The 136,564-nt window shown below is 36.3% G+C and overlaps 4 protein-coding genes and 4 long non-coding RNA genes across 16 annotated transcripts; 5 read left to right on the top strand and 3 right to left on the bottom strand.

Annotated features, from left to right (window-relative positions):
* Positions 1 to 10,695: 10,695 nt before the first annotated feature.
* On the bottom strand, positions 10,696 to 25,763 carry LOC127835887 (uncharacterized). Its single transcript, XM_052362656.1, has 5 exons — positions 24,340 to 25,763; positions 21,018 to 21,126; positions 16,475 to 16,558; positions 14,114 to 14,210; positions 10,696 to 11,787 (listed from the first exon to the last, which is right to left on the bottom strand). Exon 1 carries the CDS (start codon positions 25,761 to 25,763, stop codon positions 24,369 to 24,371), a length of 1,395 nt encoding a protein of 464 aa, XP_052218616.1. The 3' UTR covers positions 10,696 to 11,787; positions 14,114 to 14,210; positions 16,475 to 16,558; positions 21,018 to 21,126; positions 24,340 to 24,368.
* An 18,116-nt stretch (positions 25,764 to 43,879) lies between these two features.
* On the bottom strand, positions 43,880 to 54,060 carry LOC127873142 (uncharacterized). 3 transcript variants are annotated; one of them, XM_052416790.1, is made up of 3 exons: positions 53,928 to 54,060; positions 53,008 to 53,216; positions 43,880 to 48,299 (listed from the first exon to the last, which is right to left on the bottom strand). In XM_052416790.1, exons 2-3 carry the CDS (start codon positions 53,191 to 53,193, stop codon positions 45,252 to 45,254), a joined length of 3,234 nt encoding a protein of 1,077 aa, XP_052272750.1. In that variant the 5' UTR covers positions 53,194 to 53,216; positions 53,928 to 54,060; the 3' UTR covers positions 43,880 to 45,251. The 3 variants fall into 3 exon arrangements, with proteins under 3 accessions (XP_052272750.1, XP_052272759.1, XP_052272769.1); XM_052416799.1 differs by having other exon boundaries at positions 53,818 to 53,967; XM_052416809.1 differs by having other exon boundaries at positions 53,831 to 53,961.
* Positions 54,061 to 64,508: 10,448 nt separating this feature from the next.
* LOC127873372 (uncharacterized) lies at positions 64,509 to 67,634 on the top strand. The gene is made up of 2 exons (XR_008046119.1): positions 64,509 to 64,713; positions 65,977 to 67,634. It is a non-coding gene; the product is annotated as an uncharacterized LOC127873372 (long non-coding RNA).
* Positions 67,635 to 70,032: 2,398 nt separating this feature from the next.
* LOC127873232 (uncharacterized) lies at positions 70,033 to 82,987 on the top strand. 4 transcript variants are annotated; one of them, XR_008046071.1, is made up of 2 exons: positions 70,033 to 70,144; positions 73,343 to 74,998. XR_008046071.1 is itself a non-coding variant. In XM_052417005.1 (2 exons), exons 1-2 carry the CDS (start codon positions 72,262 to 72,264, stop codon positions 81,495 to 81,497), a joined length of 900 nt encoding a protein of 299 aa, XP_052272965.1. In that variant the 5' UTR covers positions 72,159 to 72,261; the 3' UTR covers positions 81,498 to 82,987. The 4 variants fall into 4 exon arrangements, 2 of the variants coding, with proteins under 2 accessions (XP_052272965.1, XP_052272956.1); XM_052417005.1 differs by lacking the exons at positions 70,033 to 70,144; positions 73,343 to 74,998 and adding exons at positions 72,159 to 72,309; positions 80,646 to 82,987; XR_008046069.1 differs by lacking the exon at positions 70,033 to 70,144 and adding an exon at positions 72,167 to 72,309.
* Positions 82,988 to 93,996: 11,009 nt separating this feature from the next.
* Positions 93,997 to 100,326, top strand: LOC127873396 (uncharacterized). The gene is made up of 2 exons (XR_008046131.1): positions 93,997 to 94,135; positions 97,759 to 100,326. It is a non-coding gene; the product is annotated as an uncharacterized LOC127873396 (long non-coding RNA).
* LOC127873419 (uncharacterized) lies at positions 94,284 to 95,590 on the bottom strand. Of its 3 annotated transcripts, none has more exons than XR_008046142.1 (4): positions 95,510 to 95,590; positions 94,880 to 95,246; positions 94,693 to 94,762; positions 94,284 to 94,408 (listed from the first exon to the last, which is right to left on the bottom strand). It is a non-coding gene; the product is annotated as an uncharacterized LOC127873419 (long non-coding RNA). The 3 variants fall into 3 exon arrangements; XR_008046141.1 differs by having other exon boundaries at positions 95,439 to 95,511; XR_008046140.1 differs by lacking the exon at positions 95,510 to 95,590 and having other exon boundaries at positions 94,880 to 95,363.
* A 5,731-nt stretch (positions 100,327 to 106,057) lies between the features above and the next one.
* Positions 106,058 to 110,460, top strand: LOC127873301 (uncharacterized). Of its 2 annotated transcripts, none has more exons than XM_052417105.1 (2): positions 106,058 to 106,427; positions 110,242 to 110,460. In XM_052417105.1, exons 1-2 carry the CDS (start codon positions 106,170 to 106,172, stop codon positions 110,443 to 110,445), a joined length of 462 nt encoding a protein of 153 aa, XP_052273065.1. In that variant the 5' UTR covers positions 106,058 to 106,169; the 3' UTR covers positions 110,446 to 110,460. The 2 variants fall into 2 exon arrangements, with proteins under 2 accessions (XP_052273065.1, XP_052273075.1); XM_052417115.1 differs by having other exon boundaries at positions 106,058 to 106,562; positions 110,377 to 110,460.
* Positions 110,461 to 116,707: 6,247 nt separating this feature from the next.
* On the top strand, positions 116,708 to 124,399 carry LOC127873404 (uncharacterized). Its single transcript, XR_008046135.1, has 2 exons — positions 116,708 to 116,866; positions 120,689 to 124,399. It is a non-coding gene; the product is annotated as an uncharacterized LOC127873404 (long non-coding RNA).
* The last annotated feature ends 12,165 nt before the right edge of the window (positions 124,400 to 136,564 follow it).

Below are 136,564 nucleotides of genomic sequence, written 5' to 3'. Positions count from 1 at the left end.
TAATCAGACTCACGATGGACACCATGTTTGTAGCTAGAGTGGGTAACTAATCAGACTGACGATGGACACCATGTTTGTAGTTAGAGTGGGTAACTAATCAGACTCACGATGGACACCATGTTTGTAGCTAGAGCAGGTAACTGATCAGACTCACGATGGACACCATGTTTGTAGCTAGAACGGGTAACTGATCAGACTCACGATGGACACCATGTTTGTAGTTAGAGCGGGTAACTAATCAGACCCACGATGGACACCATATTTGTAGCTAGAGTGGGTAACTAATCAGACTCACGATGGACACCATGTTTGTAGCTAGAGCGGGAAACTGATCAGACTCACGATGGACACCATGTTTGTAGTTAGAGTGGGTAACTGATCAAACTCACGATGGGCACCATGTTTTTAGCTAGAGCGGGTAACTGATCAGAATCACGATAGCCACCATGTTTGTAGTTAGAGTGGGTAACTGATCAGACTCACGATGGACACCATGTTTGTAGTTAGAGCGGATACCTGATCAGGCCCACGATGACATCGTGTTTGTAGCTAGAGCGGGTAACTAATCAGACTCACGATGGACACCATGTTTGTAATTAGAACGGGTAACTGATCAGACCCACGATGGACACCATATTTGTAGCTAGAGCGGCTAACTTATCAGACTCACGATGAACACCATGTTTGTAGTTAGAGCGGGTAACTGATCAGACTCACGATGGACACCATGTTTGTAGCTAGAGCGGGTAACTGATCAGACTCACGATGGACACCATGTTTGTAGTTAGAGCGGGTAACTAATCAGACCCACGATGGACACCATGTTTGCAGCTAGAGCGGGTAACTAATCAGACTCACGATGGACACCATGTTTGTAGTTAGAGCGGGTAACTGATCAGACTCACGATGGACACCATGTTTGTAGCTAGAGCGGGTAACTAATCAGACCCACGATGGACACCATGTTTTTAGCTAGAGCGGGTAACTGATCAGACTCACGATAGCCACCATGTTTGTAGCTAGAGTGGGTAACTGACCAGACCCACGATGACATCGTGTTTGTAGTTAGAGTGGGTAACTGATCAGACTCACGATGGACACCATGTTTGTAGCTAGAGCGGGTAACTGATCAGACTCACGATGGACACCATGTTTGTAGTTTGAGTGGGTAAATGATCAGACTCACGATGGACACCATGTTTGTAGCTAGAGCGGGTAACTGATCAGACCCACGATGACATCGTGTTTGTAGTTAGAGTGGGTAACTGATCAGACTCACGATGGACACCATGTTTGTAGTTAGAGCGGATAACTGATCAGGCCCACGATGACATCGTGTTTGTAGCTAGAGCGGGTAACTGATCAGACCCACGATGACATCGTGTTTGTAGTTAGAGTGGGTAACTGATCAGACTCACGATGGACACCATGTTTGTAGTTAGAGTGGGTAACTGATCAGACTCACGATGGACACCATGTTTGTAGTTAGAGTGGGTAACTAATCAGACTCACGATGGACACCATGTTTGTAGTAAGAGCGGGTAACTAATCAGACTCACGATGGACACCATGTTTGTAGCTAGAGCGGGTAACTAATCAGACTCACGATGGACACCATGTTTGTAGCTAGAGCGGGTAACTAATCAGACTCACGATGGACACCATGTTTGTAGCTAGAGTGGGTAACTAATCAGACTGACGATGGACACCATGTTTGTAGTTAGAGTGGGTAACTAATCAGACTCACGATGGACACCATGTTTGTAGCTAGAGCAGGTAACTGATCAGACTCACGATGGACACCATGTTTGTAGCTAGAACGGGTAACTGATCAGACTCACGATGGACACCATGTTTGTAGTTAGAGCGGGTAACTAATCAGACCCACGATGGACACCATATTTGTAGCTAGAGTGGGTAACTAATCAGACTCACGATGGACACCATGTTTGTAGCTAGAGCGGGTAACTGATCAGACTCACGATGGACACCATGTTTGTAGTTAGAGTGGGTAACTGATCAGACTCACGATGGGCACCATGTTTTTAGCTAGAGCGGGTAACTGATCAGAATCACGATAGCCACCATGTTTGTAGTTAGAGTGGGTAACTGATCAGACTCACGATGGACACCATGTTTGTAGCTAGAGCGGATACCTGATCAGGCCCACGATGACATCGTGTTTGTAGCTAGAGCGGGTAACTAATCAGACTCACGATGGACACCATGTTTGTAATTAGAACGGGTAACTGATCAGACCCACGATGGACACCATATTTGTAGCTAGAGCGGCTAACTTATCAGACTCACGATGAACACCATGTTTGTAGTTAGAGCGGGTAACTGATCAGACTCACGATGGACACCATGTTTGTAGCTAGAGCGGGTAACTGATCAGACTCACGATGGACACCATGTTTGTAGTTAGAGCGGGTAACTAATCAGACCCACGATGGACACCATGTTTGCAGCTAGAGCGGGTAACTAATCAGACTCACGATGGACACCATGTTTGTAGTTAGAGTGGGTAACTGATCAGACTCACGATGGACACCATGTTTGTAGCTAGAGCGGGTAACTGATCAGACTCACGATGGACACCATGTTTGTAGTTAGAGCGGGTAACTAATCAGACCCACGATGGACACCATGTGTGTAGCTAGAGCGGGTAACTGATCAGACTCACGATGGACACCATGTGTGTAGCTAGAGCGGGTAACTGATCAGACTCACGATGGACACCATGTTTGTAGCTAGGGCGGGTAACTGATCAGACCCACGATGACATCGTGTTTGAAGTTAGAGTGGGTAACTGATCAGACTCACGATGGACACCATGTTTGTAGTTAGAGTGGGTAACTGATCAGACTCACGATGGACACCATTTTTGTAGTTAGAGTGGGTAACTGATCAGACTCACGATGGACACCATGTTTGTAGTTAGAGTGGGCAACTGATCAGACTCACGATGGACACCATGTTTGTAGTTAGAGCGGGTAACTGATATGACCCACGATGGACACCATGTTTTTAGCTAGAGCGGATAACTGATCAGACTCACGATGGACACCATGTTTGTAGTAAGAGCGGGTAACTGATCAGACTCACGATAGCCACCATGTTTGTAGCTAGAGCGGGTAACTGATCAGACTCACGATGGACACCATGTTTGTAGCTAGAGCGGGTAACTGATCAGACCCACGATGACATCGTGTTTGTAGTTAGAGTGGGTAAATGATCAGACTCACGGTGGACACCATGTTTGTAGCTAGAGCGGGTAACTAATCAGACTCACGATGGACACCATGTTTGTAGTTAGAGTGGGTAACTAATCAGACTGACGATGGACACCATGTTTGTAGCTAGAGCGGGTAACTAATCAGACTCACGATGGACACCATGTTTGTAGTTAGAGCGGGTAACTAATCAGACTCACGATGGACACCATGTTTGTAGTAAGAGCGGGTAACTAATCAGACTCACGATGGACACCATGTTTGTAGTTAGAGTGGGCAACTGATCAGACTCACGATGGACACCATGTTTGTAGTTAGAGCGGGTAACTAATCAGACTCACGATGGACACCATGTTTGTAGTTAGAGCGGGTAACTAATCAGACTCACGATGGACACCATGTTTGTAGCTAGAGCGGGTAACTGATCAGACTCACGATGGACACCATGTTTGTAGTTAGAGCGGGTAACTGATCAGACTCACGATGGACACCATGTTTGTAGTTAGAGCGGATAACTGATCAGACTCACGATGGACACCATGTTTGTAGTTAGAGTGGGTAACTGATCAGACTCACGATGGACACCATGTTTGTAGCTAGAGCGGGCAACTAATCAGACCCACGATGGACACCATGTTTGTAGTTAGAGTGGGTAACTGATCAGACCCACGATGACATCGTGTTTGTAGTTAGAGTGGGTAACTAATCAGACTCACGATGGGCACCATGTTTGTAGCTAGAGCGGGCAACTGATCAGACCCACGATGGACACCATGTTTGTAGCTAGAGCGGGTAACTGATCAGACTCACGATGGACACCATATTTGTAGTTAGAGTGGGTAACTGATCAGACCCGCGATGGACACCATGTTTGTAGTTAGAGAGGGTAACTGATCAGACCCACGACATCGTGTTTGTAGTTAGAGTGGGTAACTAATCAGACTCACGATGAACACCATGTTTGTAGCTAGAGCGGATAACTGATCAGACCCACGATGGACACCATGTTTGTAGCTAGAGCGGGTAACTGATCAGACTCACGATGGACACCATATTTGTAGTTAGAGTGGGTAACTGATCAGACCCACGATGGACACCATGTTTGTAGTTAGAGCGGGTAACTAATCAGACTCACGATGGACACCATGTTTGTAGTTAGAGAGGGTAACTGATCAGACCCACGAAATCGTGTTTGTAGTTAGAGTGGGTAACTAATCAGACTCACGATGAACACCATGTTTGTAGCTAGAGCGGATAACTGATCAGACCCACGATGGACACCATGTTTGTAGTTAGAGTGGGTAACTAATCAGACTTACGATGGACACCATGTTTGTAGTTAGAGCGGATAACTGATCAGACCCACGATGGACACCATGTTTGTAGCTAGAGCGGATAACTGATCAGACCCACGATGGACACCATGTTTGTAGCTAGAGCGGGTAACTAATCAGACCCACGATGGACACCATGTTTGTAATTAGAGTGGGTAACTGATCAGACTCACGATGGACACCATGTTTGTAGCTAGAGCGGTTAACTGATCAGACCCACGATGGACACCATATTTGTAGCTAGAGCGGCTAACTAATCAGACTCACGATGAACACCATGTTTGTAGCTAGAACGGGTAACTGATCAGACCCACGATGGACACCATATTTGTAGTTAGAGTGGGTAACTAATCAGGCTCACGATGAACACCATGTTTGTAGCTAGAGCGGGTAACTGATCAGACACACGGTGGACACCATGTTTGTAGTAAGAACGGGTAACTAATCAGACCCACGATGGACACCATGTTTGTAGTTAGAGTGGGTAACTGATCAGACTCACGATGGACACCATGTTTGTAGCTAGAGCGGGTAACTGATCAGACTCACGATGGACACCATGTTTGTAGCTAGAACGGGTAACTGATCAGACTCACGATGGACACCATGTTTGTAGTAAGAGCGGGTAACTAATCAGACTCACGATGGACACCATGTTTGTAGCTAGAGCGGGTAACTAATCAGACTCACGATGGACACCATGTTTGTAGTTAGAGCGGGTAACTAATCAGACTCACGATGGACATCATGTTTGTAGTTAGAGCGGGTAACTAATCAGACTCACGATAGACACCATGTTTGTAGTTAGAGCGGGTAACTAATCAGACTCACGATGGACACCATGTTTGTAGCTAGAACGGGTAACTGATCAGACTCACGATGGACACCATGTTTGTAGTTAGAGCGGGTAACTAATCAGACTCACGATGGACACCATGTTTGTAGTTAGAGTGGGTAACTTATCAGACTCACGATGGACACCATGTTTGTAGTTAGAGCGGGTAACTGATCAGACTCACGATGGACACCATGTTTGTAGCTAGAGCGGGTAACTAATCAGACTCACGATGGACACCATGTTTGTAGTTAGAGCGGGTAACTAATCAGACTCACGATGGACACCATGTTTGTAGCTAGAACGGGTAACTGATCAGACTCACGATGGACACCATGTTTGTTGTTAGAGTGGGTAACTGATCAGACTCACGATGGACACCATGTTTGTAGCTAGAGCAGGTAACTGATCAGACTCACGATGGACACCATGTTTGTAGCTAGAGCGGGTAACTGATCAGACTCACGATGGACACCATGTTTGTAGTAAGAGCGGGTAACTAATCAGACTCACGATGGAAACCATGTTTGTAGCTAGAGCGGGTAACTGATCAGACTCACGATGGACACCATGTTTGTAGTTAGAGTGGGTAACTAATCAGACTCACGATGGACACCATGTTTGTAGCTAGAGCGGGTAACTGATCAGACTCACGATGGACACCATGTTTGTAGCTAGAGCGGGTAACTAATCAGACTCACGATGGACACCATGTTTGTAGTAAGAGCGGGTAACTAATCAGACTCACGATGGACACCATGTTTGTAGCTAGAGCGGGTAACTGATCAGACTCACGATGGACACCATGTTTGTAGTTAGAGTGGGTAACTAATCAGACTCACGATGGACACCATGTTTGTAGCTAGAGCGGGTAACTAATCAGACTCACGATGGACACCATGTTTGTAGTTAGAGCGGGTAACTAATCAGACTCACGATGGACATCATGTTTGTAGTTAGAGCGGGTAACTAATCAGACTCACGATAGACACCATGTTTGTAGTTAGAGCGGGTAACTAATCAGACTCACGATGGACACCATGTTTGTAGCTAGAACGGGTAACTGATCAGACTCACGATGGACACCATGTTTGTAGTTAGAGCGGGTAACTAATCAGACTCACGATGGACACCATGTTTGTAGTTAGAGTGGGTAACTTATCAGACTCACGATGGACACCATGTTTGTAGTTAGAGCGGGTAACTGATCAGACTCACGATGGACACCATGTTTGTAGCTAGAGCGGGTAACTAATCAGACTCACGATGGACACCATGTTTGTAGTTAGAGCGGGTAACTAATCAGACTCACGATGGACACCATGTTTGTAGCTAGAACGGGTAACTGATCAGACTCACGATGGACACCATGTTTGTTGTTAGAGTGGGTAACTGATCAGACTCACGATGGACACCATGTTTGTAGCTAGAGCAGGTAACTGATCAGACTCACGATGGACACCATGTTTGTAGCTAGAGCGGGTAACTGATCAGACTCACGATGGACACCATGTTTGTAGTAAGAGCGGGTAACTAATCAGACTCACGATGGAAACCATGTTTGTAGCTAGAGCGGGTAACTGATCAGACTCACGATGGACACCATGTTTGTAGTTAGAGTGGGTAACTAATCAGACTCACGATGGACACCATGTTTGTAGCTAGAGCGGGTAACTGATCAGACTCACGATGGACACCATGTTTGTAGCTAGAGCGGGTAACTAATCAGACTCACGATGGACACCATGTTTGTAGCTAGAGCGGGTAACTGATCAGACTCACGATGGACACCATGTTTGTAGCTAGAGCGGGTAACTAATCAGACTCACGATGGACACCATGTTTTTAACTAGAGCGGGTAACTGATCAGACTCACGATGGACACCATGTTTGTAGTTAGAGTGGGTAACTGATCAGACTCACGATGGACACCATGTTTGTAGTTAGAGCGGGTAACTGATCAGACTCACGATGGACACCATTTTTGTAGTTAGAGCGGATAACTGATCAGACTCACGATGGACACCATGTTTGTAACTAGAGCGGGTAACTGATCAGACTCACGATGGACACCATGTTTGTAGTTAGAGTGGGTAACTGATCAGACTCACGATGGACACCATTTTTGTAGCTAGAGCGGGCAACTAATCAGACTCACGATGGACACCATGTTTGTAGCTAGAGCGGGTAACTGATAAGACCCACGATGACATCGTGTTTGTAGCTACAGCGCGCGTAACTGATCAGACCAAGGGCTTCGAATTGCGAGGCATTCAGCAAGATGTAGCCCAGCCAGAGTGCTTGAGGCGTAAAACCATGGTACTTTAGTCGCCGAGCCATGGTCACGTCAGGAGCACACTCATGGTCAAATGAAGCGTTCAACCATGGTCACTTGATGCGTACAACTATGGTCACTTGAAGCGTCCGACTATGGTCACTTTATGCGCACAACCATGGTTACTTGAGGCATCCAACCATGGTCACTTGATGCGCCCAACCATGGTAACTTAAGGCATCTTACCATGGTCCCTTGATGCGTCCAATCATGGTCACTTGAGGCGTTCAATCATGGTCACTTGAGGCGTCCAATCATGGTCACTTGATGCGTCCAATCATGGTCACTTGAGGCGTCCAATCATGGTCACTAGAGGTGTTAAACCATGGTAACTTGAGGCGTCCAACCATGGTCACTTGATGCGCCCAACCATGGTTACTTGAGGCATCCAACCATGGTCACTAGAGGTGTTCAACCATGGTCACTTGATGCGTCCATTCATGGTCACTAGAGGTGTTCAACCATGGTCACTTGATGCGTCCAATCATGGTCACTAGAGGTGTTCAACCATGGTCACTTGATTCGTCCAATCATGGTCACTAGAGGTGTTCAACCATGGTCACTGGATGCGTCCAATCATGGTCACTAGAGGTGTTCAACCATGGTCACTTGAGGCGTTCAACAATGGTAACTAGAGGGGTCCAATCATGGTCACTTGATGCGTCCATCAAAAGTCACTTGTGGCGCCCCCCCCCCCCCCTCAAGGTCACTCCAGGCGTCTAACCAAAATCACTTGAGGCGTCTAGCCATGGTCACTTGGTCAAATCAAAGTTACTTGATGCGTCCAACCGTGGTTACTTTGTGCGTCCAATCATGGTTTCTTGATGCGTCCAACCATGGTGTATTGAGGCGTCCAACCATGGTTACTTGAGGCGTCCAACCATGGTTACTTGAGGCTTTCAACCAGGGTCACTTGATGCGTCCAACAGAGTCACTAAAGGCGTCTAACCATGGTCACTTCAGTCAACTGATAAAAATTTCTCACTTTTTCAACTTGTTAGCTGCATAAATATGTGAGCCGGTTGCTTTCGGTTTGTCCACAATTTTCCCCGACAAACTAAATCTCTAGGTTCACATTATTTACCAACGATTTTTTGTTGTTTTTTTTTCGAAAAAAAAGAATGAAACATTGTGTATAAGTTTCAATACCGTTTATCTAACAGACAGTATCCAGAATGATTAGTTGGAGGCGTTGAATTCATTTCAAAAGCTGAAACGTGATCTTGACAAGTGCGAGTTTTAATTGCTATGTGTAGAATGACCAAAATCCCCGTTCTAGAACATTATGACATTTCAAAACATGACCTAACTTATTTGTGGAAGCTTTTTCAATAATTAAAATCGATTAGTGTCATGTTAGTGATTTCAAATATGAGGTGTATCACGTTTATATGTAAATTTCGGGGATTTCGGTACAGTCGAGTCGCCAATAGAGGAAAATATCCAATAATGGAACAAAATAATTGCTCATGATTAATATTATTCTTAACGCTTTTTTATTAAAAAAACTGATTCAATCATTGTGTCAACTTGTAATCTAAGATAACAAAAATACATTTTTTTTCAACAGTTCTCTGCATACCTAAACGCTTAAAGCACATATTCAATCAATTGGTAGTAAACCATGATTTGCATATAACACATTAACAATCTAGATGACAATGCGATTATTATACATCTACGTTCACTAGAATATTGCCTTTAATAAGTATAATCTTTATAGATTCAATAAACTTAATGTTTTGTCATCAATGTGTGTATATTTAAAGACATCATTTTCAAATTAGATGAATGGTCAGTCTTCAATATCGGACGCAATAATGTGCACATTTCCAGCTTTTGTCTCGAAGCATGTGTTGCGTTTAATTTTGCTGTTCCTCCTGTATCCATAGCAGACAGTTGAAGTTGAACAGTTGAAAATGAAAATGATTCTTTTTAAACTCGCAGGAAGTCAAATGCTTTTGCCCAGAACCAGTCCATCTTGATTCGCTCATTCGTATGATGTTGACGTTGCACTTCTTCATCTCTTCGGCCACCTGCGCTGTCCTCCCGGTCCCGTACATGGTTCGGATACTCCAACTGGATGTCCATCTTCTCCCAGGGCTGCTGTAATACTGTTTTGCGTTTCTGTAGCTAGCGTGGTTTTCACAGCGTATGGTAGAAAGCCATACCCCAAACACTTCCAATTCTAGTCGCTCTCTGAGCCACACTTGACGTGGTTTTGCAAGTGTTATAACAGAGTGCAGGATACGTGACTTTATGGGGTTCAAAAATGGATGTTAATGGATGTTAACTCGCCGGTAGCTGGTGTTAAAAAAAATTAAAACATTTTTCTACGATTTTCAAGTAGTGCATAACAGACAGTTTTTTATGCAGCCTATGCAATGTGAAATTTCTTAATTAAGTTCTTACCGGTGTGTTTTCGTTTTGTCCAGTCCGTTTGTAAACCCCTGTGGAACCAATTGATCCTGCACCATGATAATTGAACGACAAACAAATCATACGAAAATCTTATAATAGACGCCACTTTAAGATATTTTTCGAGATATGTTCCAGAACAAACTTTCTCTCAATAAAAATATGGATGTTTTTAGTTTTGGAATAAAACCCAGATACAATTTTTTTATCAAAGCTAACAAAAGACAATACCTTTAACAATATTGAAGCAAGCGTTATGGTTCTTATACGTTGCACGTTCTTTTAAATCTTTTAAATGAACGCAACCTAATCAAACTAAAAACGAGCGAAGTTTTAAAGTTGACACCTCGTTATCGAGGTATGCATAGGATGTAAAAACGCGGAAAGCATGACTGACACTCTGACAATAAAAATTACGCCTTCTTCCAATGAACCCCTACCTTTCAACTTTTTTAACACATAGCATAATCAACCACTATAAACAACGATAAATGTTTTTATGCATCTTATTTATTAAGAAAACAAAACACAAATACATTATTAAATACACATCAATAGCGTGAAAACAGCAGTACTAATCTTCGTGTTATTATACTATGTAGAGATTTTTATTTTCTAAATGTAACGGTCGATCAATATCACACAATTTGTGAAATTATTGACACTCGTATTCAATGCAAATATAGATACGTAGACACATTTTTGAAATTATGGTTAACCATATTTTGTACAATACTTATAGAAACCCCATATATACACACGTCTTTGATCAACAAAACAAACTGCATTCATTTTCAATCAAATACGAAATGGCAAAACATTAGAAACGCGTCGTGCAATTAATTTGGATATATACTCGGATACATGCCAATGTTGAATCTTGATAAAATCCATTAGGAACTTAAATTGTTTATTTATCTATGTTTTTCCTCTTGATTGTGTTAATATAAAAGTTAATGAGGAGATTTTAATCGAATGCAGTAAAAATATCGCACATTTAAAAGTGTTAGTGAATATAATCTACTTTAGCAAGGTCCGAAAACTCAAAATATTATATAAACAAGGTTCAGCGTCGGCACAACAAAAATAGAGTTTTTTTACAAGACTTATGATATATAATAACGTTATAAAATCCTTAATACAAACATGCATGCACATAACCGAATATCTTGCAATAGCAATGATACCATCTAACAAGAACCGGAAGTAAAGCAGACACATTCTATTATTAAATTATTTAAAAAAGATGAAAAAAAAATAGGCTGCACAGTGAAATAATAATAGAGGTACATTTTTTAATATAAATTAGTAATGAAGAAACGATGTGGTTTTTCTGTTATTTGTCACAGACGCGGTTGTAACACGGGAACGAAAAAAACACGTTTTGCGAGTAAACAATGAATCAATCATTAAGACATTGTAGGAAATGGTATTCATCAAAAACAGTTTTCTTTCCAAATATATAACCAATCTTTTAAAATAATCTTGCTTAATGCTGCAGCGGAAATGACATCATGGTGATCACACGATGCCCCTGATGACGCAATATCTGTGACGGGCATTCATGAATACCAACTTCCGTGCCATTCGTGAAGGTCCACCATCCTCCATTCCGGTTCATATATGACCCTGAATAGGAAAACATATTCAACAAAAACACATATTTATTATATCCAGTATGTGTTCAAAGAATAAATAATTGTTACTAGATTAAAATGTTAAATTGAGCTTGCTCATGGGCCTGTAGTTTGTCTCTCAAAAAGGTCCATATTACAGAAGCAGAAAAACTACTAGTTCATTAAGTAGTTTTGTCAGTTACACACACATCAAATACATTTGTGTTTAGCGATTTGTGTACTTTGTTTGTTTTAAAGTTTGTTTTTACAAGTTATTTTTCATCCCAAAAGGGTACGATTTATGCAAACAAAATGGTGGTTGCGAAATACACAGCTGAAAATCAGATTCTGTGTTACATTTTGTTTTAATTTGCCTGATTGTGCCTTAGAATTAACTTTAAATGGATGATATTATATATTTGTCATGGATTATACATAAAAATGTAAAAATATACACGAGAACATATACACTATGCAGTGTACACCTAATAGTAAGAATGGTAAAAAGTACGTCTAAAGTTGCCCCCCCCCCCCTGTTTTACTTGATATATACATGTATATGTACAGTAGAGAGTAAACAGATTTATTAATTTGAATGAACGACATTCAAGGTTGCCACTATCGGGCCAAACCTGGGAGGTTTATGATTCTAGCAAACGGTCAGTCCACCTAGTTGTTGTAATGTTCACGCATGAGAGACCAAACTCGCATATATTGTCAGAGCGTATAAAATAATAGATGCTTCATCCATAAAATACGACAAATTGGAATGATGTACAGCATTTCACCAGCTGCCACATATTTCGCATCAACTATGTAGCATGTACGATACATTCTTACTGCATTCCACGTTGACATTGTATGGTATCGTACAACACTTGCCACTGCAAGCAGTATGATAGTAAACGATTTAAAAACAAGTTCATTATACGGCACTTATACATACATTTAAAATGAAAATATATTGTTTCTTGTGATACAGGTTATGGAAAGTGCACTTTTAAATAGACTTCCCCAAGAGAAAACCACAGGTGGTTTTCTGAAAAAAATAATATTTCACTATCAAATATATATATTTGATAGTGAAATTTTTTTTTTCAGAAAAGTTAATTTTTCGTTATAATATGATTATTTATCATTTAAAATGATGTTTTCACTAATTAATATCATAGCCACACGCTAACCACCTGTGGAGAAAACCATACAAAATAACTCGTTTTAATTGTAAAATATAGTCGATTTGAGGTATTCAATTATAGTTAATATAATACATAGTAAGATTTAAAACAGAAGATTTACACCAACACCAACATTTCATAAAACAAGACACCAGAAACAACATGCACAAAACTCATTCTACTACATGTATGGCGCATGTAATGGAACGAAATACAATGTGCGCACATGCAACATTTATTAATGATTTTAATCCATCGGATATGCTTTTACATTATGTAAAGATGTTTTAAGACATTAGAAATACACCACGGATCAATTTTTAACAAGCAGCTTAACATTGACCGCAATACCCGGAAGATTAAGACGTAATTGTTCCGATGGTAAAGACGCAAACAACTAAGTCTGACAGTTACATGAGGCGACAATACATATGTTTAAAAATTTTATGTTTATCGTAGACGGTAAAATCTTGTGTCAGTCTAACCAGTACAAGCCACCACAAATAGTATACTGTAAAATCATTTATATTCGATGGCATTAATGTTTTCGTAAACACGTTAATTCGTGTATATCTTATTTTTAAAGAAAATGCGGAATTTACGTTTGTCATTTTTGGACTTGTTGGTGTTTAACTCGTGGATCAGTCACCCTACACAACCAAAGATATTTGATGTCAAACAAATAATAATAATTTTACAGTTTTTAATTTTCTGACACAAGAAATGCACCCATTAAGAACTCGCTAGCAAGACTGCTTATGGCGCTCGCATAAATGTAGCAACATAAAAACAAACAGTAGCAAATTGGTTTCTATTAACATTCCGTGACTTTTTCGCAACTGTCGATGGAAACAGGTCAACTACCACTTATTGCAACGTACGCAAAGCCGCGAGAAGGTACGCAAAGCCGCGAGAAGCAAAGAAAGGCTTGATATCGCAAATGACTTCTGAAGCAATAAGCACCTGTCGCGAATGCAGATACCGTGAAACAAACGCATAGTCTGTTAGTTTGTTTGCAAAAATAATTGTGTTCAGCAGAGCGAAAAAATGTAAGATGTCAAAACACACGCTGGCTGCTTTAGCGCGGAAGCAAGCGTTTTCTAGTTTACACATATTGTTACGACATGTTCTTCTCCGTATTATTCTACGTACGAGACGCACGTTTTTTAATTAAAATGGCGCAACGGTACGTTGGAGAGACCGACTAGAGCCGGGGTTGTACGCGTCCATAAACGTGACCTCCGGGTCATACACCGTGCTGAAACAGAGGTCCAGACAACTGCAATGTACGCTGGGTAAAACATCGCATTTAATGTGCATGGTTGTCATATATAATGCAGTAAAATAAATATGTACAGTGCTTACAGACAAAAACGGGCTGCGTTTAGTTTATTCTTAAAGTGAGACAAAATGTTTTACTTTTACAAGCGGTACTTAAAAAGGAACTCATGGTCCAAAGACTGCTTAAGTGACGCTGCTATATGTACCGCGTCATGCAAAATGGGTGTTATGCCACATGCGGCAAGAGTGGCAAGAGAAGCTGCAGCCCAGCATGCGCATACGTGCAGTCGGTCGGAAGCTACCATGTTTGCTTATGATATCACGAAACCTTAAGTGACTTTATAGAGGAAAACGAATCTCTCGAATAGACTGCGTCGTTGTGCAAGCTGGACTTGAGCTTTGCTGGCCTTGTATTGCATAAAACCCATTTTCGCAGGGCGCGTATCATATGTCGTCAACTGATGTCACTAAACGGACTGTTAAATTCAATCTCAAAATGATGGTTTAAGAATATTAACTTTATATTGGTTTTATGTTTCTGAAATAATTCGACAATGTACAAAGATATAAAACAGGTTCAATAGTTAATAAGTTAGCTTAGCGTTGTACGTTATGACAGGTAAGAAACGTACGCATGCAAATACATGGTTAACATGGTAACATTATATTATGGAAATTATATTCAAATCAATGTGAGTATCACTTGTTCTATGCTGGCGGTGAGGATATAGATTTGTACTTTTATTAAAACACACAGAGAGTGTTATAATCTTAACACGACACACATTTGATGAAAACATTGCCATACCTTACCCGTTTGTATTTGTGTATAATGGGGTCGCAGTTAAAGTGCATCACTTTTTAGGTAAATTGAGTCTTTGTTGTATATATATTTGAATTGTGCGTATATTTAGTTTACCTATAATGTCACTAAGTGGAGAAAAATAACTGAGAGCAGATCGAGTCGTATTTTAAATTGTACGTGCTAAAGTAGTGCTAAAGTAAAACATATGTCCGCCAGCACGTATACGTGTAAATACGTTATTTATTACTTGTTAAATAAACACATACAAGTATACACCATGTGCGGCTTAAATTAAAGGTATTAAAGGTCTTTCAAACTATTGTGCAAATTAGTATCGAGTATTTAGAATAAAATGTCCATACGCATGGAATAAGATATCGATAGAGTATAAGGCTCAAAGTAGGAAATATATGAGTCGTGTTCTGAGAAAACTGGGCATAATGCATGTGCGTTAAGTGTCGTCCCAAATTACTGTGACTGCACAGGCTAATCAGGGACGACACTTTCCGCTTTTTGACATTTTTCGTTCAAATGAAGTCTTTTCTTAGCAAAAATCCAATTTAGGCGTAAAGTGTCGTCCCTGATTAGCCTGTGCGGACAGGCTTATCTGGGACGACACTTAACGCACATGCATTATGTCCAGTTTTCTCAGAACGCGACTCATATGTTCATGATATCTTAGTAAGAGTAGACTGGTGTAGACATAGTTATCACTTGTTATGCAATTTAACATAATTTAAACATGCATGCGTTTGTTATATTAAATAATAAACGTATATCGTATTCTATTCAAATTGTTTTTTTTTATTCAGAACGGAGAAGGAATTCACATACTTTCTGCCAAATGCAGAATAAAGACAAAGCATGAACTCATTGATGTTCTTTTGCTGTGAGATAGCCCAGTGTATCATCACAGGAAAGGGAGACAACTGTTATTGAGCGTTTTTTAAGGTTTATGCATCGAGCCGTAATAAACATCAGTATCAAAGTACCTTGCTCTGGTAAAACAAAGCTTAATGCATGTGCATACAGTGTCGTCCCAGATAAGCCTGTGTAGTCCACACAGGCTAATCAAGGACGAGACTTCCAGTTGTTCTTGTATTTTTCGTTTAAACGAAGTCTCTTCTTAGCACAAAAGTGTCGTCCCTGATAAGCCTATGCGGACGTCACAGGCTAATATGTTACGACACTTAACGCATATTAAACCCGGGTTTTCCAGATTAAAAACACAATCACAATATGTTCCGAGGATGGACGTTGTTATGCAATTTTGATTGTGGATTAAAAAGTTAACACTAGTTAGTGTAATCTATTTTAAAGAAAACATTAAACGTATACTAGTTTTGCACAAGCGTATTTTCTTATTATTTAATCAAGAACGCAGAAGTAAAAGAAGGACACGAACTATTTGCATGTATATATAGAATGCTACGTACGTGTAGACGTAGTCGACCGTCTGGCCCCACCACGTGTTGGTATAAATAGGCTCACGCTTGTACCGAGCGTTGAACGTCACTTGTCTGAAATAGAAACATATCTTAAATGAAAATTAATGTAAAAGTGAAGCCAAAGTTGTCTTGCAATCTTCTTGCAACAATGAGGACAATACAAGCATATGAAATACAAGTGGGAATAGCAATGAAAGGAGAAAGGTTGGACATTGTGCTAGAATATCCAGAAACATACAGCATCTGTTGCATTAGGTTATGAATACCGATATGCACTGACACAAACATACGAACAAAGCTGTCAGAGAAAAAACCCAACATAATGGCGTTTTGAAATGTATTTTCCTACAGATACGCTGAAACACATTAAATTCTGACATGCCTCAATTATTTTTTGACAAACATGTACATTAGTAAATCTCTTCTATGCTTGCACAATTTTTACTCTTACAACAATAAGGTTTGTTCACAAATCAGTAAAAAAAGCATTAATAATATTGCCACATTGACAAAATATAAAATATACATTAAAATAAAACAAGCGAAATAACACTTATGGCATTAACTATCAATAACGAAACTCAATCCAAAAGAGATAACCTAATAAATTGTTAATAACGTTTGTCGTGGGTTATTTGTAACATACAGTAGTTTTGCCTCTTAAGAAACCTAGTTTGAAGGCATTATTTATTGTTATTTTGATATGACAATAATGTTCAATGTAATCTTCTTGTTCGATCCTGCAAGTTACTACATTCCATTATTCAAAACACGCACGAGAACAAGTCCCTTAAAAATAGACTAAGATTAGAATACATTAAGCGTTATAATTATCCCGGTACGTTACATCGTCAGAGCCCCGAAAACTTTCTTTTAGTTTATACCAGCAACCTTTCTTCATAGCAATACTATATTAAGCGTTATAAAATTACTGACCTATCTATGATAATTATTTAATTATATATAAGAACCCGTGAATTTTATTCAGACATTTCCGCATTTTCCGATTGATACACTTGACTCTCTATATAGATTTGTTTCTGTGAGTGTTTTCCCTGCGCTCACAAAGAATGTATTGGTTGGATATCGTACATTCACGAGAGGCCTCCATGAAACTGTTAGTTGCCTATCGTACATTCACCAGAGCCCTCCAGAAATGTATTGGTTGCTTATCGTACATTTACGCGAGGACTCCAGAAATGTGCTGGTTGCATATCGTACATTCACGAGAAACATCCGGGAATGGTATGGTTGTCTTTCGCACATTCACCGGAGATATCCAGGAATGTATTGATTGCATATCGTACATTCACCAGAGATATCCAGGAATGTGTTGGTTGCCTATCATTAATTCACCAAAGATCTCCAGGAATGAGTGGGTTGCTTATCGTACATTCACCAGAGATCTCCAAAAATGTGTTGGTTGTCTATCGTACATTCACCAGAGATCTCAAGGAATGTGTTAGTTGTCTATCCTACATTCACCGGAGATCTCCAGGAATGTGTTAGTTGTCTATCGTACATTCACCAGAGGCCTCCAGGAATGTATTGGTTGCCTATCGTACATTCACCAGAGGCCTCCATGAATGTATTGGTTGCTCATCGTGAATTTACGAGAGGCCTCCAGATATGTGCAGGTTGCCAATCGTACATTCACGAGAAGCATCCGGGAATGTGTTGGTTGTATATCGTACATTCACCAGAGATCTCCAGGAATGTGTTGGTTTTGTATCGTACATTCACCAGAGATCTCCAGGAATATGTTGGTTCTCTATCATAAATTCACCAAAGATCTCCAGGAATGTGTTTGTTGCTTATCGTTCAATCTCCATGAATGTGTTTTGTGCCTATCGTACATTAACTAGAGGCTCCTGGAATGAGTTGTTTGAAATCGTACATTTACCAGAAGCCTGCATACATGTGTTGGTTGGCTATCTTACATTCTTCAGAGGCGCAAACCATCGCTGTGCATCATTATTTTTATTACGGTTTCCTGCACATTCAATATTTTTTATGATATTCCTACGTTATGCAAGTAAATTTGAAATGGACGAATTTTATTATGACTACTGGTAAATACCCTTCAAAATGAATGACGTTTCGAGCCATCGTGTCGACAAATGAACGTTGTTATGTCGTTTCGTGGATAATAAATTATAAATTCTCACGAAAATACGTAAATACATTTAAATGACATCTAAAGAGGTATTGTTTAAACATTACAATAACGTTATTTTCGTTTAGAAACTATTGCGAATGTTATGTCCATATTCAGGAAACGGAGGAAATTAAAAATGCGCTCCGAAAGAAATTTGATAGCATATTATTTATCATATTATTCAGTATTGTTTGCTATTTATAATATAATTTAAATAAGCATTGTTTTACGATAACAAAAGGTGCACGCGAGTACATGCATTAACCCATTTATGCCTAGTGGACTATCCCATCCTTCTTAATTGGATAAATTTATGTCCAAAATTAGGGATGTCGAGTATATTTATTTCTATATTTAGAATATTTCTTACATAAATTCTTTTAAGCAAACAGCGCAGACCCAGATGAGACTGGGTCATCTGGGTCTACGCTGTTTGTCAAGGCCTTTTTACTAGACGCTAAGCATAAATGGGTTAAAAATAATCCAACGCAAGCAACGTGGTGTTGGCCATCGTCCTAAAAGTAAGCGAGTTCATTCAAAAAGGTTGTATGACACATCAATTAATGTCTGTATTAACCCTCTTACCCATCTATTAATCAAACAAACAGAGCGTTAAGTATGCATAAGTTTGATATTGTGGCGCCCTTTCTGTCAAGTTCTCCGTCATTAATTTAATTAACGAGTAGCGGGTGTTTTAGACATGTAGGTATGACTACGAAAAGTGATTGTTGCCTCACATGACACTTCTCATCTTTCTGATAAAACTTGTATGTCACGATGACGCAATAATGCTATTCAATATGTTATGTGTTCGTGGTTATAATAAGGCTGTGCACATATACGCCATGTTTTGTTGAGTTATCTTTGTCTATGAGTTGTATATGTTGTTGAAATACCGTATGATTTCATCGTATAGATTGAGGAAATGTTACATTGAATGAGTTCAGCACTCTGAAAGGGACCTTTTCACAGATTTTCGCAGATATTAAAGTTTGTCATTAAATATTTTATATTGATATATGTAAACATTGGATCTTAAAAAGCTCCAGTAATAAACAATAATAAAGAAAGAAAAAGAACACTCAACGTACTGGGCTCGAACCCCTGACACCTAGAGAAAAAGTCTAATCCTTTGACCTCTCCACCATCCATGTTCATGCAACGAGTGCTGTATTTTATACTCTCTATAGCCAATCTAGGTAATCATTATCATTGAATCATTCTGAATGAACCCTATTTATTTTTGCCGTCGCGTGACAAATACATGAAGCTGTAATTAATGTCCGGTCGCTGAAACAGATCGAGTTTTTCAATCATAACTATCAATGAACATGTAGCAATGCGCGCATGGGGTGTACATAGCAACGGTCTAACATTTAAATTATTGCATAATATTTTTTTATAAAAATGCGAAACTGTACTTACAGATTTGAAAAGCATTCTTAACTTTAGATCGTTATAATCACGAATTTGGTATGACTGATTAGCAGTGTCAAACGTTCGGGATATTCTAACGTCATATTTCTGTAAGCATAGCAGTAATAAAGGTAAAATATATTTGTTAGAAATGCTTGTAACTAGTCGAAACACATATCAATACATCGAAATAAATATAACTTTTGGTTCGTACTTAAATCATGAACAGGATAAAGGCATACTCAAAATGGTTGACTTATAATAACAAGGAAGCAGAAATACACTTGTAGTTTAAAAGGAATTTTAATCTATATGCGTGCAGTATCGTCCCAGATTAGCCTGTGCAGTCATCACAGGCATATCAGGGACGACACTTTCCGCCTTACCTGGATTTTTACTAAGAAAGGACTTAAACAGAAAATATCATAAAAGCGGAAAGTGTCGTCCCTGATTAGCCTGTGCATATTGCACAGCTTATGTGGGACGACACTTCACGCACATTCATTAAACCCCTTTTTCACAGAGCACGGTCAATTTACAAAAACATACGAAATAAAAGTTTTGAGCCTATACTTTCAACATACGCAGTAAAAATGGTTATTTTGTGTCTGTTCCTTTCATTGCAAGAAAACATAGTGTAAATACTGACTTGATGATATGTGAAACAGAAGTCATAACTTACAACTTTACTGTCACAACTGAAATGATGATAAATGGGAGCCTATACTTAGATCATGCAAAATAACATATTGTATATTGATAATTGTAAGAAAAAACGTACTTAATGCGTAGCCAGATATGAAATAATCATAACTGAGAATCAATACTTATATAATAACATAAATATAGATATACTACTTAGTGGTAGTCAATACTTACGTCATGAATCATGCAAGTCCGAATCGATAGTATGAAATAAACATAGTTATAATAGTGGAAGACTATACATGTACTTACATCATGCACAGCCTCGGCTTGGTCTCAAGATACACGGTGAAATCCTGCCAGCGCGCACGAGAGCTCGGGCACACATGGTTGTCGTTCAGGTAAGTGATGTTGATCCCCACTGAAGCGTCGGTGGAAATTATAAGTGAACACACCCAGATAAAAACAAGCATGTAGTACGCGCAAATACCACACTTTTCCATTGTAGATGCGTTTCCACTTCTAACGTTTGGACTAAGCTGTGTGTTAATGGATGACCTTGAATAATTCCTGTTCTCTTTTTCGGGGCACTGAATTCCAACGGAAGATATTAAAAACAGCTATGCACGTTGGCGCTTCAATTTAAACTTATTTTTCAACAAAATGAAATTCCTTTTGTTTTAGATATTGGACGAATTGTCCAAAACGGGGAAAAACTGAGCTACGCAGTATATCAAAAGTACTCACAAAACGTAAAAGGCACAACCTTTAAACGTTAAATGAGTCCAGTCGAAAATGGCTGCAGTAACTATCACCGCACTCGCAACGGAGACACGATGCTGGCGTCATTTAACGTACGGGGGTAAACGTTAAATTATGCGGCACGCTTGTCCATGTACTGTGTTTTACAAACTTTAATTGTTGCTGCACGAAAATGAGCTGTCAACGTTTCATATTTTGACGGCGAAGTTACGTTAATTTAGAGAAGCATGTTGCTGACAAATATGAGCTGGCGACATCCAACCTTTTGAATAAGAGTATGCTCGCAATGTTTCAGAGTAGCAAAAACAATATACAACTATGCATTATCAAATATTATTCTGTTAATTATTCAGCGATAGCGGGTATGTAACTATATACCTCATAGTCGTAGTGTTTTGAGAAATATTATTATTATTATTATTATTATTATTATGGTGATGAAGTCAGTGAACATTTATTATTGTTTCTGATCGCAACGTTCGTGAAATTAACGTTTATATTTTTTTCTCTGTCACATTGAACTCCTGTTAACCGATGTATGCCTAGCGTCTAGAAAAAAGGCATTGGCAAACAGCGTAGACCCAGATGAGACGCCACATGATGCGGCGTCTCATCAGGGTCTGCGCTGTTTGCTTAAAGGAATTTCTGTAAGAAATATTCTAATTATAGAAATAAAAATACTAGACATCCCTAATTTTGAGTCCACTAGGCTTAAATGGGTCAAAGACACATTTGACATGAGTTATGTTTAATGTCGAATACATGTATATATATAACACACACGTGTTACATACTCAAACCAGGACATTAACGGGTTAACAAAACTACAATTCTTTAAGAATGCTAAAATATCCATTCAGAAGTCATTCAGACGAAGGGGAATAAGGCCGTTAATAATGCAGCTGGGTGTATGAACTCTGCTCTACATCAAGCTATCCATGAAAGTCTGATATTGTTGCATGCAATACTGTTCAGTTGAATGGACCCTTTCGCCTGATGGAGTCTACATTTTTATTATTCAGTTAACACAATAATCTTGACATTCATTACCTTCCTGTCTCATGTGTCTGTATGTCGGAACAGAATGTTGCGCAATGACTAGTGTATATGACAATCAGACAAGCGGTTCAGGTACGTCTAATCATTAAATGGTAAGTGTCCGCAAACTTGTATGATTAATCAACTACATTACAGCGTGAACTAGAGAAAATAATGCGGCATCTAATATGTGTTATGAAATATGAATCAGTCCATCATGACGAGACAAAGGATTCAGGGACTTACGACTGTATAAAGAACTGCGTCTACTTTGTCAAAGGTCCACTGCATGGGCCTGCGATTATTACAACTATAAAATAGTATAACAAATATTCTATACCATTCATTTATCTCACAAAGTCGAAAATGGTCCCTGTAAGCCTTATTATGTATTAAATGTGCCCTATATAGAGCATGCTGTGCATCAAGTAATCAAACAATCGTTTCAAGCAAAAGAAAAAGAACATATCATGGTACATGTACTTAAAATAAATAACCGTTAGCTTTTTTTGAGATTGGTGTCCTCCTGCAAACAATGCTGCTGATTATATTCAGCTTTTAGTGACAATTAAAAGATACTCCGCTGTAGAGCTTTTTTATGTCAAATTGGCCTCGCTCTGGGAAAACGGGGCCTAATGCATATGCGTGAAGTACCGTCCCAGATAAGTTTGAGCAGTCCGCACAGGCTAAGTAGGGACCACACTTCCTACCATAACTGGAATTTCTGTAAGAAGAGACTTCCTTTAAAGATGTGCTGTCAATGCGGACTGTGAAGTCTAATCATAAACAACACTTAACGAACATGCATTGAGCCCTGTTTTCATAGAGCGCGGCTCAAAAGCTATGTGGACTCACATCACCTTGGTCACTTGAGATGCAGTTAACAGTTCGACTGTGCTTTATGGCGGAACGGTACAAGCTTGCCAAACTTTGATTGTCGCGGACACATCAGCAGCAGAAAAAAAGTTAATCAAATGGTGGGAAATACCACCGTTTTATTGCAGCGATTAATATATGAGTCGTGGTCCTAAGTAATACGGCGTGGTAAAATATAATATAATATGTCAATGAAATATCTACTGCTGTTACGGACAGCGTGGCGACCGATGCATTAACGCGAGTATTTGGTAAACCATGTATCCCTTTTAATGCTCCACTTCTATGACTTGCGGTCTACCGACAAACTGCACAACTGACCCTCCATTTTCGATTTTGACTTCGCGATAATCATGCATAACGCTTATAACTATTATCACATGCTTGTATTATCATTTCCTCACAAGCTGTAATTAATATCTTTAAAACAATTTAATTTTCTTACATTTTAACAGAATTAATACTCAGCATGAGAACATTAGAAAAATCACATTTGTTGTACTGACAGTCGTCCCCCGTGTCAATTTCAAACTCCTTTTATTAACCGATAGAACATTTGTAGCTGATATATACTCAAAAATACGCATTCGCACTCAAACAATACGCTTGGACAATTCGCATTTAAGCATCGCTCTGTGAAAACGGGGCTTAATGGATGTGGTAAAGTGTCGTCCCAGAATAGTCCTGTTTCGTACGCTACCGGTAATCAAGATGGACACTAACCGCATAGATTGGATATCCGTTTAAAAAGACTTTAGTTGAACGCAAATACCCATTAAAGCAAACTGCACAGGCTAATCTATAGCGACAATTAATTACGCACATACATTAAGCACCGTATTTGCCGAGCGAGGCTCATGTAACTAGATTCAATGGTGGAATATGAAGTTCACTCGATGAATGGAGAGATGAAGAAAGAGTCGAATGTGGTACAAAAACGAAACAATCGTGCACTTACTACCGCCTTGTGAGTAGAATGCCACATCATCAGGATTTTCCGTCGGCGCCGGTGTTGTTGTTGTCGTGGTTGTCGTCGTCGTAGGTGTAGTGGTCGTCGTCGTAGTTGCAGTAGTGGTCGTCGTCGGTTTTGTGTGTTGTCGTCTTGGGAGTGGGCAGATGGACAGAGAAGTTCGCCGGCAGATCTGCGAGGTTGAAGGCGAATGCGGTCTTGGGTTTCTCCAGTGCCTCCAATCCCGCTAACGTCTTCGCTCTAGGGAAGTACCTAGGGTCTTCCATGATCGAGCTCACAACGTCGTCGGAACTGTATGAGTTTTGATGATGCGACTCATGAAGGTTATTCTGATCAGAGTCATTCGGTTTTGCTAATGGCATTGGTTCGCTGTGATTAGGAGTTGAGCTTCTATGCGTTGAGCTGCTATGCATTGAGCTTGTGTGCGTTGGGCTGTTATGCGTTGAGCTGCTATGCGTTGACTGGGGGTTGGGAAACTTGGTGCTTGAAGTGGGTTCTGGATAACGAATTTTAATGGACAAACCCGACGTAGAAATAGGCTCGCCGTGACCTTGACCTACAGAGGCCACCGGGGAGACTCTGACAGGCTCCGCGTTAGAGACTGAAGTGGACTGTGGCTGCGCGGCGGAAGTCATGGTGTGTTGCGAGGCGGAGGTTATAGTGGGCGCCAGTCGCGTTGGTCTAGCATGATCTGTCATTTGAGTTGACCCGTCTATGCCAAAGTCGACAATGGACCCATTGGGCAGCACCCGCAAACGTCGCGTTGTTGAGCTCCGACCCGCGGTGACCTGAGACGTCGGTACGACGTTCGCAGTGGATGTCTGTCGCGTTGGCGATGCGGCGTGTTGGTTATGATCCATGGCGTATATAGCAACCACGCCATCCATGCCAGCGACGTCAGCATTAGGAGATATAGTAGGAAGAATTCCTAGCATCCCAGCTTCTTCGAGGACGCCGAAATTAGTGGGATTGACTTCAGCAGGATTGTTCAGAGAATTATCTGCTTGTTGGGATTTCAGATTTGATATCGCATCAAACTTGTTATCTTTTTGTTTGTCGACGCTTCTCGTATTATCCGAGACTACACCGAGATTTCTCGAGCCAGTGTGAAGTGATGATCCTAAATTCCACGTTTTCACGCCGCTGTAGCGATTTGGAAGCTTGTCATTAATGTTAGGATTGGCATTGGTATTTGGGTTCACACGTGCATGGTGGTGCATCTCGACGGTGGGTTTCACGGGCTCCGGAACAGGGAAGTGATCGAAGTGTCTCGGCTCATTGGCGGTTTTGCGTATCAGTGCTTCCTGGACAGCGCGCAGAGAATCGAAAATACTCTGGCGCGTGTATGGGCGAGCCGTAGTGGGCGGACTAATTGTGGTCCATATATTACGCCACGACTGCGCATGCGCCATATTCAAACACACTGCTGAAATAAAAAAAAACAACGTCTATAAAAGCTGTGAAAATTTAAACAACACTGATAATTTTCCATCGGCGACCAATACAATTTAAAATTCGTTTACGACTTAATTAGTAACATAAAACGTCAAAATGTAGTGTTTGCACAATATTGGCATCACTTCTTGGCAGCAAGTGTTCAAATGGTGCGTGCGATTGACGAATGTCGTATCTTCATTCACACAGATTAGCGAGACGTCTCGCGTGTCTACGGAATAACGTTAGTGCCATAGTGGTTACACATTACAATCCAGAGGTCGAGATTGCGAGAACGCGAGAGTACGATGGCGAGAATGCGGCAATACGATGACGACAGTGCGACAATACGTTGGCGAGAATGCGATGGCGAGAATGCGAGAACGCGAGAGTACGATGACGACAATGCAACAGTGCGACAATACGATGGCGACAGTGCGAAAGTACGATGGCGACACTGCGATAGTCATATCGTACGGTTGCCATCGTATCATCGCATTCTCGCCATTGCGTTCTCGCATTCTCGCCATTGTATTGTCGCAATGTCGTCTTCGTATTGTCGCATTCTCGTCATCGTACTCTCGCGATCTCGCATTCTCGCCATCGCGTTCTCGCATTCTAGCCATCGTATTCTAGCCATCGTATTGTCACACTGTCGTCATCGTATTGTCACATTCTCGTCATCACACTCTCGCGTTCTCACATTCTCGCATTGTCGCCATCGTACTATCGCACTGTCGCCATCGTATTGTCGCAATGTCGTCATCGCACTGTCGTATTGTCGTCGTCGTACTATCGCGTTCTCGCATTCTTTCCATCGTATTGTCGTACTGTCGTCATCGTATTGTCGCATTCTCGTCATCGTACTCTCGCATTTTCGCAATCTGGATTTTAATGTGTAACCACGATAGCCCTAACGGTATTCCGTACGTGTCAGGTTGATGTTCGTGTGTCTTATTGTGGGTCACATTGATGTCTAGTGTAACGTCGACTGTCGTGTGTCGACCTCATTAGGCGACGGGCGACATTGAACAGAACAGAACATGTGTTTTAGTATGACTTGCTTAATGTACATCGTCAGTATTAAAAAACAAACAAAGCATGCTTAAGAAGATTCATATCACGGTAATCATATCATTGCAGTACCTGCGGTATACAGTTCAGTATATACGGCCTACATGTACCTGGTCTTTATTATAAAACATATTACATTTTATTATGATATACATAAACATTGTGCTTATTCAAAATGTTTAAGTATGTGTCTTTGTTTTACGAGGATGAACTTACATTTAACAATGAGTTTCTTTTTAACGCATGTTAAATAAAAAGAAAATTTTAATTAATTTGGTTTTGTTATCAATGCCCAACATTTCCAAAAATTGAAACATCGACGGGCGTTGGTAATAATACTTTGGTGAATATTTTTGCGTATCTCCTCTAAAAATGTACATATAAGCATGAAATGATATTCATCTTCAATATCATGTGAATTACAAAATAAACAATAATGCTGATCCCTACCAATTCTATTTCTACCATATCTACCAGCATCTAAGGGGAATAACCGATAGTCTTAGTCTACAGAAGAACTCTTTGGTTGCTTTGAAGTAAATCAAGGTATGGTTCGTAGTGAAAAATGTTTTTGAAAAGTAAATAATGAGCAAGACGATGGTTTGTCTGCATGCTCTGGTACCATTCCTGAATAAAATTGTCGATGTTAGTTGTTTTAAAAAATGATATAATATCGACAATGTCAGCATCTTAAAAAATATATGAGAAACCATAATTGGTTAGCAATAACTTTACATTATATATCCAATGTTAAAGCCATTGTTAAACCTTCTTTGGCCTGCTCATAAACCTTTTTAATACCAATATTATCTAAAGGTATACTTTTACTCCAGTATTTAATAATTTTCATATACCTTGTAATGAACAGAGGGCATCGACCTACCTCCCAACATATGCCCGCATTATATGTATTAGTTTTAAGTTTTAAAATATGTTATCAAAATTTCAGGTGCATTCTCTCTAGTTATTTTGATTGTGTGAACCCCATATCTCTGCTGAATAGATAAGTATAGAACCAACAAATGAATCAAATAGTTGACACAATATCCTCGTTGATCTTGCCAGATATCACATGCGAGATCCATAGTAAATATACAAGCAATGTACACTAGTTTAACTAAAGAGAATGTATAAGCATTAACACAGCTATTAAAAAGGACAAGACGCGTACGCTATTTAAGAAAAACGCATGCTTAAGGACTAGAAATAGGTTTAAATGTTTCTCATAATGTCTGTCATAGCCCTAACGTTTTCAGAAGAATTCACATGCAGAGTTAGTCTCTGTTTATGAAGTGTGTATTTTTCCCCACCAATCACAGGAGGGAATCCCGTATTTTTTTTTGTATATATGCTATAGTAGAATATATTATATTCTATTATAGCATATATACAAAAAATATACGGGATTCCCTCCTGTGCCACCAATTGGTAACAAGGGAACTAATTCACGCATTGTGAGTTTAAATAACCGTATAATTGCCTCCCCTGGAAAAAACTACCACCAAACGAGGATATAATTTTTGTTTTCCTTGCCTTTGTCGCCGATTTGCACGCCGACCATTTTAACTTTTTTGAATGACATTTTTTATGTATTTTGGCTTATAAAAAGACAGAGCGCGAAGAAAATAGGGACACAAAAACTATAACCTGATTCAAGTGATGTTGCATGTAAATAAATATATACAAAAACGCTTCCTCGAACAGTTAAGAAGGATTTGAACTTTAATAAACGTTAAGCCGCTTGAGAAACAGTTGACCACAAAACAGTTAACTTATTAAATAAGGTCTGAAACAATCATCATCATCAACACCACCATCATCATCATCATCAACATCGTCATCATCATCATCATCATCGTCATCGTCGTCGTCGTCATAGTCGTCATCGTCATCATCATCATCATCATCTCGTCGTCGTCGTCATATTCGTCATCGTCATCATCATATCATCATCATCATCATCATCATCATCATCATCATCATCATCATCATCATCATCATCATCATCATCATCATCATCATCATCATCATAATTTCATAATAACTGTGGATGGATCCTGACCGCGCAATGCTTGTAATTCGGACTCGGTGTATGTACTAACATGTTCGATAAGCTTATGGCGCGTTGTCCTTTTACCGAGAGACAAAAGCAACACAAAACTATAAAGAAATATCACACGTTTCCTACAAAATACTTAAAGAAACGACAGCTTTGGGACTGCATAAATGAATGGTCCATGCATAACTTAACGTTACTAAGATAGCAAAAGCCTTACAGCTACTATATGCAAAGGTGATGGCTATACCGACAGATTAAACAATAACTCTGAAGTGTAGACACGCCTTGTGACAAATTAAACAACATATCTTTGTCAACTGTCATGCTTACTACCTGAAAACCACTTACTTTTAAATTTATTTGCCAGTGCAACACCCTTGTTTTTTTCCTCTAGTTAAAGTTCATAAAGGTCTTGAATGAGTTCACATCTAATACCATACTCCACTTAATTTTGCTAGCAAAACGTTAAACTATACCATTTGTTAGCTGAATGTACATCGTAACGGACATTTTTTTTTAAATAAATTGTGTCGCGTTCTGAGAAAACTGTGCATAATGCATGTGCGTAAAATGTCGTACTGCACAGGCTAATCTGGGACGACACTTTCCGCTTTTATTAATTGAAGTCTCTTCTTAGCAAAAATCGAATTTAGACGGACAGTGTCGTCCCTGATTTGCCTGTGCGGACTGCACAGGTTAATCTGAGACGACACTTTACGCACATGCATTATTCCCAGTTTTTTTCAGAACACGACTAAATTTAATTGTTGGCAGATTTGAGATTTTTATGATAAACATCGCTATACTATTTATTAATGTTGAGACACTTTTTGTTTTAAAATAAGGTTTTTGAGAGATTGTCCAATTCCATATAACTGAGCATATAAATTTAAATTAGTTCCTTAACAAATTAAGGACATTTACATTACTTTTTTTAGATATGTTTCACAATTTATTTAAAACTGTATGTGGCGATAGATATTTTTGAATGTTGACACTGAAAGTTAAAGAGTCTGAATAAACGTTACTGCATTTTTCATAAGGGAGTAACTCCGCGTTTAGTATGGCAACACTAAATGCAACGAATAACGTATATGAAAAAAATAAATTCATACAAAATCGATAACTTTATTCAACACGTTATTGTTGTATACGCTGTAAATTAGTACAATTCGCACATAATCATTATTTATTCTGCACATTAAGTATGCCACAAAAATAAATTTCATATAAATAAATAAATAATTGTTGTGCTATGTCATCAACATTTTATCAACGTTTGTGGTGGCACCAAAAAATTAATTGAATTTAAATCACATCTTTTAATACCACAACATATAAACCAATTAATCACCAATAAAGGTATGCCAAAGACCTAGAATAATAATATTCTAGGTCTTTGGGTATGCGTATGTTTTTATTTCTCTTTTGTTAATAATAATAATTTTGATATTTTGTTTAAGTTATAAAATTATCAAACACCGTATTTGTTTATTTGTTTAATATAGTATAATAAGCAGGTGAGTTATTTTGCCTTCAGAAACTTTTTTATATTTGATACAAAATTTACACTTTTTAAAGACCATTTTGGAAACATTTAAACTCTTATTTGTTCTATTTATCTTACACATAATGTAATTTATACTTTCAGTAAATGAGATAAAGCTTTTGAAACTAGCACTATGTTTACAGGACTGAAGAGTAAAACAAGCACACATCTACATCATATTATCAAACTTAAACATACTTTGTGATCTCATGAAATATTGTGTAAGATTGCAGATACACTTTTCTAGATCTCGACTGAAATAACAAAATGCAGTTTTATGACAGTATGCAGGAATGAATTGTCTCGTGCAGTTTTGTTTACCTAATTATGTTCATCTATATTACTCAATATATTGTTATTTTAAGTTAGTAAGTTTAAACTTATTAATTTAAGATCGATTACATCGAAAGCCTTAGGCTTATTTCAATGCTCTCGATATCACATGCGTGTAGGGTCAGTACTGGGTTTCTTTCGGGGAGGAAGGAAAGCTCCCACACTTGGGAACGAGCCCGAATATGTTATTTGTGCTTATAGAATGTATAATTACCCATAAAAACGAAGAGAATACTGTATCGATTTGGTCCAGAGGCACCAAACGCTGTCGCGTGTAGAGAAACAATAAAACAAAAAACACCAAATCTTTGTTATTGGTTCACTCTAATTTTTATTTTATTTTTAATTTCGGTCATGTTGTGTCCTTTTGAAGCGATTTCTGCATAGTAAGGCATCTGCAACTGTAGGTAATCGACCTCTTAAAGTTGCATCATTTTGCAAAACGTGTGAAATCAATTGTTATACATGTATAATGAGTGTTTGCGTTTGAATTTAACTACTTTTAGTAAAGTATTATTACTTGCGCTCGATTGGTCCGTGTCGGCTCAGATACTAGATGCAAGTAAACCGAGTACGCTAAAGTATATCACAAAGTACACGGGGCACGGAAAACATACACAAAGTAACTCTTAGCGCCTTTGAACGTGCACTCTTGCATGAAAAGGGCGCTATATAAATCCGGTATAATAATAATAACTCGGAGTACTGAAGGATGCCTTAAAGCGTATTTCATGTAGACGAGGTAATTATTAATATACCTTTATTCTATTTATGGTTAAAGTACGGACTCGAAGTTAAATATATTTCGATGGTTATTGATATATGCATGGCTTCATAAGTACACGTATTTCGACTAAATGGACTCTTACGTGGGTTTATCCTTACTTCCACTACGCGAAAAGACGTTCCCGGTAGTGACCATTTGAATGTTCCGAAAGTTTGACAATGCTTGTCACTTAAAGGGGCCTTTTCACGTTTTGGTAAATTGTCAAAATTAAAAAAAAATGTTTCAGAATCGCAAATTTTCGTTGTAGTTATGATAATTGTGAGGTCTCTGTAATACTGAACATTTACCATCCTCTAAAATATCCATTATATGCATCTTTTGACGATTTAAAATCCTGAAAAGTATAAAGCGTTGCTACGCGAACGATTAAATAGTTCGGAGAGTTCTGTTGGTGTCGTTATACTTTGTGATACTACGTAGATTGCTTATACATGTATAAAGTATAAAATTCATCACTCATTGTATCAGCACGGATGGTCAAGTACTCTCAGCGATATACTGTTACTCCATGGATCAGTGGTTCGAGCCCAGTTGAGGGCTACTTTTTTCTTCCTTTCATTTTATTCTAGTTTTTTTTATACTGAAGTTTATTAGATCCAATGTTTACATTTATCGATATAAAGCATTTAATGACAACCTATAATATATGCAAAAATCTGTGAAACGGACCGTTTAGGCAGAGATATCGATTGCAACAAACTTATATAAAGCGGGCTATTGAAATATTTGATTTAGTACAGTAAAAAAAATTAGGCTTTGACCATAATTGAACTATTAGCCAGTTTACATTTACACCACATGTTGGTGGTCATATAACTCGACAGAGATGCGCAGGTCGACAGTAATTGTCAAGATTGAAAAGCTAAATATGTTTCAGCGACTGGACATTAATGTAAAACAGTATGTGTCTGTCACGCGACGGAGACAACAACTAGGATTCATTTAACATGATTCATTGATAATGATCATCTAGGTCTTACGTTGCGGAGTTTGTACAACTTTGAGCAGTACGAGAGCCCCAATAATTCAATGTTTTATTTCCATAATGCCGTAGATGAAAGTCTGTTATTCAACAACAACTCCTACTCACGAAGCGTTTTCTAAATTTTCCACAAAGACAACAAGTACTGGTTATAGGCCTTGGAAACGGACTGGAGAGCATTTCTATAAGCCTGAGGCTTTCAATGAAATCGAGCTAAAATAAATAGGTTTAAATTAAAAACATGTTGAACTCATACCCTCACCTGAGCCCTAGGTTGAAGTTATGGAGGAAAGAAGAAAGCCCACAGGCCAGTGGCTTGACAGCACACTGGCCAACATAGCACAACAAAGAATAAATGCTTATCAACAGCAAAGAAAACATCGACCCGCACACATAAGAGCAATGACATAACAACTTTTTTGAGATAGAAAATGATCATAAAAGTGAAATGGTCTTCAGAACCTTAAAGCAGTTGCAAAACAAAACGTCCGACTTAGAACTGGAAGTTAACAAAATCCAAAATAGAGAAATAAATGGGTTATTTTATGTATTTGTTACAAGTCTCCAATATACGCTTCTGCAAAATTTAAAACAATGAAAACTTTTACCATTTTGATCCTCACAGCAGAAACGACTTCGGAATGTAGAAAGCAAATAGAGAGGCACATAACACGAGTAATTATGTAACTTTGTATGGTCACAAGACACGATCATGGTTCTATATGTAAAAATTAAAATATTCAGTTTGAAGGTTAGGTGTCAATGATATACGTGGGCTAAATCATTCTTGTAAAGTTCCAGTAAATCATAAAGCGATTGTTCAGGATTTGATTTTGTCAGCTGGGTCGAATTGGTTCAAGAGCATTTATGTGTCAAGGAGCTTAGTGAAAATCTGAGCAAACAGAAACATTAAAAAATCACATAATGATTAACCTTGATGATTTTGAAATACTCATCATATACATGTCACATTGATTTTGAAATGTTAAATAAGCTTGAGAGTAATAGTACTATGGAACATGAACCCTACACGGCGACTGAAACAAATGGGGGTTGTGGAATCTGACATGTCGGTAGAAACCTGTGGATGTGACCAAGACATAGAGGCAGACATTATGGACAGGAAAGTGACATAGGGACAGGCCCTATGGGACAGGAAAGTAAAATTGGGGCGGACACGTTCGGAAAGGAACTGGAAACAGTGCTAGACACAATCAAATAGAAATCCGAGCCCCAAAGGAACCGACACTTGGAGCGTGAACTAGACGCAGGGAGAGACACAGTGAGATTGAACGGAACAAGGGGTTATATAATTTGGAACAAGGAACTGATACAGTGACATACACTGTGGGATGGGAAGTGGACACATGGCAGACTTTAAGATCGGGAACATGACACAGGGACATTCACCATGGGGCGGGAACAGGGCATAGGGGGAGACATTATTGGACAGGTACAGGACATGGAGACAGACACACTGGGCCAGGAACCGAACACTGTGACGAACAATATGAAACAGGAACATGACATGACACGTAAACCATGACGCAGACTGTAACCGGCCACTGGATCAGTCAATATGAGTCAGGAACAGAACACAGAACCAGATAATATGGAACTGGAACCAGAAACGAGAACAGACAAAATCGCAAGAAAACTGAATAAAAGACAGACAGGGACCTGGCATAAACGGCTAAGAAGGTGAAGCAGATGCATCCTCGCAGTTGGTGGCATCTGATATGAATGGGGAGAAGATAAAGGGAAACTAAAAAAACGTACAAGAAATTGAAGAAACCGGGAAATAAGTGTAGCCAAGAGCAGTAGAACTGAAGGAAAATATTTTGTAACACTGTCAGGAATCATTTAACAAGCAAACGCTAGCGTATATGTTTTTGCTGTAAAAGAAAATGTCATTCAAACAAAAAAACTCGAAAGACAGAGCTGTTATTTCGCGATACATGTATTTTGAAAGGACATTTATGCAGCGAAAGAAAGCAAATTTTGTGACAACTTACGTTTCAAAAGCGAAAGGCAAACAAGCCAAGTCGACTGTCACAAACGAAGCACAGCGTTTTTAAGTAATGAATACTCAATGTGAAGTTTCCAAAACATTATTTCTCCCTTGATACTCTTGCAGTGTCTGAGGCAAAAATTCAAACAACTTATAATAGTTTCGTAGCTACTGACATAACAAGGAGGGATATATGAGGCGGACACTCCATGAGACCAGGTGCTATTACCAGGTTATTGATGTTAGACATAAAATGTCACAAGGGTATACGAGTAAAATAAGCAAACGATGCGTGTCCTATAGAACACATTTAAGTAAGATTGATTTTTTTCCTATATGTGATGCAATTGACGTCATTGTATTTTGACACATAATTACATTTTGCTGTTTTATCATTTGACATCAATTAATGTAATTATTATTGAAATTATACCAATTATTATGAATTTGTTTGCATCTTATTTTGGGAAAATAGTGCACAAGTCTTTATAGATGAAATAAAATAATGAAGTTAGATTCCTGATTTTTGTGACCGCATGTTTTCATTTGACATGATTCATGTGTTTAAAACTAATCATTGCTTTATAGCGGCACTAAACTAATAATATCTTCAAATTGTAAGCTTAGTATTGCTGACCTTTTAATATGATAGCAAACGCTTAGTTTAACTTACAATTAATAGATACAACGAGGGAAGAAGTAAACCTGAACAAAAATCTCGATTTTCATTAATATACAGAGTTTGCATTTTCCTTGCTTGTTATAGTGTCTTGATGACTCAAAACGTACATTATATAAATGCTCACAACATTTATTTTGCAGCCCATGTTGATGTTATAACATCAGGCAAAACAAGCGCTTTTTAAATAAACTGAATGATGTTTTTTTGGGCCAATAAACATATGACCATGTTCATAGCACAGGCCTGTCTTTGTGCCAACGAAGAAAATTCCGGGTCAAAATTAACATATGTGCATCAAGCGACAAATGCATTCATGCTTCAGTCTTCATAACATTTTGTTGTTGCTAACATCAGACATTTAGGATGACATCCAAATGCGTTTCTATTGATATTATATTGCATTGCCTAGTCATACACTTTAAATGCGTCGTACTATAAATAATATGCATGCAAAAACCGTGCGATTCTTAAAAAGATTTATATTTATGTTTGCCCTTGATGAAAAAATGTGACACCGTGAATTATCAGTTACTTTAAATCAGACACAGGCTGCATGTTTTACAAAATACATACTATTATAAAATAGTTGTTGCATTGTGTGTGAAATCTGCTGATTGAAGAAACTTGATTGATCCAATAATCAAATATAAGAAGCGGTATTTGTATCTGCAGCACATGAATATCCGTAATAGAAACTATAATATGTAATAACATGTTGGGCAAGTTCCAAAAAACTCCTCACTGTGTCTGCATTTTTTTTATTTGACATTGTTCACATCATGCAGCATTTGCTTGTACCAGTAGTATTCCAGCATTACTTTACCAACTGATGACATTCAACATATAACTTTGGAACCACACATAGAAAACACAGAAAACCACCCACTTCTACATTTTTCTAACATCGATTAGACCCAACGTCACTATCCATAGCATCGCCCATTTATAACAACCAATAACCAATTGCAACTTCCGGAAACAATCACTTCTTTTGAAGACCGCATTATTTTATTCACTTCCTTTTAAACATATTTATAATTTCTTTTTATTAAGGTCTATGATATTCTTTTTAAACGACATATTTCATTGTATTGTTCTTATCTCATTGTTGCATTCTGTAAATACCATATGGCAGAACGTTACATATCTATCTTGAATTATGATCGATTCAATGTTTACTTAGTTCGTGATGGATCGGTCCGTTACGAGTTCTCCTTGTGCTTATAAATCATAACAAACTAATATAAATACATGCACGCTTGTTATTCCACGGAGGGCTTGGGGCAAAAAATATATCTGGTGTCACAGTTATTAATGACACAAAACATGAAAACTCTTAGTATGGTCGAAAATACTTGATTGTGACTTAGTTCTATAGTTGTGTTTCCGAATACAAAGTAGAGAACGATTAAGCTGCCTCCATTTAACATAAAATTCCAAAACTTCACTTAATTCGTTTCGAGACATATATCGTTAAAATATGTCGACATGTTCTTGTCGCGGAATGTGACGAGAGGTCGGGATACTCGAACAAAGAAAAAAAGATAGAATTAATTAAAAGATTAATTGGCTATGACAAAAAAAGACAACAGAAGCGATTATTAATGACTTCGGGCATGTGCGAAAAAATGAAGGGAACAGATGTATAAGATGCTTAACGAAAATAGAGGATTTATAGCATATAATTTAGACTTTATTATCATTTATCTTTTATGGTGAGTAAAAATGCCATTTATTTAATAAAATACGCTATTACTTGGTACAATAAGAAATCATTGGTAACAAGTTTTATTTACAAATTCGATTGTATGTAGGTTACATTAAAAATAGATGTTTAAATATACTTTATTTAAATATGTCACACAATTTTTGCGGTTTTATGAATTGTATAGCAAAGCATGGTATTTAGGCAGTTGCGAGGCGTGTGGCATGTTTTATGGAGACAAAGTACAAAATGACATAGCAAAGTATAGTATTATAATTACAATTACATAAAAAGCTGGCTATATTGCTGCATATGGAATTACTTAATATGGTATTGTGAGAGGTATAACATAGTTAGACAGGGTCACGGAGCATACTGTTTGCTCTCCAATTAACCTCGATAAAAAGATGTGCGTCAATATTTACCGTAAATTGCGGTATGAGCAACAAGAACGTATGTGATCAGTGCATTCATTTGCTTAAGAAACATAAAATATAAAAAAGCAACATTTGACGCTATGGCAACAAAACTATGCCTTCAGCAATATCATTTATGTCAATTTTTCCCTATCAGACAAAACTTCAATCATCATTAAAGGTCGTCATAATACTGGTCAACATAGAAGTCACAGTCAATATAATCCACTGATGTATGGTGGCATTAATGGCCGTATACTCGCCATAATCAACAGCTTACTGCAGCAAAAATCAAATCTAATTTATTTTTATGTAATAAATGTCGAGGTTACAATGACCGAGAAACCATGAATGCCAATGAGGCATTGGACATAGATTAAACACAACTTTACGCATTGCTTCAGATGAATATGTAAGTTTTACGCCTGTATAGTTTCTGGGATCCGGAAGTGAACACTTGCAATTGGTTTAACTGATTACGTCTCCACATTTTATTTGCACGCCGTCGGACACATATTAAACACCTGTTTCGAGTTGCTTAAAAGGGACCATTTAACATATTTTGACATGTATTGGAGTTTGTCACTTAATGCTTTAAATTGATAAACGAAAAAATCTGAGCTAAATTGCTCGGATAAAAAGACATGAACTAAATTAAAGAAAGAACAAAAAAAAAATCCTCAACTAGGCTCGAACAACTGACCATTTGAGAAAAAGAATAGCACATAAACCACTCAGCCATCCGTGTTCGCATTGGGAGCGATGTATTTTCTACTTTATATAAGCAATTTCGTTATATCACAAAATATAACGATAAAACAGAACTCTCCAAATTATTCAATAGTTTCGCTTTATAATTTTTAGGTTTTTAAATTGTCAAAAGATGCATATCATGGAAATTTTCGAGCATATTAAATGTTCAGTATTACTGTTACTCGCAAATATCATTACATCGACGAACATTTGCAAATTTGAAACATTGTTTTTCAATTTTGTCAATTGACCAAAAAACGTGAAAAAAGTCCCTTTATCATAATACGTAAGTATTAATTAATCCGGCGGATTGTCGAATTTTGAATTTCTTGAACTGCATGCGTACGATTTACGCCACGGATTGCATGGGATTCTAAATCGGACAAAGATGTAACCACGAATCGAGATGCATGTACTGAAAAGGTTTTTGCAGATTGACTTATTTGCAGATTATTACACGTCTCATTTCACATCGTAAGCAATATTTGAAATTCGATACAGTTATATCAGAAGCATGCATCTTCGCAAACACATCCAAGGTAAGGAATGGTATTGTTCTGCTGTAGCCTTAACGTGCTACAAGATCACTTTATTTGTAAGACAAGCAATTGATAATACATAGCGCCGATGATATAAATGCTGGCATTTAAAAAAGTATATCAAAGGCTAAATATATAGGGGATTGTGTTCGTCTCTTTATTGCGTTCCATGTCAGTAAAATATAATGAATGTATCGTAACGAATTATATGTATACATTGTTTACAATACGTGTTTCATATTTATATATGACAATATATTTTTGCATGTTAAATGTTTTCAGAATGCATCGTTTATTTTTTCTCAATTCAAGCACAAAGATTCTTCAAAACCCCATTCTTTAGCAAATATTCCAATGTGAATGTATATCTAAATGTACTTATACAAACCTATGAACATGGACATCAATAACCAGTCATATTTGATCAATAGGTCGATATTTTCTGTCAAGTGAATGCAATTCCGAGTAATAAATTGGCTAATTTTACACTATTGTTATTAGGGCTGTCACGATTCACCGGTATACCGGTATATCGCGGTGCATGTCGTGAAAAAAATCGCACCGCGGTACGGCGTTGCCGCACCGGTTTTTTTTAATATTATTATATTAGCACAGATATAAATACATTACATAATTATTTTGATATAGATATCGTTTTGAAAACTGTAGAAGCGATTCAAAAGGGCTAAATAAATAATCCGTTAATATCCAGGTCAAGCAAGCGCTTCCACTGGTAGATGTTTAACTTTCACGTTTAAAATACGGCGATGTATGGGTCCGTACCTTTTTTGGAATTTGGGACAGATTTCCTTTGCAAATAAATTCATAATTATCCAAAAGATGTTTACTCTATTTTTTATTTTCTTTCTTTAGTATATCGATCGTTCAAAGCATGCCACTTCCGAATCATGTTATCTTAAGATTATGAATAAGTCGAGGAAGAGTCAGAACGCTGCGGATTTTCAATACTGGGCCTGCTGACTCCGCATTTTAAACATGCCCTTGAAGCGTTCGATTTACACAGATTGTAGTCACAGCTATTGTAGACAACATGGCGGACATTTTAGAAAAAGACGCGAATAACAATAACAATAACAATGACTACTTCTATCAAGTTTATTACAGTTTCTTTTACAGTTTCTAGTCAAACTATGATACCAGTGTTTTCTGATTATCGAGTTTAATAAAGTTTGTAAAACTTGTTATTCTGCTGTTTTCTTCACAGATACATATTCTGTAAAATATCGCGGTACGTACCGCGATACAGTGTTACAGTACCACGATATACCGCGGTACGCTCATGGCGTATCGTGACAGCCCTAATTGTTATTCACATAATCTTGCATAAAGCAAAGTTATTAGCCCTGTGGACATGTTTATTTAGCGAGTGTAGGCGACCCTTACTCAGTGTTGAGATACACCCCAAAAATGGTTTAACCGATCAAGATAAAAAAATTTTTATTTGACATATAGCTTGAAATATTGGCTCTCATTATTTGATACACCTATATGCCTATGCACCTATATGTCAAGTGTAGATCTAAGTCCATGGTGCGGATAAAAAAGACAATGGCACATTTTTCTGATGTATACTACAGACGTTAGTTGAGTTAGATCTTTTAGGGGCTAGCCCATACATAATAATAAGGAATATACATAACATACATTTACACAGGGTGACCATGCTTGCTTCTTATTCATGCTTTACTTTAAGGGACTTCTTTTCAGTTTGGTAAAATGACCATTTTTACGGTGTGTGAACAGATTTTCTAGAGAAAACAAACGATGTATGAACACAAATTTAAGAAAAACATACGGTATGTAAACATTTTTTTAATTTAAGGTAGGAAACGTATATTTTTGAAAAAACAACAACAACTTACTGTATGTGAACACATGTTATAGAGATAACATACGGCGTGCGAACACAATTTTTAAAGTAATGCTCAGCATGTTACAACACGCAGGCCGATGGGGAATCGTATACGGCGCATGTACAAATAATAGGAACAATACATACCCTTCGAAATGTTATGAATTAAAAAGTTTAATAGATGTTAATAGGTCAAATTATACTAAACTATTCAATAATAAATATGTTAATATACTGGTAATATAACAAAGTAACGAACTAAAAACAATGAAGTGTGTGTCTTTCAGTGTTGCATAAAAATATCATTATGTCCTTTACCTTGAAGGAAAATTATCGAGATTAACATCCGAGCCATAATTAAGGACATTCCACCGAACTTAATTATCATCTTAACATAACTACACAGAAATAAACAATCCACTGTCAGTATATAATCACACTTTATTTTATCCCAACGTCGATTTACAACACGATATTTTTTTAATTACTTGACTGCTTGTCGAAGCGGTAATCCTTGACCACTATGTCACTACACTCGTAGCGTTTACTAGTATCTCATTTGTTCAACGTTTTTGCCGTAAATAGCATAACGTTGACGAGTTTCCGGACGTTGCAAATCACAATATATTTCTCATAAATTGGTCACTTCACCGGTTGTAATACAGTAACGTGTGCACGATAAAATAAGATGTTCCCACAGCTACATTCATAAGAGATTCGACTGTGACGGATTTTAAATGAAAAATGATGTTCGTAAACAGTAATGAATTCCGCTTGAGAAAAAACAACAACACGAAAACAACGCATGCTTTGTTTGCCTCGTGCTTTTGGTAAACTAAATGTAAAATAAAACGTTTTAAGCATTGAAACATACAATTGTTTGGCGGTGCGTAACTATACAAAAACTGGTTTCAATGATACAGTAATTGATCATAAGTTTTGTAAATAAAAAAGTAAGACTATCCACCCTTCGAACATGCAGCAAAGTTCTCCATGTAACTCCGAGTTTTGATCCGTTGAATAAAAGATCATAAGTAATTACATTTCTTCAAAACTTACTTAATTATGTGAGCACATTCATTATATAAATATGGCGTGGAAACAATTTGCATGTTACAAAAACATGCGACTTTTATTAATTACATTTAAATGAATATCAGTCATTATGTCGCTCAAAGTAACCAGAAAACCATTGAAGATTATAATTGGTAAAAGTGAAAATAAATTTTATAATAAAAGCCATAGCAACCTTCATATTTCATCAATTCACAGCAATCTTAATATCGGTCATTCATTCCACCAAAGCAACTACTATAAAAATGTGCATACGTTTAGGTCAAATCGTTCTCAAAATATTGTTAGGCAATAAATTTGCTGTAAAGAGGTCATGTGCCCTCCACTTTTGACCATCAGCGTCATTCTTTTCTCTCAAGCAACCAGAATACCTAATTAGTAGATCGTAGTTCAACAATGTATCCATACTTCATGCATTAACACTATTAGAGATACAAGCTTATGTGACCTTGACCTTTCAAATCTTGACCTCAATTTTTTGTTAAATCCATTATCTTTTCCTCACATGACACAACTGTTCCAAATTGCAAGTCAATGTTTTCAAACTATACCGCGGACACGAGTTTGGAGGTACAGGCCCGTTACATTGACCATCGATTTCAAAATCAACAAGACTATTGTCAGCTGCGACCAAGGCCTCTACCGGTGAAACTCCACCAGTTTCAGCAATATTTCGAGTCTATTTTGTTTTCATAGCAACCATAATTATTCACGTAGGAACACAATGAAATGACTTACATAATCTCCATATTGCCATCTATCAATGTTTCAAATTTCATGAAAAAATATTAAAAACTTTTAAAGTTATCGCAGGATCCACCATTTTCAGCAATATTTCTAGTCTATTTGTTGCCATAACAACCAGAATTCTTGACGTAGGAACAAAATGAAATGACGTGCAAAATCTCCATATTGCCATCTGTCCATGTTTCAAGTTTCATGAAAAAATATCAAGAACTTTTAAAGTTATCGCAGGATTCAGAAAAGTGTGACAGACAGACTCACAGAGCGCAAACCACGAGTCCCCTCCGTTTTTACCGATGGGGGACAATAAATGTCTCACATTTCTCCTACACAGCAACTTTAACAATTTACATGATTGAAGGTCAAAGCATTCTCCAGATATTTTGAAAACATGAATTTCATGTTAAAATTTCCTTTGATCGTAACCTCACAATCGACAAGCGTCTAAAATTCCTTCTAAGTAACCGATATACAAACTTGCATACTCATAGGTCACGGAGTTCTCAAGACAAGGGAGCTTAAACGAACGGACCGAACATCTTAAGCAGAGGTGCGATGTAATTTACCCCCACCTTTTCGATAGGGAGGCATCATTACACTGCTTGTTGTATTTCTCAGCGTACGTTAATTAGAGGAAAAATCAATGGCAAAATGCTATTAAAGTAGATAATGTCAATCCCTTACAGATAAATCCTACTGATGCCTATATCAGGTGGTCTTACACCTATACTTTGTTGTATGTGTCGGCGATATGCGTGATTAATTGATGCGTTTTATTGTGGTACGATGATTGACGTGGTATTTATTTGCATGTTATTTTGGCGAATTTACATACCGATTTATATTCAACACAGTAATGATGTAAGATCGTCGTCATACGTGATTTTACTACGCTTAAAGGGGCCTTTTCACAGTTTTTTGGCATGTTTTGAAATAAGTCATTAAATGCTTTATATTGATAAATATATACATTGGATCTTAAAATCTCCAGTAAAAAATCAAGAATAATATTTAAAATAGGAAAAAAAACTAAACTAGCCACAGCTGGACTCGAACCAGTGACCCCCGGGGTCCTGGAGTAAAATCGCATTAGCCCGCTCGGCTATTCTGCCAAGCATACTTGGTGAAAGTATTTTATGCATTATATATGAGCAATCTTCGTAGTTTCACAAAATTTAACGACAACAGAACTCTCCAAATTAGTCAATCGTTTCGCGTTGCAACGCTTTATAATTTTTAGGTTTTTAAATCGACAAAAGATGAATATATTGGCTATATTAGACCATGGTAAATGTTCAGTAATACTGTTTCCTCACAAATATCATAACCAAAACGAAAATTTGCGAATCTGAAACAACTTTTTTCAATTTTGTCAATTTACCAAACCGTGCAAAGATCCCTTTAAAGCATGTCGTTACAAAACCTACATGTTTAATCGGTATGTTTTTTTTAACTTGACCAATAATTGAACCACAATTTAAACATAAAATAATGAATAATGAAGTACACCTAATCATTATAATGTTATCTTTATTAATTCCCTTGGGCAGGCAATTTTCCGATCAATACAACAAAACATATCAACAAAATAAACAACTTCGTAGAACACATACATGTACATTAATTCACTAACGCACTAATAAGTTTAACAAGCCTATTGCCAAGCGATAAAAGTCCCCTACCGGCTCCACCATTGTCAGATATTCCACCATTGTCAGATAAATTTTTGTTATTTGTTGCCATAGCAACCAGAATTATAGACGTAGGAACAAAATGAAATGACGTGTATAATGTCCATATTGCCATCTATCCATGTTCCAAGTTTCATGAAAAAATATTAAGAACTTGCAAAGTTATTGCAGGATCCAGAAAACCACCATTTTCAGCAGTATTTCTAGTCTATTTGTTGCCATAGCAACCAGAATTTTTGACGTATGAACAAAATGAAATGACGTGCATAATGTCCATATTGCCATCTATCCATATTTCAAGTTTTATGAAAAAGTATTAAGAACTTTTAAAGTTATCGCAGGATCCAGAAAAAAGACACCTTTTTCAACAGTATTTCTAGTCTATTTGTTGCCATAGCAACCAGAATTTTTGACGTGTGAACAAAATGAAATGACGTGCATAATGTCCATGAGGCCATCTATCCATATTTCAAGTTTCATGAAAAAATATTATGATTTTTTAATGTTATCGCAGGATCCAGAAAAGTGTGACGGACAGACGGAGACAAAACCATAAGTCCCCTCCAGTGAAACCTGTAGGGGACTAATAACTGCAAAATGCATTCATTAATGCCCAAATGCATCAATAAGTGCATGTGAAATCTGGTAAATTTTTTAGTTTCAATTTTTTAAGTTAACATGGAATAAAATATAAATGCAATGTGACACTCCATTCTATTTACAAATGGATATATACAGTGTAGAATTAATCATATGTGCTGTCATTTCAAAAACATATGAACGCTACCATGAACATATTGTCAATAAATAAAACAACTCCATTAAGAGTTCAATTTATCTGACTAGTTGGATAAGAAATTGTTAAAATTCCAACAATATTAAATGTCTAAAATGTAGTATAATCACTGTATTTGAGGTCATTTTACAATAATACAATTGTTTTATCCTCTATTCAAGCACATCCTCTATCAATAAATACTTACAGTTACAAATTTTAAAGTCATACTCACTGAATGTTAACTGAATTGTGTTCCAGATGCTCAACTTCTTTCTTTTATAAAATTACAGTTCATTCTTTAATACTATGTTAATCTAGGAAAATTGAACCCTTTGTTTTTAAATAAATATACATTTTCATTTACATTTTATGTTTTTCCTCAAATAAATATCAGTAATCCAATAATCCCTCCTAGTCTACATTAAGGCATAATATCCCTCCGGGCAGACTTTGTTGAACTCGTCAAAGGCGTCCTCATATGACATCTCATGGATCTTCTGCAGGTGGTGGAGGAAAGCCGTCTCCAGTGGAAACCTCTCCTTGCAGATCCTACAGGCAATCTTGCACAGCTTAAGTCGCAGTTCTTTAGCCTGCTTGTTCAGCGCCAGCGCTTCTTGAGGCACGATGCTGTGCACCTCAAGCATATGATCCTTGTAGTCCTGCGTCTTGCTGAACGACATCTTGCACTGGAGGCATGAATATTCGTAAGCCCCCTTGTGTGAATTCTCGTGCACACGCCAGCAGCGCTTGTCCTTGAACTTTTTATGGCAGTAGTTGCAAGGGTATCTGAATCCCCCATGCTGAACGAACATGTGTCGCTTAAAGATGTTGTTCTTTGTGAACTTTTTCCCGCAGTGCTCACACTCGTATTTTTCTGAATTGTGCACCGACATGACGTGGTCCCTGAGAGAGCCTTTCAGTCGGAAATCTTTACCGCATTCGTCACACTTGAAGGGTTTCATGTTGTGTACCTTTACTTGATGTTTGCTCATAGGCAGGGTACCCTTGCAGGTGAAGTCACATTTCGGACATTTCTCCCAAGGGCGTTCACTGCAGACAAGAGAATGGAAGTGCACGTTTGCCTTTGTCTCGAATAACAGGTTACAGTAGGGACACTTCATTTCTTCGCTGGTACCTGCCACTTCGTCATCACTCGTTTTTGTCTGGGGTCTATCGTTATTTCTGATACAAAACGGCCCATGCAGATCTACCTCCATTTGTGACTTGAACTTTTGTCCACAACCTCTCGGACATCTGTTGAAAGTATCATCCTCTTCTTTCTCATGCGTCCTCTTATGCTGGTACCAACTGCTCTTCGAGTTTAACACCCGGCCACAAATGTTGCAGGGTAACTGTTCTTTAGGCTTCTTAACTGTACGTAAAGGCTGGCTTTGAGCTGGTCTTTTCACAGAGGCCGCATTGTGTTTCCAGACAGACATAGCCTTTGGCCTTTCCTCCTCCTCATCATCATCCTGCGCTGCACCATCAGCTTTGTGCTGAAGGCAATGTTCTTTCAAGTCTTCTTCGGAAGGAAACATTTTGTTGCATAGGGAGCAGTAGAAAAGAAAAAGCTTGTTTTCTTGGGACATTACATCCGACTTCATGACTGTCTCCACAGTAGACGTACTTTTTTTCTTTGCTATCCTATGTGACTCCAGGTGTTCTTTGAGGACAGTTTCAGGTGGTAACTTCTTGTTACAGATGGAACAAAAATACCCATACTTTTTACCCAGTGAATCAATATCTACTGACTGTTTATCTCCTGCCATGTCCACACCATCAATATCTTGCTTGGCTTTAGCTTTGATTTTGATCCTTACTACTTTTGTTTTAGGTGTAATGGCAGCACACACCATTGTAGCCTTCTTCTCCTGTAGCCTTGAACTCTGTCTCACAAAAGCTGCATCAAATTGTTCCTGCTTGATATTCTTTTTCTCACCCATAGACGGTTCCAACTCATTTTCACCTACTTGTCCCTGGGAACTAGGCTCCTCAGTATCACATGTGTTTATCTCAGTTACAGCAGGTGCTTCTTGATAAACAGCATTAAGATTGACACTTTCTGTCTGATATTCTGATTCCATATTAGCATTTGCAGGCTCATCTATCCTGGTTTCATCTTCATTATAGGCACCTTCCCCTTTCCCAAGACCATCTGTAGTTTCTGTAGACTGCTTGATATCTTTATTATGGACATTTGCACTTTCTTCTATTGGGTCTACAGTAATGAACTCTTCTTGATTTTCATCCACCTGCATGCCTTCATACACACTACCCTCTTTACTCACTGCAGCATTTTCCATCTGATCAGCAGCTGCAACCAAGGCATTTACTGCCTCAGACATCACCAAGTTGGCCTCCCCTCTAATATACCTCTCCTCTGTTTGAGTCTGTGCCAGCCCCATACCGTTGGGCGCCACGTCCACCATTTCCCCGCCAGACTGCGGCCCCTGCTGGCTCTGATTCTGTTGCTGGGCTGCCAGGTCCTCAAGCTCCTGAACATCATCTATCGGAATGTTCATGGACTGGAGGTACCTTGCGATGGCTGGACTATCCTTCACCATCGTCTTCCTCAGCTCTTTGGCTATTGATTCAGAAATACCTGTCTCTCTGTACTTGTAGTTGTCCATCTGTCGGCCAGTTTTTCCAGACTTTGTTGAACCAACCTTCCGTCTATAGGAAAGAGAGGAAGAATCCATTAAGGAACCTACATCAATCTCCTCTAAGCCGTCCACGTTCTGCACCTCTTCATACATATTACCCCTAACTCCCAGCTGCATCTTGATAGTTCTTGCTTTCTTCGGAGTGTCCTTGTCATCAATAAATCTTACGAATACCACTGCACACTCAGCCATCCTGCTCGCACCATTCTCAATAATGGGGGCCTGCACATGCATCACTGTCTCTCCAGGACTTGGTGACTTCCCTTTATTCCACACAAATATCTCATTGAGAGTAGTCAAGTGGGACTGACTTGTTTGTCTTGGTTTGGCAGTTCCAGTGAGGTATGAGGCGAGGCTGCTGGACGCTGCTGTTGACCTGGTCTGCTGGTCAGAGCTGTAGGGTTTACCTGGTTTTTGAATGGCTATGTACTGCACTGCCTGGTCATCAGATGGGTTCAACTGAAGACCCACCAGACTCGATGTCTGCGAGCTACCTGAAAGGGAATCCTGGGATAACGAAGTAATCTGAGAGTTAGTAGTCAAATGTATATTGTAGTTGGAGAACTCTGAGATTGGTATCTCTGTGATGCTGGATGTATTTGTCAGCTGTAGTGGTTTCATCTCTGCAGAGGTAAGGGAGACCATGGCTGGAGTATCACATGGCTGGGAAGTGGGCTCGTACAGGATGGTCAGGTCTTCTGAGGACTGTTGGGCGTCAGGTATAGATCCCAGGTCCACCAGGGCAGAGGCTGTGGTGGCCAGATTATACGCCTGACTTGGGTCATCCTGCAGCTGCTCAACCTGAAATGTAGAAATTCAAGAAAAACGTTATAGTTTTGGGCATATGGGACAAGTGAAATGATATTGAGATTCTGTGAGTTCTTATTCCCCTCCCCTCCCCTCCCCTCCCCTCCCCTCCCTCCCTCCCTCCCTCCCTCCCTCCCTCCCTCCCTCCCTCCCTCCCTCCCTCCCTCCCTCCCTCCCTCCCTCCCTCCCTCCCTCCCTCTCTCTCTCTATAATGGATATGGTGTCCACCTAGCGGGTGGGATGTCACATGTGCAATCCACAATGTGGGTGCATTCTTTAGATCTCACCCAAAGACAGCAAGTAATGAACCTACCCAGAAGATGGACCTATGAGCCTTCCAGGACTTTGGCTATAAATGGTATCGAGATAAAACAAATAAGTTTAAACTTCTGATAAGATTGTAAAGTAATCATTAATGAGATTAAAAAGCAACACACAAGTAGCTCATGACTCATACAGCTATGTGTTTCTGTGAGTTGCTTTCAAAGCAAAGTTCTTATACTAGAATTTAAGGCAACTGATCTAGAACAAAAACAGTAGCTCTTGGGCTTATACTAGAAATTTCTGGTAACCTGATACAATATTTTGGAGCCCCCAAGTTCTGGGTCATGGAATTGTCTGACATTGTCTTCTGACCATAATTTATTTTTTCAAATAAGGCCAGAGTTTTTTAATAAAATGATTTTCGGACCCGCCGACTCTTATTTTTGACGAAACCAAAAAAATTTTTTTATATAATTTCTATCTCGGATTTTTGTTTCGGGTGCCATAAGCCGGGTTTTAGACACAAAACGCGTGTCGGGTTTTAGAGAAGTAATTTATTTAAAGCGTTTACCGATATCGCATTCAAATGTATCATAAGCGCTTTTGTAACATCGATCATTTTTACTCCGAAAACATGCAAAATGGTGGCGAGACCACGATGACTTTATACTGGTTTGGACTTATTATTTACCAGGATGCTAAAACAACAAAACAATTTATCAAAGCCACTAGTGACCAAACAATTGGCGATGTTGTGCGCAAACATGTTGTTAACGAACACGACGAAATCGCTTCACTTGAAGCATCTGAGTCAATGATTGACACAGATAAGGTTAAGTGTGACCCAACTATGCCAGTGAATGTTTTGGTAGAGAGCGACTTAAAATGCATACATGCTATTTTAAAGTACCAAACCCCACAGGATCGTAGTATTATAAAAGAAAATGCATTTGATGTCCTAATGGCGATGAGGAGGAATTACTGCTACCTTCCATCTGCCAGGTAAACCATATGTAAAGTATTTAAGAAATTTTACAATTTAATATATGCAATATATTCATTATTTGGCAAACCTGTCATTGCAATTAGCAGGCTGACCAAGAATAATATTTTATTTATTTTTTAATATAAACCCTTTCAGTGTGAGAACCGAATTTTGAAGGCCTTTGCAAACAGTTTGGATCCAGATGAGACGCCACAGAACAAATTTCCAAGCATGCAAAGGGTTAATTGCTTTATAATTGATAAAATACAAATCTGTTTTGATAGTCTTGGCAAGGTGGTATATTTGACTTTTATAGTGACTTTTAAAAGATCTGTTCTTCATCAAAATGTAACATTGAAGGACATACTGTAGCCACTTTTTTCAAGGTGCAATGTATTAAATACAATTTTAAATAACCATCACAAGCTTAATCTTGTTTATTTTGTAACTAATAGATTTTGGTTTGTATTTTCTTTTAATACTCAAGCAACACTTGGTGTGTTTCATTTTTGAATTACATATAAAAGATGTTGTTTTAATAGAGGAATATTTAAGTGCCAAGGCAGTGACATGGGGGATTGGATGACAGATTAAGATTTTTTAATTTGAAGATTGACTTTGCCAGATTTTTTTTTTAATTCAGATGTTCATTTTGTCTTAAAAGGAATTGCTTGCAAAAGACATATTTGCGTGTTTGTGCATTTTCATTTGTAACAGAAACTGTTTCGGATAAAAGAAAATTATGCAACTATAATTATATTCGTATGAAATGCAGGTCTGTTAATAAATGTGTTTATTGCTAAATATTTGTATGAGAATGTTTAGAACATAATAAATTTCATTGACATTTATTATTTTGGTCATGAAATATACAAAGAACTTCATACCATAACATTTTTAGCATAGTGCATTTTTGGTCACCATCTTTTTATCCCCACGCTTTTTGAAAAAAAGGTGGGGATATTGTGGTTATCTCCGCTGTCCGTCCGTCCGTCTGTCTGTCTGTCTGTCTGTCTGTCCGTCCTGGCCACTATCTCCTCCTACACTAAAAGCACTAAAACCTTGAAACTTACACACATGGTAGCTATGAGCATATGTGCGACCCTGCACTATTTGGAATTTTGATCTGACCCCTGGGTCAAAAGTTATAGCGGTTGGGGTGGGGCCGCGTCAGAAATTATCACTCATTTTTTTAGGTTATTTTACATTTACTTCTTTATTTCTACACCGATTCACTTCAAATTGATACTGGACCTCTCTTATGACAATACGGTCAATCTCAACCATGCATGGCCCCATTCCCAACCCTGGGGCCCCCCGCCCACATAGGCCACACCCACCAAAAATTTCCATTTACTATAATTTTTTCATTTCTACACGGATTCACTTCAAATTGATACTGAACTTTTGTTATGACATTAGGGTCAATCTCAACTATGCATGGCCCCAATCCCAACCCTGGGGCGCCCGCCCACATAGGCCACACCCACCAAAAAATTCCATTTACTATAATTTTTTCATTTCTACACGGATTCACTTCAAATTGATACTGAACTTATCTTATGACATTAGGGTCAATCTCAACTATGCATGGCCCCATAACCAACCCTAGGGCCCCGCCCACATAGACCACACCCACCCAAAATTGCCTTTACTATAATTTCTTCATTTCTACACCGATTCACTTCAAATTGATATTGAACTTCTCTTATGACAATACGGTCAATCTCAACTATGCATGGCCCCATTACCAACCCTGGGGCCCCGCCCACATAGACCACACCCGCCCAAAATTGCCTTTTACTATAATTTCTTCATTTCTACACCGATTCACTTCAAATTGATACTGAACTTCTCTTATGACAATACGGTCAATCTCAACTATGCATGGCACAATTACCAACCCTGGGGCGCCCTGCCCACATATGTCACACCCACCCAAAATTGCCTTTTACTATAACTTCTTCATTTCTACACCAATTCACTTCTAATTGATGATGAACTTCTCTTATGACAATACGGTCAATCTCAGCTATGCATGGCCCCATTACCAACCCTGGGGCACACCTAGGTCAAACATTCGGCGTGGGGATACGCGTCGGCCTCTGCCGCGCCATTTCTAGTTTTCTCTTTTTTTTCTGTCCTTCTACTGGACACTTTTTGGAAAAAAAATCCGAAAATCATTTTATTAAAAAACTCTGGCCTAAACAGTTTTTGCAGCTCAGGTATAGATTTCAATACCTTTATAATAATAATCATTAATTTCACATTTATCCATCAAGAGCTTTGTTCCTGCGAATATATTTCAGGAATATCAGGTTTTTGGAGGTTGATGTGTGTCTTCAATATCTACACTGCATGATCGCAATCTTCTTTGAAAAATTGAAATTCACACTTAATGATGTCAAAGCCAGTAAATATAAAATGTGGAGAACTGAAACTCCATGCTGATTGCCCAAATTAACAAATGAAACATTAGGGTCAGAAATCAAAACCAGCAAACAATTTCTTCATTTCACCCTTAGACCCTACCTAGGAAATGTAAACAACATCAACATTTAAGTATTAAAATGCATTTCATTATTTTATCATTTTACCGTAGAAAATGTCAAAGCACACCTAGCGATGAAAAATACAATTGAATAATCTAGTTATTTTCCACTTGCTGAGTTATGATTTTCCTTGCCATTTGTATTAAGAAAACATTCTTTAGTAATTCATCGGAAGGTTTTAATGGTTTTTAACCCATTTATGCCTTGAATTAATTTATTTCCAAAATTAGGGATGTCTTGTTTATTTATTTCTATATTTAGAATATTTCTTACAGAAATTTCTTTAAGCAAACAGCGCAGACCCAGATGAGACGCCGCATCATGCAGCGTCTCATCTGGGTCTACGCTGTTTGCCAAGGCCTTTTTTCTAAACGCTAGGCATAAATGGGTTAATTGTAATTGAGTCTGGCGAAAATTGCTCAGCAGTTATAAATATATTATTTTGTTATTTTTGCTAAACTCTATTAAGTTATCATATATGCTGAACTCCTACGCTAATTAAATCGGGCACACCACTTCCACTTTCCTTTCCCAGTGTGAACAAACCTTTCAGTTTGATACATAAGACACATTATGACATACAATGTGTAAATTTGGCAAACTGTTACTTATATCTTTGTTATAAGTTCTGGAATGTTGGTAAATAAACATTGTTTCATTTAAGTACTAACTATACTGAAAAAAGCTGATGTAAGTAGTTTTTTCAAATAGCAAATTTTAAAGACTTATTTATCGATGGGGAAAGATGAAAGCATATCTTTCTACGCACTGATATGATCATAATATATATTGAGGAGAAACCGACCAGCAGATAAAGGGACTCCAATAAACTCCATCCCTGTGGGACAGTGTTGGAGTATAATTATCAGTCTTCATAAATTTCAAAAGACCATATAATTACCTCAATATTAACAAGATTGTTCTTCACCGCCTCTGTGATAGGCTCAATGATCTTCGTGGTCTCATCGTAAGAGAAGGCTGTGTAGTCATCATGCAGGAACACATGGTTGGTCAGGTCGTTAAAGTGGATCTTGGCCAAGCACACCCCGCATGTGTACACATCATCGTCTTCCTCCTGCTCATCCATGTTGCCGGCCAACGGTTGTTAGCCTGAAAACAAGACAAGGTATAATGTAATTTCAAAGGATATATAACCAGAACATAGATAATTGTATTTGTAGAAAGTGTCAGGCCTTGAAGAATCCACTCGACCGCTCGCATATGCGAGTGAAGTTGACAGTCGGGCGAGTAAAGTTTGTTAAATACTCGACCGACTGGGCGAGTGCTGTTTTTCAGGTTGAGAAATATAAATTCAGTTCCAGAACTCCTGTGAAAGCGGTCGGTAGCCCCCGATACTAAGGGAATATTTAGGATAAAAAGGATTATTAGGTGTTGCGTTAGGTGTTGCTGGTAAGGCTACGCTTTTCAGTTCTTTTGTACGTACCTGTAGAGTGCAAATGCCCCTCTTCTTCATTGATATAAGAAAACTAACATTACTCAGTAGTAGTCTGCAGTTTTGAAAACAGATAGATCATAAAGCTATCGCAAAGTTGTATCGTTGATGATTTTGTTATCATTCAACTTGCATAACTTAAGAGCAAGTTTAATTATTTAGCACTTTGTGGATAAGCATAAAAATGTCAACACAATAAATGTGAAGTTGCAAGAAGTAATTTTAAAAAGACATGTTATGAAAAAAATGGGGACGAACCATTATTTCTAACATTTGCTTAAGTTGACTTTGATAGTTCCAACGTAGTTTTTCAGATGCTCTCTACGATTTGGCAAAGTAAAACACAGGTTGTATTAATTGACACTCACTTCTGCTAATGTTTGCAATGTGTTACTGCAGGGTGTAGTAATTTTGTTTCGTTAAAATCTTCACCTCACTAGAACTACAAAATGGCGGCCTGTGGGAGTTCCGCCACTTCATCGGTAAATTCCGGTATCAAAGATTGATTGCGAAAATATTCTACATATATGTACAATATTGATTAAACGAAAGTCATCACACTTTTTTATTTGTTATTTTATGTATCCATACAACAACAAAACAAAAGTTAAGTCAAAATAATGCGAGAAAACCAAATCATGTTTTAACCTTACGGACATTACCGAACATTAAAAAGTCATCGGATATTCCCGATATTTTCCGAAGAAACAGTCAAAGCACTAATATTTCAGCTAGCACACTTTTGTCTGTGAGTGTCCAGAGCGAGAGGCGGAAAACTACAACGGGCGAGGCATGGTATGGTATTGCGCAAGAGGGGGGGGGGGTGTGTTAGGGGTCGGGTTAGGGTTTGGGTTTAAACAAAAATAAACCATGCCTCGCCCGTTGTAGTTTTCCGCCTCCCCATAGGTATGTGTATTAATACACATAGCTGGTCCAGAGGTATCACAACTGCGGCATGAAATAAAATGCTTCCAGACCTTAAATATTATCAGTTTCCAGTTCCTGCTTTTAGCTGACAGTTGCAATGCACAATGCATCGTGCGTCGTCGGACGTCAGTTGTGCGTCAACTTTTAATTCAAAGGACATCTCCGAAACCGCTCGCCAAATTTTAACGAATCTTAATAGGAATGATAATAGGGTGGCACTTTAAAAAAAAAGATGTTTAGATTGTTCAGATTCGCTGAACAGGTAGATCACCAAACCTATACTTGTTTTTTTAATGAAAACTTCAAAAATAATATCATACGTAACCTTTAGGGTAAACGTATTAGGTTTAATAGATATTATAAAACAAAGGGAACTACTTCAATTTATTCAGTATAGTTATCAAAATGGCTCGGATGTGTTCTCTTTTACAGAAAATAAACGTGCGCCACCTGCTGTCATAATTGTGTGACTTGCATTAATTCGGCTCAGTTGCATTCTGCTTATTGTATGTTGCTAACTGCCGTTGTTTATGACGCATATAGTGGCAAAACGATAATGACTCACGATTCATCACGTTTTGTATAATGTTAAAGTACACATTTTATGGCAATGAAATTATTTGTAATTCAATCGTGAATCAGGAAAATGAACACACAAACATGGAAAACTCACAAAGCAGATTGCAACAACCACCAATTAAGTACAAACGAATAGATAACAAGCATGTTGGCATTGTCAAGAAACATATATTAAGATAAACATCAGTTATAATGCAAATATTCACCATGCATGGTGTAACGTTTATCTAAATATGATTTTAAGCGATCACAATCATCGCTTTGTCATTTAACCTATTTGATTGGACACTATCCAGACCCTTAATTTTTGTCTATGCATACAAGTACCAACCTCCGCGCAGAGCTTTGACGGGAGCCAGCATAGCTTGATCAAATCCCTGCCTTCATACAAACCACGTGATGATAGCCAAGCAACGTGGTACAATAATTTTACAGTTATTATTTTTGCTTTTTTATATTTTGGTAACTAATTTTATTATTATGAACCTAAACGTATACAAAATCTTCAAAATGTAAAAGAAAATGATACTACTTTTCATAATATAATACTTAAACCAATAAAATAAAATCCCACCAAATCTGGTAGGATTTTCTTGTGATGGCAGAGATTGTATGTGAGAGTAAGGAACGACAACTCTGCGTGGAGATTGTACAAGTACATGCACATGATTATGGCGTTGCACAGATTAATGCTCTCTTAACACAGGGTTAATTTTCACTTGAACAACCTTACTTGATATTATTACTCACCGCTAATCGTCGATTCCATATGTTGCATTTTGTCTTAGGCTGATATCTCATTAATACTAGTAAGTATATTTATCAGAATTTTATAGTGATCATTGTGTAGCTAATCATACTATAAAATTATACCTTGGCAAAGTTTTCGGCAATACACTGAAGTGTCTACATGCATTGGTGAAACTCAACTCAATACCTTTTTTGAAATATCGTATAACGTTCTTTTCACAATCACAAAGTCACGGTTTATCGTTCTGAAAAAATCCAATATTGTGCATGAGTAAAACTGACTTTATTTAAGCAACAAAACTTGATTGATTAGTAAAAGACGTCAACAAAACATTAACTGGATTGAAGAGGAACCGAAGCACAATTAAAATCAACCGTCGTTTGGAGCTTTGATCATAGAACAATTGTGAGAGATATACCATGACGGAAGTAAAAATGATTGATACAATAAAACCTGGTGATGCAATTGTTTTTAAATATTGGGGCATATACCATGAAGGTTTTGTTACGAGTGTGACAGCGGATAAAAAAGATAATACCACGGGCAGTATACACGTTATTCATTACGGAACAGATTCAATGTTATCAACACGCACAATTAAGGAGGAATGCTTGCTGTTTGATCTGACTAAACATACTACACCGTTGATACATACGCCCCAGAGACGGTAATAGAACGAGCAAGAAAACGAGTCGGTGAAGAAAGGCATGATAGAAATAACAATTCTTCTACCAATTTAGTCAACTGGGCTAAGGTTAAATTGCAAGATGTCGAAGCTTACAGAATGCTTGCTCTAGCTGATTATGCAACACCCCATGGGCTACTATACGTCTTTACGGTGTTTACTGTTGGTCCGAGCTAGAACCAGGCTCCATCGTTCAGTTTTCATATTACGGAATGAACCATCAGGGCGTGTTGACAGAAGCTGTCAGATGAGAAAAATAACACTATCACAGTGATTCATTATGGGACAACTGGTTTGTTCTCAAAACGAACCGTTATGAAGGAAACCAGGAAAATCTATTTGAAAACCACGCCCCTCCAGATATATCGATGCGACCCTGCACTGAGCCATAACATTCCAGAAGAAGTCCTTGCTAAGGCGGAGGGACGGCAGGGTGAACGCAGTTGGATAATGGGAAACAAGTCGTGGGATTTGTGCGTCCACTGTGTGTTCTGCTAATATATATATGTCTACTTAACGGTAAAAGAATATCGTTTGACTTTCTGTAAAGCATTAGTGTGTCTTGTCTGCTCAAGTTAATTAATACTTTCATCGATATACAAAGATGCGCTATATCGGTAGGCATGATTTTAGAAAATTCATATAAAGAAACTCACTGTCACAAATGGACAAAACCTATTCTGATGTAACCTTCGAAATTAACGAACCGCTGCAAGATCGACGCGATAATCATAAACTCATATTATTTTACAATATGCAAAACTCTCTAAGTCCTCAATACTTATCCGATCTGGTACCCCAACATGTAGGATCTATTGCGAGGTATAATCTTCAAATGCAAATGATTTACGCACTACCGAATGTAGATCAACCCTTTATTATAATTCATTCGTTCCCGCAATAATACGAAAGTGAAACACATTACCAGACGAGGTTAAAATAGTAAATCACTAAACATCTTTAAATCCAAGTTAAACAGAATCTTAGTTAAAACTCCGGCGTATTATTATGTAGGTAAACGCTATCTCCAATTAACTCACACGCGGTTAAGAACCAAATCAAGTGCGCTGAATGATCACCTTTTTGCGAAAAACATTATCTCGTCGCCTCTTTGCTCTTGTGGTGCTATTGAAACTACTAACCACTTTTTTCTTATGTCCGAAACATAACCAAATTCGCACTGAACTTATTAACATCATAACCGGTATAACTTGTGATGTGGAACTCGATACACTTCTCTTTGGATGTTCGCACCTCGACGAAAAGGAAAACTCCAAAATATTTATATGTGTACAACAATATATTAAAGAATCCAGGCGCTTTTCATAACATTCCGATACTGACCCAGTCACAAATTGCTGCAATCTCATGTACAATCTCTTGCATAAACAGTCCTTCATCCCCATATTTCTCTTTCAACGCTTTTTATTTTTCAGATTTATCGCGTATAGCTCTTATTTCTGGCATATCCATTGCTAACTAGTCTTATAATACACCCATGTATTGCGTAACTATTACTGCAAGGAGAGAAACTATATAAGATTGATTTCTTTCGTTTCAATCCTTTTCTTATACTGATTGTATTGTAAATTACTTGATGTACACTGTGTTTGCCAAAAGAAATAAATATGTTTAAACTAACCTTCGATTGGAAGTACCGCATCAACATAACTGTTATCTTACTTATCGTACACATGCATTGCACACAAATTTGCAGAAGTTATTAAAGAGTTTATGAGATTTACGATAATAGGAATAACGACAATCACGTAGATGACTTCATTAAACAGTCGGTGCGAATTGTTCAAGCCGAGTAGATGCATATCTTTGTATATCATACAAGTATGCATAATTAAATCCACGACATCTGTAACATGGTTGATATTCAGCGTATTGCAACAAATGAATACCTCAAAAGTAAATGATTGCATAATGTCATTTGGATAAAGAAATTGTGGCGGAAAACAATTGATAAAATAGATGTGTTTGTTTGTTTGCTTAACGTGTTCACCTTATTAAACTGTATTTCAGTACCATCATAGATGGCCATCCTTCTACACACTCACTCTCAAGACATTACCAAATGCACATTCCAATGATGAAAAACGCTTAACTTAAATCAAAGGTAGGGGGATTTACAACATGTTACGTCTTATTTCATAAGCAATTTGCACATACCGGTAACCTTCCGGATTTAACTAGAATACTGCGCATTGCCTACAGGTACTTGACTATTGTTTATGGTCCTTATATATAATAAGAGAAAATTGAAGCTTGTAATTAAATGCTTTAAATGCTTTATATTGATAAATTTAAACATTTGAACTATACATCTCCAGTAAAAAAACAAGAATACAATTTAAAAAAAAGAAGAAAAAAAGTAATCCTCAACAGGTCTCGAACCACTGACCCCTGGATTCCTGGAGTCATGGAGTAAAACTTAAAAGCCTCCCGCCTAGACCACTCGACCATCCTCGCTCATATTCAGAGCAGATGTATTGTTTATCTATAGAAGCAATCCTCGTAGTTTCCCAAAATATCGAATCGCGTCGATACGACGCTTTATCTGTTGGACGGCCCCTTTAAAATAACTTGTGGAAACTACTAAGTACGTTGTCCCCACAACTTATAAAGTTGAGATCTCAGCTTAGTAACTTGTGGCCACAACTTCATAATTTGTTCCAAAAACTTATTAAGTTGTGGCCTCAACTTAGTAATTTGTTCATTTAAATTATTAAGTTATTCCTTCAACTTAATAACTTGTGGGAACAACTTATTAAGTTGAGGCCTCAGGTTAGAAACTTGTGGCGACAACTTTATACCTTGTTCCCACAACTTATTAGTTGTTGCCTAAATTAAATAACTTGTGGGACCAACTTACTAAGTTGAGGCCACTACTTTAAGTTTAACCAATCAGATCGGCCGTTTTATATTGACCGTTTTATCACAGTAAGCACCCCTTATACTACTAGGTGCTCGGGTTCGAGCGCCGGTCTAAGCACTATCCCTGTTAGCTATAGATTCCCGGTTCGAGCCCTGCCTGAGCCCCTGCCATGTAAGTCATGGATTCCAGATTTGATCCCCTATCTGAGCAATCGCCAAGTTAGCGACTGAGTTCAGGGTTCCAACCCTGGTGTGAAAACTAGCCACATAAGCGACGGATTCCGGTTTCGAATCCAGGCCTTATAACTCCCTTTTTAAACGATGGGTCTTTGGGTTTTAGCCCCTGTCTAAGGACTTTCCATGTAAGCGACTGGGATCCCAGTCTGAGCATTCGCACCCTACGTAACGGGTCCCGGTTCGGAGGCCCTGCCTGAGCACTCACCCTGTATGCTTTGGGCCCCGGGCTTAAATCCCGGTTTAAGTACTTATCATTTAAGCGAACGGGCCCTGATCCAAGTCCTAGTCTTAGCGCCGGACCCGAAAAATGCGGGATTTATAGCTTACAGGGCTAGTGCTCAGACCGGCGCTCGTACCCGAACACCCATCGCTTTCGAGGCGAGCTGTCATTCCGGGACTCGAAACCAGGAAATATTGCTTACGGAGCTAGTGCTCATTTCGGCAACCGGTCGCTTATAAGGCGAGTACTCAATATGGTATGTTAGCGACGGCTGTTTGGTTCAAGTCCCCGTGTGAACCCGTAGCTTTCGGTGCAAACGCTCAGATTGAGGTTCGCAACTGAGATCCTTCCCTAAATGGGCAAGTGGTAAGACACAGGCTTGAACCCAGGATCCATAGTTTTCAGGGCTAGTACTCAGACTGGTGCTCGAACCCGGGACCTGTCACTGTTGGTGCAAATTCTCGCATCGGAATTCAAGCCGTCGCATATAGGGTAAATCCTTAAACCGAGGCTCGATCTAGAGACCCGAAGCTTTCAGGGCTAGTGCTCGTACCGTAATTTGAACCCTGGGACCGTCGAAATCTCCTAATTAGCTTTAAGGACTAGTGCTCATACCGTGATTCGAACCCAGGGACCGTCGAAAACTTCGAAGGCATCTAGCATTCGCCTCGTAAGCGATGGTTCCCGGGATCGAGCCCTGGTCAGAACAATCGCCCAAGAAGGTACCGGGTTCGAATCCAAATACCATGGACCGCTCTCTTATGAAGCGAGTGCTAAGGGACTCGAAACCGGGATCCGACGCTTACGTTGCTAGTGCTCAGACCGGGGATGGAACCCTGAACCCAGTCGCTAACAAGGCAAGTGCTCAGACATGGGCTCAATCCCGGGATCCATAGCTTACAGTAATAGTGTTCAAACCGGCGCTCGAACCCGAACACACAATAGCACGAGTATAAGGGTACTAACTGTGATAAAACGGTAAAGATGAAACGACTTATCTGATTATTAAGTTGTAGTCTCAACTAAGTAACTTGCGGCCAGAAGTTATTAAGTTGAAGGAACAACTTACTATGTTGAGACCTCAACTTAATAAGTTGTAGGAACAAGCTATTAGTTGAGGCCACAAGTTACTAAGTTAAGGCCTCAAAATTTTATATCACCAGTATTTTGATCTCTTTTTGCGTTCATCAATGCTATAAAATGTACATTATTGAATTATTCATTAAGAAAAAGTGTACGTTTCGTCAATTTACCTTAAAAATACACGACTATATTGATACTTTAATATATTAATTAGCGCGCAAAATGCCGAAGTTACAATATTTTTCAGCTTCGTCATTTTGACTTCAATCAATAGCGGTTCCTTATTTCATCACATGACTTATTTGAGCTGTTGTGATTGGTTATCTAGTTCGATATTTTGGGGGTATATGCGCATTGATTTCCCGCTTTGCACAGTATCAAAATCGCGAAATGACAAAAAATGTAAGTTCGGAATTTTAAATTGGGACCATCGATATGTCGTTGTGGTTGCTAGCGTTAATCTATTATTAAACACCGTTTATTTGATGAAAATCCACCAAGTATGTCCAAAACAGCTTAAAGGTTCACGAATATGACCCCAAAATCGCAGTGTGTAATTCTCGACGTCAAAACGTCAGCTATGACGGAAGTGGATTTTCGGTCGATTTTTCACAATAAAACAAGAACGTTGCTATAAACCCCACGTACGTTTTTCTTTTACTAAGTTTTCATTCGAACAATGTCGCTCTTTAGTCCCAGTTGAACGGTAAAAGTCAGAAATTCAGAAGAAAAAACACATTTAACGTACTTCGCACCATCACGACCACGATTTTGAGGCAGAATCGGTGTTACGGAAAGAAGACGTTTCATTAGTTGAAAATAAAATTTGTAAACTTGTTCTATAATTTGCGCCTTATTCAACCAATAGATAACAAGATAAAATTTAGAACGTTCAAACAATAAGATGTATACTGTTTGAACTTATAATATAATACATGTAATGGCGTATTTTCTACTTTTTCTGAGTATTTTTATTTGCCGTTACTAAATAACGATGTATTTCGAAGGAAAATTTAGTTACTGAAAAGCGTACGTGGAATATATAGCGAAGTTCTTGTTTAATTGTGAAAAATCGACAAAAAATCGCCATTCGTCATTTGACATTTGGACGTCGAGAATTACACACTTCGATGCAGTACACAATCATTTAATGTGTTCAAAATGTACTCCTACTTTAAATTTGCAATATAATGCTGGGTCACATAAATATTCAGGCACGTCTATACGTTGATAAAAGCTCACTAAGGAATATATTTATGCAAACGTTTTTTACGATATGTTTGACTAGAAACTGGTGATGATATTTGATATAAACAAAATCTACGTCTCGTACTAAAAGCAATTAATACGAAAATACAGAAAAGGCCAAATAATAAAGGTAATATTCACTTCTCGTTGATAATACCACAACGGGTTCAGCCGTGCTACTTTTAAAACTGATGCAAACAGCTCTCAAGAGGCAATTATGAAAGTTCAACCAATTGACAAGGTGTGTCTGTTGCACATTATCCGTTCAAACACTATCAGGTACTTTAAGTGAGCTCCGTCAATGGGTCTTACGGCCGCGCAATTGCGCAGTCTGGTCAGGAGCATCGCTGACCGCAAAAGTCATGCAAATGGTCTCATTGGCGGACAGGGTAGCTCTTGACCAGACTGCGCGAATGCGTAAGCCGGACTGAAGCTACACAGGACGCTTATGGCATAAGACTAGTTCTCGCATGACGAGGGTCGTGTAATATATTTATCTTAAAAGATCGCATCTTTAACGGCAAGCATTTTGTTATTATCTTAAACTCATTATGTGTTTTCACCAGTCGCAATTGTTACTTTAATACAAGAATAACGAAACCTCTGAAACAAGGACAGCAGATACGATTAAAACATGCATAAACTCAGCTATCTACACTAATATCTTTCTTTAAAAAAATTGAAACCTCAATAAAAAGATAAATCAAGTTTCGATTCATTTTGAAATAACAAAACAACATATCAATACGTTGTAGAACTATTCGTCTTAATGGTGACAAGATTCTAATGACACATTTCTCATTAAAGACAACGTTTTTTCTTAATCTCAAAGCAATGTGAATTTGAATTGAATGCTTGTTGTATTATTTTCCGAAAGTTACGGATTTGGTGCTTTGGTTTTTATATTACAATTGAGCAGGTAAATAGTTATTAAATTATTTTTGTTCTGTTTTATCGCTATAAGATAAATTGTATGCGCACTGAAATGCTTAATGGCATGTATGAGGTGTGGAGCTCAGTAAAAAACGGTTTAAACCCAAAGTGCTTTTTTACAATGACCATTCCAATGCGCTCACTCCAATTTTAGGCATTTTTGCTTTTTTGAAGTTCATGTTTATCTTTTCTGGTGTATTTGTTTTGTGTGTCAATGTTTGTAAAATATGTACAACTGTAATTGCTATTGTATTTATAATTACAAAATAAAAATTGTTTCTAACACTGTGTTTTCTTATTTATCCCTTCCATTCTGTAAGGCTTTCGATCAGTGGTGGTAATCGGATAAATGGATTATCATCTAAAAGGTTTTGAGTAATCAGGTGGTGATAATTGGACATGGTTATCTGCTCAATTGAGTCATGTAATAGAAAACTGGACAGTTCATACTTGTATTTGTTTTAAATGCAAAATACCTGAAAATAGAAGGATTCTTATTTTTAGTTTTACGTTTTTTATCATTACTAGTTATTACTTTCCTTTGCTTATATCATCACTTTAAAAGATAAAATAAGACTAATTCCGAATAATGTGTCTGGACCCATTACTAAGTAATGATTTCTTTAAACTAAAATTTCTCATCTTAAAGTCATTCATTTCTACTGCTTATATCATCATTACAAATAAATGAAAAAATATTACACATTTAATTGTGTGACTGGAACCATTTATGTAGATTTAATGAAAAAAAAAATTAAACTAAAAATAAGATTCCTTTTATTTTCAAGTTTAACACTAAACAAAAATCTCAATATCCATTTAAAAACATAAATGCAAATTATATAAATCTGAAAACATTCCAACCCCTTCCCCACACACATCTTTACCCCATTGGACACAATACTAAATCCATATACAGAGAAATACTTATGGAAACAATATATGATATAAGCACGGGGGGGGGGGCAATGCCCACTTCTTAAATAAGCACTGGGGGCAAATGTCCAGATGCAAAATAAGCACTGGGGGGCTTATGCCCTACCTGTCATTTCTACTGGGGGGCAATGGTTCAAAGGTTATTTTTTCATTTGGGGGCTTATGTCCTGGGGGCGGGCTTATGTCCGGATCCCTTCCACGCCATAAAGAAGAGACCGGGTGTTATAAGGTGTCTGTGCTGTGCTGCTGGTGCAGCTGAAGTTTGCCTTGATGTATGGGACATTTCAGTGTTACTTTCAATGCACAAGTGCCTTGCTTTGTCGCACAATTGATAATTTTAAAGTTAAGGTTTGATAAGCAGTAAAAATTCCTAGTTAAAACGCGTTTTATGTAACTGATAATTGTTTAAAACTCAACCAATATAACACCATTAAGGCGAGTTTTTTTGCAACGAACGGTAGCTTGAGATAAGAACATTGTTTGGTTTGCACGAAAAGGCGTAAGTTCTCATTGTCAAAAGATAGTATATCTGCACATTTGCGATTACACCACGCAAGTGACGAGGGACAAGGTTATTGAATATCTAAAGGTTTATTCTTGTGTCGACTTTGTAACAAAGCGTCTAACAAAGTGTTTTGTTCCTATGCGTACGTGGCTATCAAGGAAGTTCAGGTATATGCGATCATATTGTTTCAATAATAGTACAAATGTAAAATATATATTCTTATTTACCATAATTGTTTAATAAAGGGGTTATTTTCTTAATACTGCTGTATAGTTGTTTCCTTTACATTTTGTTATCTTTGAATTGTAATTTCCGGCTATGATGTGTCTATGTTCTCCTGTAGTCGACCCTCACAATTCTTTTGAATTCCAGGTCTGACAAATGGGAAAATGTTCTTCACAAGATTTCAATTTACTTAAAGATCAAATAAAGACATTGATATAATAAACTTTATCAACAATAACTCTTATTTCAGCAATAACTAAAAGCACGTACTTTATTCATTTAATTATTGAAGATTATTTACTTATTTCATGTTTTGTTATGACATAAGGACATTTTATATTTCGTTATAAAATTTTTTTTTTTTACTTACATAACGGTGGTATTCATTATTTATGTTTGTTATATAGGTGTATAATTTGTGTAAAGGCATGTTCCTAATAGCAGCACTATTAAGTAATTACACATATACAAGCGTATTAGTGATGGGTTGTTCGCAAATACATTATCAAATTGTTTAAGTCGGCTAAAATTAAATTTTTACCAACAGAAAGCCGTGTATGTGATTTAAAATACAATTGTTTTAAACTATATTCAGTAGAATCATAAATACTGCTATTATTAACTTAATTGATGCTTCTAACCATAATCGTTAATAATGTGAGAATCATTAATATATTTTACGACTATATATATTTGTCGTCGTAAATATACTTTCTTAAAATAAACAAGCAAACAGTAACTACATTAGAATATACTGGTATATTCATTATGTAACGGGTAAAAAAGATGCAAGCTCGTGCAGCGTATTATTGGTATTATAAAACCGGCCGTACTATCTTATTGTTCTCTTCGATTTACAGACTTAAAAATTGGTTTATTGTTTACGACCGGTGTTAAGTTGACACGCAAAATCGTTAGTCACAATTTACAAATAATGTTTTGTACTCATACATGGTATAGCTGACGAATGCTATTTTATTGTTGACCATATTTATAATTGTAAGCATCAAATAATAGCATATGCGGGTGAAAAGCAATCTTTAGCAAGTGACCCGAGTACTTAATTTTTGTGTCTCAAAAAAGAGCGCTATTTATTGAACGATGCATCACATGCAACATGTTTTGATTGCTTTAAGTGAAACACGATTTTTTTACAAAGAGTACAATTAGTTCTGTCCATACATGTGCATAACATATACTTGCAGATTTTACAACGCCTGGCTGTTTGAAGAGACAAAATATCACCAAATAAAGATCGGAAACAGATATATAGTAAAATTCATATTTGCAATCCGAAATGGCGGAAATCAAGGCTGTTAAGGAAGTAAAGCCAGGCGATGCAATTATCTTCCATTACTGGGGTATAGATCATGAAGGTATTGTAGCAAGCGTAACAACCGATCCCGAAGACAAAAAACTTGGAATTGTTCATGTAATTCATTATGCGTTCAATTTTCCAATTACAAGAACAATCAAAGAGGAGCGATTCTTCTTTGATTTAAACCAGCATAACATTTCAAAGAAAGTGTATGAACATGTGCAGCAATATGATGCAGCGACGACCATTGAAAGAGCAAGAGCGCGCGTTGGCGAACAACGTCATAATGCTTTCAACAACACATCTCGTCATTTAGTGGAATGGGCAAAGGTTGGAAACGATAGCACAATGCTTGAAAATGGGACATTCCCAGTAAACAACGGGATAATGCGAAGGTATAATGCATACAGTTGGCACGACTTAGAAGAAGGCTGCATATTCGATTACTCATATTACGGAATCCGACACCAAGGCGTGGTGACAAAAGTGAATATGCAAGACAATATGGTTACCGTTGTCCATTATGGCACGCGAGGCATATTTAGTAGGCGCACCGTCATGAAAGAAGACGTGCCGATAGACTTCAAAATGCAAGCACTAATGATCTATCGTTGTGATCCAGCTTTCAAGCATAATACACCCGAAGAAGTTATTACAAAAGCCGAACAAAGGATTGGCGAGCAAAGCTGGAAGATAATGAGTAACTCTTCATGGAAATTCTGCCTACATTGTATTTTTAATTAACCACAGATTTATTATTTGTGTTTGTAGAAAACCTTTCAAGTGTCAACATCGTATGAAGAACACAGTCAAATTCCAATGACGTAAGATATGCAGAAAAACACCTGAAACATTTTTTTGTATTTACCAAAATTAATTATCATAGTATTTGCTTCATGACATTGTGTGTGTCTTAAAAGGCAATTGCAAGAAGAAGTTAAAATAGTTAAAATTTTAAGCAGATATATATCAACGTCCTCGTGTGAAATATGAAACGTTGAAATAGGTGAGTTCAATCAACGTTCTGGGGGAACGCGTATGAAATACTTGCAAACTTTTTCGTAACCGAGTATTAATGTGCAAGAGGCGGTTGACGCAAACGTTAAACAGATACAGTACTCTTAAATTCATTTGCGTGTTTATATGCTTTTAAACTGTTTGATGGCGAACAGACTAATTTACAAATCTTGACAACGATTATAAACGATTCAATACATGTGGTGTGAGTGTTCTGACTAGAAGAGTATGTGTGACCAAGTAATCTCATGCACATGGTTATCAACTATTAGATAATGTATCCTGTATGAATGCTACACGATTTTAGCGATTTTATCTTAATCTTAATTGAGACAAAAGAAAGCTGTCATTATATGGATGTGATCGACTCACTTTAAAAGTTGATATTAATAGCAGATAAAACATTCAATACACTGTGTTTTATTTTTATATGTTTCTGATAGAGTGTTAATGATATGCTAGTATGCTAATGTAATGTTGATGTAAATAAATTTGAGTAATATCCGTAAATATATATTGTAGACGATGCACTATGTGTTCTTTTATGAACTTATTTCTGTAATGCTCCGCTTGGTATTTTTCAGCTCCGAAATCGAACTTATGTGACCTTGTTAAAACAAAAGCGTAACCACTATTGATTACCAGTACTACAAAACATTGCTCTGATACTGTTTCATGTATTAAAAGGCATTGTCTAGCATACAAAATATATGGTATTAAAAGACATTGTCTAGCATACAAATTATATGGACTCCATATTTATTTTGCAAGGGGAACAATTGCTCATGGTCACAAAACGTCTTAAATTCCATGTTTATGTCCTTTCTAGTTACCAATTTCTTGGCAATTCATTTAGAAAGCAAAATAACATCCAAATATCTTTAATAGTTACGCCGTGAAAGACCACCAGTTGTATCACTACCTCCGGACTCCAGGAATTACGGCGAGAAAAAGATGAAGACATTGGCCTCCCTTGTATCAGCCGTATAGATACATTCTGTAAACATGTTATTGGGTTATTATGCCGTTACCAAAAGGTATATATTAAAATGGCATTTCCGGCATTAGTGCAAAGTTTCAAATCGACAGGTACATTTTATAATTTATGTATACAAACTGTTTTTTTGGCTCACAATTTATCACTTCAATGGGGCATATAAAACAATAGAAACACATCATAGAATGTAATTTAAAAAAATATACCTTGAAAGAAAACATGCTTAATGCAGTGCGTACATTTAAGATTTAAACTGTTAACTGTAGCAACATTTGGGTCACTAAATCTGATACACGAATAATAATATTCATTACTTGGAGACTAACACAAGAAGTAACTCGCAATTGCAAATACAAATTGCAATGACTGCGAATGACTCCAGTCGGTATAAGTGCGATAATTGCGGTTGTAAACCAAGCGATAGGGGTTTCGTCTTTTTGAGGTAAGTATCATGAAAACTATACACAGGCATCGCCAAACAAATCACGTCTTTTTGTATAATTATGTCAATCGACAATCATGTGAAGATTATGTAACCTCGCATGTTTGCAGTTGCTAATGTCGTAGTTTCAAACTATTGTGTTTACACATGTACTTTTTAATAGTTCGCGTACGCCATATTTATCAATCTTATTCCATTGAAGAAAAATTGTTAAATTTTGGGCGCACTTTGAACTGAATTGTGAAATAGAGAATTCGGAATGTGCATTAAATTCTAAAATTAAAATAAAGAAAATTTTGTTGGTTTTAAGTATTCTTATAACAAAAATTAGCATATTCCAAGTATATACATAACTCACAACATCTTATTAGAAAGATTGATTGAAACATGAACACAATAAAAACGTTACCTTGTAATCTTAACCAGAGGCTTGTTTACCGGTTCTTAAGCATATCTCTGCGTGTTAATGTATTCAAATCATGTTCTAGAAAATCACAGAGAATATCTGATTTAATGTAAATTGCTTCCCAGTCATGACTCAACATTAATAACATTTAAAGCAAAACCAAATCCGCGCTACATGCAGTGTAAAGCATTTAAAGCAAAATTAAGTATTGAAACCATTTTTCTAGAAAAATCTCAATGATGCTCAGCAAATATAACCCTTACATCGTGGATCGACTGGCTTCATTTAGACTTTATTGTTTACGTTATTTTGATGTAAACATTTACATTTAGATACACTTTCGAACACACACGAGGTTCCGATATTGTATTTGCTACTTCCGCTATGCCAATTCAATTGCATAGTAAATAATTATATGTAGGCGGTAAAAGTGGTAATCTGATGAGCTCTATTGTTCAAATGTATTGACATTATTCTCTGATGAATAATATAATGTGTTCTTCAATATTTCAAGACCAAATAAACTTTGATATTATCGATATTAACATTTAGCGATACATCTTCATGCTAGCTCTAGGAGGATAATATGATTCAGAATACAAATAATCCACAGAAAGGTGTTTAAAACCATCAAAGCTATGTTTTGCATAAATTGTTCAAATACAATGACATCCGTTTTTCCGGGTTTTATGTCCTTGTCTACTGGTTTTGCAATTGGTCACTTGTCTCAGCTAAAGGACATTGAGAAGATGACATGAATGATCTCCGGTTGATGGAGAAACTCAACTGTGTTTACATTTATGAAAAATTTCAAGCATACCCTATGTACCATCAGATATATAAAGGAAATATTATCGACCTTTTTATAATAAAAAGTAAACGTTAGGGTATGTCGATATTGAATGAACGCCGTTTTCTCTAAAATAAATAAAGCTCTTTTATTTCACAAAACTGTAGGTCTCCGTATATTATTGCATAACGGACAATCTTGAACATAAATCGATAACGGTCTTTTGAAACCGCAAACCATGAATATTTAAACAAATTCTCACTGCAATTGACATAGTTGTGATTAGGTATGATATTTACTAAAGCCTACCGTTTTACATATTTGCAAGGAATTCGTATTGGCGGATTTTACTCCATATTATAAAGGTTGTAGCAAAGAATATCCATTGGGCGCACATTTTAAGGTTTGCATTAATTTATTACTAACTTATGTTTATTTTACTTTATTTTTAAGTCTGAGATCTGTTAAACTATTTATTAAAAGTTATATAATTTGGTCTATTGCAGAACAGAAATAACTTATTAACCATGATAATTGGTTTTACTTTGACTATTCCCGTGGTACGTCAAGGGTGGACTTTAAATTACTCAATAATGCTATACTATAATATCGTTATAAGGGAATGCTGATAAATATACGAAGATTTAAAGCAGTAAAATAATGTGACAATGTATTTACAAACGCGTGTGTATGTATCCATTTGTGTTATTAGGCAACCCTTGAATTTAACTCAATACGTTTATTACTTAACCGTATTTGTAAAAATACATTGTTTGGCGGCTATCTGAACGCATCGAAAAGTTTCCACAATGTTATCAACGATGTAGTTTTCAATATAAATATGAAACATTTACGTTTAAGGGGTGAATAAAGAGCATTTATATAAACACATGTTTTAAGTGTATTAGTAGTTTGAATCTAGATTGTTATGGCAGCTACCAAAATCAAAAATTCGTTTTGCATTGTTAGAAAATATTAAAAATGAAAAATGGAAAATAATGGCTCGTTTGTTCTTTGTTAAAGGCTCACTCAGCTAAATATATTAGCAACGTCTGGGAATATTTTTTATTGTAATAGTATTTTAAGAAATGTTACTGCCTATGCACTGCTGATGATATTTGATGTAAGCATAATCTATGTCTCGCTCTGAAATCAGCTGATTAGAAAACACAGGCACTATAGAATAAAATATAATTCTCAATATTCATCGATAAACATTGGGTAAAAATCTATGGACAACCATAATACCTTAATGAAGGACAAGCGTGCCTGTTGCACGTTCTCAGTTCAATCACATGAGCCGCGTCATTCGAAAGTGCATCTTCCAATCGCACAGTCTGGTCAGAAGCTTCGTTGTCAGCTATAAAGTTACGCAAGATTTTGTTGTCTAATTATCGGACAGGGTGGCATCTAACCAGTCTGCGCGATTGTCTCAAGCCGGGCTTAACGAACTTTCGGCGCATACCGCCTTAGACACATTTTCACATGATGCAGATCATTTGAAATACATGCCAGGTTGAACCATTTTAGTTAGTATTATGTTGTAATACAAATCTCACGATGTGCATACAACAATCACAATTGTTAATTAAATATAGGAATAACGGAGTTCATGTAATAACGGGACACTATTAAATAATACAAATCTGGTATAGGAGAGCAGCTATATATACTGATATATTTGTCTGCAAGATCAAAACTAAAATAAAAAAAAGAAATCAATTTGCGATTTCGTTTAAATCATCAAACCAGTATATCGATAAATTGTAGAATTATTGATGTTAATGGTTAGAACACATTTCCCCGTTAAAGGGACCTTTTCACAGAATTTGGCATGCATTGAAGTTTGTCATTCAATGCTTTATATTGAGAAATGTAAACAAAGGATCAAAAAAGCTCCTGAAAAATACAAGAATAAAATTTAAGAAAGAAAAAAACGAAATCCTCAACTGGGCTCGGACCACTGACCCCTGGAGTAAAAGTCTCACAAGTAGACCACTCGACCATCCGTGCTCATACAATGAGTGATGTAATTTATATTTCATATAAGCAATCCTCGTAGTGTCACAAAATATCACGACAACAACAGAACTCTCCAAATGATTAAATCGTTTCGCGTTGCAACGCTTTATAATATTCAGCTTTTTAAATCGTCAAAAGATGCACATTTTAGAGCATGGTAAAAGTTCGATATATTACTGTTTCCTCACAAATATCATAACTACATTTTTTTCAATTTTGTCAATTTACCAAACCGTGAAAATGTCCCTTTAAATTGCTAGATTAATATTTCTATTTCACTGATAACGGATTTAAACTCTACAAATATACCGATATTAAGACGAATTTGCAATAAACGGTTACTTGAGATTGCTTGATTTGCACAAATAGCATACGCATTTATTGTTACACCATTATGCGTCCTTCCCATTTGCGCATATGCCACGCACGTAATGGGAGACACTGTAATTTAATATCCTAAGGTTTATTTGCTGTGTCGGCTTTGTAAACATTTTTTATATGAAGTGTGTTAGGTCCTTTGCATACGTGGATAACAAGGAAGTCCAGGTATGTACGCTCATATTGTTACACAAATACTAGTTTTCACACCTGAAAACAATATAATCTCATTCCTAATGATATTTGTGTATCATATTGATTATTTTACATAATCACATTGTACCTTTGTTTCATTGTGTTTTATATGAGTCAATGTTGTTTGGATGTGGAACAAATTTATGGTTATATTGGGGTCCAACCACACCATTCTGTCAAAATATAATTCTTACAGATGGGAACATATAAGATAAGCTTGCATTTTCCATTCATAAATATATTTTTTAATTAAAGACATTTAAATAATACAATGATATGAAGGATATTTAAGCAATTGCTGAGGAATACGTTAACATTCATGAGGTACTTCCTGCAGATTCTTTTTCTCTGTCATGTGTTGTGAGGGCATAAAGGCATTTAATATTTCGTTACAGATTTTTCTTAATTATACCATGTGCGCATCGTTGACAATATCAACGTTAATATATTGTTTTATCTTACAATAAACGAGCAAGTCGGAACTGAAGTGGCATATATATATATATATACATTCATAATGTACAACTGGTAAAAAATGGCGATCGTGCAACGTTTAATTGATAAAAAATAAATAAATGTTAAGCCACTTCGATTGAAATACTTTATAATGGGTTTATTGTGTACGACCGGGTTAAATCAATCGCACAAATACACCTGTTACAATATACGTTGCATTGTACTCATACATTAAAAGCAGATATGAATAATTGCATTTACTAAATTACTATAATTAGACATTAAACATCAAATCATAGCATATGCGAGTAAAAGGCAATCTTTTGCTACTGCTTAATAAATGTGTCTCAAAAGTAGAAGCTATTTATAGAATGATGCATACACATGCACTATATTCTATAACTATCAGTTTGCTAGACGAAGTGCAAATATTTACAATGTAAATACCTATACTTGCTTGTATTGCGAGAAGTGAACCACGATATTATTGAACAAAAAGTACGTGCAGTTCTGCCCATATATTTGTACACATGTACACATATATTTGCAGATTTTACAACGTCTGGAGTGCGTCAACCGTTTGGAGAGAGGATCGGACACAAATATAAATAAAGTTCATATTTTCATTACAAAACATGCCGGATATCAACGCTGTTGACGAATTAGAGCCAGGCGATGCAATTGTCTTCCAATACTGGGGTATAGATCATGAAGGTATGGTAACAAGCGTAACAACCGATCCAGAAGACAAAAAACTTGGAATTGTTCATGTAATCCATTATGCGTTCAATTTTCCGATTACAAGAACAATCAAAGAGGAGAGATTCTTCTTTGATCTAAACCAGCAAAAAATTTCAAAGAAAGTGTATGAAAATGTGCAGCTATATGATGCAGCGACGACCATTGAAAGAGCAAGAGCGCGCGTTGGCGAACAACGTCATAATCCTTTCAACAACACATCTCGTCATTTAGTGGAATGGGCAAAGGTTGGAAACGATAGCACAATGCTTGAAAATGGGACATTCCCAGTAAACAACGGGATAATGCGAAGGTATAATGCATACAGTTGGAACGACTTAGAAGAAGGCTGCATATTCGATTACTCATATTACGGAATCCGACACCAAGGCGTGGTGACAAAAGTGAATATGCAAGACAATATGGTTACCGTTGTCCATTATGGCACGCGAGGCATATTTAGTAGGCGCACCGTCATGAAAGAAGACGTACCGATAGACTTCAAAATGCAGACACTAATGATCTATCGTTGTGATCCAGCTTTCAAGCATAATACACCCGACGAAGTTATTACAAAAGCCGAACAAAGGATTGGCGAGCAAAGCTGGAAGATAATGAGTAACTCTTCATGGAAATTCTGCCTACATTGTCTTTTTAATTAACCACAGATTTATTATTTGTGTTTGTAGAAAACCATTCAAGTGTCAACATCGTATGAAGAACACAGTCTAATTCCAATGACGTAAGATATTCAGAAAAACACCTGAAACATTTTTTTGTATTTACCAAAATTAATTATCATAGTATTTGCTTCATGACATTGTGTGTGTCTTAAAAGGCAATTGTAAGAAGATATTAAAATAGTTAAAATTTAAAGCAGATATAGATCAACTTCCTCGTGTGAAATATGAAACGTTGAAATAGGCGAGTTCAATCAACGTTCTGGGGGAACGCGTATGAAATACTTGCAATCTTTTTCGTTACCGAGTATTAATGTGCAAGAGGCGGTTGACGCAAACGTTAAACAGATACAGTACTCTTAAATTCATTTGCGTGTTTATATGCTTTTAAACTGTTTGATGGCATACAGACTAATTTACAAATCTTGACAACGATTATAAACGATTCAATACATGTGTTGTGAGTGTTTTGACTAGAAGAGTATGTGTGACCAAGTAATCTCATGCACATGGTTATCAAATATAAGATAATGTATCCTGTATGAATGCTACACGATTTTAGCGATTTTATCTTAATCTTAATTTAGACAAAAGAAAGCTGTCATTATATGGATGTGATCGACTCACTTTAAAAGTTGATATTGATAGCAGATAAAACATTCAATACACTGTGTTTTATTTTTATATGTTTCTGATAGAGTGTTTATGATATGCTAGTATGCTAATGTAATGTAAGGTTGATGTAAATAAATTTGAGTAATATCCGTAAATATATATTGTAGACGATGCACTATGTGTTCTTTTATGAACTTATTTCTGTAATGCTCCGCTTGGTATTTTTCAGCTACGAAATCGAACTTATGTGACCTTGTTAAAACAAAAGCGTAACCACTATTGATTACCAGTACTACATTACATTGCTCTGATACGGTTTCATGTATTAAAAGGCATTGTCTAGCATACAAAATATATGGTATTAAAAGACATTGTCTAGCATACAAAATATATGGACTCCATATTTATTTTGCAAGGGGAACAATTGCTCATGGTCACAAAACGTCTTAAATTCCATGTTTATGTCCTTTCTAGTTACCAATTTCTTGGCAATTCATTTAGAAAGCAAAATAACATCCAAATATCTTTAATAGTTACGCCGTGAAAGACCACCAGTTGTATCACTACCTCCGGACTCAAGGAATTACGGCGAGAAAAAGATGAAGACATTGGCCTCCCTTGTATCAGCCGTATAGATACATTCTGTAAACATGTTATTGGGTTATTATGCCGTTACCAAAAGGTATATATTAAAATGGCATTTCCGGCATTAGTGCAAAGTTTCAAATCGACAGGTACATTTTATAATTTATGTATACAACTTAAACTGTTTTTTGGCTCACAATTTATCACTTCAATGGGGCATATAAAACAATAGAAACACATCATAAAATGTAATTAAAAAAAACCTTGAAAGAAAACATGCTTAATGCAGTGCGTACATTTAAGATTTAAACTGTTAACTGTAGCAACATTTGGGTCACTAAATCTGATACACGAATAATAATATTCATTACTTGGAGACTAACACAAGAAGTAACTCGCAATTGCAAATTCAAATTGCAATGACTGCGAATGACTCCAGTCGGTATAAGTGCGAAAATTGCGGTTGTAAACCAAGCGATAGGGGTTTCGCCTTTTTGAGGTAAGTATCATGAAAACTATACACAGGCATCGCCAAACAAATCACGTCTTTTTGTATAATTATGTCAATCGACAATCATGTGAAGATTATGTAACCTCGCATGTTTGCAGTTGCTAATGTCGTAGTTTCAAACTATTGTGTTTACACATGTACTTTTTAATAGTTCGCGTACGCCATATTTATCAATCTTATTCCATTGAAGAAAAATTGTTAAATTTTGGGCGCACTTTGAACTGAATTGTGAAATAGAGAATTCGGAATGTGCATTAAATTCTAAAATTAATATAAAGAAAATTTTGTTGGTTTTAAGTATTCTTATAACAAAAATTAGCATATTCCAAGTATATACATAACTCACAACATCTTATTAGAAAGATTGATTGAAACATGAACACAATAAAAACGTTACCTTGTAATCTTAGCCAGAGGCTTGTTTACCGGTTCTTAAGCATATCTCTGCGTGTTAATGTATTCAAATCATGTTCTAGAAAATCACAGAGAATATCTGATTTAATGTAAATTGCTTCCCAGTCATGACTCAACATTAATAACATTTAAAGCAAAATTAAGTATTGAAACCATTTTTCTAGAAAAATCTCAATGATGCTCAGCAAATATAACCCTTACATCGTGGATCGACTGGCTTCATTTCGACTTTATTGTTTACGTTATTTTGATGTAAACATTTACATTTAGATACACTTTCGAACACACGCGAGGTTCCGATAGTGTATTTGCTACTTCCGCTATGCCAATTTAATTGCATAGTAAATAATTATATTTTGGCGGTAAAAGTGGTAATCTGATGAGCTCTATTGTTCAAATGTATTGACATTATTCCCTGATGAATAATATAATGTGTTCTTCAATATTTCAAGACCAAATAAACTTTGATATTATCGATATTAACATTTAGCGATACATCTTCATGCTAGCTATAGGAGGATAATATGATTCAGAATACAAATAATCCACAGAAAGGTGTTTAAAACCAACAAAGCTATGTTTTGCATAAATTGTTCAAATACAATGACATCCGTTTTTCCGGGTTTTATGTCCTTGTCTACTGGTTTTGCAATTGGTCACTTGTCTCAGCTAATGGACATTGAGGAGATGACATGAATGATCTCCGGTGGATGGAGAAACTCCACTGTTTACATTTATGAAAAATTTCAAGCATACCCTATGTACCATCAGCTATATAAAGGAAATATTATCGACCTTTTTATAATAAAAAGTAAACGTAAGGGTATGTCGATATTGAATGTACGCCGTTTTCTCTAAAATAAATAAAGCTCTTTTATTTCACAAAACTGTAGGTCTCCGTATATTATTGCATAACGGACAATCTTGAACATAAATCGATAACGGTCTTTGAAACCGCAAACCATGAATATTTAACCAAATTCTCAATGCAATTGACATAGTTGTGATTAGGTATGATATTTACTAAAGCCTACCGTTTTACATATTTGCAAGGAATTCGTATTGGCGGATTTTACTCCATATTATAAAGCTTGTAGCAAAGAATATCCATTGGGCGCACATTTAAAGGTTTGCATTAATTTATTACTAACTTATGTTTATTTTACTTTATTTTTAAGTCTGAGATCTGTTAAACTATTTATTAAAAGTTATATAATTTGGTCTATTGCAGAACAGAAATAACTTATTAACCATGATAATTGGTTTTACTTTGACTATTCCCGTGGTACGTCAAGGGTGGACTTTAAATTACTCAATAATGCTATACTATAATATCGTTATAAGGGAATGCTGATAAATATACGAAAGATTTAAAGCAGTAAAATAGTGTGACAATGTATTTACAAACGTGTTTGTATGTATCCATTTTTTGTTATTAGGCAACCCTTGAATTTAACTCAATACGTTTATTACTTAGCCGTATTTGTAAAAATACATTGTTTGGCGGCTATCTGAACGCATCGAAAAGTTTCCACAATGTTATCAACGATGTAGTTTTCAATATAAATATGAAACATTTACGTTTAAGGGGTGAATAAAGAGCTTTTATAAAAAATGTTTCAAGTGTATTATTAGTTTGAATCTAGATTGTTATGGCAGCTACCGAAATCAAAAATTCGTTTTGCATTGTTAGTAAATATTAAAAATGAAAAATGGAAAATAATGGCTCGATTGTTCTTTGTTCAAGGCTCACTCAGCTAAATATATTAGCAACGTCTGGGAATATTTTTTATTGTAATAGTATTTTAAGAAATGTTACTGCCTATGCGCTGCTGCTGATATTTGATGTAAGCATAATCTATTTCTCGCTCTGAAATCAGCTGATTAGAAAACACAGGCACTATAGAATAAAATATAATTCTCAATATTCATCGATAAACATTGGGTAAAAAACTATGGACAACCATAATACCTTAATGAAGGACAAGCGTGTCTTATGCACGTTCTCAGTTCAATCACATGAGCCGCGTCATTCGAAAGTGCATCTTCCAATCGCACAGTCTGGTCAGAAGCTTCGTTGTCAGCTATAAAGTTACGCAAGATTTTGTTGTCTAATTATCGGACAGGGTGGCATATAACCAGTCTGCGCGATTGTCTCAAGCCGGGCTTAACGAACTTTCGGCGCATACCGTTTTAGACACATTTTCACACGAAGCAGATCATTTGAAATACATGCCAGGTTGAACCTTTTTAGTTATATTATGTTGTAATACAAATCTCACGATGTGCATACAACAATCACAATTGTTAATTAAATATAGGATTAACGGAATTAATGTAATAACGGGACACTATTAAATAATACAAATCTAGTATAGGAGAGCAGCTATATATACTGATATATTTGTCTGCAAGATCAAAACTAAAATAAAAAAGAAATCAATTTGCGATTTCGTTTAAATCATCAAACCAGTATATCGATAAATTGTAGAATTATTGATGTTAATGGTAAGAACACATTTCCCCGTTAAAAGGACCTTTTCACAGAATTTGGCATGTATTGAAGTTTGTCATTCAATGCTTTATATTGAGAAATGTAAACAAAGGATCAAAAAAGCTCCTGAAAAATACAAGAATAAAATTTAAGAAAGAAAAAAACGAAATCCTCCACTGGGCTCGGACCACTGACCCCTGGAGTAAAAGTCTCACAAGTAGACCACTCGACCATCCGTGCTCATACAATGAGTGATGTAATTTATATTTCATATAAGCAATCCTCGTAGTGTCACAAAATATCACGACAACAACAGAACTCTCATAATGATTAAATCGTTTTGCGTTGCAACGCTTTATAATATTCAGCTTTTTAAATCGTCAAAAGATGCATATTTTAGAGCATGGTAAAAGTTCGATATTACTGTTTCCTCAAAAATATCATAACTACATTTTTTTCAATTTTTAATTTACCAAAACGTGAAAATGTCCCTTTAAATTGCTAGATAAATGTTTGTATTTCACTGATAACGGATTTAAACTCTACAAATATACCGATATTAAGACGAATTTGCAATAAACGGTAACTTGAGATTGCTTGATTTGCACAAAAAGCATACGCATTTATTGTTACACTATTATGTGTCCTTCCCATTTGCACATATGCCACAAACGTAATGGAAGACACTGTAATTTAATATCCTAAGGTTTATTTGCTGTGTCGGCTTTGTAAACATTTTTTATATGAAGTGTGTTAGGTTCTTTGCATACGTGGATAACAAGGAAGTCCAGGTATGTATGCTCATATTGTTACACAAATACTAGTTTTCACACCTGCAAACAATATAATCTCATTCCTAATGATATTTGTGTATCATAATGATCATTTTACATAATCACATGGTACCGTTGTTTCATTGCGTTTTATATGAGTCAATGTTGTTTGGATGTGGAACAAATTTATGGTTATACTGTGGTCCAACCACACCATTCTGTCAAAATATCATTCTGACAGATGGGAACATATAAGATAAGCTTGCATTATCCATTCATACATATATTTTTTAATTAAAGACATTTAAATAATACAATGATATGACGGATATTTAAGCAATTGCTGAGGAATATGTTAACATTCATGAGGTACTTCCTGCAGATTCTTTTTCTCTGTCATGCGTTGTGAGGGCATAAAGGCATTTAATATTTCGTTAAAGATTTTTCTAAATTATACCATGTGTGCATCGTTGACAATATCAACGTTAATATATTGTTTTATCTTACAATAAACGAGCAAGTCGGAACGGAAGTGGCATATATATACATTCATAATGTACAACTGGTAAAAAATGGCGATCGTGCAACGTTTAATTGATAAAAAATAAATAAATGTTAAGCCACTTCGATTGAAATACTTTATAATGGGGTTATTGTGTACGACCGGGTTAAATCAATCGCACAAATACACCTGTTACAATATACGTTGCATTGTACTCATACATTAAAAGCAGATATGAGTAATTGCATTTACTAAATTACTATAATTAGACTTTAAACATCAAATCATAGCATATGCGAGTAAAAGGCAATCTTTTGCTACTGCTTAATAAATGTGTCTCAAAAGTGAATGCTATTTATAGAATGATGCATACACATGCACTATATTCTATAACTATCAGTTTGCTAGACGAAGTGCAAATATTTACAATGTAAATAGCTATACTTGCTTGTATTGCGTGAAGTGAAACACGATATTTTTGAACAAAAAGCAAGTGCAGTTCTGCCAATACATTTGTACACATGTACACATATACTTGCAGATTTTACAACGTCTGGAGAACGTCAACCGTTTGGAGAGAGGATTGGACACAAATATAAAGTACAAGTTCATATTTGCATTACAAAACATGCCGGATATCAACGCTGTTGACGAATTAGAGCCAGGCGATGCAATTGTCTTCCAATACTGGGGTATAGATCATGAAGGTATTGTAACAAGCGTAACAACCGATCCAGAAGACAAAACACTTGGAATTGTTCATGTAATCCATTATGCGTTCAATTTTCCGATTACAAGATCAATCAAAGAGGAGAGATTCTTCTTTGATCTAAACCAGCAAAAAATTTCAAAGAAAGGGTATGAAAATGTGCAGCTATATGATGCAGCGACGACCATTAAAAGAGCAAGAGCGCGCGTTGGCGAACAGCGTCATAATGCTTTCAACAACACATCTCGTCATTTAGTGGAATGGGCAAAGGTTGGAAACGATAGCAGAATGCTTGAAATTGGGGCATTCACAGAAAGCAATGGGCTACTGCGACTGTACAATGCTTACAGTTGGTACGACTTAAAAGAAGGATGCATTCTTGAATACTCATATTACGGAATCCGACACCAAGGCGTGGTGACAAAAGTGAATGCACAAGAAAATATGGTGACCGTTGCCCATTATGGCACGCTTGGCATATTTAGTAGGCGCACCGTCATGAAAGATAAACTACGCATAGATTTCAAAACGCAGGCACTAAGGATATATCGTTGCGACCCTGCGTTCAACCATAATGCACCCGACGTTGTAATAACGAAGGCCGAACAAAGGATGGGCGAGCAAAACTGGAGTATACTGAGCAACACTTCCTGGATGTTCTGTCTTCATTGTCTGTTCAATTAACCCCTGACTTACTATTTGTGTTGTAATAAAATCACACACGTGTCGTAAACGTTCGAAGAGCACGATAAATCGAATACTAACGATGTTTAGTGCTAAAAACCAACACCCAGAATTTGTGTTTTGTATTGACCGACATAAATCATCCTAGTTTTGCTTTGTAGAATTGTGTGTGTGCTGTTAAAACAAAATGTTAAAATGAAATTGAAATAGTATACAGTTTCAACAGATATCTTTCTCTGTTTGAAATAGGAAACTTACAATTAACCGTACACGTATGTTATACTTGCAAACGTTTACGTTACCGAGATGTAAAATAGAAGAGATAGCTGAAGGAGACGGAAAAAAACGATTCAGAGTCAGCCGTTACTTTTAAATGCATTTGCGTTTTTATGTCCCCCAGTCTATAATGGGCGACATATTGTTTTAGCCTTGTCTGTCGGTTTGTTGGTTTGTTTGTTTGCGTCAAACATTAACATTAGCCATATCTTTTGCAAAATTGAAGATAGCAACTTGATATTTGGCATGCATGTGTATCTCATGGAGCTGCATATTTTAATTGGCGAAAGGTCAAGGTCATCTGCAAGGTCAAAGGTCAAATCATAGGGAAATAGTGTTTCACAAACACATCTTGTTTTCTTATTGTATAAACATTTTGATGTCATGAAGGCTTATTGACGAACTTTATCACAGGCTAGAAATTAGTTTATTAATGTTGTTTTAGTTTTCTGACTGAAATCAAAAGGGATTGTTGATTAGGTAATAACATGCAAATACTGTTTATTAAATATGTTATAACATATCATCAAAGAATTATAAAAGATTTTAGTGATTCGGCGTAAGATTGGTCTTGTAAAAGACTGCTATCGATACAAAATAAGCAATGTGCATTTAATGTTCATGATATTTATCAACAGCGTTTTACTGAGTTCTATACTGGAGGACATATTGTTTTTGCCCTGTCTGCTTGTTGGTTTGTTGCGTCAAACTTCAACATTGGCCATAACTTTTGCAATATCCAAGATATCAACCAGATATTTGGCATGCATGTATCTCATGGAGCTGCACATTTTGAGTGGTAAAAGGTCAAATGCATCCTTCAAGGTAAAAGGTCAAATATGGGGGGACATAGTGTTTCACAAACACATCTTGTTTTATCTAAAAACAAGCACAACATCCAAATAAAATGTTTTCTTTAAATTTACGGCATAGACATAATGTAGTGACCGATACTTAAATATATTAGAGAATGTTTCTGCCGAACACATATAGAAATGATTATATATAAACGATATTTTATATTAGACGGCTGACAGTTCCAAGCGAGGTTATGTATTTTTTTTGTTATAACAGTACTTTTAACCAGAAATTAACTACGTCCATTCATAAAACTTGTTAATTCTGTGTTGTTAAATAAGTATATGATTTTAATCTTTTTAAACCGAAACATACGCACACGCTTAAATATTTGAATACATGAGTCTTGATATCAATACAGTTACTATCATTAACTACTTGTATGGCAAGCGGTTCGACGCATACTCCCAAGAAACTGTTTATTTACTAGGTTCTCGCTTGAAGATTGCACATGGCTTCCAGAACCTAATTGGTTTTCAAATGAAAACCTATAGGTTCTCAATTGAAAACCATGGTTCTCATGAAAAACTTAGTTTCTTGGGATTATGCGTCGAACTGCTTGCCATATCCGTGGTTTTCATTAGTGAACCTTAGTTCTCATGAGAACCTAGGTTTCCAGAATTACGCGTCTTTAATGCTAAATCCGTGGTTTTCATTTGGGAACCATAGGTTCTCATGAGAACCTATGTTTTCAGAATTACGCGTCTTTAATACTAAATCCGTGGTTTTCATTTGGGAACCACATGTTCTCATGAGAACCTAGGTTTTCAGAATTACGCGTCTGACGGCGTAAACTTGCTCGTTTGGAATACGGGACACGTCTTATTCAGGGCGCAGGATGAATGGGGTTCACATATGATTACACACGGACAGGACAGAATGAAAACACGCCGTTAAGAACTTTATTTTTGCAGATATCTTAAGTTATTGAAATATTTTTGCAAAGTCTTTAGTGCATAAGTTTTTCATGCAGTGTGGGCCGATATCTTACGATTGAATAATACATTATTACACATTATCAATAGAGATTAAACTTCTTTTTATACCATAATGACAGCTTACTATATCACAGATATACTTAAAAAAGAAAACTGTACCGTACAGTCGTTTGAGGCCCGAACAAGGGAACTGAATATCTGAAACGCATTAAATGTTGTAACAATGAATTATGTAACGATTGATCTGAATTTGTTTTATTGTTTTAGTTTTAATATAATATTTACAATTGAAGATGTATTTCATAAACAGTTTAATATTTTATTAACGTGTTCAGACCAATGTCGACCGATTACTTTACTAATTTCATTTCTCAAGAAGTTTCCTACAAGTTTCGTTGAATATTACTTAGCAATGTCTGAACATTGATCAAACGATGTTCTTGGGGAATAGCATTCACTGTTTCACGTCTATTTTTTTATCAGTCTACACATATGCCGTCAGCGTGTACCAAGCAATTGGAGACAACTGGAGATTAATTATGGCAAGCGGTTCGACGCATAGTCCCAAGAAACTAGGTTTCTCATGAGAAACTAGGTTTATGAAATCCCAAGAAACCAGGTTTTTCATGAGAACCTAGGTTCTCATTTGAAAATCATTAGTTGACGCTAGAGAACCTAGGCTCTCATGAGAAACCTAGTGTCTTGGGATTATGCGTCGAACCGCTTGCCATAGTCCAGCTATGCTCGGAGTGGCCATACCACATGGTATGTTACGTCATTTTGGCTAGTACTTAAAGACGAAAATTGTTAATATTGCATCGACTTAGAACATTCAAATCCACGTAAGCAAAGCCGACGCTATGGGTTAAGTTGAGCACTATCCCCAGGTATATACATATTGGACACCACAAAAGAAGTTTTGACTATTGTTCGAGGCAAAGTAAAATCTTTTTACGTAACAATGCAGGCGAGCACATTTTGAATTTTCCCTTTCTTCAGTTCACACATCTATGTGGACGTAAATAATTAACATAAAATGTGCCTTTTTTCCCAGAAAAATATATCATAACCACCTTATAATAGCACTTATGTGCACCAATAATTTGCCTTTAACGTCAAGCCACGAAATTAAGGGCAAGCACAATAAGTCCTTGTAGTGCAGAATTGGTTACTTCTATGATGTCGAACTCTATACTTCAATTTATTAAAATGTCATATGAATATCGTTATTCGCGGATAACAGGTTTATACATCAGGTTTATTTCATATAATGCCGTAAATGGACCTTCGATGTATTTACATCCCAACCCAAACTATTAGTAAAAATTTCAAGCATTTCTTCAATACAGCCGAAAAAAAATGTTGACAAAATCGTTCTTTAATAAATGTCAATTTATAACGATTTTGGTATTCTGACGCTTGGACCGATCGAGTGGTTTAAAAGCTACGAGCTACAAAGATTGAGATTTGTTTATTTTTCAATCGAACATATTTTCGATTCGACTATTTTGGTAGTTTTTTTTCAACTGACTAAAGAAAAAACTTAACAACGCTGTGCTCAGGTTCGGGACTTCTCTTTCACGTTGTTTATGCGTCATTTTGCAATAATAATTTTGTTGTGTGTCTTTAAGAAGGTTAATTGTTATCACTATTTAAATTGAACGTGCGAGCTTTCGCGTCAGCATATTTTGCAGTTAAATAAACTATAGCAAGCGAGGTACGACAGCAGCAGCAGCAGCAGCAGTAGAAGTAGAAGTAGTAGTAGTAGTAGTAGTAGTAGTGGTAGTAGTAGTAGTGGTAGTAGTAGTAGTAGTAGTAGTAGTAGTAGTAGTAGTAGTAGTAGTAGTAGTAGTAGTAGTAGTAGTAGAAGTAGTAGTAGTAGTAGTAGTAGTAGTAGTAGTAGTAGTAGTAGTAGTAGTAGTAGTAGTAGTAGTAGTAGTAGTAGTAGTAGTAGTAGTAGTAGTAGTAGTAGTAGTAGTAGTAGTAGTAGTAGTAGTAGTAGTAGTAGTAGTAGTAGTAGTAGTAGTAGTAGTAGTAGTAGCAGCAGCAGCAGCAGCAGTAGAAGTAGTAGTAGTAGAGGGGGGACATATTGCTTTTGCCCTGTCTGTTGGTTGGTTTGTTGGTTGGTTTGTGTGTTTGTTTGTGCAAACTTTAACATTTGCAATATCTTTTGCAATATTGAAGATAGCAACTTCATATTTGACATGCATGTGTATCTCATAGAGCTGCACATTTTGAGTGGTGAAATGTCAAGTCAATGTCATCCTCCAAGGTCAAAGGTCAAATATATGGGTCAAAATTGCTAATTTAATGTACACTTTTGCAATATTAAACATACAAACTTGATATTTGGTATGCATGTGTATCTCATGGAGCTGCACATTGTGAGTGGTGAAAGGTCAAGGCCAATGTCATCCTTCAAGGTCAAAGGTCAAATATATGGGGACATAGTGTTTCACAAACACATCGCTTGTTTAAATATGCTATAACATGAATTTGATCCAAGAATATACATACCTCACAACATCGTATTAGAAAGATTGATGGAAACATAAACAAAATAAAAACGCTACCTTGTAATCTTAGCCAGAGGCTTGTTTACCGGTTCTAAAGCATATCTCTGCGTGTTTATGTTTTCAAATCATGTTCTAGAAAATCATAGAGAATATATAATTTAATGTAAATTGCTTCCCAGTCATGACTCAACATTAATAACATTTAAAGCAAAACCAAATCCGCGCTACATGCAGTGTAAAGCATTTAAAGCAAAATTGAGTATTGAAACCATTTTTTCTAGAAAAATCTCAATGATGCTCAGCAAATATAACCCTTACATTATGGATGAACTGTCTTCATTTCTACTTTATTGTTTACGTTATTTTGATGTAAACATTTAGATTTAGAACACACGCGAGGTTCCGATATTGTATTTGCTACTTTCGCTATGCCAATTTAATTGCATAGTAAATAAAAGGTAGGTGGTAAAAGTGGTAATCTGATGAACTCTATTGTTCAAATCTATTGACATTATTCTCTCAATAATATAATGGGTTTTTTAATATTTCAAGACCAATAGGCTTGGATATTATCGATATTAACATTGAGCGATGTACATGTTTATGCTAGCTCTATGAGGACAATGTGATTCAGAATATAAATAATCCACATATAGGTGTTTTAAACCATTTAAGCTATGTTTTGCATAAATTGTTCAACTACAATGACATCCGTTTTTCCGGGTTTTATGTGCTTGTCTACTTGTTTTGCAAATGGTCGTTTGTCTTAGCTAAATGACCTTGAAGTGATGACATGAATGATCTCCGGTGGATGGAGAAACTCCACTGTGTTTACATTTATAAAGAAGTGCAAACATACCCTATGTACCATCAGATATATAAATGAAATATTATCGACCTTTTTATAATAAAAAGTAAACGTTAGGATATGTCGAAGTTGAATGAACACCGTTTTCTCTAAAATAAATAAAGCTCTTTTATTTCACAAAACTGTAGGTCTCCGATATTATTGCATATAGACATGGCATAACGGACAATCTTGAACATAAAGGGAGGAAAACTACAACGGGCGAGGCATGGTCAGGGGTGATAACCCCCAAAAAGGGTTAGGGTAAGGGTTAGGGTTAGGGGTCGGGTTAGGGTTGGGTTTAGGCTAACCCAAACCCTAACCCGACCCCTAACACTAACCCTGACCCTTACCCTAACCCTCTAACCCCCCCTTGCGCAATACCATACCATGCCTCGCCCGTTGTAGTTTTCCGCCTCCCGAACATAAATCGATAACGGTCTTTTGAAACCGCAAACCATGAGTATTTAAACGAGTTCTCAATGTAATTGACAGAGTTGTGATAGGTATGATATTTACTAAAGCCTACCGTTTTAAATATTTGCAAGGAATTCGTATTTGCGGATTTTACTCCATAGTATAAAGCTTGTAACAAAGAATATCCATTAAATGCACTGTTAAAGGTTTGCATTATTACTAACGTATGTTTATTTTACATAATTGTTTAGTCTGCGATCTGTAAAAGTATTTATTGAAAGCTATATAATTTGGTCTATTGCAGAACGAGATAGAAAAAATAGGAGTGCAAAACAAAATAAAAGCAGCGTACAATTAAAAAAGAGCGTTGCGTCTCTTTCTTTAAATTGCTCTCCTCTTTTTTCTATCTCGAGGCCACGAGTTAGCTATGTCGTGGCCACGAGATAGAAAAAAGAGGAGTGCAAAACTAAATAAAAGCGGCGTACAATTAAAAAATGAGCGGCGCAGTAAATAAAGACAGAGTGCATTCAACAACAGAGGAGAGAATTTTCGCTATCTCGAGATCCCGAGTTATGCATTCATTGTCTTTTCAATTAAGGTAGCGCACCTCTTATGGGCACATATCCAAATATAATCTAAGTAATTATTTTCTTAATCAGCATCATTTCACTGAACTACATGCAAATTTGTAGGTAGGCTTTCCATGCTTTTTAAAAAAATATACCGATTTTTTCAAAACCACCCCCACGCTCGGCTTTTGTCCAGTTTATTTTCACCCCTGGTGTATATAAAAGTTCCATAATTCATTCAAATTTCCAAATATGGGCATGCAGTTGGTGTGTACAGATGCTGTAAAGGTGTTTAAAGTTTAAACAAGATGAAATAAGTATTCTTTTAAAGACATTTATTTTTTACAAATTTTATCTATGGAAGAGCGCCATGAAATGTAAGTGATTTCAGCCAAGTAAAAATTGGGTCGGTTAAAAACAAAGTGTCATAAAATTCAAAATAGTATCATTTAAGTCCTATTTTAAACTTAGTTTTTATAGAAACACTATATACAGCAAAAATACCAAGAAATAGACAGATTTACGGTTTACTTTTTGAAATAAAAATAAAAATGCAACATGCATGGTTCGTATTTTCAACAGTAAATCACCCAATTTCGCCATAACGTTGTTTTAATTTTAATAATTGAAGAATGTGTATAAAAATTGCAACATATTTAACAATAAATATATCTTATATGCCATATTAAATCAAATTACGTTCGAAAATAAATAAAACGCGTCGCAAAAAAGTATACGTCGTCGGCAGAATTCGAACCTGCGCGGGAACATCCCAAAAGATTTCTAGTCTATCGCCTTAACCACTAGGCTACGGCACCTAATAGTAGGCTCTTCAACCTTCGAAGAAATCGCGGGAAATCATTAGAGGTGCGCTACCTTAAACGCCTTCGTGGTTTGATTCCTACGCTTCGGAACCACATACCGTTGGTTATTACCGCAATAACCAACGGTTACCCGTCGATTATTTCTTAAATAATCCAGGCCATTTTTGTTGTATTTTATTGTCAATAATTACTTCGATCAAAGAGTGGTCTGTCTTGTTTACCGGTTTTAATTTTGCTTTATTAATTATTTACATATATGTTTGGAGATAAGGTAATTATGCAATCTTCAAAAATAATCGGTTTTCCACTTTAATGCCATGTATAACGTTTTTGTTCTGGATGACGAGCTCGCCATATGTCTATCAAATTGAATGAATCGAGTATGGAATTTATTTTGTTCCTGCTGTTTATGTGTGTATCCTTTTTACCGTTCTTTTTGTCTAGATTTGGGTTAAGTATTGTATTAAAATCACCCCCTTTTATATCATTTTTATCCGTGTTTTGTAGGAGATGCATTTCCAGTTTATAAAAAAACCTGTTTCGTCTTTGTTAGGACCATATATATTTATTAAGGTGATTTCTTGATTATTAATAATAACATCTATTTTGTATAATCTACCGGGCACTAATTCTTTAAAATTTCATATGCTTACATTATCTTTATTTTTGATTACACTTCCTAAACCTTCACTATTTGATTTGCTCCCACCGTAAAAACTTATTCCACTCCATTCTGATTGATTGCCATTTGTTTTTTGATAGCTCACAAACATGTGTTTCTTGAAGTAAACACGCTAAGTAATTATTTTCTTCAAACCATTTGAATATACTTTGCCGTTTATTATCATTATTGAGACCTCTTACATTTAAACAACATATTTTTTCATATATTTTTACATTTAAAATATTTTATTTTTATGGCGTTATTGTAGCGTACTGAATCTTGCCTATTCATTTTATAAGTAATAACAGATTCTAGGAGTTTCGTCTTTAAAGTCTTAATTCCAAACTAGAATCAGTCACATATCTGACATTATTTACAAAACGAGTAATTGCATCGCTCGGCAATATCCTGTTCCTGGCAAATGGAAGACTTTTCACACATATTGCTTCAAAGCTCCCCCATTTCAAATCTATCAGATACAAATATAATGTAATTCATTGAGCCAAATGTTCATGTAAAATGAAACACAGAACAAAAATCATACAGTGTTTAACAAATAAAACATTCCTGGTAATGGCATAACGTATTGCAACCATATAAGTGCAGTTTAAACATTTTTTAATATGGACAAATATTGATGTTAACATATTGCAACATTTGAATTTTCGTGCATATGTGAATTCCAATGTGTTCAAGCGTGTATCACAGTTGGCAGACTTTAAGGTAGATGCCCTCACAATCTATGAGCATACAGTGTCTGTATTATTTAAAAGACACCACGACTGCAGTGATAGATAACGAGTTACCTACCAGTTCAGAATAAAAATGAACGAAAGTGCTGACAAATCAAATCATTAATCATATACATTCGTTGTCTTAATTTTGACAGTCTTTGTTCAGCAGAACTTAGCATTCATTTTAGCCATAGATTCACGTAAAGGAAAACAAGCAGCATCCAGTCATGTAAAGGTTTTGAACACTGTCACAAAAGGGGATATATATTTCAAACCTTCGTGGAATATGTACGGCTTTGAATGATGTAATTACCGGTAACAAGTCAGGTTTGTAACTTGTAAGTTGTAAGCTACCCATTGTATTGCCCATAGAAAAGGGCTAAATCTGTTACTAATCATGTTAAGATTCATTCACTCCTGAATGCTGTGTATACATACTTTCTCTACTCCACAATGAACACTACCATGCTGATGCAGCACAGCAGCGTAATCTAGTCAGGTAAGTAAGTAAAAGAGTTTTCCCTACTACATGGCTCAGTTTCAATTGGTATTGTGAAGCACTCATCCAGAACTATTCCAGTTTTGTCTCCGTGTTCCAAGAAGATAAATCAGTTAAAGCTTCGAGTTTGTACTCGCATTTCTTTGCTCTCTACTTTCTTCCTGCCTCTTGCTACTCTACCCAATGCATTTCAGAAGAAGAAACTGGCTTTTTAGATGCAGCAATACTGCTTCAAACGATTGAGATGGTCTCTGAAGGTAAGTGAGGAAGAAAGCTATCCACGCTTCTGTCACATTTCCCTGATTTGACACAGACTGCAGATGATGGACATAAAACCCTTGAGTTTCAGGACCATTCAATGAGAGATGGAGCAAAGAGGTGTAAAGTATAGCCAATTTTTTATCAGCATCCATGACATGTTTGAAGCTATCCTGACTTTCCTTAGCAACGTCTTCAACCTCTAAGGTGAGGTTGATTGCAATGTAAGCGATGGTATCTTAGAATTAGAGTACTTATTTAGTTTAGGCTTTGGGAGTTGAAGGTAAGACATATTCTTGTTTATTTGCTACTTGCACTCGTAGACACAGGAAATCGTTAAGGGGTCAACAGATGAAGCCAAGAAGTAGATATACCTTTACCCAGAACAGCAGCAACAGTAGAAGTAGCAAATAGGTTTTTTTTAGCTCCATTATCAAATTTTTATTGCGAGAGATGCTTCAGAGAGCAGAACATAATCAATACATGCCTCAGGAGGAAGTTGACTGCTTTTCACTTTGATGATCTTATGCTCTGCAAGCGACAGTCCCGAATAACCCATTAGGCAGAGTAGGCAACTTCCTATGTGCCCAGCGACTTAAAGGGACCCTGAAGCAATAAATTGTGTTACTTTCTTACTTAGCCTAATCTAATGACTTGACAATATCAACTTTTCAATGTTATGTTCTTGACATCGTCTTACCGTCACAATCATATTTTACGGTATCATAAAGACAAATTTCACATATAAAAGGTAACATTCACATTGTATGTCTTGCCAGCTCGGCACTGGTGGGTTTATGTAAACGCGTAAAATCAACTTGGCACTGGCGTTCTAGTAAGCAATAGAATAGCTAAGGGTATTTGGTTAGTTGGTGGGGGGTGGGGGTGGCAACAGCTTCAGTGCCTATGGGCCACCACGGTGCTTCATTCGGCTGTGTCAGGCAAACAAAACATTTTAAAAGAAATCTACATTAACATTCGTTTTTATTTTTAAAACGACATGAGCGGAAGTGTGTAAGGCAATGACACGATTACACGTTTAAATGTGTTCGTATTAACGTTGACAAGAATACATATTCAAACTGAATATCCCGTCCATGTTTATGAAGAAGATGTAGTTATTATTGCGCCCTATATTTAACACTATATTAACCGTAAAATTATAATCAACATTCAAAAACATGATGATAATAATTAACCTATCTCGTTTTAAGTCGTTGCTGCTATTGTTATACCCACGTGATTTGTTTGTTTGAAATTGATAATTCGTATGATAACCAATGTAAGGATATTGATGCTTTGTATGCAAATATAATTAACCGTTTGTCTCGGAAATTTATCACACTGTTTAATAACAAATGAGTTAGACATGGCAATCATGTCATACATTATCATTAATAAAAAAGTCGACAGTGCGATAATAAAACATTTCTTTATCATAACAGCCTATGGTTAAGTAACACATCAACAGCAACATCAAAAACAATATCAACCATTACTTAAATGTATTCTGCCGAATTATACATTTTGCATATCAAATATAAATACAACTGAAGATAAATAAAACTATTATTGTCGTTGCGAAAATACAACTACCACCCATTCCGCTTTGTTAGAGAGCATTCCTTGTTCAGTTTAAAGACCTGATTTGACTCACTTAAATTTAGATTGGAAAATACTTTGAGCATATTCTTAGTATTGGAGGAGTAAAACACTTGATTAAAAGTTAAGTATGAAAGTGGTTATTACGAGCAACGTTTCCCCTCCTTACTATGAAGTTTTATGTTGATATCGCATATACCGTAATTATGAGATTGACCGTAATGTCACAAGAGATGTCCAGTATCAATTTGAAGTAAATCGGTGTAAAAATGAGGAAATTAATGTAAAATAACATTTAAAAAATGAGTGAAAATCTCTGATCCGGCCGAACCCCAACCCTCATAACATAAAGGCAATTTTGTGTGTGTGGCCTATTTGGGCGGGCGTCCCAGGGTTGGTAATTGGGCCATGCATAGTTTAGATTGACCGTATTGTCATTAGAGAAGTTCAGTATCAATTAGAAGTGAATCGGTGTAGAAATGAAGGAGTTCTAGTAAAAGGCAATTTTGGATGGGTGTGGCCTATGTGGGTGAGGCGCCTCAGGGTTGGTAAATGGGCCATGCATAGTTGAGATTGACCGTATTGTCATGCCTAGTTGAGATTGGCCGTATTGTCATAAGAGAATTTCAGTATCAATTTGAAGTGAATTGGTGTAGAAATGAATAAATTATAGTAAAAGGCAATTTTGGGTGGGTGTGGTTATGGTGATCTTTATACAAAGGGAAGTAATCGTCACAGTAAGAGCCCGCTTTGTGCAGCTATATATATGCGTACAGAATATTTGCACTTTAAAAAAAGAGGAATGCATGTCACCTATATGCCACCGTAGTTTTATTATCGGCTTAGTAAATATAAATTTTCATAGCTTATTCAAATGCATGTGAAAAAAATGCCACTATTTGTCGGTTCATCCCATGATTTATTGATGGTGCAGAAGAACAAGTTCCTGAACTCGTTTAATAAAATTTGGTGTGAAAATTTTAATCTGTTCAAATGCTATATATATCATATAAGTGGCGATTGCTTTTTTAAAAAACAATCATGAATTATGGTTTATCGGTCAATGCACAACGCGTTGGTGTGATGATGCTTTGATCGATTGAGTGGTGTACAAAAACACGCATCAACACGAATCAGATTGGATTATTTGTCGTTCCAGACTGTCGATTCTAACATAGACTTATTAGTAATTGGCTACTGAGAAATAATAATTTACTAAGCAGTGCTCAGGCACGGAACTTGTTTTTCTTTATATTGTTAATGAGTTAATATATAATGATGATTTTGTTCTGTTTCCACACGAAAATTAGTGGTTATGACCTTTAAAGTGCACGTGCGAGTTTTGAATACGACACATATATTTTAAATAATGTATATTTTGCCTCACAACTTCGTGCATCCATTATGTTTACGTAAATTACCATTTCATGTATTAAGTTTATCAGTGGTGAATACAAGGTGCGGTATTCATTATGATTGAGTTTATCTCAAGTTTATTTTGAATCTGATAAGATTGCTTACGGTGTCCGAAACCATTTTAATTTGCACCATGTGATCTGACTAAAGTCACACGGAATAAGTACTTTCGATTTGTTATAACGCCCTCTATTGCTGTTTAGATCACTATATTTTGCAGGTAAATACGTATAGTATCTTTATTATATAAAACATTCTTCTTCTTCGTCGTCTTATTATAAGAATTATTATTATTATTATTATTATTATTGTAATATACTGCCTTTCTGGTTGGATTCACTTGTCGAGTTTCTTTATAGTCAGAAAAGATAAATTAACACAGTTTATTTCAAAGATTTCGTATTCAATGATTAAACAATCATAAGCGTTCATAATAAAATAATCAGAATGAAACACAGTTACTAAATCAGTGTAGAGTGGATCTTTTTAAGCCCTGAAAATAAACAATAACATACATATAGTTATCATTCAGAAAAAAACATACTAAAACCAGAAAGTAAATTATTTTCAAGCATACAATTAATAACAGGATGTGTTCTAGTTGCCAATTAAAATAATACTTTTCACATGTATAAATATTCTTAAGGCAAAACTTGTTTTAAAACAAAACTTATAAAAAAAGTTAAATCAAAGATATAAATTATTTACAAAATCTATGTTTTAATCTATTCCACACAAACATACACAAACACACACATACAGTAGTTCTCAACATACCAAATGTGGTTTTGGCTTGTACACCAGTCTGTTTGCCTCTCTGCTTCTCACTGACTCGTGATTGTTAAAACTGCAACATGTGATTCATAGTGCACACTATAAAGAACGTGATCATTGATATAGGACTTATAAATGGAAAAGCACAATACTATCCAAAAAACATGTTTATAAACAAAAAACCCAATACCTAATAATAACAAATGGACTCCGGATCCTTTAAACGTCTTCTTAGCCTTTTTACCTCTGGTCCGCCGTAGATAAGTAAAGCGTCCGTTTTAACATCATCTTCAGTGATTTTGAAGTATCTGTCTTGCCTTTCAAAGTCCTCAAGCCATTCACACCATGCCTGGCCCGTTGCTATGTGGTCGCTGCAGTCCATCCGAAACGGTTGCAAATCAAGCCTTCTATTGCCGTTCGCCATATCTCAATTCCGTATTATGCGCGCAATAACAGCTGCATCAGTCATGCAATTTTTTCTCTCGTCGCCAATGTAAAAGACTCACTCACTAAGACTGCTCTCTATTTCAATACTTTAATGCTCACTCTCTTGGACTCTGTATATATATATATATATTCTAAATCACCGTGACGACAACGTCATGAACGTCACCGACGTCATTAACAATAAGATATGTTCTATGAATAGATCTCAAGGATATAACACAGATCATTAAACATTTGCAATCAATTACAAGTATATAATAAATACAAAAATGTATAGCATGTTTAATACACTTAGTACTAACCTGGTAAGAAGTAATACTAATTAGATATAATGTAGATATAACAAAAATCTGCAACTCAAGCAAAAACTTACAGCTGACACTGTGACAGTCAAGAACACTTATCTAATCTACAAAAGAGAGGAATATATCATCTGGGTGACCAGGAAGTTGGCCACAGTGGTCAAAAGTAAATAATTTACTACTCTGAACATTGTGTACACACCGGTCTTACTGACAATAACGTAGTGACGTCACCGTCTATGTATAGAATGCTACTCTGACAGAATTATTGGAAATTGTGCCGGTTAACATTTTTAGTCTCAGCATTTACTATAGTAGTTGTAGGTGATGTTTCGCATAAAAAAAAATCTTTTGAATACTGCTATAGAAAATTTTAGTTTTAAAAGATGAAAAAAGAAGCTCTGCAAAAATGATGAAAAAATGTAAGTGTTATCTTTGTATTTTCATCTACTATAAATCGGACCACGGTAGTGTGCTAATTTAACGATATCGTCAGTTAAACTCTAAATGATAAACATTGTTTTGCGTTACACATGCTACTGTGAATGATTTTGAAACATTCATCCGATAATTATCTGCATGGTGTATGTTCCAGTCTCTAAATTCGTTCTCATGTTATTTTGGAAATATGTGAAGAAACATTTGCAATTCGTGTATTTCTATTTAAATTTAAATTTACCGTTAATACTTATACTTTTTTTTAACGTTAAAAGTAAAACCACGATATTTTAAAATATATTCACCTTTTTCTGCGCGCGCGAAAAACTTACACTAAATTCATACCCTTAAAAAATGCCGTTTAAAGTGAGAGTGATTGTTGACTTTTGTATCATATGATAACAACGCTCATTAAAACAACAACAACATATATTGTGTTCCTTCGCGAAATCTTGCTATAATACTTGAAGTGCGGTACGACTCGTTGTAGATATGTGGTCGTTGCCGCATTTCTGGAAGTTTATAATGGCACATTTTTATCTTTTAGTTTTTTTTTATTTGAAAGACGACACGGCAAGACTTAATTGTTTCTTTGTTTACCCAATATTTAACATCGCTTTTATTATAAAAACCTCTGACTGTCCGAACCAGTATTTATTGCACACATAAAACGGCATTCGCTTTGTTGAAAATGCATATACATGTAACCTCAGACTATTAGGTTCCATATATGTATATCTAAATATGTGCACAATAAATTACTACTATGAAAAATATTAATTGTCATATAATAAATGAACAAACATGCTTTAAAAAGGTGCTCATTAAATGCATATGACAATTTTTACGGATACTAATTAACGTAATTTACCAACACGCAATAAAACAAAATTCTATATTATATATACAATGAACATGTTTTCACTTAAAAACAATCACACCCATCGCATGCACAATTTTGTTATTTTGTCTTTTATGTAGACAATGGCGGATATATCTATACAATTTCATTTTCTTATCCTACCTACCGTGAAATATTTCACCATGCAACAAAGTATTTTTTTTGGATTTTGCACTACCATATCGTAAGATAGTCAAAACTCCCTTTAAGTCTTTTTTTCTTTTTTGGAATGTCAACTGAATTGCTTGGTTCCTCCATTATATGGGGAGAATTACAGTCAAGAAAACGAATAGACACAATATAAAGCTGTATTCTAAACTCGCACATTTGTAAAATAATGTAATCGGTTTCACGTTAAACCTGTGTATTACAACAAACACGTCTTTTTATGTTAAAGAACAGGTGTTGAAATATGTGCATTGAAAAGTAGCTCTAGATGGTCGCTAAGGTATTGGTCTTCAGAAAAATCAAAATGTTTTTAAATACACTGTTTACCATGATGAAGATTACAAGTGTCACTTCACTACGAGCTGTTATCATTTCAATTAACAACTTAAATGTGTAATTTTTTTCATTGAATAAAAAGTACTGGACAATGGACAGTATTTGATCTTATAAAAGTATTAAGTGTCCGATTTGAGTGCTGGAGTTTGTTATTGCCGAAAAGTAAATTAGTCCGGTAAGAAAACATTCACGAAATCAGTTTTAAATAAATGTTTAATTCGGTCGCATTAGTATAGTTTAGTAGAAATTTGTTTCTCCGTCGACTTAATAAAATATGTGCAAGACAGTTCGAATAAGGACTGCTGAAGGCAATTTTTGTGTTCTTCCAATAAAATAATGTTTTTTTGTGTCTGTTTACTAGTTGATTGATCTATCAAATACGCATTTCTAATCATGGGACTGTGACAGAAAAACACTTTTGTTTCTTATTAACAATGAAACTTAATCATATACTACATTATATTTGCATATTCATAGGAGCTACAATACAAAAACAAAGAAGAAGAATGACGGCCATAGACGCAATAGACGAAATAGAACCAGGCGATGCAATTGTATTCAACTATAGGGGAAAAGATCATGAAGGTATTGTTACAAGCGTCACAATGGATCGCAACGAACGCAAACTTGGCATAGTTCATATTATTCATTACGCTTACGACTTTCCGAGAACATGGAAAATAATAGAGGAAACCTTTTTTTTAAATCTTACATTACAAAAAATATGTAAGAAAGTTTACAATGGAGTGGACATCATAGATTCACCCACCGTTGTAGAACGAGCAAAGGCGCGGTTAGGCGAAGATCGCAATGACAGAAACTACAACACGTCTCGTCATTTAGTAGAGTGGGCAAAGGTTGGTCATGATAGCAAAATGCTTGTTGTCGACACATACAGACATAGCACCGGTTGCTTGTTCCGTATATACAATGCGTATGCCTGGTCGGATATAGAAACGGGATGTATTATAGAATTTTCATATCATGGGTTTAAGCATCAAAGTGTGGTCAAAAAGATAAATACGGGTGAAGACAAAATAACCGTCATTCATTATGGCTTCAGCCATATATTTGGTACGCGAACTGTCATGGAAGAAAACATAAAAATTGATTTCAAAACAGAGGACATAAGGATATATCGGTGTGACCCAGCATTCAACCACAATGAACCAGAAGATGTTGTAGCAAAAGCAGAAAAAAGGATCGGTGAGCAGCATTGGAGTATTATTACCAACTCATGTTGGGCATTCTGCATGCAATGTCTTTTCCACTAAATACCAGGAATCCACATGATAGCCATACATATGAGCGTATCGGATACAGTACATTTTCGTTGTTTTAAATAAACAGATGAGAATTGTTAACAATGGTTTCCTATACCATATCTATTCGTTTTTGCAAACAAAATCATTTAATCATAGAGCGAGGTGACCACACAAGTCAATCTATTTGATTGCTACAGACCTAAATTAATACAAACAAAAATATGTGCATACCCCAAAATGCCCGTGTAATCTGCAAATAATCGGGATGTGTAACTGTCAAGTTCACTGCCAACTGACTACATAGACTACAAAGAGAAGAATCCGCCTTGAAAAGAAAATATTGTTCCGGGACAATTTAATGATGTAACAGTACCCACATGACTAAAAACAAAAGAAACAACAACGTTTTTTAATAACGGTCTTAAAACGGACACTTCTGAATCTGCTATGCAGAGTTTTGAATTAGGTTGTTGTTCAATATTGTCATATGCTAAATTGGTTCATTGAACAGAAAAGAACAGAAAGTTTATTTGTATAACTTGAACAAGTCTAGTTCATCGGTATACATTCAAAACTGGCAATATATAAGCAAGAAACACATGCATAGCAATTCGAAAGTGACACAAATAGTATATACAATGTGTTAAATAATGCGGATTAGGCCATTATATTACTTAACGTTTGCATTCAATGTCTCAGTTCTCATTTTAAACGCATGTTCATAATATTTCGCTAGATTTGTTAAAACTTTAGTGTTTGTATTTGTTAACAGCATTAAAAAATGTATGCATACTAGGTCGGTTATAATAGAATTTGTCAATATATAGTTTTCTAATATAAGTATAAAGAGAACATGCGATTACAAAATCGTCCTCGATATCACCTGAGCTTCATATATTACATTTACGTTCGTTTCTATGCATATTTATATGTCTCCCTGATTAATTTTTTAATATATGTGACGAAAGTCTTAGTTTTTATATGTTTTCTTTCTTAAATTAAAGTTTTGGATTATGTTAAGGTAATCAGAAAATTCAAATCGATTTTTCAACTCTTTGTATAATGTTAATGAACTTTTTTACATTTAAATCATTTCGCCTAAAACCTATGTACATATCAATTAGTCTAGTTTTAAATATAAGGATAAATACATTTGAATTTACTGACTCTTGATACATCCATACATCTACAAACCAGTATTTTGAAGCAAGTCACGTACTTTGGTTATCCACTTGTTACATCGTATAATATTTTCAGCACCGTTTCTCATTTAACACAGTGTACTATATAATATACAATCAGTTTGTTTAACAGTATACAATTTTATAAAATATTTTATAATTCGTGCATGGCGATTTATATACAACATACTGCTGCATTAAGAGTACCCGTTTAGACACAACGCATTCGTTTTAAATAATCTCCTAGTATTTGAAAAAAACAACATACGCATGACAAATATTGACGTAACATACGAATAAAAAAGATTCAACATTATTTTAACAGGACCATGCATGTCTTTGGTAATTGCAAAAAGCGACCCCATAGCCTTTAAGCCTCTGATAACGTTTGAGTAGTCTGTTTAAATGACCCACCACTTGATAGTACAATGCCGAGAAAGTTACAGTTTGACCATTTCTATTTGTTCATTATTAAAAAAAATCACATTCTGTGAATTATTTCCACCATTTTTATATATTAATAACTTATTGATTATACTATGTTATTGTTATTTCATTAATTTTGACAATCTGTATGGTTAATAAACAATGGACCGGTTCCTGTTGCTTATTCTGGTGTAATTACAATCATAGGAACACCAAACCAATATTAATTTAACCCTGCAATATACGTTTTGCAGATTAGACACACATTTAGATTAAAATTAGTTGTGTACATGGTTACCCCGAGAACTGTAATAGCTTACAGTGTGTTTTTTTTTCTGCAAACGATAACGTCATATCCATTGTTATCGTATGTGCGTTTATTTCGTATTTATATTCGCTCTATATCTCGACTTCGTCGCTGCGAAATGTTTTAACGGGATCACAAAATTGAAGCTCCCGATATAGAAATCGTAGCGAGTAAAGTTGATATATTGAAACCAGTTTTCTCCCGAAAAGTCAGTTATATTTTCAAAGTAGCCGGCAATAAAACTGGTGTATTTGCGCCATTTTAATTGATATTTTGGGGAAAGTAGTCGGCGTCTAGATAGAATGTAACCGGCAAAATCGCCGGCTGCCGGTGCTTCCAGAGAACATTGAATAATACGAAATAAACTCTTATCACTTTCTTACTTCTATGGTTGGAAAGTAAGCGGCATTTTAAAATTAAACACAAATAATAAAGGGTATAAAACGGCGAAAAATACCTGTTTCGGCACAGATGTCGCCATCTTGATCTTCACGTTATTGAGCTTACCGCTCGATCGGTCATTGTCGACTCGGGTACTACGTACATTTACCCCGGGTACTCTTAAGTATACTTACATGTACCCCGGGTACGGTAAATATACTAAAGCGTACCCGAGAATTGTAACGCTAAATCGGTCGTATTTGGCTATTTCTTTTAAATTAATTATGTTCACATTTATGTACATTTTCTGTTAAATTTTCTCTATATTATCGAATCTCATACTCAAAAAGCATAATGATGCATTTTTTTAAAAAAGAGCAGATAAACAATATCGTTTTACGGTAATCGGTATTGCTATCTACAACATCGGATTTTGGGCGGGAATAACACTCGGATACAGTCTAATATCGACCGGGTACGTTGAAGTATATTTAACGTATCCGTGGTACATGTAAGTATACTTAAGAGTACCCGGGGTACATGTAAGTAGTACCCGAACCGACAGTGACCAATCGAGCGTTATTACCACCTTTGAACTAAGGACAAGGCCGTCGTATGACTGGTGTGAATGTGTAATTCTTTAATTTCATACGTGTTGAAATGGTACTCCTGACAAATGTTTTCTTAGTAACAGATAAATTGATTTAAATTATCTATAACGATGCACATGTGCTGTCATTTGAGATTATGTCATTTACATGTTTGCATTACCGTTCATAACGATATATATTTTGTTCAATACAAATCTGAGAATCTTCCGGTATGTCCTATTTTTCATCATAATATTTCATATAATTTCGCGCTGCTATTCAATGTAAAAACAGGCCCGTATGCAGGCCCTGGGCCCTGGGGCCCGACCCCCCCCCGCAGCTGGCTGTCTACTGTAAGTTTTTTTCATGAAAGGGCCCACAGCACACTTTCCCTAAATACAAAAGTGGAGAAATGTTTTCTTGTCCTAGATCAAACTAAAAAAATAATGTCGACCAAAACTGAAACTAAAAGGTATGTGATTATTTTATCATTTCATGATAGCATGAAAAGCATAGAAATTTAAAAATGTCCCTTCTTATTATTTAATCACTTGATTTATAGGGATTCGAATCGAAGCTGCAGGTTAAAGTGGCACTTGCCCCGCTGATTCATGTATTTGTCACCATATTAGAGGCTTTTGATTAACTTTGTCCATCACTTTAATAATGCCATTTTCAATAGTGATTTGCTGATGGTGTTCATCTATGTTTTGTGGAGTAATATCAGCATATATTTTTTTCCGATAACATCATTTGCCAGTTGTTTCATCTAAGGTAAGTTCTGTCATTTTATTTTTTTCTACGTAATGGTTAGTTGTGTTATAGATAGGTATTTCTTTCAGACATTTAAAGGACTCAGCACAATAATAACATCTGTAGTATTCCATTATCTTCTGTTTTACCTGAAAAGAAAAAAAATCATGTTTTGTGATGTTTTAATGTTTAACAATGTGCTTTAATGCTTTTGTTGTCAGCAATTAAATAAATCTCGACATATTTTACACGAGTGTTCATTTTACATAGATCTAAACATAAAGACATCTTGCAGTTGGGTCATTATCCATTGACTTCCTAAAGTTAGTTTGGAATTATCCATACACTAATTAGGTCATTATCCAATTTGTATATTCTTGTCCCAAACAAATACGAATATATTGCGTTTTCGAGCATTTACGCCAATCAAATTTTTTACATACATATATGAAAATTTTAATACATATGTCCAAGCATTAAAACATTCGATTATAATTGTTTTTGGCCTAAAACTTTCGACAATTTCATTTACTTTTTCCAGATTTTCAAACACTTTCATTTTATTTTGACGTAATTGTTTTTTTAATTGTTGTGGGTTTATTGGCGCAGTGTATCCGGCAAATAACATTTTATCAAAGAGAAACGTTTATTATGTCACAACGTGCCTTAAATAAACGTGTACTTAGAAAACTAATGACTGGAGTCTTTATTTCTGTCGCCTTTTTTCTTCAGTTTTTTACTCGCCAGTAGAGATAAGCCCCTAGTTAATGTTTTCTTATCGCGTGTACACTCATCCCCGATCAGTCAATTAACCCTTGTGATCCTGAATGCTTCATCTATAGATGGTTGATGTAACACGTCTTTTGATTGGCCCAGGAAAGACAAGCAGCGAATGGAAGCAAATGATACAGGTTGTCGTAGGTCTGCAAATTGCTAAACTTGTTTGTAATTTGTGAAAAAAGGTTGGAAACAAGTAGAGAGGTGATATGGATAATTGTCATTAATTTGAACCGGCAAGTTTCTTTGTTCAAGTCCAAGGCCAATAATTTCTAAAAACAACAACAATGGAAAGTCAAAAAAAAAGAAAGCCATACTTCATCCGTAAGCCATTTAGGTGTACCCACACAACAAATATCAGGTCAATAGTTTTGAAAAAAGTCCGGAAATGAAATGCCGGTCGGCCGGAATGCTATATGCCATCCCACCGGGGACATAATAATCAGCTCAATATTGGTAAGAGTTGCGAAAAAAACCTCCAAAAACGCTTATTATAGATAAATTTAATTCCAAGGGCCATAATTGCCAAATACCAATAGACGGGAACAAATTTCACACTTTATATGTTGGTCATATAAAGACTCACATACAAAACAATCAGCTCAATATCTAAAATAGTTCTGTAAAAAACTACGGAAAACGGTTATTGAAACCTCTAGCGCCTACTTCTATGAGAACAACCAATAACACAAGCCTCGTTGGTTGCAAGCTTCTAGCAGCTTTGTTTAATTGGACTTTTTTTCTCTCGTAGGCCTCCTCGCATCTGGTTTCCCGAGGTACCGTTTAGTCGATCATGATGAGTCGTTTCCCTGCCTCTGACCACCACACGATGTCGGGCTTGAGGTTTGTCTTTACGATACTTGGGAAGACCAGCTTGTTGTGAAGGTCAACCTTCATGCTCCATCCGGTTGCGCCGTTGAGGATCGTTTGATATTCAGTGAAAAAGGACGGGGTATACACAGCTTATCAAAACGTCATTTGATCGAATTCCATATAAGAAACAAAATCACCTCTGTGATAAATGAACCGAATAACAAGATATCTGATGACAACGTATCGATACCATTGTCTTAAATGTCATTCATATTGCAATAATTTAAACGCTGACAGTGTGACCTTGACCTTGGAACTCGCGACACAGAAATGGCGCGCAGCAGGTCCATTCCACGTGGCGAATATGTCAGGCATGTTATTGGCAGTTAAATGACAAAGTCACAGTATGCACGTATCAAGTCCATAATTTGAGTTGTCACCTATAAGTATGCCCTCGACCTTTGAACGCATGATCAATACCTTTGGGCATACGACTTGCAGGCAACACGTAGCAAGCGACATTTCCTCGCTACCTACAATCTTTTAATTCGTTATGAAATAGTGAATATCTGTGACAAGAATCTTTAAAATTCCCGATGAATTTTGAAGCTAAAGGATTCACAAGCTGTATTGTGTCCATACTAAACATTAACCCCAAAGTGTGACCTTGACCACTGACGTTGGGACTCGGGACTTGTGCTCATCACGGGGACTCCATATGCTAGACCCGTTCAATGGAATGCGTGCATTTCGTTCAATGTGGTGAAGGCGCGTAGGAAATAAAAAATAGATTTTTATGTCAGTGTTGTGTTTTGGATGTTACATCATAAATATGTGTCAAATCATTTTAAACCAACGTTGGTAATGCGCACAATTTGTACAGAATATATATTGCGTAATGATATTGGACAAAACATGTGTGCATGTTGGATGTAAAAACGACAACACCTGGTTTAAGGCAATTTATAGAAACTTTTACTACTTTTTCTATTCGTATTTTTAATAATTTGCAACTTAGCGCATACCTTTCTACTGTTTTATATTAGTTATTTAAGCAACTGAATCATAACAGATTAAACAGTAGTAATTCTACTTTACGCTGTTTTCTGAAGTCGAATTGTTTTATTGTTTACCTTAACGTTTTTTTATAATGCACTCTTAGAGATGAGTCTATACAACATTTTATTTCAAAATCGAGTTTTAAGTAAGATTTAAAATCGAAATGTTTCAATTTTAAGAAGCTTTGGTTAGATACTAGGGAGCTTCTGTATGATTCGTATGCTTCATCCACGTGGCATTTAATAATATACGAATATAATGTGTTTTTTTTTGGCAAAATTATACTTTGCTCAAAAATCAATTCATTTCGTTAATAAAATGCATTCAATCTATACAATTTATTCCAATCTTTGTGTGCACCTTACATATCCCTAAGTTGGGCAACTTCAACTGAATTTATGTTAATTATTTACGTGTAATGAAACCCGTACGTTATCTTTAGGTTGGATTGCACTAATTGCAATTGCCGTTTGTTTCCGTAATAAAACAGGCAACTCTTAAACCGTTCTTCTCGCCTTTCCTTTCTATCAAATTTTGCAAGTCTGATATCCCTTTAAAGATAAATCTGTCTTTCTTTTAATAATTGCGGTAACAAAAAATTGGTCTCTCTACTTCTAAAAAAGTCAAATTCGCCAAAGGGCAAATACTGTCGGGAAACAGAGTTTCGGAAGTGAGATTTCAACGAAAAAAAAAAACCGTACCTCAATAAATACACCCCAAACATTCATCTTTCAACGTAGTCACCAATGAAATGCACCAAAAGTGTTGATGATACATAGGACATAGGAAATATCCACACAAAGCATTGATGTATGGCATCAATCAGATGCGATGTATTGCGAAGTCGATGTATCACGATTGGTACACAACGGTACACGATATGGAAAAAAAACTTGCAAAGCGACACAATCGTGGATATGCAATATACCATCTTAGTCGAGTAATTTCCCGGCAATAAAGTTGGACCGTATTGTAAAAAAACTATGCATTAGTGGGAGTCTCGTGAGACTTGCATAACAAATGAGAAGACATTAAAGTAAAAGCCCCATCGATTGAAACGTTCAAAGAAAATATTGACAATTAATGTATGCTCCTTCAAAATGATTTTTCATTCTGTCTTTAAGTGCAATTATGCGTAGTCTGTATATTCATACACAACATTATCTTCTCTTATGCCAATATATTATTTAACCTTCTTGTAAGACGTCAAAATTATGACGTCATGACGACATCCGTCTCATGACATCATCTAGCAACAACGCTTATAGTGATGAAAGAAACCCTTACTAGCGGACGCATAATCGCAGCTCCGATATAAAACATAACAAAACGAAACATGCAGAGTATCATACAACAGCTACGCCGTCAGATATGGGGAGGAGACACTTCCGGTAAGTTTACAGACCGGATCGGAAGTGTGCCGCTCTTCGACATTATGCAGGGGTTCAGTTACGGTTGGGAAGCCAGGGTAGATGCGCCAGAAGTAAACACATCTACTCACCCTACTAATGTCAGCTACACACACCAATTCAAAGACAGTGATAAAAGCGATGATGGAGATAATGGTGGCAACAACAACAACAGCGTAGATCAGGTCGATCCGAATCTGTTGACCTACGTAACGGTTAAAACAACTCCGGCTCAGCGGTACTACTCGCTGAGTGATGTAGACGAAGAAGATGGAGAGGAATTTAATGACGCTGATAATGAGTCCGATGATGAGGACCAGGTCTTTGTCCGGAGCTTAGACGATGATGATGATTCTCATTATTTTATTAATATGATTAGACATTATTAAAATTTGCATGTTGTATTATAAAAAGTTGTTTTCCTATATATAACTCGTATAAGTGTGCTAATTACATTAATTACACATCTACATTTCAAATTTCGGATTCCCATGTAACGTTACTATCAAAACGTTCTGAACACATTGCCAAGAGTTTAAAACAGAAGGGAACGATACACATTTCTTGTTCTCACGCGTATTATTGTGCATTCCGCTCGTTATTACGCTAGTTTTTCCGCACTTTATTATATTTTAGGCAAACTTCTCGTGCCTACGCACATTGTTTGGTAGGGCCCCTATTACCGGCACTGATTCTAGAATTTGCCGTTAAGACAGTGTTTGTCTGCTTTTTAGATATTTTTTGCAATTTAAATAACAAGGTAAATTTACTGTCTTAAATGTTTGTGTATCAACAATACCGTAGCTGCGAAAAAAGGACAAGCATGATACCAGTGTATCTTACAATCTTTTGTTGTTCTAAAATTATAATTATGGATTGATATTTCAGCGAAATACATAACATAAATATTACAATTAACTAAATACGTGCAAGTATAGTTTATAATTATAACAAATGTGTCCACTGAATATAGACGATATACGATATTGGAATTCACACCACAACATGTTTCGGCAAAGAGCGCTACTCCGCCTGCTTAAAGCGATAAAACATTATAGACGACTAAATAATTCGGAAATTCGTATACATCAACTCAAAATATAAAATAAACATGATTAAGCTTTACTCTCAATATGAGCATGAACATTAAACAGTATCCATTTTTGAAATTACGAACTTGTCTAATTACGTAGATATATTTAAGCAGCGGTCGGTTGAAACGGCGCTTAACGCACGTGAAGCCCGCACATGCTAATTTGACAAGATACTTTATGCCCATCAATAACGTCCCTTTTTCGCAAAACGCGGCATGTTTATATCAATAAGCATTGGGTTCACCATAAGTTTTTTTTCCGCACAAATCAAAACGCGTTTATCAAGTGTTACTATGGTATTCTGTTTTTCCCACTGTCATTTAGCATAGGAACACAAGCAAAACGCGTCTGATTTTGAGTGAAAAGAGGACAGGGTATACATAGCTTTTCAAGATAAATACGTCATTTGATCAAATTGCAAATAAGATAAAGAAATCCAAATTGATAAATGAACTAAATAACAAGAAATCTAATGGCAACGTGGCGATACTGTTGTCTAAAATGCCATTAATACTGCAAATAACTGAAACGCTGACAGTGTGACCTTGACCTTTGAACTCGAGACACAGAAATAGCGCAGCAAGTCCTTTCCACATGGTGAATTTGTCAGACATGCTATAGTGTATTTTAAATGACGAAGTAACAATATGCACGGATTGTATCAAGTCCATAATTTGGGATTTCACCCTTAAGTATGCTCTCGACCTTTGTACTTATGACCTTTACCTTTGGGCATACGACTTGCAGGCAACACGTGGCAAGCGACATTTCCTCGTTACCTACAATCTTTTAATTCGTTATGAAATAGTGAACATCTGTGGCAAGTATCTTAAAAATTCCCGATGAATTGTGAAGCTACAGGCTTCACAAGCTGTATTGTGTCCATACTAAACATTAACCCCAAAGTGTGACCTTGACCTCTGACGTTGGGACACGGGATTTGTGCTCATCACGGCGACTCCATATGCTAGACCCGTTCAATGGAATGCGTGCATTTTGTTCAATGTGGTGGAGGCGCGTAAAAAATAAAAATTAGATAATTACTAGTATGTCAGTGTTGTGTTTTGGATGTAACATCATAACTATGTGTCAAATCATTTTAAACCAGCGTTGGTAAAGCACACAATTTGCACACAATATATATTGCGTAATGATATTGGACAAAACATGTGCGCATGTCGGTTGTAAAAACGACAACACCTGGTTTAAGGCAATATATAGAAATGTTGACCTCACTTTCTATTCGTATTTTTAATAATTTACAACTTATCGCACACGTTTCTACTGTTTTATATTAGGTATAAAAGCAACTGTATTATAACAGATTAAACAGTAGTAATTCTGCTTTACGCTGCTTTCTGAAGTCGAATTGTTTGATTGTTTACCTAAACGTTGTTGATTTTTATAATGCACTCTTAGAGATAAGTCTATACAATATTTTTTTTCAAAATCGAGTTTTAAGTAACATTTAAAGTCTAAAGGTTTCAATTTTAAGAAGCTCTGGTTAGATACTAGAGAGCTTCTGAATGATTAGTATGCTTCACCCACATGGCATTTAATAATATACGAAAATGATGGTTTTATGGTGAAATTATACTTTGGTCATAAATCAATTCATTTCGTTAAAAAATGCATTCAATCCATACAAATGATTCAAATCTTTGTGTGCACCTTTCATAGCCCTAAGTTGGGCAATTTCAAATGAATTTATGTTAATTAATTTACGTGTAATGTAACCCGTACGTTATCGTTAGGTTGGATTGCACTCATTGCAATTGCCGTAGGTTTCCGTAATAAAACAGGCAACTCTTAAACCGTTCTTCTTGCCTTTCCTTTCTATCAAATTTTGCAAGTCTGATATCCTTTTAAAGATAAATCGGTCTTTCTTTTAATAATTTGGGTAAAAAAATTATTTGGTCTCTCTACTTGAAAGTACAATTCGCCAAAGGGCAAATACTGTCGGGAAACAGAGTTTCGGAAGTGAGATTTCAACGCAAAAAACCCGTACCTCAATAAATACACCCCAAACATTCATCTTTCAACGTAGTCACCAATGAAATGCACCAAAAGTGTTGATGATACATAGGACATATGAAATATCCACACAAAACATTGATGTATGGCATCAATCAGATGCGATGGATTGCGAAGTTAGTCGATGTATCACGATTGGTACAAAACGGTACACAATATGGAAAAAAAAACTTGCAAAGCGACACAATCGTGGATATGCAGTATACCATCTTAGTCGAGTAATCTCCCGGCAATAAAGTTGGATCGTTTTGTAATAAACTATGCATTAGTGGGAGTCTCGTGGGACTTGCATAACAAATGAGAAGACATTAAAGTAAAAGCCCCATCGATTGGAACGTTCAAAGAAAATATTGACAATTAATGTATGTTCCTTCAAAATGATTATTCATACTGTCTTTAAGTGCAATTATGCGTAGTCTGTATATTCAAACACACCATTATCTTCGCTTATGCCAATATATTATTTAACCTTCTTGTAAGACGTCAAAATTATGACGTCATGACGACGTCCGTCTCGTGACATCATCTAGCAACAACGATTATAGTGATGAAAGAAACCCTTACTAGCGGACGCATAATCGCAGCTCCGATATAAAACATAACAAAACGAAACATGCAGAGTATCATACAACAGCTACGCCGTCAGATATGGGGAGGAGACACTTCCGGTAAGTTTACAGACCGGATCGGAAGTGTGCCGCTCTTCGACATTATGCAGGGATTCAGTTACGGTTGGAAAGCCAGGGTAGATGCGCCAGAAGAAAACACATCTACTCACCCTACTAATGTCAGTGGCACATACCAATTCAAAGACAGTGATAAAAGCGATGATGGAGATAATGGTGGCAACAACAACAACAGCGTAGATCAGGTCGATCCAGATCTGTTGACCTACGTAACGGTTAAAACAACTCCGGCTCAGCGGTACTACTCGCTGAGTGATGTAGACGAAGAAGATGGAGAGGAATTTAATGACGCTGATAATGAGTCCGATGATGAGGACCAGGTCTTTGTCCGGAGCATAGACGATGATGATGATTCTCATTATTTTATTAATATGATTAGACATTATTAAAATTTGCATGTTGTATTATAAAAAGTTGTTTTCCTATATATATAACTCGTATAAGTGTGCTAATTACATTAATTACATATTTACATTTAAAATTTCGGATTACCATGTAACGTTACTATCAAAACGTTCTGAACACATTGCCAAGAGTTTAAAACAGAATTATCATATAAATGCCGATCAGTCACTGAGTATGGTCAATGAAAGGGAAATTTCATATAAAAATGGTCTATAACTTCAGTCTCTAAATACAGATGAAAAGTCACCAGAATGCAGTGTTTTACGTTTCATTTGCAAAATGTTTCTAAGGGAACGACCTTCAAACCCCGATTGCAGGAGGGGGAACACCACTCCGTTGCTCAATAAATTTCGTTGGTGGGAAAATTCGCCCCCCCCCCTCCTTTTCAAAACCTTGGCTACGGGCCTGTTGAGTAAAAGTCTAACGCTTAGACCACTCGGCCATCAACGCTTATACGATGAGTGATGTATTGTATACTTTATATTTATAAGCAATCCTCGTGGCATCACAAAATATAACGACAACAACAGAACTCTCCAAATTATTCAATCGTTTCGCGTTGCAACGCAAATATAATTTTCAGGTTTTTAAATCGTCAAAAGATGCATATCATGGATATTTTAGAGCATATTAAATGTTCAGTATTACTTTTTTTTTACAAATATCATAACTACATCGAAAATTTGCAATTTTTTAAACAATTGTTTACATTTTGTCAAGTTACCAAAACGTGAAAAGGCCTCTTTAATATTTCAGCGAAATGCATAACGCAAATATAAAAGTTAACTAAATAAATTCAATTATAGTTTACAAAAGTAAAAAATCGTACAATAAATAAAGATGATATACAATTATTTGAATTCATATCAAAACATGTTTGCACAAGAAGCGCTACTCTGTCTGCCTAAAGCGATGAAATATTATAGACGATTCAGTATCTCCGAGATTCGTTTAAATTGACTCAAAATATAAAATAAACATGATAAAACGTTACTCTCAATATTGGTTTACATATAAAACAGCACCCATTTTGAAATTTTGAACGTGCGTAATAACGTAGTTATATTTTAGCCGCGGTCTGTTAAAACAGAGCTTAACGCATGTTAAGTACGCACAGGCTAATGCGGCAATATTCTGTATGCACATTAATTATACCCTTTTTTCCCCAAAACGCGGCTTGTCTATATCAATTAGACATGAGTTCACCATAAAAAAATTTCCGCACAAATCAAAACGCGTTGAGCAAGTATTCGTATATAATTCTGCTATTCTGACTGTCAGATTAGCACAGAAACACAAGTTAAACGCATTTGATGTTCAGTGAAAAAAGACGGGGTATACACAGCTTATCAACACGTCATTTGATCGAATTCCAAATAAGAAACAAAATCACCTCTGTGATAAATGAACCGAATAACAAGATATCTGATTGCAACGTGTGGATACCGTTGTCTTAAATGTCATTCATATTGCAAATAACTGAAACGCTGACAGTGTGACCTTGACCTTGGAGCTCGCGACACAGAAATGGCGCGCAGCAGGTCCATTCCACGTGGCGAATATGTCAGGCATGTTATTGTCAGTTAAATGACGAAGTCAAAGTATGCACGTATTGTACCCAGTCCATGGAAACTTAGAGCTCTCAGCTATAAGTATGCCCTCGATCTTCGAACTTATGATCTATACCTTTTGGCATGCGACTTGCAGGCACCACGTGGCAACCGACATTTCCTCGCTACCTACAATCTTTTAATTCGTTATGAAATAGTGAACATCTGTGGCAAGTATCTTTAAAATTCTCGATGAATTGTGAAGCTTCGGGCTTCATAAGTTTCATTGTGTCCGTACTTAACAAGTTAACATTAACTTCAAAGTGTGAGTTTGACCTCTGACCTTGGGACACAGGACTTGTGCTCATAATGGCGTCTCCACATGCTGAACCCGTTCAATTAAATGCTTGCGTGTCGTTCAACATGGTGTAGGTGCGTAAGAATTAAAAAAATAGATTATTACATAAGTGTTATGATTGAAAGATACTTTTAATACTTCAACTAATTATCAAAATCACCAGCAAATACATTATATATTTTATAATAAAGATGAGCTTACAAATCGGACTGTCATTTGAGTGCTTTTTACAAGAAATATGATGCTATAATTTATAGCGCTTAAACAGTATTTTTCATTGCAATTATTAATGTCAGACAAAAGCGATACAAGGTACTGTTGTAAGTATGTTCGTTTATTTGCTATGCAAGCGAACAAAAACATTTACAATAAATACATTAACATATCCTTTGCTTTCTAAAATGACATAAGCGGAAGTGCATATGTTAATAACATGATTATAATATTCAGTGTGAACCTTACTACATTTTCAAGATTACATTTGAAAAAAAAAACGCTGATGATGATTTGAATGTTGCGTCCATACTAAAAATGTTATACATATTTTTGCCTTAGATATGATATCAAAATTCATTAAGGTAAACATCATAATAGTTCACAATAAGAGTCCACCAAAATGGGGTTTCTCGTTTTGAATCGTTGCTGGAATTTATACTTGCTTGACATGTTTGGAAATGATAATTTGTTTAATAACAAATGGCACGGGTATAGTGTCTTTGTACATAAATATATTTTAACGTGTTTCTTCGAGATTAATTACAATATTAAGATAGAAGCGAGTTATAAGTGTCTACCATGCATCCAATTATCATTGATAAAAGGCAAACTTGCGATAACAAAACATCGTTTTTACATTATGGTTATATTTCTCCATCTATTACAAGAACGTGTGGTTAAGTTACACACTAATTTTTACTTAAATGTATTCTGTGGAATGAAATTTTATGCAGATAACATATATGCAGTTCTGCTACTATAACAAAAGAAAAACATAACTAAAACTAATTATGCCGTAAATAGTACTAAATACCCCTCCCCTGCACGCCCCTTTGTCAGATAGGATTGTGAGTTCGGTTAAAAAAACTCCTTTTATTCAATTAAAGATGGGAAAAGATTGTGAGCGTATATTTTATGTGTTGGAAAAATAAAAGACCCAGACAACAGTTATGTGTGACTGTTAACCCAGGGAAATAACTGTGTGATTATGCAAGCAGGTGTTGTGGTTATTAAGCACAAACATTCCCATCAATGCTAGCTTCCTTCTTAATTTGCACCTTCAAAAAGAGCTACACGCAATGAAGTTTAAATAAATACCTCTCATAGTTTTCAAGATAAGCACCGGACACAAACTAAGCATAACATTTACGAAAGGGCAAACATTCTGAAAATATCGAAACAATTATTATGATCTTTTTTTATGCTTTCCGGTGGTTTATAGAGAAATATCAGTGAAATAAAACTGGTATTTCACTGTTTTAAACAGTGCAAAATAGCAGTGAAAAATATCGATATTTTTCATAATTATACCTCACTTTTATTTACAATGCTCAACTCCCATAGGCCATCGTGACATAGAAATACTGTCAGACCCAGCGGGAATAAATTTACTGTCCAAAATATACTGTATCCCGCTGCTATAGCAATCACGTGCCACCAGCGGGAAAAAAATTACTGACAAAAAAATACTGTATCCCGCTGCCTTAGCAATCACGTGCGGAATGTTCGAAAATTATACTGTCCCATTCGCGCATGCGCAGTACGCAGTCTTGCGTGTCCGTTGTATTTGGATAATTAAAATATCGATTGAAGCTGAAACTGTGCTGTTGAATAGATTAATGCCATTATTTAAGCTTTGACAGGAGTCAAAAAGAAAATCAATTTAGTATAAACGACACTCTTACCTCAAAGGCAACTTTAATCCAATGCTAATAACAATAAAGTTACAACGATATTCACTTCCAGTGTCTGTTCTTAAGGTGTTATGCATGACAAACACACAATCCGAAATACGTTTTGGATTCGTTCGATGCTTTTAAAGCGGGTATATACGATCTTGTCAAATATTTATTAATTAATATAAAATGTGTAAAAAACTTATTATACATATATTTCAATATAAACTAAAATAAAAGTTAAGAAGAACATGTGTCGAAAAATGCTAAATAAGCCAGATATTTAATTCTGAAATCGAAAAAGGCTGTACAGCCGAATTCGCCAGCATGTATATCATGCATGTACGATGTGAATCTAAATTTAGTTTAACGGTTCATTTGAAATTCCTGCAGCGATATCGATTCATACGACACACGAACGCTTACTAAAAAGACGAATGCATCGGTTATTGTAGGAAAATAATTATGAATTATCTTCGTCACAATCGGCTCGGGGCGCTAATTTGTATTTGCGGTATTTTATGAAATTCGTCTTAAATGTATCATTTTTCTTGCATATTGTGTGTTATTATAACATATTTGTATCAATATTTTACAATTCAGCACATATAAAAATCGTATATACCCGCTTTAACAAATATTTTACTGTTAAAAAAACCACCACGTCCATATTGTTGTCCCAAAATGTTTCGTCACCGAAATGACGTCACACAAGTACGTCATAAATTGCGTAATCAAGTGATGAAAATAAAATACGGAAAGCTGGTTCTGTTATATATTTTTAAAGAAATAATTGACGACTAAAAAAATTGATGGGATAAATTGATTACTAGGTCGGTTCCGAATAAAGCGTAGTTCATTTTGCTCTGCCCGTAAATCTGAACCACTCAACATATTAATGGTTGTTCATTGCTGAAATTAAATTCAATTACTGAATATTAAAATTGTTCATGGTTCATATAAATTGTTTATGTTTGAATAGTTTATTCGGTATAATAAAATAAATATTACATGTCCGACAGGGTGACAGTAATTTGTCAACTTTCGGAAAAAATACTGTCAACCTTGGCTTCGCCTCGGTTGACAGTATTTCCTCAAGTTGACAAATTTACTGTCACCCTGTCAGCCATGTAATATTTATATACTGTTTTACTGTGAAATGACGTCATTTTTCGACAAAATGTCGCAAAAAAATCAGCGAAATTATCCAGTTTAACTCTTTAACAATGTAAATAAACGGTGAAAAAATCATAAAATAGAAAGGAAATTTGTTGGATTCGATGGAATATCGATTTTTATTCACACGTGATCATAAAAATACATATTTTCACTCGTGGCTTCGCCACTCTTGAAAATATTGTTTTATATGATCACTCGTGAAATAAAATCGATATTCCATCGAATACAACAAATATCCTTTAATTGTTCTCTGCACTTCCCGTCGTTGAAATGTATCTCCAGATGAACTTTTCGATTGGTAATCTTATTGTAATAAATAAGGAATTAATATTGAAACTCTAGTTATTGCTTGTGTGCACTATATTTCGCTGTTGAGATCGATCTATCTGTTTCACGATGATACTTCTTAAAGCATTCAATATATACCCTTGACGGAATTAACATAAAGCGATTAACAAAGGGCAATAATAATATACATGTGTACACCTAAGGTGTATGTTTCTTACGTATTGCATTTGAACTATATCACATATATATTCACCAATGAAGTCTTAATTTGATGCCTCTTATAGTTTCGGTGATGGGATCCGGAAAAAAAATACGTTTAAAAGTATCAAGAGGGCAAATTGCTTGCGTTTATATCGTATTACTATTCGCGCTATAACTCGACTAAACTCGCTGCAAATTGTTGTTACCCGAAAAAAAATTCGCAGCTAGTGAAGTCGATATATAGAGCGATTATTAATACGACATAAACACCATTCTATACATAGATGGTGACGTCACTACGTCAGTAAGACCGGTGTGACACAATGACATAAACACGAATCACTTTTTAGCTGATATGGCTGGAAAGTGAGCGGCATTTTAACAGTTAATTAAAGTAATAAAGGGTATAAAACGACGAAAAAATCCTGTCTTGGAATGGACGTCAACATCTTGTTTGTCACGTGATTACCTCCTCTGAACATTATCTGAATAGTATTTTGCAACTGACATGAAAATAATACATTACCACGCTATGCTCGGGTTCGGGAATTACGTTGTTAATGAGTAACTTTACAATACAAATTTTGCTGTATGTCTACACGATGATTAGCGGTTATCTCTATTTTAAGTGCATGTGCGAGTGTTAATTTACCATACAACTTCGTTTATCAATTATGTTTACCTGAATACCTTGTACATGTATTACTTTATCATTGGTGAAAGCCTGGTGCGTTTAATGATTGGTCTACTTATACTTCAGATATTCATCATGGTTTGGTTTATCTCAAGTTTATTTTGAATTCGATAAATTTTCTAGCGGTATACTAAACGTTGACACCATTTTAATTTTGCAACACGTGATCCGACTTCGCAGAAGAAATATACTTTCGATTTGTGATAACGCCCACTGTTTCTGTTTAGATAATTACATTTGGAGGTAAATTGTTTTCATTATTATTATTATTATTATTATTATTATTATTATTATTATTATTTTATTCATTTATGTATTAGCATCATTTCAGGCCAACATATTCCTCATTTCTAGTATGATTTAATTTGGTATATTTCTAGTATAATTTAATTTGGTATGATACTTTGAAAGCACTTTCAAAAATTAATTCAATTGACTAAATTAAAAATACTCAATGTATGTCGCATGTCTTTTTTACCGGACGTGCTAAACGGATTTTAGAATATTTGTTTTCTTTTGAACTATGCGATCAACTGTTGATCTAGAGAGTCTTAAAGTAATCTCTTCTTAATCTTCGCATTTGGCTGCCGTCCCGTCAGTATTCTTCAGGCTTCTTGTTTCTGGGCGAATCTCTCTATATGCTCCCACGTCTTGCCTTTCTGCTTAGGCTAAGCAGATAGCCTTAGCATCTTGTCTTATTTGATTCAGTCTTGCGAAGAGCACCTATCCATCAATAACGTCTCTGAATTATGTCGTCTTCACTAGCCTGTCTTGTTCTTCCCCATTATTCTTCGTTGGTAAACTTGTCTAGCTAGATTCTGAGGAACTTCCTGAGGCAGGTGTTAATGAAGTTTTGGCTTTTCTTTATGGTGAATGACGGTGGTTCTCCAAGTCTCTGCTCCATAGAGGAATATTGGCTTCACGATGCAATTGAGAGTCTGATCTTGGTGGTGATGCCGATCGCACTGGATCATCATATGTTCTTCGGCTGATACTAGTAGTAGGCTGCTCGTGCTTTACCGACGCGGATTTTTAAATCTGCATCCATTTCTCCATGATTTTCCAGAATGTTGCCAAGATAGGTGAAGATATCCACCTGCTCCTCTTATCTTGGACTGTGATCGGTGTGTCGTTGGATGTCCACCTGCTCCTCTTATCTTGGACTGTGATCGGTTTGTCGTTGGATGTGTTTGTCTTGAACATATTGCTCTGTTCATAGTTTAGCTATGTCGAGCTGAGTCCGCAACCATGTTTTCCCGCATCTGTTGTTGGGTGTAAGAGTGAAGACGAAGATCGTCGGCAAAGTCGATGTCGCCCAACTGTTTCAAGAGTGTTCTGAGAATTCCGTGTCGCTTATGGTCAGGCGAGGTCTTCATGATTCAGTATATGGCCAGCAGGAACAGGAAAGGTGAATGTAAGCAGTCTTGCCTCACTCCGATTTTCATTCCGAAGGCGTCGATGGGTTGTCTCCAATTAACAATTCTGCAGGTTATCTTTTCCTAACACTTCCTGATGATAACTGGAATCTTTATCTTAGTGTCTCAGTAGTCACCAGATGGACTCCCGGTCAAAATTGTCGAACGCCTTCTAATAATCGATGGATTTACGTGCATGGTCGAATTCCACTTCAGAGATTGTTCCAGAAAGATATGCATGGTAACGATCTGATTTGTTCGCGATCTCCCCTTTCGGAAGCCGGCTTTTTGGTCATGGAGATCCGGGTCTCTTGTGCTTTTCGTTCGATTCAGCAGGATGCGATTTAGCACCTTTCCTGAGATAGACAAAAGCGTTAGCATTATTCCTCGCTAGTTGGAGCAGGAACTGAGGTCGCCTTTCTTGCGGGAAATTGATAGGTCATCCCTTTTTCCACTCTTGTTGAATTTCTTCGTCTTCACATGTCCTTCTGCTGAGCGTGTGGAGTAGCTCAACACTGGTCTCGACGTCTTCTCCCAAGTCAGCGATTCATGTTGTTACGCTATTTGGCGTTTTATAGAAATGCGATTTCACAGGGTAGGGTAGCTGACCATTCGGCCAAATCTTCTTCTTTTTCAGTTTTGCTTGGGGCCGTCCTTGGTAGAGTAAGAGTTTAAAATAGATTAAATAAAATGATCAAAATTATGATGATACGAAAAGTAATGTGCACTCGGTGGTTTTTCTCATCTTCAATAATTTGATACACATGTAGTCAGCTAATTTAACGAAAACATCATAAACACTTTAAAGGATTAAACTTTTTTCGCAAACTCTTAAATATATGGTTCTGGAACAATCATCCGATCATTAATTCATATTGTTCGTTACAGACTTAAAATACATTATTATGTTATTTAACTAATTTTAGATATCTGTGACATTACACTAAACAGTGGTCATTCGTATATTTATTAACAGGTGTATTACAAATTAAATTGTTCACTCAACCATGATATAACGTTTAAATATTCGTCAATATTTGACTCGAATGTGTTTGTTTTATCAATAGTTTAGATGAGTTATGCAATCTTGATTGATTCATTGTTTACAGAAATTGTCTGAGTTACAAGTCTGGCTCAACCCTGTGTTTAGTTTTAGCCTATTTATTAAGCTCGATTGCATTGAAATACCTATACTTATTGAAACGCTCACGAGTCAGTTGCCTGGGTAGAACCTGAACTTCGTGTCTATGTGGAGATTTAAAGAATACTCCTACCGCGGGGATCACACCATGACCTCCCGGTCGCTAGGCGGACACGATATCTAGCCCTGAGCTTGAGGTGGAATATCTTACTATTTTTAGCTGAGATACGATATTGTTCGTGAGCTGACCGCCACATTCAGTGCGTTGCTGATTGGAAACTCTAATCTCAACTTTTGAGTTGAGCTAAAATAATTAAGAAAGCTTATGATACTTGGCCCGCATCCCTAAACAGCTATTATTTACTTAATTAACACATAATTAACGAATGAAAGAATTTTTAAATTAAAAAAAAAACACAAACTCGGCCATTCTTCCAACCATGAATATTTTGTTGGAAAATTGTGAAGATTACGAGTAGTGTGTCCTAACATGACCACGCTTATCACACAAAAAACACAACAGAACACAACAACAACATATAATGCGTTCTTTCGCGAAATAATTATGTTTAAAGTGCAATAAAAGTTGTTGTAGACCTGTGGTCGCTTCCGCAGGTCTGTTAGCATACAATCACAACTTGTTGGCGTTTTATTTATTTTCTTTCTTTTAACGTGCAACAAGACTTAATTTTGTTCGTGTTGCTCTGCACTAAATCAAAGGCGATGTTGTGTTTTTTTTTGCATTATCATTTCGTACGACAATTTGGCAATGGTTTAATTCGATTGTTTTCTTTGTTTCTCTTTGCTGTATAGAAAAGATAAAAATCAAGAAATTACATAAACATATTTTAATAAAGCTGTAATCAAAGCTCTCACACGCGTTAAGAGCAAACAACTGGTTTTAAAGAAAATATAAGGTGCTGAACTGTTGTTAATTGCCAATTAGATGGTAAATTGCTAATCTTTTGCTTTCAATTTTTTTTTTCTAAATATATTGTTTACAATCATGAAGAGTAGAATTAGTGGCAAAATTACAATTCACAACTTAAATATGTATTGCTTTCTTATGTATTACTTCCAAATGGACAGCGGGCAGTTTGCAATTTTAAAGTAATAATTGTACAATTAAAGTGCTGGGGTTGCCTGAATATGGATTTTTCTTTGAGCCCTTTTAAAATATTTACCAAGATTATTTTAAATTAATGTTTAAAATCGGTCGCAAAATATTGGTGAATAAACCCTTTGAGCCCCCCCCCCATCCCCTCACTGCCCAGCACTTGTTTTTTTTTCAACAATCAGTGAAGAAATGATTCGTGCAAGACTGATCGAACCAGGGTTGCACATGAAAAAAAGTTATCCGTTCTTGCAATAAAGTATTGTTCAGTTTGTGTTTTTTTCTGGTTTATTGAACTATCAAATATCAATTTCTTAGCATGGGACTGTGAGAGGAAAACGCTGATGTTTCTTATAAACAATGGAATTGTATCATGTATAACAATATAATTGCAGGTTCATAGGAGCTTAATAAAACGAGATAACCGTTTTTTTCTGCATTCACAAATAGAAGAATGACGGCTATAGACGCAATAGACAAAATAGAACCAGGCGATGGCATTGTCTTCAAATACTGGGGAAAAGATCATGAAGGAATTGTTACCAGCGTCACAATGGATCCCATAGATCACAGAGTTGGAATAATCTATATAATTCATTACGCCTACAAATTTCCGACTACAAAAACAATAATAGATGAACGCTTTGTTTTCAATCTTAGTCTACAAACAATAAGAAAGAAAGTTTACAAGATTGACGTGAAATTATTTGATTTAGCCACCGTTGTAGAACGTGCAAGGGTGCGATTAGGCGAAGGTCGCCATGACAGAAGAAACAACAACTCTCGTCATTTAGTAGAATGGGCAAAGGTTGGCAATGATAGCGGAATGCTTGTTGTGGACACATACCTACACACCAACGGTAGCTTTTTGCGCATATACAACGCGTATGCCTGGTCGGATATAGAAACGGGATGTATTCTCGAATATACATATCACGGGTTTAAACACCATAGTGTGGTTACTAAGATATATAAAGAGGCCGACAGAATACAAGTGATTCATTATGGTTTTGCCCATATAGTTGGTACGCAAAGTGTCGTGCAGGAAGTCATACAACTTGATTTCAAAACAGACAACATAAGGATATATCGGTGTGTCCCAGCATTCACCCACAATGAACCAGACGTTGTTGTAGAAAAAGCAAAAGGAAGACTCGGTGAGCAAAGATGGAGCATTGCTACCAACTCAGGCTTGACATTCTGCATGTGTTGTCTGTTCAACTAAATTAAAGGAATGAGCAGGATAACCATGCATGTATATAAGGTATCGGATACAGTACATTATAGATAAGGTTGTTACGAATTTACAGATGGGTATTAATAAAAAGGGTTTCCTGAACCATATACATCTATTCGCCAGCCAAAAAAGAATGGTTTAATTCAACAGCGAGCTTACCATTCAACTCATACAACAATTGCATATAGCAGTGCATGTTTCCTTAAAGAGGAATTTATTAACAGACATAAATTATTAAAAACATAAAAAGTGTATACACACAAGAGTAATCTTGCATGGTATGTGGATGTGTGAAGTTTGAAGTTTACTTCAATTATGCTACAAAGAGTAGGTCGAGAAATATTCCAACTTAACGTGAAAATACAGTTTCTGGACTTTTCCACGATATAACAGTTACCCACACGGTGAAAAAAAAAGAAAAAGAAATATAATACTTTAAAAACTTAACATTATGAAACGGCCAATATTGCGTCAGCTGTGCAGATTTTTGCGTTTGGTTATACTTGCAATATAGACAGATATACTGTTAACTGTTGTGTCAAAACGTTTGACAATATGTGTGAGTGAGAAATAATGGAATAACCTGTTGGTTATTATGATATAATTACAAGCATCCGTACGTCAAACCGTTATTAAACCGACAACATACATAAAAATTCAACCCGTATTAATATATAATTATGGTCATTCCAAGGGTTATTTAAGGAAACTGAAAAGTGTGTTCTTTTGCGCAAAAAATACACGAGTGCTTTTCAGCGATGTCAACAAGCCAATAATAAAACGCTCAGCTAATTACTTATTTTGTATTGTAAATACTGTAAACATCTTCTCAAATGCTGATGCTTACAATTTGTAATGTTATTAGAAGGTAAATGAACAAAACGTTAAACAACGTCCTGTAGGCAAATGTCACATATTTGCAAAAACAAATGTCAATGACGATTATTACGAAGAGTTAATTTCACAGATAAAGCGTTCTAAACGTTAACTAACACATGCATTTTAAGTTCCCACCTCTCTTGATAATGCTGGTCTTCACTGTTGATGTTTCTGCCGATTTATACACATGTCAAACGTTGTTGATTCTGCAAAGACAATAGTGCAGTAAAGTCAAGGTCACGAGCAGTAATTTAAAAATGTTGATTCAGGAAATACACATGAATGTACATAGCTTTTTTATTGGTTTAATTCAATTTTTAACAACTGAATAATTTGAATGATTCCTTTTTTAAAAAATCATTTTTGGCGTCTGTATATTTTTGATTACTCTGAATCTTAATGAAATTATGTACAATTTGTTATAATTTAAATTACCTTTTAATTGCTACAATTTGGAACGGTACATTGGCTATTGTTTCAAAGCCACTAAAAGTCATATTGTGCGTTAATCAGGGGGATCCAAATATGTATGATTGTATATTTTGCATATACGAATTTGACATAATAGATTGTTATGATTCAATAAATCTTATGATCAGCGTCATTGGATGCATTTGTGCAATACTATCCGCGATTAAATTTCTTGTTTTAAAATTGACAAATTCATTTAAATTGTTCTGTCATTAGATAACTGCACTTATGTCAAAATAGATATTTTCCAATATGCATATCAGTACGCGTAGACAATCTGAATCTGTCTCATTATAGTAACATTGCGGAGAAAAATATATTAAAGCCGTATAAGGTTTTACAATGCCACTCTTGGCACTGCAATGCGGATGTTATATTTTTAATTAGAAACAACCTGTTTCTAAGTGTCACTATCTCAAGGTGTTTAAATTCCTTTTCAGTTAGCTAATATGTATTTGCAGAGCGCTATAATTTGTGCGATGGATTTCTGTCTCATGATAAATTGTGCACAATAATTGTAATTATAGTAATAAGAATATAAACAACAATCGATGTGTTTGTAAAACACTATGTCCCTATATATTTGACCTTTGACCTTGAAGGATGACCTTGACCTTAATCTTTCACCACTCACAATGTGCAGCTCCATGAGATACACATGCATACCACATATCAAGTTGCTGTCTTCAATATTGAAAAAGTGTAAATTAAATTAGCGAGTTTGACCCATATAGTTGACCTTTGACCTTGAAGGATGACCTTGACCTTGACGTTACACCACTCAAAATGTGCAGCTCTATGAGATACACATGCATGTCAAATATGAAGTTGCTATCTTCAATATTGCAAAAGTTGTTGCAAATGTTAAAGTTTACACAAACAAACACACAAACCAACCAACCAACAAACCAACCAACAGACAGGGCAAAAACAATATGTCCCCCACTATAGTGGTGGGGGACATAAAAAGAGATCTCTCGCATCATCACTGACGCAAACGTTTCATTGAGCCAATTTAATATAACATGCACGAGCGCGTGTAGGAGATAAAGAGCAATATGATAAGCGTTACAAAATATAGCGTCATTTATTGGACATGGTGGAATGACAACGCAACACAATGGTAGCAGGATTTGTTAATATATCTTGGATATTTCGGTTCGAAGTGTCTTTTCTACTTATACAGTCTAAGTAAAAATAGTACCAGACAATTTTATTGTCGTTATATGACTGGTTTGAACGCATTTCAATCGATTAGGAGCATGATTTGTACTCCAAGCAAATGTTTTCGTAGAAGAACATGTATGTTTTTAAATGATCTATAACGATGCACATTTGGTGTTATGTTGCGATTGTTTTCTTGGCATTTTTGCCTTAAAAACAATATTAATTTTGTTTAAAAAATCTAAGAATAATTTTCAATATGTCATCTTTTCCACCATAATTTTATTTTATATAATTTACCGCTGCTATTCACTATACATAATGTTTGGTAATGCCAATAAAAATTACAAGGTTATCGAGTTTTATTTTTAATAGTTTAATAATATGATGACCAATATGAGCTTTTGAGAAAAGTACATCACGTTCAACAAACCGCGTATTTAAAAAATCACACACTGCGCTTTCGAAGTTGCAATGCTAGGATTTCATCTCTCTTTTTTTATATTTCGATAAATAATTATAATAAAAGATAGGTTTAGCATCAAGTAAGAAAGAATTTCTGTTCAATTTTAATATGAATATGTACATATGACTTCGGCATGCTTAACTTCGAATGTCGCTATGCATATGTTTATTTTGTCCTTAACCAAATCCTGAGAAGACGCCAACCCACCAATTGGGGCCACCTCTTTTGAAATACATAAACGGACGAGACAAATATATTTGGTTGCGCTAAGGACCGGAAGATTAAAAACAAACGATGGCGAGTTGGTTTTATGTGCTTATTCACCTTAATTCGTCTAATTTAACACAATCGGGCCTTGAAGTACGATTCAGTAAATATTATGTGATAAAAAATACATAAACATACATTCCAAACCCATTTGCAAGCGTGATGAATTGTATAAGTTGTGACATGGTGGAAAAGCAAACCGATGTATTTTTCTGTGTGACGAGTAAATTTCAATCTTAATAAATAGCAAATGTCATTGCTTTCAAAATATACAACTTGCTGCATAAACACCAACATTGGCATCTGGTCGATCATCTAGGTTTGTTTGCATTTTTCCAAAAGAGTTGGAGCCCATGCAAAGAGGAGGGGGTGGGGGGCTAAGAAAGATTACTCCGATATTTGTTATTTCAACGGCATTGTCGTTCAGCAACATGCTACTTTCCTCGTCGTCGTCAATGTCGTCGGCTGAGGGGCGTGTCATTCTGCTTAACCTTACGGTTCTTATTACATTAAGTAATGCCTATGTCAAAAATGCAGACCGATCATCGTCCGATCAGTGGACGACGTATTTTTTCCGCTCATCGGGCTGGCGCCCGGCCGATGATCGCACGTCACCGGATCATTATGTTACGGGCGGCGTCTGGACTAATTTAAAGTGTTACTTAAAATTTTACCCGACGTCGGGCTCGGGAAGGAATCTAGTTAAGATCGAAAAAGATCGGACGATCAACACACGGTTATCGCCCGACATCGGATTCATTAAACGTGTACCGGCATAAGTCAAGGTATATCCCAGTGGCATATACATCGGCCGGCGACCGCCTGATTGCCGAAGGGCCTCCGCACGATGACCGACAGACGGCGCTCGTATTGATACACGTACAATGAAACTGATGTCGGGCGCACGCCGGGCGAAAACCGTGCGTTGATCTTCCGATTTTTTTTCGATCTCAACTTGATTCCTGTCCGGGCCCGACGTCGCGTGAAATTGTCTGTGAGATTAACAATTAATCCGGACGCCGCCCGTGGCTACAAAATTACCCGGTGTCCTTTCGATCATCGACATGGCGCCAGCCCGACGAGTGGAACAATAAGTCGTCCACTGATCGAACGGTGTATGGTCTCTTTTTGTGATTGAGGTATTAAACTTTGTCACTCATCGGACGGCGAACGGCCCCGACTTGTGTAGTCACCCCGATGCCTGGAGATCGGACACATCGGCCGGCGACCGGACTTTTTGTGACTGAGGCATAACTGGGCAATCATTTCAACGTTTTTGCTTTTTCCATAACACAGACAGCATGTTATCCATTATCAGAAACTTTCTGGCGCTTTAAAGTGATAAAGAAACGATCGCCTGTTAAATGTTAGATATACGTGTACGGTTCGTTTTGGTTCAGTGCAATTTCGCTCCGGAATAGCAACATGGTATATTTCTAAACGGTATCAACTATTTGAATTAGTATAATGAGATGTGTATTTGGCGGTTAAATTTCTCGTGCAGATGGACGGTGCACAAGATTGAAAAAAGAAAGGTATACCGTTTAATTTTTTTTAGACCCGCTAGTACTTATGTATTAACGTCATTTAAAAAACTGACCTTTTTGTAGAAATATGTAACTCCTATTAGATGATATAAGTATTGTAATTTTACCCGACTGGATTTTCGTTGTGACGTTATAAGACCGATATAGCATGGTTGGACGATTTTGTACAATAGGATGCCTTCGATTTCTATTTTGAACGAACCCGCTTCTCTTAATTATTTAAGTTTGGGTTCCGTCGTGTAAAACATCATACGACCAATATATGTTTTGATGCAAACTTTGATTTTTGTGTTTTAGTATAATCACATATTTAATTATTTCAAAGAACCAAAATCCATGGTAAGTAAATTTACACGCAATTAACCCAACAAAACATCGAGCAGTAATAATGGCGGTGTCACCAAGCACCAGGAAAGCGATTTCAGGACGGATTCTTAAGAATAATCTATATTAAGTTCAAACTTAGCAGGTATGATGTGTGTGCGGTCGATAAGCATTAAGCTTTTTGGGAGAAAAGGTCTCTAAGTAGAAGTAGAGCATATATGTGAACAATTAAAACGACTCACCTCTCTGGGCTCCATTTTGACAGTTTTCCTGTGAATTTATGTATCTCCTGAAGTACCACGTATCATTTTAAGCGTAGCCCTATTGGGGATTCATAGGTTGATTTACCAGGCGTGAAAAGTGTACGTCAATAAATCATGTCTGTCTGTTCGCTGAAAATTACTAAACAGTAATGAATTAAAGATGAGACTGGTTTGTGATGCGAATTTTTACTTTTTTAATTATCAACAAGTGTTTATCTTTTTCTTTTAAAAAAATGCGCAAATGGTCTTTTCTTTATTTTGTGGTATCATTTTGTTAGCTTGAAGACTCACTTGATTTCATTTCGCTTCAATTTTGAAATTCAAATTTTCCAACGTCCCTGCATCCTTTTCTTTTCAATTTAACATTTGAAACCACGTGTTTATATTGTAACCGACAAATCTTTGTATTCCTGGAATAATTCAATTAACGTTGTATAAATGACTCATTTTTGTTTCAGCATTAAGAAACACGTTTCAAACCGTTGCAATCTATTTATTTACGCTTAATTACATTAAATGTTTGAGATCGATTGAAACAGTCTCGAGTCTGTTCCAATATAGAGGATATAATAGAAAAATAAATAATAAAGAAAATATAATACCGTATTAGCTGTCGATAGACTCCGATAAAAAGTGCATGAACAATAATTATACATGTATTAGTATCCCGGTAGAATCTAATGATTTAAAAAGAAAAAGCCCTAAACAATGATACACTTCATATATTTGAACAAAAATGGTAACACATTAAACTTGCATAAACAAGTCCAGTATGCTTTCTACCCACTTTATGCATTCCATCCTTATTCATAACCATTCCATTGTTTTTCTTTTTTTTTAACACCTCACAAACAACCAAAGAAATAAATACATTTTAAACTTTTTTTTAACCAAAAGAAAACCACAAGGTCAACAAATATATATTAGCATATTTTGTATAACATGTTTTGAACAGTATTGCTGCTCACCTTGTTTTATGACCATATACATGTATATATTGTATGTGTTATATTGAATTAAAAAAGAATCTAATGATTATTCAATACATGAGCTACTCATTCATAGTTAAAGAAATGTGTTGCTGATATCTCTAACCGATCCTGTTCTCCCGGATCTGGAACCTGAAGAACCTCTCGGTACCGCTGACGACGGGGTTCCGTGTACAGGTCATGGGACACCTGCTCTCCTGGTATTCCGCTTAGCATTTTAAGAACCCTCGGTAAAAGATCAATCCGGCAAAATTCGGTTGCCACATATAATATTTTGCTGTTGAATTACTTCGGGGTTATATAAATCGACATAAAATGTATCTGCACGAAAATGGTGTTAGGATATAACTATCTAGACTAGTGTATCTGACTCTGCTAACAATGCGTCTCGAGTCTACCGTTTCCTTTTGTTTACCAGTAAATAAAAGCTGTTGAGAAAAGGTAAACTGAATTTCTTAGACTTGAACATACAAAATCCCGAAATCACTTCATTAAACATATTCCGAAAACGTTAAGTCTACGCTACCCTTAGTCATTATAAGTCGTGTATTTTTGATTGACTTGATTGGTGTCTTAACTCTTTCAGTACTGGAACCGAATTTTGAAGGCCTTTGCAAAAAGTTTGGATCCAGATGAGACGCCACAAAACGTGGCGTCTCATCAGGATCCAAACTGTATGCTATTTTGATAGTATTCTCTGAAAAAAAAATCGAAGAAAATGCTAATTTTAGAAAATCAGCAGACGACATTTTAGCGGACGACAAATTTCCCACACCATGCAAAGGGTTAAACCTGTGTTTATTAACAGCGATTGTCAAATACATGTATAATAATGTTCGAACACTATGTTAAAAAAAACACTAACCAATTCGAAAGGTTGCTGAACGCTGACAATGCTGATATAAAGTTACGTTACCAACAGGCGTAACGCTTATAAATAATTGTGACGGCGTAAAAAGCAAAATATTTCGATTTCGTACATCACATATTACATTGTGATCCTCTTTTCAATTCAAAAATAAACAAAAGGTTTTTAAGGTTTGACCTGGTTTAATTTCCTATTTTCATTATGTTTACCACTGTTGATTTGAACGGATTTAATGTGCATTTATCCTCGAGTTAAAAGTATGACCATACAGGAATGTCAACGGCCTGTTTCCAATTCTTCAATTGCTTGCGTTTTTTTTTGTAATATACCAGTCATATACCATTCATATACCAGTCATCATCAAAGCATTATTGTTTGCATATTTGAGATGCTGTGCAATGTCGAAACCATTTGTTATAACCTTCTGTCGAGTATGAAACAAGCTATATGGCTATTTCACTGAGTGTTTGCTCCATTTCTACGCGACCCAGGTTCAATTCCTGATCGTGAAACATATACGTCACAAATAGCATAAAGCTGCTCATTGAAGGGAGACTACTCTGCAAGACATGAAGTAGCAGCAATAATAAATATACTCCCTTGTATTGATATTGAAAAAAGAAACGGCATTCTAATTAGAAATTAGTTTTAACTAATACAATGTGAAACTCTAGTAATGAAGCTTATTATTTCCTAACCGATATTATATTGAGGGTGATTGATATTGACATTAATAGCATGTATTACTTATTGCTTGGAAGACGGTATTTCATTTTGAAAACAATATTATTTGCGGTTATGTTTGAAATAATAAGTTCCTTGTGCATAACATAATTTCAAAAGATGCCCAATCCCCAATTCCTGCGCATGTGAGCTTGGTTGGTGGTCACTATATATCGGACAGGTGGCGTTTCCATGGGGGACTGCGGCTCTCACCCCACCCACCCCAACGATAGAAGACCACGTCGAATGAATATCTTGAAGTAAAAAGGAATTTGCTGGAAACTGCGGCTACAATGCAAAATGCGTCAAACCATTCGTGAGTGGGGCGAGGTAACCCTTTGCATGCTGGGAAATGTGTCGTCTGATAAAATGTTGTCTGCTGAATTTCTAAAATTAGCATTTTCTTCGTTTTTTTTCCAAAGAATACTATCAGAATAGCAAACAGTTTGGATCCTGATGAGACGCCACGTTCTGTGGCGTCTATCTGGATCCAAACTGTTTGCAAAGGCCTTCAAATTTCGGTTCCAGCACTGAAAGAGTTAATAAGGTAGTAGTGCTTGGGCTCGCGCATTGCCATCGTGTTTCCACCCTTGTTATTCAAAGGTCGAAAGTGAGAAATCACCATGCGAGGACATGAGATCCCGATGCGAAAAGGCAAAGTCGCAATCGGAATCTTTTTTCACGATCGCGCTTCGATTATCGCACTTTCGTATCGTAATATCGCAACTTCGTATCGTGAAAACGAAAACGCGATGCGAGGCCACCAGAACTTCATGCGATAAAAGGAATCAGAGATAGTGTGAATAGGGTGCAAATTAAAAACAAGTGAGCAATTAAAATGAAAAAAAAAGAAAAAAATGCAAGGAATGCAGCAATTTAAAACCTGCGGTTATGTCGAGAAGTCTAGTGCGCATAAGAACCCGTCGTCTCTTTTGTATTATATTACATTACCATACTGCCTTGATAAATATTCAGAAATAAGAAGCCAAAAGTGAAGGAGGGCAACGGCTAATTTACTTGAACGAATCCTTTCTGGTCTAGTGCTTATCGGCGACAGAGCCTAGTGGTCGCAGGTTCGATGCCCCGCTCAATCCTGATCTTCTTGCTCTTCCTTCGCATAACATTATTTTTTCAATGGATGTGCGGCACAACGTTTAAAACTCAATTATTTCTCAAAACGGCTCAATAAATAAACATAAACCGCGATGTTATGTGAAACCAAGTGATAAATAGGTAAAATTATGTGCCGAGAAAACTGTCAATTCTTGTCAATGTGGTATCGTGATCTCGTGCTGCATACGCACATCGATGTATGTGAATATTAGTGATTTTCATTCAGATAATATGTGCTTAGGACATTGAGGTCGAAACAAAAACACGCTGTAAACAATTATTTATGTTCAAAAACGTTACCAAATGCGTGCAGATGATGGTATCACTAATTTATGTTTCGTTGATCATGCCAAAAGCAGTCGCCATAAGGTCGCCGACATAGGCATCGTTGGCGTTCGGACGCCGTCCTATGCGTTCCAACCGCGTCATGTGTCGCCCAAGAACGCAGCCGTAAGAACGCAAAAACCCGGCGTGACGCGGGTATAAACCAAGATGTTTGGCAGCATTTGGCTTTCCTTGAGTTTCTTCTTAGACTACCGGCGTTTTCCTAAAACTTACTGTTTTTGTCGAAGTAAGGACGGAGTCATGTGTGCCGGGCCAATGTTAATAAAAGGAAATATATTTAGATAATGCCATTTTATTTAAGATTAATATCACTACTTATAAGCACAGGTGGTTAGCGTGTGGCTATGATATTAATTAGTGAAAACATCATTTTGAATGATAAATAATCATATTATAACGAAAAATTAACTTTTCTGAAAAAAAATATTTCACTATCAAATATATATATAGCCACACGCTAACCACCTGTGCTTATAAGTATAATCCATCGCGTTGTGTTCAAAAGACTAATTAGCTAGAACTCTAGAGGCATGACCATGATTTTCATGGGATATATTCAAATGCATTGACTGACTGTACATAACACACCTGTTTTATTGGCTCCACCCTTTTCTCATTGTGTACACACCGGTCTTTTCTGACAATAACGTAGTGACGTCACGGGGTGGTCAGTTTGGTTCTCCAGTCGACACTTTCGGCCATCAATACTTTTAAATACATATTCATGCATATATTAATTCTTAATGAGCTAGCTGTATCTCTTTTTCTTAATATCTACATCGTATATTAAATTGACGATGTTTATTAAAATTATATAGAGGATAAGTAGTATTAACCCCCCCCCCCCCCCGTTTTATGTCAGTCCGTTTTCAAACGGGCGACTAGGACAGTTCATTGCGTGTTGAATTATGGAATCGTATGGCTCATGTAATTTTATAATTTACATATATTATAGAATTCAGGGTTTTTGTTTAAAGATCGATGGTGTAATTTTTGGAAGTGCATGGCCTGTTATATTAATATTCTGAATACTGAAAATAAGTTTTATTAAACAGCCTTCTCGCTTAAAGGGGCCTTTTCACAGATTTTGGCATTTTTTAACTTATTCATTAAATGCTTTATATTGATAAATGTAAACATTGGATCGTAAAAGCTCCAGTAAAAAATCAAGAATAAAATTAAAAAAAGGAAAAGAACATTTCCCGGAGCAGGTTTCGAACCAGTGACCCCTGGTGTCCTGCCAGTGTCCTGAAGTAAAAACGCTTTAGCCTACTGAGCTATTCCGCCGAGTAAATAACTTGTCGTATTTTATACCTTATATAAGAAATCTTCGTAGTTTCACAAAATTTAACGACAAAAACAGAACTCTCCAAATTATTCAATCGTTTCGCGTTGCAACGCTTTATAATTTTTAGGTTTTAAAATCGTCAAAAGATGCATATAATGGCTATATTAGACCATGGTAAATGTTCAGTATTACTGTTTCCTCACAAATATCATAACTAAAACGAAAATTTGCGAATCTGAAACAACTTTTTTCAATTTTGTAAATTTACCAAAGCGTGAAAAGATCCCTTTAAAAAAAACCCACAGCCCGGTGCTTGTGAAATGTGGTGAAATTGATAATTTGCATGGTTAGACTTTAAGAATTTTTAAAAATGTGTTTCTTAGAAAGTATAACGATTGGGGCTTGTGGTTTTGTTGTGAAACGGCGTTTAGAAATTAGACAAAACCGGGCGGGCCAAGACGGGTCTAGACGTACCGGAAGTGTCGACATAACCGGAAGTGTTATCGAAATGTGCACGCCACGTGCAGGCGACCACCACAAAATGAAGGAAAAATATATTCGAATGTAAGCTGTATTTTTATCAAGATAAAATTGTGTGGTATTAATTTGCAAAGGACAATTTCAAAGTATTCACAAATGATTAATAATTGAGTGCAAGGATTTATAAGAAACTTCAGCGTACAGTTTACATAGTATTGTTGTGACTTTGCCCCCGTACCGAGTCGAGAGAAGACGGGGCGTAGATTAGACCAGTGGTGCGGGTTTTAGTGCGTACCGGTGGTGACATCAGACGATGCAGGTGGAACTCGTGCATTCGAAGGACCGACACGAAGCATCTTGTACATCTTGTAAATAAAAGAAGAACGTCTCGGTTTTAATAGTAGAATCATATAATTTCACATTATTTGCGACGAGGGAAAACGTTAATCTAGTGAATTTGCAATTGGGACTTTTCTGCACCAGGCAAATTTAGGAAAATTTGACACTCGTTATATTGACGTGAAAGTCATAAAGAAAAACCACGAAGCACATGAGGTCATCGTTTTGAAGAATACTTCGGGGCTACTTCTGTCCTGTACCTTTCTTCAACCAGTTGGCTGTCAAGATTGGGGCTTCACTGCACTAGACAGTTCATGGCACAGTCTTCATTTTTTAAGGTAAGGGGAAAGATGTGTTATTTTGCAAATTATTGTGCAGCTTTATGTAACATCTTTGTTTACTTAGAGTAAATTGTTGTTAATGCTAAGCAAGATTTGGGCTTTCATGATTATCAGATGAAAGAACGGGCATGCAGGGTTCGACACTAAGGCACGTCCGACAGACATTGTCTAGTAAGATCGGTGGTAGGGCTAGTAAAACTGTGGGCTAGCTTGTCCGACTGGTCGTACATACAAAATCTATACTGATTCATAAAACTATAACTGACTGAAAACCTTTTTCTCTTGATGTGTAAAATAACTATTGTATCCATTATTTACATCAGAACAAAACTAGCGAATATAAATAAACGCGGAGCATTCACATGATTCATCGCTATTTATAGACGCGAAGGAGAGCTTCCCGCAGAAATAGCTTGTTTCCATTGGTTGTCATGAATATTAACCCTTTGCATGCTGGGATATTTGTAGTCTGCAAAAATGTTGTCTGCTGAATTTTTAAAATTAGCATTTTCTTCAATTTTTTTCAAAGAATACTATCAGAATAGCAAACAGTTTGGATCCAGATGAGACGCCACGTTCTGTGGCGTCTCATCTGGATCCAAACTGTTTGCGAAGACCTTCAAAATTCCGTTCCAGCACTGAAAGAGTAAATGATTTTCTACAGTGTCATAGAACTTTACATCATGTTTTTACGACTTCTATCGAAAATCGCTATCGTCGATGTAAACATTTTGGCGACCGCGTAGCAGACGAGAGAATGTAATTTAAAGAATATCTTTGTTCAAGGTTGGATTTTCGTCCGACAAATAAGTTAATAAAGAAGAATCAGACGGTAAAACATACACAGATTATGATGGAAGAGGGCCTTGGAGCTGTGGTAGCATGGAGCACAGCGGTCAAGGAGGCTAGAATTTGATAACGTTCAATAAATGTCACCTGCTGTACAGACATCATTTGTTTAACTGGTGATAAACAGTGAAATTATAACAAACAATTTATGTTGTTAAATAGTTTTATATTATTTTTTACTCTGGACATCAAATAACTTTCTTGTGTTCACTATTAATTTTCTGATGAAACCTGATTAAACAGTTACACGACACAATTCTGTTTATTTGCTATGTCATTAATGGTCTAGAAGACATCAGATTCGGGCTAGTACATTTTAAGAGGAGCTGGTCCGATGGTCTGGTTGTAAAAAAAGTTTATGTCGAATCCTGGCATGTTGATTGTGCATTAAGGTCATTTGGGAGTTAAGGGAGGTAATTTCTGGTAGCCATTCAATGGTGTAAAGGACGTAAAAAGGTTTGGTATCATTTCCTGGATGAAAATTATTAAAAGGGTGTAATTTTTTGTACTTGTTAGCCATTCGCGGTTTTTCCTACGCATTAGAGTTGGTACCGGTAAAAGAAGTTTTATTTAACTGTCCAATTGGGTTGGCATTTTGAATGTATAATTGAACATATGAAATCTGATAGGTAATATGATAGTAGAATCATAAGGGACACTAAAGCCAAATTTTGGGTTAGATTATTACAAAGACCTATAGATAACACAGATTGGAAACTTTGCGTCTTATCGGGCTATCTCTCGGCGGGGTCACGTGGTCGAGAAACCGATAAGTACACTGAGGATCAGCAGACGATTTATTCCATGAACCAATCGGAGTAGTCCGGAGATTGCCGGTGTATCACGATTGCGATAAGATAGCGACGCGTCAGTAGCAACGGCTACGATTATCGAGCAAAGTTATGCGAAAATGTTACGGCGCTATGAAAGGCGGCTAAAACTTGGTCAATAATGATCCCATTTTTATAAAATAAAGTTTCATAGAAACATGGGTAATTTATACCCATGTAAGTTTTTTTTAAGTATAAAATCTTGATTTTATTTACCTATAATAAGAATTTATAATGCCGCGATCGTTGAAGAAATAGTGCTAAGAACTTCCAAATCGCGGCGAGAATGCTGTTGAATAGTTTATTTGAAAGGCTTTTGCTGATAAAATATTCTTGTATAATTTGGTATTTCAAACAGTTTAAACCTTATAAAATATTATTATTTCAAAACGGATAGATATATGTGGACACATAGATCTAGGTCTCTGATTAAAACAACATTACAGTATAATAAATGCTATGATCGTTCGATCCAAAAACGGTTTCAGTTAGACTTATTTCAATATTGATTGTGTAGATTTTTTCAATTGTTTAATTCTCTTTTTATTTAGATCTTATTCATGAGTTATAGGTTATTAAAGTTTTGTTTGTAATCCAGTTTTTTATGTCTCCCACTATAGTAGTGGGGGACATATTGTTTTTGCCCTGTCTGTCTGTTGGTCTGTTTGGCCCAACTTTAACATTTTGCAATAACTTTTGCTATATTGAAGATAGCAACTTCATATTTGGCATGCATGTGTATCTCATGAAGCTGCACATTTTGAGTGGTGAAAGGTCAAGGTCAAGCTCATCCTTCAAGGTCAGAGGTCAAATATATGTGGCCAAAATCGCTCATTTTATGAATACTTTTGCAATATTGAAGATAGCAACTTGATATTTGGCATGCATGTGTATCTCATGGAGCTGCACATTTTGAGTGGTGAAAGGTCAAGGTCAAGGTCATCCTTCAAGGTCAGAGGTCAAATATATGTGGCCCAAATCGCTTATTTTATGAATACTTTTGCAATTTTGAAGATAGCAACTTGATATTTGGCATGCATGTGTATCTCATGGAGCTGCACATTTTGAGTGGTAAAAGGTCAAGGTCAAGGTCATCCTTCACAAGGTGAAGGTCATCCTCCAAGGTCAAACGTCATATAGGGGGACATTGTGTTTCACAAACGCATCTTGTTTTCTTTTGGTAATTAAATTAAGCTTTCAGTATCGTGGGCTAGGATTTCGCGAAAAGAAAAAAGCAACAACATTTCACGCGCGTGTTAATCGTCGGATCAATTAGCGAACTGAAGAAGATGCTTTGTGTGTTTGTTTCTTTATTCTTGAGAATTAATTAAAAGAAGGGATCCTAACTTCAATTATCAGTTTGCGTTGTTGATTGATTTTAATTGTGTGATCAGTGGCCGCGGCCGGCGAATTATAGTCATCTCACAGCTTTTGTTTGTGTTTTAATAGTAATCTCACAGCTATCTGTTAAAATATGTTTGTATATTA

The sequence above is a fragment of the Dreissena polymorpha genome, chromosome 1, assembly GCF_020536995.1.
Source record: "Dreissena polymorpha isolate Duluth1 chromosome 1, UMN_Dpol_1.0, whole genome shotgun sequence".
In the NCBI taxonomy this organism is placed as follows: domain Eukaryota; kingdom Metazoa; phylum Mollusca; class Bivalvia; order Myida; family Dreissenidae; genus Dreissena; species Dreissena polymorpha.
This window is presented reverse-complemented; position numbering and strand designations above follow the sequence as displayed.

Coding starts and splice junctions, on each gene's coding strand:
- LOC127835887 (XM_052362656.1), bottom strand. CDS start 25,763: ATGGCGCATGCGCAGTCGTGGCGTAATATATGGACCACAATTAGTCCG.
- LOC127873142 (XM_052416790.1), bottom strand. CDS start 53,193: ATGGATGAGCAGGAGGAAGACGATGATGTGTACACATGCGGGGTGTGC. Junction 48,300..53,007: donor ACAATCTTGTTAATATTGAG/GTAATTATATGG, acceptor TCTACATTTCAG/GTTGAGCAGCTGCAGGATGA.
- LOC127873232 (XM_052417005.1), top strand. CDS start 72,262: ATGAAGTGTGTTAGGTCCTTTGCATACGTGGATAACAAGGAAGTCCAG. Junction 72,310..80,645: donor TGGATAACAAGGAAGTCCAG/GTATGTACGCTC, acceptor ATATACTTGCAG/ATTTTACAACGTCTGGAGAA.
- LOC127873301 (XM_052417105.1), top strand. CDS start 106,170: ATGCAGAGTATCATACAACAGCTACGCCGTCAGATATGGGGAGGAGAC. Junction 106,428..110,241: donor ACAACAACAGCGTAGATCAG/GTCGATCCGAAT, acceptor AGCGTAGATCAG/GTCGATCCAGATCTGTTGAC.